At 42.7% G+C, this 131220-nt stretch overlaps 2 protein-coding genes and 1 pseudogene across 3 annotated transcripts; 2 read left to right on the top strand and 1 right to left on the bottom strand.

Moving 5' to 3' along the window:
- The first annotated feature begins 17839 nt into the window (after positions 1-17839).
- On the top strand, positions 17840-21635 carry LOC139407981 (ubiquitin carboxyl-terminal hydrolase 1-like; annotated as a pseudogene).
- Positions 21636-23671: 2036 nt separating this feature from the next.
- LOC139406807 (dedicator of cytokinesis protein 7-like) lies at positions 23672-121786 on the bottom strand. 2 transcript variants are annotated; one of them, XM_071149856.1, is made up of 48 exons: positions 121694-121786; positions 116337-116436; positions 113992-114167; positions 109040-109108; positions 108743-108872; positions 108389-108601; positions 98234-98319; positions 98064-98130; positions 97464-97613; positions 97173-97253; positions 96844-97006; positions 96238-96474; positions 90698-90854; positions 74749-74866; positions 74335-74405; positions 71278-71416; positions 70907-71095; positions 69789-70017; positions 69357-69521; positions 69062-69228; positions 55309-55398; positions 53987-54082; positions 53366-53506; positions 53042-53155; positions 51465-51632; positions 49564-49703; positions 43251-43420; positions 42793-42965; positions 42431-42613; positions 37373-37535; positions 37106-37202; positions 36742-36759; positions 35346-35414; positions 34992-35088; positions 34382-34516; positions 34072-34224; positions 33663-33821; positions 33288-33388; positions 33020-33212; positions 32635-32778; positions 32240-32371; positions 31859-31873; positions 29493-29618; positions 29082-29171; positions 28659-28895; positions 26599-26849; positions 26268-26435; positions 23672-24040 (listed from the first exon to the last, which is right to left on the bottom strand). In XM_071149856.1, the coding sequence occupies exons 1-48, from the start codon at positions 121729-121731 to the stop codon at positions 23998-24000; spliced, it is 6411 nt and encodes a 2136-aa protein (XP_071005957.1). In that variant the 5' UTR covers positions 121732-121786; the 3' UTR covers positions 23672-23997. The 2 variants fall into 2 exon arrangements, with proteins under 2 accessions (XP_071005957.1, XP_071005958.1); XM_071149857.1 differs by lacking the exons at positions 35346-35414; positions 36742-36759 and having other exon boundaries at positions 37373-37508.
- LOC139406806 (angiopoietin-related protein 3-like) lies at positions 78420-88550 on the top strand. The gene is made up of 6 exons (XM_071149855.1): positions 78420-79105; positions 79406-79516; positions 79680-79902; positions 80593-80688; positions 81874-82146; positions 82317-88550. Exons 1-6 carry the CDS (start codon positions 78581-78583, stop codon positions 82505-82507), a joined length of 1419 nt encoding a protein of 472 aa, XP_071005956.1. The 5' UTR covers positions 78420-78580; the 3' UTR covers positions 82508-88550.
- Positions 121787-131220: the final 9434 nt, after the last annotated feature.

Raw genomic sequence — 131220 nt, 5'->3', positions numbered from 1 at the left:
TAGCCAGGAGCACACTCCAACACTCAGACATAGTTTACAAATGAAGCTTTTGTGTTTAGTAAGTCTGCCAGATAGGCAGTAGGGATGCACAGGGATGTTCTCTTGATGTGTGTGAAATTGACCATTTTCCTGTCCTGCTATGCATTCCAAATGTAACGAGTACTTTTGGGTTTCAGGGAAAATGTACGGAGTAAAAAGTACATTATTTTCTTTAGGAATGTAGTGAAGTAAAAGTAGTCAAAAATAAATAGTAAAGTACAGATACCCCCAAAAAATGACTTAAGTAGTACTTTACACCACTGCACAAATATACACGACACTCTCGCGCACACAGACACAAAGTCACACACACACATTTTAAGTTTCAAAGTGTATTTGTCACGTGCACAGGGTACCACAGCAGGTGTGAAACAGTACAGTAAAATGTTTACTTGCAAGCTCTTTCCCAACAATGCAGTATTCAATATCAAGGTGAGAGGAAATAATATAAAGGAAATAATATACGTAATAATATAGGTAAGAAAACACATGAGAAACACAAGAAAAAATAAAATATGAGAATTCAAGCTAATTGCAGGTAAGAAGCAAACCACTTAGCTAGCTAGATAACAAGCTACTGAATTAGCAAACCAAATGCACAACTGCAAGGCATTTAGCCCATTTTAAACCATTAACTTAGTTATAAGCTATCTAGCTGGTAAACATTTAGTTGTGAATTCCATACTGTAGCTAGATCAGCTGGTGCATGCTGTGACTCAAGGCTCCTGGTCTCTGGTCATTGTGTGCTTGTAAACAAAGACCGTGTGACCAGTGAAATGAAGAATGCGATCGGCTTTATTGCCTAACGTATTGCTCAAGTTTACTGCAGGTATTTATTTAAAAAGTAGCTACAAGTAAATAGTTTCAACGTTATTGAAGTTATTGAAAGATCATACCGTGGATATTTCCAAATACCCCGATATACGGTAATTACCAGGGCATAAAATAAATATCTAAAAAATCTACCCACTACTCAGATTTTTTACCAACCCAAATAAAATACAATTTATGATAAAATGTACAGCAACAAAACACAAAAAAACAGATGTTACAGTGCATTCGGGAAAGTATCCAGACCCCTTCTCTTTTTCCAACATTTTATTACCTTACACCCTTATTCTAAAATTGATGAAATTGTTTTTTCCCCCTCAATCTACACACAATACACCATAATGACAAAACAAGAACAGGATTTGCAACTGATAATTTTTTTTTATATATATCACATTTACATAAGTATTTAGACCCTTTAACTCAGTACTTTGTTGAAGCACCTTTGGCAGCGATTACAGTCACGAGTCTTCTTGGGTATGATGCTACAAGCTTGGCACACGTGTTTCTCCCATTCTTCTTTGCAGATCCTCTCAAGCTCTGTCAGGTTGGATGGGGAGCGTTGCTGCACAGCTATTTTCAGGTCTCTCCAGAGATGATCGATCGAGTTCAAGTCCGGGCTCTGGCTGGGCCCCTCAAGGACATTCAGAGACTTGCCTCAAAGCCACTCCTGCGTTGTCTTGGCTGTGTGCTTAGGGTCGTTGTCCTTTTGAAAGGTGAACCTTCACCCCCAGTCTCAGGTCCTGAGTGCTCTGGAGCAGGTTTTCATCAAGGATCTCTCTGTACTTTTCCCCGTTCATCTTTCCCTTGATCCTGACTAGTCTCCCAGTCCCTGCCTCTGAAAAACATCCCCACAGCATGATGCTGCCACCACGATGCTTCACAGTAGGGATGGTATTGGCCAGGTAATGAGCGGTGCCTGGTTTCCTCCAGATGTGACGCTTGGCATTCAGGCCAAATAGTTGAATCTTGGTTTCATCAGACCAGAGAATCTTGTTTCTCATGGTCTGAGAGTCCTTTAGGTGCCTTTTGGCAAACTCCAAACGGGCTGTCATGTGCCTTTTACTGAGAAGTGGCTTCCGTCTGGCCACTCTACCGTAAAGGCCTGGTTAGTGGAGTGCTGCAGAGGTGCTTGTCCTTCTGGAAGGTCCACACATCTCCACAGAAGAACTCTAGAGCTTTGTCAGAGTAACCATCGAGTTCTTTGTCACCTCCCTGACCAAGGCACTTCTCCCGATTGCTCAGTTTGGCCGGGTGGCCAGCTCTAGGAAGAGTCTCGGTGGTTCCAAACTTCTTCCATTTAAAAATGATGGAGGCCACTGTGTTTACGGGGACCTTCAATGCTGCAGAAATGTTTTGGTACCCTTCCCCAGATCGGTGCCCCAACACAATCCTGGTTTTTGCTCTGACATGCACTGTCAACCATTGTACCTTATATAGACAGGTGTGTGCCTTTTCAAATCATGTCCAAACTATTGTATTTTCCAATCCAAGTTGTAGAAACATCTCAAGGATGATCAATGGAAACAGGATGCACCTGAGCTCAATTTCGAGTCTCATAGCAAAAGTCCTGAATACTTATGTAGGTAAGGTATTTCAGTTTTCAATTTAATACATTTGCTAATTTTTTTGGAATATTTAAACCAGTTTCCTGCAGTTCTACAAATTTCTCCATAAAGCTAAGAGAAATTGTTATTGTTTTAAATCTAATTTCCTACAGTTCTATGCATTTTGCCATAGCTAATGCTGTGTTATTTTGCGCAAACATGATAACAAAATCAATACTGCAAAATTAATTGTTTTATGAATTTTCAATTCTCCCTGACAGTCTAGCTTTTATTTTGATGATTGTCGAATTATAAGTTAAAATAATTTCTTGGGTAAGGTAAGAAAATAACTTAAGTACTATTGTTTAGAAGCTACTGCATTGCAATTGGTATATAAAAAAAACAATACAATCCATCAATTATGAAACTGTGGAACCCAAAAAGAAGTGTTACTGGTTATCAATAACTAGTTAAATTATTTGATGAATTAAGTGCTGAAGAAGAAATGTAGCATTATAACAACTACAGGTTCAGGGGGTTCACCTTAGGTGTCCCGCAGCCAGACCATATTGTGGGCTCGATCAGGAAACCACAGAGGAGCTCGAGGGTAACTGTAAAAAATACACAAAAGGAGCACTGAATGACAAAGTGCTGAACCCCTGCTTTCAGCTAAGAATTCATTTCATGAAATTAGTCTTAGCTGAAACCCTATACCTGGGACTTAGAGAGTGTGACTCACCCGTGAGGCTGTTGTTTGGTCAACTAGAAAGGGAGGACCTGCCGCTATTATACCCCGTGGCTGAACTTATTCAGCATGAAAGGTGAAATAACATGTAGTAACAGCCAGGCCGCTCTAAAATAGTGCAGAGCAGACTATTAATAAATAATGGATTGCTCATTTGGTGTTGTACACAGAAATAGCCCCTGCATAGTATATCTTGTCACAAACTACCCATAAAGTGTTAACAGTAGGAAGGAGTGAGCTGACCTCTGTGGCAAGTAGAGATAGACCAAGAGGGGTGACCTAAGTTGATAAAGTGGAGCCCAGGGCTTAACTGCTAACTCAGCCTAGGGTAGGAAGACAAGAGGCTTATACTGCGGGATACAATCATATCAGGCCGTGTCTACACTTGACACTTACATGCAACTTCTGCTATCAGAATACGAAGATCACATTGAAAAGACAGGTCTAGATGCACAAAAGTTGCTTTGTGGTTTGATTGTGTTCAGATCTGACTGACCTCAGGAGGTGGTCAGGGACTCATTTTGTGCAGATTTCTCCTCAGTCTGGATGCAATCAGGCTACCAAAAGTGCATACAGTGGGAGACGTCATCGGCACTCTGCCCACAAGTCTCCAGAAAATGTGTGTTTTGGGACCGAGGCACCTTTTCATTGGAGAAAATACGTTCCTAGCGTTGGAGGAAGTATGTTCCTAACGTGCTAGCATTTAGATGCTAACCCGTTTGCAATTATTTTGCTTGCTGGCAAAATATACAGTAGGGCAGAAAAGTATTTAGTCAGCCACCAATTGTGCAAGTTTTCCCACTTAAAAAGATGAGAGAGGCCTGTAATTTATCATAGGTACACTTCAACTATGACAGACAAAATTAGAAAAAAAATTCCAGAAAATCACATTGTAGGATTTTAAATGAATTTATATGCAAATTATGGTGGAAAATAAGTATTTTGTCACCTACAAACAAGCAAGATTTCTGGCTCTCACAGACCTGTAACTTTTTCTTTAAGAGGCTCCTCTGTCCTCCACTCGTTGCCTGTATTAATGGTACCTGTTTGAACTTGTTATCACTATAAAAGACACCTGTCCACAACCTCAAACAGTCACACTCCAAACTCCACTATGGCCAAGACCAAAGAGCTGTCAAAAGACACCAGAAACAGAATTGTAGACCTGCACCAGGCTGGGAAGACTGAATCTGCAATAGGTAAGCCGCTTGGTTTGAAGAAATCAACTGTGGGAGCAATTATTAGGAAATGGAAGACATACAAGACCACTGATAATCTCCCTCGGTCTGGGGCTCCACGCAAGATCTCACCCCGTGGGGTGATCACAAGAACGGTGAGCAAAAATCCCAGAACCACACGGGGGGACCTAGTGAATGACCTGCAGAGAGCTGGGACCAAAGTAACAAAGCCTACCATCAGTAGCACACTACGCCGCCAGGGACTCAAATCCTGCAGTGCCAGACTTGCCCCCCTGCTTAAGCCAGTACATGTCCAGGCCCGTCTGAAGTTTGCTAGAGAGCATTTGGATGATCCAGAAGAAGATTGGGAGAATGTCATATGGTCAGATGAAACCAAAAGATAACTTTTTGGTAAAAACTCAACTCGTCGTGATTTGAGGACAAAGAATGCTGAGTTGCATCCAAAGAACACCATACCTACTGTGAATTATGGGGGTGGAAACATGCTTTGGGGCTGTTTTTCTGCAAAGGGACCAGGACGACTGATCCGTGTAAAGGAAAGAATGAATGGGGCCATGTATCGTGAGATTTTAGGTGAAAAACCTTCTTCCATCAGCAAGGGCATTGAAGATGAGACGTGGCTGGGGCTTTCAGCATGACAATGATCCCAAACACCGCCCGGGCAACGAAGGAGTGGCTTCGTAAGAAGCATTTCAAGGTCCTGGAGTGGCCTATTCAGTCTCCAGATCTCAACCCCATAGAAAATCTTTGGAGGGAGTTGAAAGTCCGTGTTGCCCAGCAACAGCCCCAAAACATCACTGCTCTAGAGGAGATCTGCATGGAGGAATGGGCCAAAATACCAGCAACAGTGTGTGAAAACTTTGTGAAGACATACAGAAAACGTTTGACCTCTGTCATTGCCAACAAAGTGTATATAACAAAATATTGAGATAAACTTTTGTTATTGACCAAATACTTATTTTCCACCATAAATAGCAACAGTGTGTGAAAACTTTGTGAAGACATACAGAAAACGTTTGACCTCTGTCATTGCCAACAAAGTGTATATAACAAAGTATTGAGATAAACTTTTGTTATTGACCAAATACTTATTTTCCACCATAATTTGCAAATAAATTCATTAAAAATCCAACAATGTGATTTTCTGGATTTTTTTTCTCATTTTGTCTGTCATAGTTGAAGTGTACCCATGATGAAAATTACAGGCCTCTCTGATCTTTTTAAGTGGGAGAACTTGCACAATTGGTGGCTGACTAAATACTTTTTTGCCCCACTGTAGCTACAGTAGTTAGCTACTGCCATCAAGTTGTGTTATTTCACATTTTGTGTTACAGCCTGAATTCAAATATCGTAACCCCAAGACATGCTAATCTTTCCCCATTACCATAACAGGAGAGGTTAGCATTTTTTGGGGGGGAGGGTATGATATTGTTTGTCTAACTTTCTCACTCATCATTATTCACAATAAATTCAGGACTATCCGTAATTATGGTAGTGTCCACATTAATGTATACTGAACAAAAATAAATGCAACATGTAAAGTGTTATTCCCATATTCCATGAGCTGAAATAAAAGATCCAAGAAATGTCCATACACACAAAAAGCATATTTCTCTAAAATGTTGTAAACAAATTTGTTTTCATGCCTGTTGGTGAGCATTTCTCCTTTGCCAAGATAATCAATCCACCTGACAGGTGTGGCATATCAAGAAGCTGATTAAACAGCATGATCATAACACAGGTGCACCTTGAGCTGGGGACAATAAAAGGCCACTCTAAAATGTGCAGTTTTGTCACACAACACAATGCCACAGATGTTTCAAGTTTTGAGGGAACATGCAGTTGGCATGCTGACTGCAGGAATGTTCACCAGAGCTGTTCCCAGAGAATATAATGTTAATTTCTCTACCATAAGCCGCCTCCAACGTCGTTTTAGAGAATTTGGCAGTACGTCCAACCAGCCACACAACCGCACACCACGTAACTACGCCAGCTCAGGACCCTCACATCTGGCTTCTTCAGCTACGGGATCGTCTGACACCAGCCATCCAGACAGCTGCACCCCTGCCCAGTCATGTGAAATCCATAGATTAGGGCTTAATTTATTTATTTCAATTGACTGATTTCCTTATATGAACTGTAACTCAGTCAAATTGTTGAAATTGTTGCATGTTGTGTTTATATTTTAGTTAAGTATAGAAACATTCTATTCTTATTTACAATAAAAGTGACTCCAAAATGACACTACATTATTTACCATTCATTTCTATTGGGCACACAATAATCTAAAACACAACCAAAACAAACAGCAAATGCATCTAAGTTCGTAGAGTCACAAGCTTGATGTAATCACTGCATGCTAGGAATATGACCAAATTCTAAACTTTGACTACTTTTATACACACCAATACCTTTGGTCCCCTAAAATGAAGGGACTATGTACAGAAAGTGCTGTAATTTCTCTACGGTTCACCCGATATGGATGAAAATGCCCTCAAATTTAAGGTGACAGTTTGCACTTTAACCTCATAGTCATTGTATCATTTCAAATCCGAGTGCTGGAGTACAGAGCCAAAACAACAAAACATGTTTCACTGTCCCAATAATTACGTAGAGCACTGTAAGTATTCACACCCCTGAGTCAATAATTTGTAGAAGCACCTTACAGCGAGCTTTGCTCACCTGGATTGCACAATATTTGCCAAAATTCGTTGTTGATCGTAGCTAGACAGACATTTTCAAGTCTTGTCGTAGATTTTCAAGACGATTTAAGTACTAGGCCACTCAGGAACTTTCAGTGTCATCTTGGTAAGCAACTCCCGTGTATAACCGGCGTTGTGTTTTAGTTTATTGTCCTGCTGAAAGGTGAATTTGTCTCCTAGTGTCTGTTGGAAAGCAGACAGAACTAGGTTTTCCTCTAGGATTTTGCCTGTGTTTATCTCTATTCGGTATATTTTTATCCTAAAAACTCCCTAGTCCTTGCCAATGACAACATACCCATAACATGATGCAGTCACCACCTTGCTTGAAAACATGAAGAGTGGTACTCAGTGATGTGTTGGATTTGACCCAAACATAAGGCTTTGTATTTAGGATATAAAGGTACTTTCTTTGCCACATTTTTAGCAGTTTAACTTTAGTGCGTTATTACAAACAGAATTCATGTTTATTTTACTATTTTTATTCTGTACCAGCTTCCTTCTTTTCCCTCTGTCACTTAGGTTAGTATAGTGGAGTAACTACAATGTTGTTGATCCATCTTCAGTTTTCTGCTATCACAGCCATTAAACTCTGTAACTGTTTTAAATTCACCATTGGCCTCATGGTGAAATCCCAGAGCAGTTTCCTTCTTCTCTGGCAACTGAGTTAATTAAGAAGGACGATGTATCTTTGTAGTGAATGGGTGTATTGATACACCATCCAAAGTGTAATTAAAAACTTCATGCTTCATGTCTGCTTCTTTTTTTCCATCTGCCAATAGGTGCCCTTCATTGTGAGGCAGATTCAACCCTGGTTGTTGTGGTTGAATCTGTGTTTGAAATGCACTGCTCAACTGAGGGACCTTACAATTATCTGTTTGTGTGGGGTACAGAGATGAGGTAGTCATTCAAAAACATGTTAAACACTATTACTGCACAAAGTGCATGTAACTTATTATGTGATTTGTTAAGCACAGTTTTACTCATGGATTTATTTAGGCTTGCCATAACAAAGGTGTCTAATACTTACTGGCTCAATGCATTTCAACTTTTCAATTTGCATTAATTAGTAAAAATGTCTTAAAACATAATTCTACTTTGACATTATGGCATAGTGCGTGAAAGCCAGTGACACAAAATCTCAATTGAATCATATTTAAATTCAGGCTGTAACACAACAAAATGTGGAAAAAGTCAGCGTGTGTGAATACTTTCTGAAGGCACTGTATGTTGCTGCTACTATTTATTATATTTTTCCTGCTTCTCAGGCACTTTTACCCCTGATGTACATTTCTACCTCAGCTATCACCAGTATCCATTTACATTGATATTGGTACTGACCTTGTATTTTGCATGTACAGTGGGGAGAACAAGTATTTGATACACTGCCGATTTTGCAGGTTTTCCTACTTACAAAGCACGTAGAGGTCTGTAATTTTTATCATAGGTACACTTCAACTGTGAGAGACGGAATCTAAAACAAAAATCCAGAAAATCACATTGTATGATTTTTAAGTAATTCATTTGCAGCAAATGATTCTGGTTTATCGATCCCACCACCCGCCATCGTACAGAACTAGTTCCCGACTGCGCCTCACAAAAGCATCGTTCGAAATGTGCCAGTTAAGATTACAACTTGCTCTAGGTAATGGCATACGACGCAGTTTAGGCCACCCGCCATCGTACAGAACTAGTTCTGGTTTTGAATCAGACCTTGTTTTGTTTTTCAATCTCTGGTTGTAGAAGACTGTCCCTTATGGGTAGGTGTTCTGGTTCTCCTACTCAGCAGTCTTTGAGCTGGGCTCGCGTTCGGTCCTTGCGAAGGTGTATTGCGATGATCCACTATAGCCAGGCAAGGGTCTTTGTCTGCTGTTTTGGCTTTCAGCATCAGATGTTTTGCCGTCTTATTTTTTATTACCTTTATTTAACTAGGCAAGTCCGTTAAGAACAAATTCTTATTTTCAATGATGGCCTAGGAACAGTGGGTCAACTGCCTTGTTCAGGGGCAGAACAACAGAATTTTACCTTGTCAGCTTGGGGATTCAATCTCGTAACCTTTCTGTTACTAGTCCAACGCTCTAACCACTAGGCTACCTGCCTCCCCTTCACGGCTGACTATGCTTTCCCGTTACTTTGAGGGTAATCAGGTGACGAGGTCTTGTGTTTGAATTCCTACAGTTCACGGAATCTTTTGAAATCCTGGGAGGAAAACTGAGGTCCATTATCAGAGAAACAGACGTCTGGTATCCCTTGCGCATCACAGTAGTGGACAGGTAAGTAGTCAATTTCCCAGAAGTTGGAAAGTAATCAGATAATCTTTTTTTGTCAAAGGTAAACAGGTCTGTGCCTACCTTTTCCCATGGTCGGCTAGGCAGCTCATGTGGACAAAGTGTCTCTTTTAGTTGTTTTGCATCCTGCAGGCGTCACACTTTTCTATGAATGTCCTAACCTGTTCGTTCATGCCTTGCCAGTATACACATTCTCTTGACCTCCTGAGGCATCCTTCAATCCAAATGTGAGAAAAGTGAATCTGGTTAGTTATTTCACCTCTGAGTGTGTCTGGAATAACTGCTCTTTCTCCTCTGAATATGATTCCAACTTGAACACTCAGTTCATCTTGAAATGAGTAGTAGTGTATGACATCGTTCTGTGTATCCATTTTCTTCTTTGGCCATCCCGACTGAATGGTCTGTATCAGTGTCTGCATTTTCTTGTCTTTTGTGGTTTCAGAGTGACTAGCTTTGAGCTTCTCCTCTGAGATGTGTAGGTATTGGGCCACATTAATGCTTTCGATTATTTCAGCTTCAACTGATCCTTCTGTGGTACTTCCTGGTAAGTATGCTCAGCTCAGAGTATCGGCAAGCAACATGTCCTTCCCAGGAACATATGTAACTTCAATGTCATATTTCTGTAGTTTGAGCAACATTCCTTGACGTCTCTTTGGTGTGCTCAGCAAAGACTCCCTCACAATGCTCTCCAGTGGCCTATGGTCAGAATGTACACTCACTCTCCGGCCATAAGAATACTAATGGAATTTCTCCATGCAGAAAACAATTGCCAAATGTTATTTTTCTATTTGGGCATAGTCAATCTCTGTTTTTGTCAGTGCTCGATTCCCAAATGCTATAGGTTTCCCACTTTGCATCAAGGCAGAGCTTAGTCCTGTCTCTCGAGGCATCGTGCTGTAGTGTCAGTTCATCTCCCGAGTGGCGGAGCGGTCTAAGGCACTGCATCTCAGTGCAAGAGGCGTCACAACAGTCCCTGGTTTGAATCCAGGCTGTATCACATCCAGCCGTGATTGGGAGTCACATAGGGCAGCGCACAATTGGCCTAGTGTCGTCCGGGGTAGGCCCTCATTGTAAATAAGAATTAACTGACTTGCCTAATTAAAGGTTAAAAAAAATATAGAAAATAAAACATCTTCAGGGTCATAGTACTTCAGTACTGGTGCGTTGGCATTGGTTTCTTTGATCTTGAGGAACGCCTGTTTGTGCATCTCACTCCAGTCCCATATATTTTCTTTGTGCGTCAGCTGTCCCAGTAACACACTTGTCAGATAAGTGTTTGTAGAACTTTGGCAGATAGTTCACCATACCAAGTAGTTGTTGTACTCCTTTCACATCCGTCGGTCTCGGCATCTCTCGTATCGCGCAAACTTGATTTTGAGTCCTTCTGATGTCAGTAGGTGTCCAAAGTATGGAACCTATTTTTCTTTCTTCTCAGGCGGAACCAGTCTGAGTTCAGCTTTATGTTATTTTCTCTGCATCTGTTTAGGAATGCCCTCAGTTTCTCAACATTGTTCCTGTTTACTATCTCCAGCTTATCACCCGCTCCTGTAATCAAAATATTATCTGCGATGGCGTGTATTCCCGGTAAACCCTCCAGCTCTTGGCTCAATTTCCTTTGGAACATTTCAGGTGCCGGGCTAATCCCCATCGGCATCTTCAACCATCTGTACCTGCCACACAGTGTAGAGAATGTAGTCAGATAGCTTGACTCTTCTTCTAGCTGTAAGTGCCAGAAACCCACACTGTGAATACTCTTTCTTTTAAAAAGGTCCAGTAAGAATGCATCGATTGTTGGTAAAGGAAAGTGACTTCTCTTTAGTGCCTTGTTCAATGGTATGGGGTCTATACATATTCTCAGTTTACCATTTGGTTTCTTCACAATCACAAGGCTGCTTATCCAATCGGGTTCTTTTCTCCACCGGTGTAATAATCCTCCTGTCCTGAAGGCTGCTCTGCCTTCTTTCAATGGCTTCATCATTGTGACTGGAACACTTATTTTAGGTAGTTTCATTGGCTCCACCTTGTGGTCAATCTCGATTTTGTAGTTTCCTTACAGACATCGTCTCCTGTGAAGACATCTGAATATCATCTTTTTATGTTCTCCATAGTTCACTGAGCATCTGTGTCTGTACCCTCTGTCACAATGCTACCCACAGCAAAAAACATAAAATGTAAACTGCCATTTCTCTAAGTTCATGGCCTGATCTGCTTTACTTCCTAGTATTGGCACCGTAGAGACCTCGTCAAACTCTAGACAGGCGGCACAGTATCTTGTTTCCTGGATTTCTCAGTTGAATCTTGCATTTGCCCCGTGGCTGTAGTGAGCTCTTGCTGTACATCACTAGGATTTATTGGGATAATATTACAGCTTGCTCCACAATCTAACTGGAATCTCACAAGTTCTTTGACAATGAGCATTTGCTGCAAATAACTGACTAGGTCTCTTGTCTGTAGTAACACTCAGTGTCCTCATCTGTCTGTCATGTTATGCACTCATTTTCCTTTCCCTTGCTTTGACATGCACTTTGCAGCAAAACGATTGTCCTTCCCACACTTTTTACACTGCTTCCAAAAGCTGGCCATTTGTTTTTACTCCTCTCATGTGTTTCCCCACAGAGTTTGCATGAGATTGGATACTAGTCCTTTTCTTTCTTTGTTGTATGTTTTATTGCATGTACTTCCTCAACTGCATTACCTTGAATTGTTTTACTGTTATTACGTGACAACTCAGATCGACAGAACAGATCTACAAATCGGCATACATTTGTCTGTCAGGTTATCCTCTCTTAGCAGTCTCTCTCTAAGATGAAAGTCGCATGTGCCACATACAATTCTATCATGGATCAACGAGTCTTTAATATCACCGAAATTGCATGTACTGGCTAGCGTTTTAAAATATGTTACATATTTATCAATACCTTCATCAGTTCCTTGACCTCTCAACAGTCTCATTCAATTTTGGGTTGCAATTGCGCGTCAAACGCCTCAATAAACTGGTTCACTGACGACCTCGCGGACATTGAACACGTCATTGTCTCACACAGCTTCCTACCACTCTCTCCAATGAGATGGTAGAAAAGTTTCACTTTCACGGTCTCCTCCGCATCCTCTAGTGTAGTAAGAACCAGGTAGAGTGTCAACTCCTCTTTCCACGATTTCCGGCACTTCGCCAGGTTGTTGGTGGTTTTAATCCAAGCGCGCTCTCCACCTTGCAACGTGGTTTATCTCTGCGTCACCCGTTTAGGTGGCCTTCTTGCTATATAGCTACATAGCTCACTGTTTTCGAGTCACTTCCAAGTTTGCTACTCACAGTCTCTCGATGGCGAAAGTAATTTTCCTGCCGACAAGTTCGTCTGCGCTGACACCATATTTCATATCTGTTCTGTCTCTTTTCAGATAGGACGGTTAAAGCATTTCAGCTGCTTAACTATTGTTTATTAACAGTCAACATCTCATCATCAATAGAGACGCTGGTCACTGCAGTAGAATGGTAGGAGCGAGTGTGGCACACATTAGTGTCCCCACTGCAACACATAACAATACTATTGTTACACCTAACACAGAGAATATAAATAATATGTGGTTATGTACAAATTGAAATGATGTTTTAGTCAAATGTTATATCTTTTTGGTCAATTTGCAGTCTACAAATTATTAATAATTATTCAAGTCAAAATCTGCCCTGATGGCCTATGTAATTAATTTGAAAGTCCCAAAATGAATGAATTCTTGATATTGGCTTTAAAGGGGCATTCTACTGAAGTTCTAGGTTCGCGCGGAGCAGTTATGTCAAGTCGGAGACCATCGTTCGTCTCCGCCTTTCAAAGTGTGTTACATTATAGCGATTAAAAATTGTCAAACTGCATAAACTTTACAAAAACCAAGTGTTCAAAGTTCATTTCTTTTACTGCAGTCAATTGCAAGTTTCTGCATTTGCTCTTCACCAGCTTCATCCTGCAGCCATCACCTGCATTGTGGGAGGCTGTATTGTCAACCAATCATTAGAGTGTTAAAGTTTGAACCACGCGGCTGTGCCCAAAAGACTTGACTGAAACAGGAACCAACTTTGCCGCGATTCATGTACAGTGGATAAATACACATTTAAATGTGATATTTGGGGCTCTCTCACCAATTGATTGTACAATGTAGGCTACATATATTATTTCAGTTTGTGAGTGTGTGATATGGGGTGGGAGAAGTGTGTCAATTACGTTAACACTGCCATGCTGATCTGAGCCTTGCTGTTGGAAAACCACAACAGTGTCAGACTTGACTGTCGCAAATGCACCTCCCTGACTTTATTTGTCAACTTTTGTCTACAGTCCTCTGCGTTAGCCTTACATCTCAAACGTGCCCCTACACTTAAGTGTTTTTGAATAATTTAGGAATTGTTAAAGCCACACTCTGCAAGATGTCTACACCATCAAAGAGTGGGTCACCAACAGACCCTTTATTAACAATGGATCAAATGTATCCAATGACATTGACTGAAATGTTTCTTAATATCTATTATTATAGAGATCTGCTCAGCCTAAAAACATGACATTCCATGAGAGCAAGATTAGATTTGAAACTCTTTATTACTATGATGGCTGCAAGTTTTAAAAAAAGATGTATGATGAAATGTGGTAAAGCTTTGCCTCGGGTTATTGAGGGATGTGGTCTGGATTAGACCTCATAGGAAAACAGTTCATTCAGGTCTGTTTATATAAAGTGAAGCCGGTTCAGAAGGGAAACCCGAGTGCTGGTATCAGCTGATCACATGAGCAGAGATTGCAAAGTATTTCTGCTCTGCCAACCCCTCCCCAGCCTCCACCTGTTTGGCTCCTCTTTTGTTCAGTCAGGGGGATTGGTATAGCATACCGTGCTCACTGCCTGTAGTTATTATATCATCTTTATATGCTGGGTTGCTCTGGCAGTGAGCCAGAGGGACGAGGGATGGGGATTTTAAATCATTTCACTATTCGTATCATGAATTTTTATCCGTATATTTGAAATACAAAATACACGTTTTTAACCTGAGCACTGCTGCATGAGGCAAAGAGGCTGGCGCTCTTTTGCTGCAGGTGAGTAGGGGCTGGTGAGATGGGAGCAAACAGACAGAGGGAGAGAGCGATGCAGTAGCATCTCCGCAACAGCCACAATGTTATTTATCATTCCTTATAACAGTGCCCCGTCTTGACTGGAGTAGCCTAGAGAAGCTAGCTAGCTAGGCTAATTGAGGCGACATGCTGTGCTTTCTCCCCAACCCGATTCAGGTAAAACAACAGCCTCGTTGTAGCCTACCTGCTCCTTTCAATTCCAGAATTGTATTCCATATTGCATTATGTGTACTCTCACTTCACAAATACTAACATCCATTCGGATATTAGAATATTCGAATACCGTGCACATCCCTAGTCAAGACCTAATGTATTGTTAATCTTTTCTAGTAAATGATTAAGCAAATGTGTGGTGTTTCCTTTCTGAACTAAATTCTCGATTTGTCTTTGGCAGGAGAGGGACCAGACTCTTGCCCTGACAGCAGGAAGAGTCCTTCAGAGGAACCACAGCCAGAGACATCCAAACCAGCAAGACCACACCACTGCTCCCAATGTGGAAAGCGTTTTTAAGTGGTTATGGAAGCTGAAAGGGCATGAGAGAACACACACAGGAGAAAGGCCTTACCACTGCTCTCAGTGTAGAAAAACTTTTACCCAGTTAAGGAGCCTGAAGGAACACAAGAAAATACACACAGGAGAAAAGCCTTACCACTGCTCCATGTGTGAAAAGGGTTTTACCTGGCCAGGGGACCTGAAAACGCACGAAAGGACACACACAAGTGAGAAGCCTTACCACTGCTCCCAGTGTGGAAGGCGTTTTAAGTGGTTAGGGAGCCTGAAGGAGCATAAGAAAATACACACAGGAGAGAAACCTTACCATTGCTCCTTGTGTGGAAAGAGTTTTACCCAGTTAGGCAACCTGAAAAGGCATGAGAGAACACACCCTCAAGAGAGACCAGACACTCACGATGATAACAGGAAGAGTCCCTCCGATGAACCAGACCCAGAGACGTCCAAACCAGCGAGACGACACCACTGCTCCCAGTGTGCAAAGTTTTACTGAGTTGTGGGATCCAAAAGAGGACACACACAGGAGAAAAGCCTTACCGTTGCTACAAATGCGGAAAGAGTTTTAGGTGGTTAGGTAGCCTGAAGGAGCATGAGAGAACACACACAGGAGAGAAGCCCTACCACTGCTCTCATTGTGGAAAGAGTTTTACCCAGTCAGGGGACCTGAAAAAGCATGAGTGAACACACACAGGAGAGAAGCCCTACCATTGTTCCCACTGTGGAAATAGTTTTAGGTGGTTAAGGAGCCTGAAGGAGCATGAGAGAATACACACAGGAGAGAAGCCCTACAACTGCTCCCAGTGTGGGAAGGCACTTTCTCGATTAGGGTACCACTTTCTCGATTAGGGTACACAGGAGAATTGAGAAGCTACAGTTGAAGTCGGAAGTTTACATACACCTTAGCCAAATCCATTTAAACTCAGTTATTCACAATTCCTGACATTTAATCCTAGTAAAAATTCCCTGTTTTAGCTGGGTCAGAAGTTTACATACACTCAATTAGTATTTGGTAGCATTGCCTTTACATTGTTTAACTTGGGTCAAATGTTTCAGGTAGCCTTCCACAAGCTTCCCACAATAAGTTGGGTGAATTTTGTCCCATTCCTACTGACAGAGCTGGTGTAACTGAGTCAGGTTTGCAGGCCTCCTTTCTCGCACACGCTTTTTCAGTTCTATAGGATTGTGGTCAGGGCTTTGTGATGGCCACTCCAATACCTTGACTTTGTTGTCCTTAAGCCATTTTGCCACAACTTTGGAAGTATGCATGGGGACAATTAATCCACACATAAAACGGCCAACCAAATAGTTTCTTGTCATCTGTCCTCCTTCCAGGCTTTTTCATCTTTGAACTTATATGGTGATCGGCATCTAAACTCTCATAGTATTACCACGACGACCGGCAAAACAGTTTGTCTTTCAATCACCCACGTGGGTATAACCAATGAGGAGATGGCACGTGGGTACCTGCTTCTATAAACCAATTAGGAGATGGGAGAGGCAGGACTTTCAGCTTGATCTGTGTCAGAAATAGAAATGAGTTCTATTTATGTATGGTACAGAGATCGAAATTCCAAGGTGAAACATTGTTCCTGAGGTCGGATAGGCAGACAGCTAGGCTTATATTGACCCCAGCTGTTCCAAACTAAATGCTAGGCTGGAAGCAAAAGGAAATAATAATGTGCAAGTTTAGATAAATACAAGAGATGATTAGGACAGCAACATGAACATGACATTCTTATGAGGCAGGGTGATCATTTTCAGATTGATCTGTTAGCAGGCATAGTGTGCCTATAACAGCCAATAACAGTAAGGCTTGGAACGCTGCTTTTCCAACCAGCACCCAGGATCAAAACAACCCATTTCATAATAAGTTATATTCTTCAAGAATCAATAGCTATATAGCCTTTGTATGTATACAATGAATTGCATTGAATTGCTGTGTGATTCTTTGTAATGAATAGCACTATAAAAGTTAAATGTATTTTTAATTAATTAATTAAATAAAACGCTTAAAAAAATGTATGGATGTACTAATTCTGGATCTTCCCTTTATCTGGGCATTCTACTGAAGTTCTACACTTGTTTTTTTAATGATGTTAATGTACAATATGTTTTTTAATGTAATAATTCGTTAAAGCCATCCTGTAAGATGCCTATACCATCTAAGAGTGGGCCACCAACATAACGTTATTAACAATGGGTCAAATGTTACCCATTCAAGTACCTATCTGCAGTGTCTGTCATATGAAAGTTAAGTTCCAAAGGTTTCCAAAACTGTATCGCAAGTGAGGATTATTGTTTCTTAACATTAAAACAATGTCGGAAATGTACACATTGGCCCATACATCCGACTGAGAACCCTAGAGAGGGCTACATGCCATCTTGTGTTAACAAAAAACAAAAAATGGGGGATGCATCCCAGCAAAGCCACTACACAACACAACACTAAACAATACATGAATTGCACTTTACGGTGACAAACGGTGCTCACAAACTGTTAGGGCCTACATAAAGTCCCAACAGTTTACCACTGCTACACCTGGCTATCAGCGGAGCCTTGTCTGGCAGCGAAACAGTTAATTCAGCCTCATTTACTGCCTTTAAAAAAAACATAGCTGATATGGCTGACTTGCTTTAAAAAAAAAGTGGTTTCTACTGACAATTGAGATGTACAAACTATGGCAAAAGGTGACGACAAAGCAGATAAAGAGGCCATCCATCATTTTGATTAAGACGTTAATGAGCGAGCTAGGACGGAGGTACTGTAGTCAATACAACTATTTGTTCAGCACTTTTGAAATGTACAGCGACAGAATTCAGAACATGGGCCGTTCTTAGTCAGAACCGTAGGATAAATAAAGGGGGCATATAAGCTGACAATGAAAGCTCTTACAATATTCAATGATTACATCTACATGTGCACCACCAAGTCAGAACAGTAGGCAAAATGAAGAAGGGAAAATGGGCTACAAACAGCTTACTACACAACATACACTTAGTATTACTTTTTTATTTTTTTACCCCTTTTTCGTGGTATCAAATTGTTTAGTAGCTACTATCTTGTCTCATCGCTACAACCCATACGGGCTCGGGAGAGACGAAGGTTGAAAGTCATGCGTCCTCCGATACACAACCCAACCAAGCCGCACTGGAGGTAGGCAAATAATTACAATTTTGCAGATTAACACTGGAGTGATAAATGATCAGATGGTCATGTACAGGTAGAGATATTGGTGTGCAAAAGAGCAGAAAAGTAAATAAATAAAAACAGTATGGGGATGAGGTAGGTAAAAATGGGTGGGCTATTTATGGATAGACTATGTACAGCTGCAGCGATCGGTTAGCTGCTCAGATAGCAGATGTTTGAAGTTGGTGAGGGAGATAAAAGTCTCCAACTTCAGCGATTTTTGCAATTCGTTCCAGTCACAGGCAGCAGAGAACTGGAACGAAAGGCGGCCAAATGAGGTGTTGGCTTTAGGGATGATCAGTGAGATACACCTGCTGGAGCGCGTGCTACGGGTGGGTGTTGCCATCGTGACCAGTGAACTGAGATAAGGCGGAGCTTTACCTAGCATGGACTTGTAGATGACCTGGAGCCAGTGGGTCTGGCGACGAATATGTAGCGAGTGCCAGCCGACTAGAGCATACAGGTCGCAGTGGTGGGTGAAAACGGATGGCACTGTGATAAACTGCATCCAGTTTGCTGAGTAGAGTGTTGGAAGCTATTTTGTAGATGACATCGCCGAAGTCGAGGATCGGTAGGATAGTCAGTTTTACTAGGGTAAGTTTGGCGGTGTGAGTGAAGGAGGCTTTGTTGCGGAATAGAAAGCCGACTCTAGATTTTATTTTCGATTGGAGATGTTTGATATGAGTCTGGAAGGAGAGTTTACAGTCTAGCCAGACACCTAGGTACTTATAGATGTCCACATATTCAAGGTCGGAACCATCCAGGGTGGTGATGCTAGTCAGGCGTGCGGGTGCAGGCAGCGAACGGTTGAAAAGCATGCATTTGGTTTTACTAGCGTTTAAGAGCAGTTGGAGGCCACGGAAGGAGTGTTGTATGGCATTGAAGCTCGTTTGGAGGTTAGATAGCACAGTGTCCAAGGACGGGCCGGAAGTATATAGAATGGTGTCATCTGCGTAGAGGTGGATCAGGGAATCGCCCGCAGCAAGAGCAACATCATTGATATATACAGAGAAAAGAGTCGGCCCGAGAATTGAACCCTGTGGCACCCCCATAGAGACTGCCAGAGGACCGGACAGCATGATGATGGTCAAACAAGCAGTAAGAGGAAGAGTGACACAGAGGCAGGCCAAGAAGGCAGTATCGTCAGCCGTAGGCCGAAAACGGGAAACCTCTCACCCAACCCAAGAGGAAGTCCTCCAGTGACATCACTGTAGCGCCAAAATTTGAAGGCGAAGAAGAGGGGTAGACCAAGCAGGAAGAAGAGAAGGAAACGACGTGGAAGGGAAAGGAGAGGTGGCTCCTAAAGAGGCAGAGGTGAAGAAGAGGCCCAAGCTGAGCTTGGCTGTCCTCAGGGAAGCAGCCCAGTATATTCTCTAAGTTCATGAGCATGGGATGGATTAGCTGCCACACAGGAGGAAAGACAGAGACAGCCGAACCTGACCAGGAGGAGACGCAGAGTAGCCAACCTCAGGAGAATGGTGGGGAACACAGGAAAAACCCTCGGGAGAAAGTAAGAGAGGAAGCGGAGGAGAAAGCTGAAAGTGAGGTCATAGCCGAGTACATGTCGTTGGAAATCCACTTCATCGACCGTGTCCTGTCTGTCACATTTTTTTTGTACCCTTGCTTTAGCCATTATGTTTTGTCTATTACTATGTTGAATCTGGACTCCTCTTTTCCTCTCCCCTGTCCAGAGTACCTGTGTGTGGACCTGATGGAGCGTTTGTTCCAGGGCCTTCTGGTGTTGAGGACACGCTGTCTGGAATGTGAGTGTCACGCTAAGAGGAGAGAAGACTTCCAGGACATCAGTGCCCCAGTGCAGGCGGACGAACACCGCGGCCCAGACAATAGCTCGGAATGTGAGGGGTGTTACTATGTGTACACACACTCACACAGGGTTCTTGTTTAATACGGCAATCCTGCAGCCTAGAGACTCTACCACACACGCACACACGTTAGCACATGGTCACACATACATGAACAGTCACCACTTAAACAAGCGGTTTCAAAGATCAGCCCAAACAACAGTCTCCACAATGTATATCCTCTCATATTACAACCATCTCACCCTAACCCCTTCTCCTCTGCTCTCCACCCCTCCAGTCTCCCCTGACCCAAAGCTGGAGCTGAAAACTCTGAAAACTCTCCCAGTTTGCCTCGGTGGAGAGGATCGTAGGAGAGTACCTCTGTGAGACCTGCCACCACTACACTGAGGCTGAGAGGAGTCTGCCATTTGATAAAACCCCCCCAGAGGTCGTCACCATCCACCTCAAGTGCTTCTCTGTCCTTTATAATACCCCGTCTCAAGTCTGCTTGGTTTTGCACTTACTCTAGTTACACTGGATGGATACTTTGCCACTTACATACAACTTCAACACACAATCAGATATAATATAACACAGAAGCGCAACACCACATTATACATCAGTACTTGGTAAGCCGATCTGACGAAAAAAGGACGCTGTAAAGGTTCACTGTGTTTAGATTAGCTCAGTGTTGGTTTTGCAACCATCTTTGTAACCTCTGTGTCTCAAGCTACTCAGCATGTGTAAACTGACGCTACCTCTCTCTCTGTGTTGTTCAGGAAGGACCCGTACTCCGGCCTCTCAAAGGTGAATACCCCCCCTACAGACCCCTTTCAAGCACTCTCTGGAGGAGTGGTGCATGCACCCCTCAGCCACTGGAGGGCAGCACTACCAGCTGTTTGCTGTGGTCATTCACAGCGCTGTCACCATCTCCAGGGGACGGTACACCACCTACATCAGGATGATGGACAGCAAGGACACCAAGGTCCACCTGCCCAAGGGGGATGAGAAGCAGAGCGGAGAGGAAGAGGAGTGTGGTGGGAAATTGCATGGTCCGCAACCCAAGGAAGAGGTGTTGGATTATGATGAAGGGGAAGTGTCTTACAGTCCCAATGTAAAGGACAAAATGGTTCTGCTAACGCCAACTCTGCCAGCACCACAATAAACAGCAAGCTGGGGGCCAAGAAGGCCTCAGAGGGGGTGGGACTGCTGGGGGGGCCAGAGGAGCCTGTCCAGCTACGACTTTGGGGGCAAAAAGCAGACAGCCAACCCAGACAAGGCAGCTTCTACTGGGACAGACAACATCACCACCAGATGATCCAGACGGATTTCCAGGGCCCCGGGACACGGTAGTAATGGACGGATAAAGAAGGAGGCTAAGGAGGTCCTTGTGACTGGGTGCTAGGGGGCTGGAGGTGGGGTGTCTAGGGAGCAGGTCCTGAGCAGCCTGCTGCAGAACGAGGGGAAGTGGATGCTCTTTTGATGACTCTGAAGTGCTTTTTTTTTGAGGAGGAGGACTTCCTGAGAGCCTGCTCTACTTCTACTCCATACCTGTTATTTTACAGGAGGGTCTTCCGCCAGGGACACCACTTTGTATGTGTGTGGGTCAGTGGCGGTTGTAGCTTGTATGGCTCCCTGGGCGAACACCAGCCGAGCAAGCCCCCCTCTTTAGACCTAGTGAAGTGAGTTTGGAACAACTAAATGAATGCTTAGTAGAATAGTTTTCACATACAAACCTTATGTCCAAACTCCGAATCAAATATGCTTCCCAAAAATTACATGGTCGCTGTGGTAGAACGTTTATTTTGATTGGCCATTTGCTGATGTGTTCATGTAAGTAGTTTGGTGGTGTAGATGCTGACCTTTTTTGCCCACGCTACAGGCGGCTATATCGGTCCTCTAACACAGGACTAGTAAAGGCTCAGTGAAAAACAGAGGGGGTCTGCAACACCCCTACTTCCCATGGCTATGCATGTAAACAGGATTATTAGGGGTATCGTTCTTCTTGCCAAGTATTTAAACATTTTAATCAAATGTATTAATCTGTCTACCCACAATAATCGCATTATTGTGTGCATGTAACCATATTCAGTGTAGCCCACCGAATCACATTGGAGCGAGCTGTTCATTTGGCTCCCTAATTTGCATACTGGTAACCTTTTTGGCTGTTAATCTGCAGATAAATTATGAACGCATTCAATGAAGACGGTGACTCCTCACTGCAGGAACAATAGGTAGCGGAGAGAGACTTATTCTGTTCCAAACATGACAACGATAAAAAAAAAATTGGTGAAGTCAGAAATATATAATACTTATAAACCTTTTGTTCCGTTTTTATATATATTTTTTTTTATGTAACATTTTTTTCAAGATGTTTAACACATTTTTCTGTTTCTCATTTTTCTGTTTCTCTCTCTTAGATGTCAGGTCCTGTTTTGGGGACCTGCGTGGTTACTGGTACCGGATCCAACCCGACATTTCCGCTTATAAATCGATCTGTGGACACCGTAGATCGAAATGGCTTGCATGGAGCGATAGCCCTGGTTCCTACGGACACAGTAATTCATGTCGTACAGTAAAACTGTACGTAAGACCTTAAACCAGTCTTTTCATATGGGCCTAGACAACATCCAAAATAACTAATAATACACTGAATTCGTATACATTTGCAGTAATTTAAAATTGTAAATCCATGTCTTTCTACACAGTACCACAAATCATTTTATCAATCTGGGAGGAAAACTTGATGAAGTAGCCAATCATTTTGCTGTGTATTTTAGATGGAATCAAGTTATTATAACGTACCAGAGGCCACCAAAATACAGCTCATTAGGCAACCTTATTTTAAGCCCCCACGGTCCGGGAAGTCCATAGATTTACTTAGGGAAAACACGGGCTCCATGCCTTCAAATACTGTTGGACCGTCAGAAATAAGCTGCTCAGTTTTGGTCCATAATGTTTAAGTTCAGTTAGATACAGATAAAGGTGACCATCTCGGTCTAATTCTTCGGTGGAATATCTTTTGCACGTGTAGAAAATAACATTTCTTGGTCGATTTATTATTTTGTACAACATTGTATAAATACATTCAAGCAGTCAATAAATACCTAGCCAATCACTTTACAAAATGCTAGTACAACATGGTATTGAAGAAGACATGTTTTTGCATCGTGGATTAATGTATGTAGCCTACATTGGATGTTTTCTTGTAAAGTTCTGTCCAACAGCAGTACCTCATTCCAGTTAAACAAGTCCTGGCCCTATGAAAGATCATATCTAGAATGATGACTTACTATAAGCAATAAAGTTGTAACTTATGTAAAACATCATTTCTATGAATCTTTTCCCTGCTGTCAAAAATATTAGATTCTAAAGATTTCAAATAAATGGTTTGGTTTTGAAACCAGAAAAGTCCAGAGTAGATTCTTTTGCATGTGAATTATTCCCACATATTTTATGCTTCTCGCTCCTCCTAATTTGTAGATTCTCTTGTACATTTAATAAAACACCAGCTTATGCAAAGCTTTTCTTTGTTTGCCCAAGAGTTCAAGATTGTCTTTTTCGTCTTCAAAGAACAGTACTCACCCATTAGGACATTCAAATAGTTAAAGTAAACAAAAAAATACATAACTATTCACTGTCAATGTTTAAAACATTTCCCTAACTAAAAACAAAATGTAGCTCAAATTAGAAAGCATGATGATAAATAGTGTCGGTACATATTTTGTTTTCTTTCTTTCCAATTTTTTATTAAATATTAAAACGTTCAAGTCATAAAATGCATTGATACACAGTAAATAAAAAAAGTGCACACATGAAATATGAATACAGATTTGACATTATACGTAGTAAGATCCACTTTGTTAAACCCACTGATTGCGTAAACAGGCTGCCAGCCTGTAAACGAATTAGACACTTGTATGACGTACCGAGTTCGTGGTAACACTTCTTTAGCTTTCCGTCTGCTCGCTATCGGGAACGCTGACTCTGTCTTTACACATGAATAAACTAAGGCAATGATTCTTAATTAAAAAAATGTTCTTCATCTTCAAAGTTCAAGCTTGCGGAGACTCATTCTGCTGAAGGAATCCCTGTGGGAAAAAAAGAACACAGAATGCAAAGTCAGTGAAATATGGAGAGGCCAAGCCATACCAGATTGGCCATGCATATAACCTTACACCCAGTAGAAACCAAGTGCAGACAGTTTTACAGAGGTGATTCCAAATCACAGAATACCAAACTACCTGGTGAAGCTGTCCGTTTGCTGCATTTAACAGACGCAAAAGCAGGAAATCATATTTATGTGGAGGGGAATGCATGACAAAACATAAGCAATAGGAGTACTTCATACGTCCAAATTAACATTATAAACACTCCAAAGAAAGTGTCGTGAACATTAGAAGCAGTTTACATTTAAACTGTTTCTATGTCTCAAAAAACATTTGTTGCCATAGTTGCACGTGATTTAATGCTACTTGTTAGCTTTTCCCTATCAGATAACCTGGCATACTTATCCCTATGCTAAAAACACCAGCTGGACATGATTTTTCCTGTGACAAATATTGTATCGGCCAATTAAAAACGTTGACGTGACCATACCCTTTTTTCCCCCATGAGCGTCCTTAACAGAAGTCACATAGCACCATCTGCTAATCAAAGTCAGTAAAACATGCACAAAACTTAAGTTGGACAGATAGCTCACAGTCAGGCTTCTAATCCCAGGTGAGATAGTTTTTTCCTTTGAAATGTAGACCTACATTTATTGTGATAGTGTGTTGCCGAAGGGTGCAGCCAAAACCGTGTAAATGAAGATGACAAATATATCTAAATTAGAAGTTTTTCTGAGATCCTCTCGTAGACCGACACATTCTATTATACAGGGGTGTAGATCAACCAGATCGCACCGGAGCGATGCTTCGTCACTTCTCAGAATGGTGCTTGTTTAATAAAGTGTAAAACTTAAGGTGAATCAACGTCTCGCAAGATCACTTACTGATTCATCAGTATTCTACATAAGCCCAAAATACCGAATATATAATAGCATAGTTTCATGTAACTGCTAGACCTGAAACACCATTTCATATGTAGGCTACACTTACATTTTATATGCATTATTATAAATCATCCACTTTGTTACATTTTGAATCGAGCATCAACAAGTCAGTGAAAAGTTTTAACGAGCGACAGATCGTTAGAAAATAAAATTACAAATGTAGTTTATTTCTATTATACAAATGTTGTGGCATAAGTGTCAGTAAGAGAGAAGTTTTGCTCCTCTCGAAAGTGAAACAATATACAGGGGCAAGCGAATTAGCCCATCTTCATTTAAATCTGTGTCTGGAATAAATACAGGCACTAGTAGCAATATACAATAGTAATATACATTAGGCTATTTATTAGCCTATTTCGTTGATAAATGAATAGGACTAAGTAAATCATGTGCATTTTCATCTGTCGTGGTCATTTAACAATGTGGGTGAATGAATGAAGGACATGGCGGAGACAATTGCAAGATTATGTTATAATACTGTTATTGCATCAAATGTTTTTTTTTTTTATGCAACAGAATAAGGGGGGTTCTCAGAACACTTTCATCTGTGTGTGTTCTACTGAGGATGGGCCTCTGGGAGCTTTAATGCTGACAGAAGATTTACCAGGTCTTTGGGGGATGAACCTAACAAGACCGCATTCCATAGCATGAGTTACCATTTCTGTACTGGGTTACCATGGGGGAGATGGCTCCAGTATTGAGTTGGTGGGTCCAGACTCTGGTTTCTACACAACGAGAACAGTCTCGACAGCGGATAGCCTTTGCTGTGAATTATTAGCATCTTTCATTCGAATCTTAACCTTGTGACCCATTCCATACATCTGTTGTTTGTCATGAACATCCAGGAGGATGGACTTTGCTATAAAGTGCTGTGGCTTAGTCCTGCTGGTTGGACTCAACGTATCACCTATGGAGGGGGCGTGTTGACAAGCTCCACTACTGCAGTAATTAAATAACAATGTTTACTTGTTTTGAAGAAATGTACAAGTCTCTCCTTTTGATTCGAATAATTCCACGACAAGGAACATAATGATGCACTCTGAGTGATAGCGCAGTAATGTGCACTTGAGGTTTAGACCTTACCAGCATATAAAGCGCACGTCTGGGTTTTCCGATCAAGAGTCAATCAGATTACGAGTATCAAGTGTGATAAAATGGATACGATTCCGAATTTCCAGTATGACGAGATCGGCACACCCCTAGTTTAAAATTAAACCGTTTTGAATGTTCACAAGCATGTTCCTGCTTGTCAACATACACACACACACCTGTGAGAGGTGACCTGCAGCACAGGTTTATAAAGCTGGGGTATCTTTCTGCAGATGAGTGGCTGTAGCGCCTCCTTCAGACGATGGTAGTTCCTCTCCAACTCCCTCTGGTACTCCTTCTGGTCTGGACCAATTAGACTCTTGTTCTTACGGAGGGCGTCTTCACACCTGTATGGAGGAGAATAGGACAGGTGTGAGCAGAGCACTGGACTTCAATAAGACCTGTTGCATACAGCACAGGGAATTGGAGTCCATAATCTTGATTTACAAACAACAGTACTTTAAATGTAATAAACTTTATTGACCTCTAGAGCGGAAATTGGTACTTCACCTCTTGGTGAAGTCTTTGAAGCAGAGGCGTAGTTTGTTGTGGTGTCTGTAGAGTTTAGGGTCACTGGGGATCTCTGAAAGGAACACCTGGGCCACTTCCAGAGGTCCCTGGTTGACGGTGGTCCCCACAGACCCCTGCAGGACCATTTGCAGCATCTTGGCATCGGAGGGGTCCTGGTGAGTGGCGAAGGCCAGCTCCTGGGTCTTCTTCTGCATATCCTCTATGGCCACCTCAATGGGCATGGAGCTGATCTAACACAGGGTCAGAGAGACAGGGATTGACGATCAGATGGAGAAAGCAGACGAGAGACAATTGTTTCAATATTTACAATTAACAGACAGAGATACAGTGGGGAGAACAAGTATTTGATACACTGCCGATTTTGCAGCTTTTCCAACTTACAAAGCATGTAGAGGTCTGTAATTCTTATCATAGGTACACTTCAACTGTGAGAGACGGAATCTAAAACAAAAATCCAGAAAATCACATTGTATAATTTTAAAGTAATTAATTTGCATTTTGCATAAGTATTTGATCACCTACCAACCAGTAAGAATTCCGGCTCTCACAGACCTGTCAGTTTTTCTTTAAGAAGCCCTCCTGTTCTCCATTCATTACCTGTATTAACTGCACCTGTTTGAACTCGTTACCTGTATAAAAGACACCTGTCCACACACTCAATCAAACAGACTCCAACCTCTCCACAATGGCCAAGACCAGAGAGCTGTGTAAGGACATCAGAGATAAAATTGTAGACCTGCACAAGGCTGGGATGGGCTACAGGACAATAGGCAAGCAGCTTGGTGAGTAGGCAACAACTGTTGGCGCAATTATTAGAAAATAGTTCAAGATGACGGTCAATCACCCTCGGTCTGGGGCTCCATGCAAGATCTCACCTCGTGGGGCATGAATGATGACGAGGAAGGTGAGGGATCAGCCCAGAACTACACAGCAGGACCTGGTCAATGACCTGAAGAGAGCTGGGACCACAGTCTCAAAGAAAACCATTAGTAACACCTACGCCGTCATGCATTCAAATCCTGCAGCGCACGCAAGGTCCCCCTGCTCAAGCCAGCACATGTCCAGGCCCGTCTGAAGTTTGCCAATGGCCATCCGGATGATCCAGAGGAGGAATGGGAGAAGGTCATGTGGTCTGATGAGACAAAAATAGAGCTTTTTGGTCTAAACTCCACTCGCCGTGTTTGGAGGAAGAAGAAGGATGAGTACAACCCCAAGAACACCATCCCAACCGTGAAGCATGGAGGTGGAAACATCATTCTTTAGGGATGCTTTTCTGCAAAGGGGACAGGACGACTGCACCGTATTGAGGGGAGGATGGATGGGGCCATGTATCGCGAGATCTTGGCCAACAACCTCTATCCCTCAGTAAGAGCATTGAAGATGGGTCGTGGCTGGGTCTTCCAGCATGACAACGACCCGAAACACACAGCCAGGGCAACTAAGGAGTGGCTCCGTAAGAAGCATCTCAAGGTCCTGGAGTGGCCTAGCCAGTCTCCAGACCTGAACCCAATAGAAAATCTTTGGAGGGAGCTGAAAGTCCGTATTGTCCAGCGACAGCCCCGAAACCTGAAGGATCTGGAGAAGGTCTGTAGGGGGAGTGAGCCAAAATCCCTGCTGCAGTGTGTGCAAACCTGGTCAAGAACTACAGGAAACGTATGAGCTCTGTAACTGCAAACAAAGGTTTCTGTACCAAATATTAAGTTATGCTTTTCTGATGTATCAAATACTTATGTCATGCAATAAAATGCAAATTAATTACTTAAAAATCATACAAATGTGATTTTCTGGATTTCTGTCTCTCACAGTGGAAGTGTACCTATGATAAAAATTACAGATCTCTACATGCTTTGTAAGTAGGAAAAACTGCAAAATCGGCAGTGTATCAAATACTTGTTTTTCCCCACTGTATGTGCCTGTTTTTCATACGAATGATTGTCAGTAAGAACATCACTGTAATGGTCACTCTATGAGATGTATCGTGGATTTCATGTAACAGTAGCATGTGGCGCACGACGTCCGATGACGTGCCAGTGCCTCACCTCTTCTTTGTGGATGATGTTGATGCGGGTCTTGATGTAGGGGAAGGCGTGCGAGGTGGTCAGGATGGTTTTGCGCTTGAACTGATCGTGCAGATCTCCGTGCGCACGCCCGTCCAGCGTGAATGGCGTGCAGTAGACAAAGCGCCGCAGGTTGTAGTTCTTGTCGAAGTACGTGATGCGGTCCTTCATTTCATAGGTGTCAAAGTACGGCTCCACGTACGTGATCTGGACATAAGCCTGGACACAGTAAAGACACACAGTGACACCTGGTTAACATGATGTTTTACCAACATGAACCACAATACACATAAATAACCAATTAATAACCAATAGCCTTCAAATAACCTAAATGAATATTCAAATAAGTGATTATTTGGAATTACATCTTTATCCACAAACCCTCTCTCCCACCGCCCCACGCACCTTATTTGGGTCCAGTTTGCACTTGTCCACTAGATTGGAGTCCTTAATGACTTCCACCTGGTCTTCCCCATAGCGCTCGCCATAAAACCCCTAAGAGATCAAACACACAGGACACACTCGGTGCTCCAGCTCTCTCACAGAGTAGACCGAGACCATTTCACAATCTGAGAAGAGACCATTACCTAAAGGAAAAATCCACTGAAAAACAATCTTTTAGTATTTCTTTCATTAGTCCACTGTTGATACGGTCCCAAAACATAACGTACTGTAGCAAGAGACGCTTTCCATCTTGAAAGTCCAACATCTTGAAAACTTGACTGCTGACATGCAAAACATTTCAGGACTGTTATCAACAGTGGCCTAATTGGAAAAAAATAACCAAAAGATAGTTTGAGACAAACTGCCATTTACCTCGAGTCGGTGTGAGACCTCTGCTAGCTTGGTGATGGCAGGCTCTTTGTACACAAACTCCTGCTCGTCCAAGTCCCCAAATTTAGAGCCGTAAAATCCGACTCTGAAGTAAGTACCAAACATTCTCTTCCCATCCTGTGAGGCAGAAAACATGCATGCATGCTACTTGAACAAAAACGTCATCAGAAGTGTAAGGATAAAGCACGGTGATAACCCTGTGGATGGTGACAGACTATGTCTGAGCCAGACTATTGATACCTTAGCTGAAATCCATCCAACTCAGTGAAACCATCAAGTTCCAAGTTCTCATCCTCAGCAAACACTTAAATCGAAACACCAACTATGAACACAGACCAACGACCTTCAGCGTAATAGACACCGTTATTAGGCGAATGTAAATGTTTGAATAAACAAACAACTTTCAGAGGCTCTATCAATGACCACGTTGACCAATGATGCGTTATCGCTGATCAGATTGGAATATGTGCAATGGCCTAGAAACAGTATGTATTTCTGGGTGTTGTGTTGACGTGTGAATGGTTAGATACCACTGCGCCGTTGGAGCTGGGAACACAAGCATTTCGCTACACCCGCAATAACAGCTGATAAATATGTGTGTGTGTGACCAATAACATCTGACTTGATTTGAGTACACGTGTAAAAAGTCTGTCACGGTCTAAGTTCCAGATGGCCCGGTACCCGAGGCTTTAAACTGGCAGATGAATGAGGACGGACAGAGCCAAATGAAATGAACAGGCGCTGGTCAAGCAGAGAGCTCTGTGGTTTTTCAGGAAGGAGTGGAGCAGCTAAGGAAAACGGGTGTGTGTCGGTGTGGTATGTGTGTGTGTGTGTGTGTGTGTGTGTGTGAAGAGGGGGAGGAGGATATACACGTGGCTGTACAGAAAGAGGTCAGGACTGAGCCCAACCAGATCAACTCAAGGCCGCAAGCTCCCAGCACTGCTCCTATTGGTTACATTGAACAACTATCTTAACTGACATGGCCTTGGCAATATAGGTATATAGCACAGAGTGAAATACATAACATATTTTCCTGTGATCAGTTGCTCTGCCATTTGGCTCAGTGGTTGTTTGTCAGTGGTTCATTGCATTACATTCCCCTTCAAAAAAGTAACAGAAATAAAGTAATCCTCAAACTAGAAACTTACCACAACACACAATTAGTAAAGTGGGAAGGAGGGGTCGGCATGGCAACCAGGGAAATCAAAAGGAGAAAACAAGAACACATTTTAATCAGGATTCCAGGTGATTCATTAGAGAAACTAAACAAGAACACCACAAGAACAACACAAACCAAGGCAAATAGAATAGACAGCAACCGCCAATACCCAAACTATTCCTTTTGACTTTAAGAACACACGACACGAAACATGCAGAGAAAGACAGAGTGAAGTAAAGGGAGGTGAAAGGAGAGAGGGAGAGATAAGAGAGCAAAAAAAGAGAATGCAGTCATGGTGGTGATGGAGCTCCACAGTCCCTGGAAACATTCAGGGAGCTGTACTTCCAGTCCTTAAGTTCCCTCAGGAGAAAAAGGAGGAAAGTTCTGTCCTTGTCATGCAACACACCAGGTTAATACCAGTTAATAACACAACAGCAGCAGTATGAATGAAGGAACTCAGGGGTCGATTTAGTTTGTCTTTTTCCCCAAATAAAAAAGGGAGAACATTTCACTTTGAGGTGGGACAAATCTAACAAGCCAGTCCAAAATCCTTGGACTTGCACCCTCTTGAAATTCAACGTTTCTTAAACGAATGTGGATCCAGTTGAAACTGGTTTGTGGTTAATTTGTTCTATTACAAAGGGGCTCTGGTTTGTGGGAGTGTGTATCGAGAGAACAACCTGGGGGAGTGTATCCTCAGCACGAATATCTGACTAAAATCGAACCCTGTGAGATGAGTTGTGACAACAGGCGAGCGAGCAACAGACCAGATGTTGACGCCCGACCAGACCAGACAGTTTGTTGTTGATGAGAGACGGTCTGACAAGGCAGGGGTGCAAGTAGGTGAAGTCCTCATTCACCAAGACTTGCCATTAGTATCACACTGGGGCTCCCATGCATGGCCTGCCAAAACGGTCACGTTAAAACAACCTCTTCCGCAGACAGAGCAGAAGAGGAAAGGAGAATGAGGAGGAAGAGGAGGAGGGTTGCTGCCCGTCACATGGCATCAGCAGTCCCACAGTTGGTTGGACGGAGGGACAAACGGACAGCACCCAGTCTAGGTAGATGTTAATGGATGGTACAGTATAATGTAACATAGCAGCAGAGAGCAACACAACTAGCAAATAATAAATATGAAGTAGAGACAAAAAGTAAATGAGCAGGCCAAACAGGAACCATTAGGACCTACCTCCCAGCCAGTGCTCTGTGGTGACAAAGAAAATACAATATAAACACGTTTACAGTCACGTTGGTACACTGCAGTGACTGTCGGTCTGAGAGTGTACATATTTGGCATGATCTTTCCTGCAATGCCTCCAACAGACAATATGCACTGGTGGGTCCATGCTCCTAACACACACATGGCACAGTACAGTCACAGTACGTGTTTCTCTGTCCCAGAATCACAGACATGCACGGGTAAGATCCACAGACAGGCAGTCCTAAACGACCTCCACACAGAGCTGGGGCACGTAACAGTGTCTGTTGGGCACGTAACAGTCCTGTCTGTCAGTTCTCTATACCTACAGTATGTATAGGGCAAGAGCTAAATAAAAGCATGTGGCTTTACCTGATGCACGATTTTGCCAAAGGCTTCCTGTAGTTTACCATGTATGGTGGCCAACTTCTTGGCGTCCCGGTTGGCCTCGTGGATGGGGATCAGGACCTTGTACACCTCATTCACCGCCTCGTACATACCAGCCTGGGAAAAGGTATTGAAAGTATTGAGGTGTGCTTGATTTAGCTTGGGGCTTGCACTTTTGGGACTATTCCATTGGTTCCACTATACCGGGCAAAAACGATTAAGTGCCTCTTAAGTATTTGACCCAGGTCTGGTTATGTGAAGTATTTATTCCTATGAGTGGTTAGATTAAGCCTTGACAACGCTCCATGTGTCACAGATAAACCAGCTGTGGACTGCCTCTGGTCTATCTTAAATGCAGTAGTTATTTCTCGGAGTCTCACCAGGGAGAAGGAGGAAGCAGCCTGATCCAGCAGCCCCACTAAGCCAGCCTCTGTGAAGTATTTCCCCGAGCAGATACCCTCCTCATCGGGAGACACCACGTCGTCAGACACGGCAGACTCCTCCAGCACGTTGGAAGAGACGTTCTGAAACGGAGAAAGACGAGTCACACAAGGTCACTCATTATTTAGACACAGACATAACACACTAATGGGTTAATCGTGGTATGCCTTTTTCTTTACAACATCTTACTCTGTATATTCAGTTGATAAATTGAGTCAGTTGTGATGGCACTGAGCTAGGACTAAACCTGCAGTACCATGTCTCTCCAGGATGATTTCCTAGTCAAATCTACAGTCCTAAAATAGTATTTTCCCCTGTCCTCACCTGGAAGGTGACACAGCCGACCGGCAGGTACTTGCGGTCCTCCAGCATGCTGAGGTATTCCGCCACCAGGGCCGCGCTGTGCACCAGACACTGGGCTGCCTCCGCGTGATTGGTCCTCTCAGAGTGTTTACCCGCCATGTTCTGCATCCACGTCAGACGCAGGTCTGGAGACGTCTGGTAACCCTTAGCGATCCTGGACACAGACGCAGCAACGCCTTGAAGAAAAGCTCAGTGTGTGTGTGTGTGTGTGTGTGTGTGTGTTCCATACCTGTACATGAGGTCTATGAGCATCTCTGGGTCCTCCTGGTGCTCCTTCATCTTGACTGTATCAGACAGGATCATGTGCAGGTTGAACACCAGATCCTGGACCTAAAGTTCACACAAAAGATAGAAACATGAAGCATGGGTAATAAGGTGACATCATCATCTCACGTGATTGGACAAAGTATTCCCTTTCCTGCCAGCCATTTTCTGACAACATTTTTTTTTTTTTCATACATATGGTTTTTTTGTGTTGTATATTGAAGCACTTTTATATATTGAACAAGTACTTCCACTGCTTAGTACCACAATAACTAAAAAGGGTTAAATGTCAGTAAGTCCGTACTAATCTATTGACATCCAGCATGTCTGCTGCGGTTACCTGGTCAGGGAAGGTGGTCTCCCGGAGTTCCAGGTCTTCCTCGCCGTAGGTCAAGATGGTCTTCAGGGAACGCCGGAGGAATTCCTCGTTGAAGTTCTGAGACGTTCCCACCAGGGAGGACAGGGACATGGTCGCCTGCATCTTCACCCGGGCAAAATTCTACAAAAAGGAGCAGGGCCAGTCAGAGAAACGGCGAGAACATAGAACACCTACATGGACAATGGAACCTGTCCTGAAAAGGAGGAACATGTGGAATATGTACAAGACGTTCTCCTGTGTTTCATCAATAAGGACTCAATGACCCCTAAAGGGATCAATAGTTGTATTGGAAATTGGTTAAGTAGCGGGCAGGTAGACAGTATTCTTATGTGTCCGTGTTTGCTGTGCGTTGTCCTGACATTGTACTTACGTTGCCGATCTCAAAGTTCTGCCTCATGAGCAGGTAGAGCGAAGCGGAGGCATGGGATCTGATGGTGCCAATACTGCTGCTACAGTTCCTCAATAGACGCAGACACAGGTCAGCACACTGCTCTGTCTCCTCCTCGAACAGCAGCTCTGGGAACTACACACACACAGAAATGTACGTAGGTATGATAAACAGACAATACTATGACAGTACGCAGACGTTTTACAAATCGACCTCACAAAATCTCTTTAAAAAGGTGCAACTCCTCGATGGAAGATATCGACACGATTGTAGACAGGAAGTCAATTCTGACCTTGGAGACGAGAGCCCTCTGTGTAGCAAAGCAGTGCTGGAGGTAGAGGGCACTCTGGTTACAGGCCATGCTATGGAGCAGCACCTTCAACATTCCCCCCAGGATACTCTCCTTCGACTCGGTCACAGACACCGCCTAGGATACACAAATAGTGTCATTGCAAATAAGAATTTGCTCTAAATTGACTTGCCGAGTTAAATAAAGGTTAAATAAAACAACATTTAAAAATACATACCACAATCAATCAACACATTTGTATTGTCTCCAGAGGGAAATTTGGTTTGCAAATGTGTCCATCTTTCAACCTGACTGTGTGCGTGTGTGAGGAGTCCGGTGCCTCTTAAAGGTAGACTCCGCGATATGACATAGGTGCACAGAGTAAACAGCATAGTGGGTACATTTCCACAACGACTAAGAGGGTTGAAGCGCGAGGCTATACTTATCAGATATTTTGGTGCCCTGGCTGCCACGCTGCAAGAGCGTGAAGCGAACCTGTGCACGTACACATGCGCCGATACTGTTAGCGACTGTGTGAGAGTCTGGCAAAGTTTTGCATCTCTCTCGTCACAATATCTGCAATGCTGCTGGTGGAAACGTCATTCCTCTGTACCTGGACGATGATCTCCAGAGTGTCCAAAATGATCAGGTTGGCCTCCGTTGCCAGGTTACCGTCAATAAGTGCTTCATGCTCCAGCTCCGCTCGGGTCCTGTCACAGGAAACAGGACGTGACAGAAGGTCAGACACTCTCCAAAATGGCCGCTGGCCAGCTCCATATTCATGGGGTCCCCTTGAATGCCACAGCACTCATCATGCCTGTCAGTCACATTTGAGCCATCGCACACAGACAGGAGTTCTTCCATGTGCAACGTACTGTAAGGGGTTTGGTGTATGGAGGGGTTGAAGAATAGGATGATGGTGGTGGGGGGTCATGACATGCTTTGTTACAGTTGACGAGTCACACACCTAACTACTAAAGGCTCCTGGGTTTGGGTTGGACTCCTTGGGCTGTGTAGTAGGATGCTGTCTCTAAACCTGCACGACACAGTACTCACACAGTACACCACAGAGTCCAGAGCACACGGTAGCTACACGCTGAGAGGAGAGCAGGGGACCAGGGACCCAAACCCACTTCCACCTCCAACCCTTGGGGGGGTTAGTTACATGCTGACCAAACCGGACGCGTACGTGCGTCAACGCGTACACGTTGATTTTGTTCACCCACATCAGAAGCAATCAGGACACGCAGGTTGAAATATCAAAACAAACTCTGAACCAATTATATTCATTTGGGAACAGGTCAAAAAGCATTAAGCATGTATGGCAATAGAGCTAGCTAGCTTACTGTTGCTAGCTCATTTGTCCTGGGATATAAACACTGGGTTGTTATTTTACCTGAAATGGTCAAGGTCCACTACTGCGACAATTCATCCACAGATAAAACGGTAAACCAAATTAGTTTCTCATCATCTCTCCTCATTCCTTCAGGTGTTTTTTTTCCCTTTGGACTTTATATGAAGGTTGGCAACCAACTTTACAGTACATTACTGCAACTGACTGGAGTGCTGACCTCAGTTCATCTTTCAACCACCCACGTGGGTATACGCTCCTAAAAAACAATGAGGAGATGGCATGTGGGTATATGGTCCTAAAAGCCAATGAGGAGATGATAGAGGCCGGACTTGCAGCGTGTTGAGCATCACAAATATACCCAATTTCTATTTTAGCGCCTGGCCATGTAGACGCTTGAGAGCAATGTGGTTGCAATGATTGAATAACATGTATGTGTACATTTATTTCGCAATGTTCGCACACGTGACGCGAGTGGTGTGGTCAGTATGTTAGGCAGCAGAGGTAAGACAGGAGGAAGGTTAGGGGGGCACTGGTTGGATGGAGAGCGGTAGGGGTAGAGGCCACACCTATAGAAGATGTGATTTCTATGAGTGCTTTTCCATTTTTTGGGGGGGATTAACGGACATTCAGTATTACAAACGGGTCTAATTGGCAAGTACACATGCTGTGCAATCATCTACATTTTCTACTGTGCAAATTGTCACACATGCTGAATCAACCAATTGAGAGCCTACCATTTGCGACAGAATCACATCGATTTCACCCATCTAAACCCAGAATAGGGAATAGACACACATCAGTCAGAACCCAAATGAGCACTGCACACTGGTTAAAGGACCAGCAGTCCCACTGCAGGCACCAGACAGACATCAACCACAAGCACCGTTACAGGAGAGGTTAGGGGGTCAGAGGTCAGGGTTCGGAGGTAATAAGTCAGGTCACCAAAGCAGCAGGAGAAACTCAGAGCACTGCAGCACACTGACTCCAGGGGGACCATTCAATACAATACCTGAGTGATCTGTGGCTCCTATACAGAGGCACAGTGAGTCACGAGAGAACATTCGGAGGAATGAGTTAACAGATTAAATGGGACAGAGGAAAAAGACGCATGTGCCTTACAGGCGTTTTAAACACTGAGCATCTAAAAACAATAGGATAGGGTCTATCAGCGTGTATTCTGCTGTTGTAGCATCAGGAATCCAACCCATATCGCTCGGTGTGGGCTTGTTCAGTTCAAACGAGATTCTTGTTTCTTTTAAGAAGCCCACTATAGGGCCCGAGTGGATTGTGAGATGGCGATGTGTGCATGCATCTCTCTCTATCTCGCGCTCTGTGTGTGTGTATGTGTGTGTGTGTAAAAAGCGTAAGCATACTTGTCCATCCTCTCGCTGTGCTGGCGCCAGTGTGTCATGTCTTTTCTCCAGCGCAGGTGTTCCTGGCTGCCGAAGGCACTGCCTGACGGACTCCTCTCTACGGGGGGACGACATAGGAGGAGGAGAGAAGGGAAAAATTAGGCAAAGGGGTAGAGAGGGTGAGGAGATGTGGAGCGAAAGGGAAAGAGAAGGTGAAGGCGAGAGAGATGGAATGGTCATTTTCAGATCACTTTTCCCAATGTGTGTGCGTGTGTGTTCCGTGTGTACCCAGCTGTCCCCTGCTGCGGCGGACCATCTCCTGCCGTGCCCCGATGCTCCCCAGTATGGCCTCCTCCAGCTTGGCCTTCATGTCCTTGGACTTCTTGAAGGTCAGGCTGTTCATGCGCTCAAAGGCCTTCTTCCCCTGCATGGTGGTGAAAACAACATGGGCCTTTTTCCACGATGAGGATGGAGAGAAGTTACACAGGGTTACTGCGCCACACCACCACAGCAAGAGAGGTAAAATGGAATAGAGATGGATTATAGGTGAGCCGAAGAGAGTAGGAAAGCTCTCCGATTAAGATTACTTTATTAGTCAACTGCACACAAGGTCCAACTGATACTTCCACTTGTAACCCAACCTCTCCGAAAGACACAGTTGAAGTTGGAGGTTTACATACACTTAGGTTGGAGACATTAAAACTTGTTTTTAAACCACTACACACATTTCTTGTAACAAACTACAGTTTTGGCAAGACGGTTAGGACATCTACTTTGTGCATGACACAAGTAATTTTTCCAACAATTGTTTACAGACAGACTATTTCACTGTATCACAATTCCAGTGGGTCAGAAGTTTACATACACTAAGTTGACTTTAACTTCTTATGGCTGGGGGCAGTATTGAGTAGCTTGGATGAATAAGGTGCGCAGATGTGCCCAGAGTAATCTACCTGCTCCTCAGTCCTGTTGCTAATATATGCACATTATTAGTATATTTGGATATAAAACACTCTGAAGTTTCTAAAACTGTTTGAATGATGTCTGTGAGTAAAACAGAACTCATATGGCAGGCAAAAACCTGAGAAAAAACAACAACTAGGAAGTGGGAAATCTGAGGTTGGTTGTTTTTCAACTCATTCCCTATTGAAGATACAGTGGGATATTGGTCATGTTGCACTTCCTAAGGCGTCCACTCGATGTCAACAGTCTTCAGAACCTTGTTTGATGCTTCTACTGTGAAGTGGGGGTGAATGAGATGGGAATGAGTCAGAGGTCTGCCAGAATGCCTTGAGCTCGTGACGCTCGTTCACGTGAGAGCGAACTCTGTTCCAATGCTTTTCTACAGCCAAAGGAATTCTTCAGTTAGAACATTATTGAAGATTTATGTTAAAAACAACCTAAAGATTGATTCTATACTTCGTTTGACATGTTTCTACGGACTGTAACGGAACTTTTTGACATTTCGTCTGCTCCTAGTGAACGCGCTTCGTGAGTTTGGATTTGAATACCAAACGCGCTAACAAAAGGAGCTATTTGGACATAAATTATGGACATTATCGAACAAAAAAAAACATTTATTGTGGACCTGGGATTCTTGGGAGTGCATTCTGATGAAGATGATCAAAGGTAAGTGAATATTTATAATGTTATTTCTGACTTCTGTTGACTGCACAATATGGTGGATATCTTTTTGGCTTGTTTGGGCTCTGAGCACCGTACTCAGATTATTGCATGGTTTGCTTTTTCTGTAGAGCTTTTTTGAAATCTGACACAGCGTTTGTATTACGGAGAAGTGTATCTAAAGTTCCATGTATAACACTTGAATTTTCATCAACATTTATGATGAGTATTTCTGTAAATTGATGTGGCTCTCTGCAAAATCACCGGATGTTTTTGGAACTACTGAACATAACGCGCCAATGAATACTTTGATTATTTGATAATAAATATGAACTGTATTGAACAAAACACACATGTATTGTGTAACATGAAGTCCTATGAGTGTCATCTGATGAAGATCATCAAAGGTTAGTGATTAATTCTATCTCTATTTCTGATTTTTGTGACTCATCTCTTTGGCTGGAAAAAATGGCTGTGTTTTTCTGTGACTTGGCTCTGACCTAACAATCGTTTGTGGTGCTTTCGACGTAAAGCCTATTTGAAATCGGACACTGTGGTGGGTTTAACAAGAAGTGTATCTTTAAATTGGTGTGAAATACTTGTACAGTGGGGCAAAAAAGTATTTAGTCAGCCACCAACTGCGCAAGTTCTCCCACTTAAAAAGAGGAGGCCTGTAATTTTCATCATAGGTACACTTCAACTATGACAGACAAAATGAGGAAAAAAAATCCAGAAAATCACATTGTAGGATATTTAATGAATTTATTTGCAAATTATGGTGGAAAATAAGTATTTGGTCACCTACAAACAAGCAAGATTTCTGGCTCTCACAGAGCTGTAACTTCTTCTTTAAGAGGCTCCTCTGTCCTCCACTCGTTACCTGTATTAATGGCACCTGTTTGAACTTGTTATCAGTATAAAAGACACCTATCCACAACCAAGTCACACTCCAAACTCCACTATGGCCAAGACCAAAGAGCTGTCAAAGGACACCAGAAACAGAATTGTAGACCTGCACCAGGCTGGGAAGACTGAATCTGCAATAGGTACGCAGCTTGGTTTGAAGAAATCAACTGTGGGAGCAATTATTAGGAAATGGAAGACATACAAGACCACTGATAATCTCCCTCGATCTGGGGCTCCACGCAGGATCTCACACCGTGGGGTCAAAATGATCACAAGAACGGTGAACAAAAATCCAAGAACCACACGGAGGGACCTAGTGAATGACCTGCAGAGAGCTGGTGCCAAAGTAACAAAGCCTACCATCAGTAACACACTACGCCGCCAGGGACTCAAATCCTGCAGTGCGAGACGCGTCTCCCTCCTTAATCCAGTACATGTCCAGGCCCGTCTGAAGTTTGCTAGAGAGCATTTGGATGATCCAGAAGAAGATTGGGAGAATGTCATATGCTCAGATGAAACCAAAAGATAACTTTTTGGTAAAAACTAAACTCGTCGTGTTTGGAGGACAAAGAATGCTGAGTTGCATTCAAAGAACACCATACCTACTGTGAAGCATGGGGGTGGAAACATCATGCTTTGGGGCTGTTTTTCTGCAAAGGGACCAGGACGACTGATCCGTGTAAAGGAAAGAATGAATGGGGCCATGTATCGTGAGATTTTGAGTGAAAACCTACTTCCATCAGCAAGGGCATTGAAGATGAAACGTGGCTGGGTCTTTCAGCATGACAATGATCCCAAACACACCGCCCGGGCAACGAAGGAGTAGCTTCGTAAGAAGCATTTCAAGGTCCTGGAGTGGCCTAGCCAGTCTCCAGATCTCAACCCCATAGAAAATCTTTGGAGGGAGTTGAAAGTCTGTGTTGCCCAGCAATAGCCCCAAAACATCACTGCTCTAGAGGAGATCTGCATGGAGGAATGGGCCAAAATACCAGCAACAGTGTGTGAAAACCTTGTGAAGACTTACAGAAAACGTTTGACCTCTGTCATTTCCAACAAAGGGTATATAACAAAGTATTGAGATAAACTTTTGTTATTGACCAAATACTTATTTTCCACCATAATTTGCAAATAAATCCATTAAAAATCCTACAATGTGATTTTCTGGATTTTTTTTCTAATTTTGTCTGTCATAGTTGAAGTGTACCTATGATGAACATTACAGGCCTCTCTCATCTTTTTAAGTGGGAGAACTTGCACAATTGGTGGCTGACTAAGGCTGACTAAATACTTTTTTTGCCCCACTGTATGTCTGAGGAATTTTAATTATGAGATTTCTGTTGTTTTGAATTTGGCGCCCTGCACTGTCACTGGCTGTTGTCATATTAATCCCGTTAGCGGGATCTAAGCCCTAAATTGTAGAACTCCACAAGTCTGGTTCATCCTTTGGAGTAATTTCCAAACGCCTGAAGGTACAATGTTCATCTGTACAAACAATAGTACGCAAGTATAAACACCATGGGACCATGCAGCCGCCATACCGCTCAGGACGGAGACGCAATCGGTCTCCTAGAGATTAACATACCTTGGTGCGAAAACTGCAAATCAATCCCATAACAATATCAAAAGGATCTTGTGAAGATGCTGAAGGAAACAGGTACAAAAGTATCTATATCCACAGTAAAACAAGTCCTATATTGACATAACCTGAAAGGCCGCTCAGCAAGGAAGAAGGCACTGCTCAAAAACCACCATAAAAAAGCCAGACTACAGTTTGCACATGGGGACAAAGATTGTACTTTTTGGAGAAATGTCCTCTGATCTGATGAAACAAAAATAGAACTGTTTGGCCATAATGACCATCGTTATGTTTGGAGGAAAAGGGGGGGGGGGCTTGCAAGCCGAAGAACACCATCCCAACTGTGAAGCACGGGGGTGGCAGCATCATGTTGTGGGGGTACTTTGCTGCATGAGGGACAGGTGCACTTCACAAAATAGATGGCATCGTGAGGCAGGAAAATTATGTGGATATATTGAAGCAACATCTCAAGATGTTAAAGCTTGGTCATAAATGGGTCTTCCAAATGGACAATGACCCCAAGCATACTTCCAAAGTTGTGGCAAAATGGCTTAAGGACAACAAAGTTAAGGTATTGGAGTGGCCATCACAAAGCCCTGACCTCAATCCTATAGAACATTTGTGGGCAGAACTAAAGAAGCTTGTGCAAGCAAGGAGGCCTACAAACCTGACTCAGTTACATCAGCTCTGTCAGGATGAATGAGCCAAAATTAACCCACGCTTGACCCAAGTTAAACAATTTAAAGGCAATGCTACCAAATACTAATTGAGTGCATGTAAACTTCTGACCCACTGGGAATGTGATGAAAGAAATAAAATCTGAAATAAATCATTCTACTATTACATTTCACATTCTTAAAAAAGTGGTGTTCTTAAAGTGGTGTTCCTAAAGTGGTGTTCCTAAAGTGGTGTTCCTAACTGATCTAAGACAGGTAATTTTTACTAGGATTAATGTCAGGAATGTGAAAAACTGAGTTTAAATATATTTGGCTGAGGTGTGTGTAAACTTCTGACTTCAACTGTACATGTACCGATTTGAAAACCAACTCATAAGAGCCTGGGAAGTACAAATCAATAAAACCTTTTGAAATAAGTTTCTTTCCACCCAGTCTTATCCAGGCACGAAATAATGGACTGTCAAGTGAGGCAATACACTTGACGTGGTTCTACAGAATTGAGGCATTACTACAATAGATCTACCACACGCGCATGCTTTTTCTGTGCTCCAGGAGTCACGTTACCTTGTACTCGAAGCAGGAGACACAGAGGTAGAGCATGTCCAGCAGACGGTTGAGCTGGGAGACAGACAGGTCAGTGAACCACTTCTGTAGTACACACTCATCTGCATTCTTCAGAACCCACAGCAGACAGATCAACAGACTGCGACTGGACTCTGCTGAGAAGGTGGCATGCGGACGACTGGCCTGGAGAGAGGGAGATGGGAAGAGACCAAGGGAAAAAAGGTGAGCAAAACAGAGAGTTATGAAAGTAAAGAGGTAGAAAGGGGGAACTTAACAGAAGGAAAGAAAGAAACTCTGGAAGAAAAGACAGAGGGAATAAGCGAGGAAGGGATAGAGAAAGAGAGAACAGGAATTGTAGTTGCCTGTGGGTTGAGCAGGAAGCTGCTGGGACGGGACATTGGAGATGAGGTCCCCGCTATCGCCATGGCAACAGTCTGACTGATCATGCCGTTGCCGTCCTCTACAGACTCATCCCCCCCGGCCCCATCTGCGGACCCCTGAGCTCCCCCAGGGCGGCCCCACTGGATATGAGAATCTACAGAAATGAGGGGGGGGGAGAGAGAGAAACCAATCAGGATCAACAAGCACAAAACAAAATTAGACGGGAGTAGCACACATCAGAGTTGCAGACATTGTTTAATGTGCTTTTCCTGAGCAGCACCAGAACCGGTGGGATGCCCAAAGACTTATAAAGCCACCTGATAGCCCTTTAATCTAATCACACAGCCATTCAAGTATGGATAAACTCCACATATCTACAGACTCAGAATACTCCTGAAAGTTTGGGACATGGAAGGCTAAATGTAGAATTTATACCCACCCGTGAAGTCGTGCAGCTGGGGCAGCGTTTCCATGACGATGCCGATGAGTGGCAGGTAGAGCATGGCGACACGGGCCTTGACCTCAGGGTCAGCGTAGCGGGGGTCAGAGTCATGGCTGGACAGCAGGTTATGGACCACACTGATCACCTTCTTATGTAAGCCAAACATCCTATAGGTTAGGGAGGGAGAAAGGCAGAGGTTGTTGTTTTCTTGGTGTATTTGGACAGGGACAAGTCCAAACACATTGACCAAACCATTTTCTGACGCATTGCATTATAGCGTTTCTAGCTGATGCTAATTTTAAACAATTGTTTTGTCATTTTTGACACAAAAACTTTTGCGTAAACAAAAGACAGCGTGAGGTATCAAATCAAATGTTACTGGTCACATACACATGCTTAGCAGATGTTAACGCAAGTGTTGCGAAATGCTTGGCTTCTAGTTCCGACAATGCAAAGTTATCTTAACAAATTCACAAAAACAAACTTCTACACACAAATGTAAAGGGATGAAAAATAATATGTACATATAAATATATGGATGAGAGATGGCTGTGCGTCAAAGGCAAGATGCAGTAGATGGAATAGAATGAGTAATGTAGGATATAAACATTAAAGTGTCGATTTTTAAAGTGACTAGTGATACCTTTATTAAGTCCATTTATTTAAGTTGCCAGAGATTTGAGTCTGTATGTTGGCAGCAGCCTCTTTATGTTAGTGATGGCTGTTTAACAGTCTGATGGCCTTGAGATAGAAGCTTTTTCCAGTCTCTCGGTCCCAGCTTTGATGCACCTGTACTGACCTCGCCTTCTGGATGATAGCTGGGTGTACAGGCAGTGGCTCGGGTGGTTGATGTCCTTGATTTCTTTGGCCTTCCTGTGACATCGGGTGCTGTAGGTGTCCTGGAGGTTAGGTAATTTTTGTGAGTGTTTTAGGTGACAAGCCAAATTTCTTCAGCCTCCTGAGGTTGAAGAGTTACTGTTGCGCCCTTTTCACCACGCTGTATGTGAAGGTGGACCATTTCAGTTTGTCCGTAATGTATACACCTAGGAACTTCAAACTTTCCATCTTCTCCACTGCTGTCCCGTCAATGTGGATGAAGGGTTGCACCCTCTGCTGTTTCTTGAAGTCCACGATCATCTCCTTTGATTTGTTGACGTTGAGTGAGGTTATTTTCCTGACACCGCACTCCGAGATCCCTCACCTCCTCCTTCCTAACTGACTGAGAATATTGGTTCCTGACTTCCCTGGATAGTTGCATATCATTGGGGCTATTCGATGCTAATGCATGTTATTGATGTTATTGTGCTGGTCAAGGGCAGTCTGGGGTGAAACAGGGGCTATATCTGTTCTTAGTTCTACATTTTTTTGAATGGGGCATGCTTGATTAAGATGGAGAGGAAAGCACTTTTGAAGAGCAACCAGGCATCCTCTACTGACAGGATGAGGTCAATATCCTTCCAGGATACCCAGGCCATGTCGGTTAGAAAGTCCTGCTCGCTGAAGTGTTTTAGGGAGTGTTTGACAGTGATGAGGGGTGGTCGTTTGACCGAGGACCCATTACGCACGCAGGCAATGAGGAAGTGATCGCTGAGATCCTGGTTGAAGACAGCAGAGGTGTATTTAGAGGGCAAGTTGGTCAGGATGATATCTAAGAGGGTGCCCATGGTTACGGATTTAGGGTTGTACCTGGTAGGTTCCATAATAATTTGAGTGAGATTGAGGGCATCTAGCTTAGATTGTAGGATGGCCAGGGTGTTAAGCATGTCCCAATTCATCGAGGAGTATACCACCTCAGTCATCGGCTTCATCAATAAGTGCATCGACAACGTCGTCCCCACAGTGACCGTACGTACATATCCCAACCAGAAGCCGTGGATTACAGGCAACATCCGCATCGAGCTAAAGGCTAGAGCTGCCACTTTCAAGGAGTGGGACATTAATCTGGACGCTTATATGAAATCCTGCTATGCCCTCATAAGAACTATCAAACAAGCAAAGCGGATAAAGATTGAATCATACTAGACCGGCTCTGACGCTCGTCGGATGTGGCAGGGCTTGAAAATTATTACGGACTACAAAGGGAAACCCAGACGCAAGCTGCCCAGTGACACGAGCCTACCAGATGAGCTAAATGGCTTTAATGTTCGCTTTGAGACAAGCAACACTGAAGCCTGCACGAGAGCACCAGCTGTTATGGAAGACTGTGTCATAACGCTCTCAGTAGCCGATGTGAGTGAGACCTTTAAACAGGTCAACATTCACAAAGCCGCAAGGCCAGATGGAATACCAGGACGTGTACTCAAAGCATGCGCAGACCAACTGGCATGTGTCTCCACTGACATTTTCAACCTCTCCCTGACCGAGTCTGTAATACCTACATGTTTCAAGCAGACCCCCATAGTCCCTGTGCCCAAGAAAATGAAGGTAACCTGCCTAAATGATAACCACCCCGTGGCACTCACGTCGGTAGCCATGAAGTGCTTTGAAAGGCTGGAAATGGCTGACATCAACAGCATAATCCCGGATACCCTAGACCAGGGGTGTCAAACTCAAATACCCAGTGGGCCAAAATGTAAAACCTGAACAAAGTCACGGGCCAACATTGAACAAATTAACCTTTTAATATGGACCCAAACAAGTTTTGCTTTAACATTGAATATGGAACAAGCATCGCTTATTACCATACAATATATAATTTAATAGTGGAGACATGTAAAATCGAATTTCAAATGAAAAAACACATCAATGGCATTCATTTATTAAATAAATAAAATTTAAACAAAAATTGTATGCCTCTTTTCTATTTGCAGCCTTCTGATTTAAATACCAAAATAAACGTTTTCCACTAGCTAATAATTTTACAAATAAAATGATAATAAATCAATCAACCATTCAAGCCCATGCCTTGTAGCAAGAAAAAGTGCATAAAGAAAACGTTAATTATTGCACACTGGTCTAATCTGATGTGCCCAAGCCAGATACCTGGCATCTCTTCTTGGATGCTAGTTCATCAATGTCTGGGCTCAAGCTCTGAGCTGAAGAAATCCTCAGTATTGAGCGAAGATGTTCATCAGTCAGACGTCTCCTGTGAGTTGTTTTGGTCATCTTCATCGAGGAGAAAAGTTGCTAGCATAGATAAGTGCTGCCGAACATGGAGAGCATCTGAGCAGCTTGGGTGCGGAGCTGAGGCATTGTGTCAGGGATGAACCGTGGAAACTGTGCGGCGCCCACAGCATCATACTTTGACTTCAGCGTGTCGTTGCACTGGAGTTCAATCAGCTCCATTTGGATGTTGGTTGGTGCATTTTCCACATCAACTGCGAAGGGATTACTAAGCAGTTCAAACTTGCATTTCTGGGCATCGAAGTCGGCAAATCGCCGGCTAAACTCAGCGGCGAGAACACTGAGTTTTTCAGCAAACTGTGCGCATGGGAACACGGCGGTAGAGATCTGCGCTTTTATGGATTGGCAGCAGGGAAAATGGCAAGGGTTTCCTTGCAGCATCTGATTCTCCCACAGGCACAGTTTAGTTTTGAAGGCCCTCACTGCAGCGTACATGTCCGTGATGATGCGCCCCCGCCCCTGAAGCTGCAGGTTCAGAGCATCTGTTGTGAAACCAAACTTCTTTTCATCTCCTCTACTTTCTGGCTCCTTTGAGTCATGTCCAGGTCCTTGTATTTGTCATGGTGTTTCGTTTCATAGTGTCGTCTAATGTTGTACTCCTTACTTACAGCCACGTTGACTCCACAAACAAGACAAACAGGTTTGTCTTTTACATATGTAAACAGATATTCTGCCTCCCACTTGTCCAGAAAGCTCCTGTTTTCTGCCTTTCTTTTCGCCATTTTTGGGAAGGGTTAGCTCGCTGACAGTTGTAGCGTCTATGTTGCTATGACTACTGTCACAGAGGAGAGAGCGTTTCTGGGTCCTGTCCTGATTGGCGCGCGAAAACAGCAGAGCATTATGGGATTCGTAGTATTAGTGGTGAATGCGCTGTATAATACCGGCGGGCCAGCTCTAGTAGTAATTTGGTATTGTCTCGCGGGCCAAATATAATTACCCCGCGGGCCAAATTTGGCCCACGGGCCAGAGTTTGACACCCATGCCCTAGACCCACTCCAATATGCATATACCGCCTCAACAGATCCACCAATCGCACTCCACACTGCCCGTTCCCACATGGACAAAAGGAACACTTATGTGAGAATGTTGTTCATTGACTACAGCTCAGTGTTCACCACCATAGTGCCCACAAAGCTCATCACTAGATAAGGACCATAGGACTAAACACCTCCCTCTGCAACTGGATTCTGGACTTCACAAAACAGGCCTCCCCAGGTGGTAATGGTAGGCAACAACACGTCTGCCACGCTGATCCTGGGGACCCTCAGGGGTGTGTACTTAGTCCCTTCCTGTACTCCACTGTGGGGACGACGTTGTTGATGCACTTTTAGGATAAACATTCCCTGTTCACCCATGACTGCATGGCCAAACACGACTCCAACACCATTATTAAGTTTGCTGACGACACAACAGTGGTAGGCCTGATCACCGACAACAATGAGACAGCCTATAGAGAGGAGGTCAGAGAACTGCTCGGCATCTGACAGTAAGGCGCTACAGAGAGTAGTGCGTACGGCCCAGTACATCAGTGGAGCCAAGCTTCCTGCCATCCAGGACCTATATACTAGGCGGTGTCAGAGGAAAGCACCTAAAATTGTCAGAGACTCCAGTCACCAAAGTCATAGACTGTTTTCTCTGCTACCGCACGGCAAGTAGTCCCAGAGCACCAAGTCTAGGACCAAAAGGCTCCTTAACAGCTTCTACCCCCAAGCCATAAGACTGCTGAACAATTAATGAAATGGCCACCAGACTATTTACATTGACACCACCTTCCCCCCACATTTGTTTTGTACACTGCTGCTACTCATTGTTTATTATCTATGCAGTCATTTCACCCCTAATTACATGTACAAATTACCTCAACTAACCTGTACCCCAGCACACTGACTAGGTACCCCCTTTATATAGCCTCGTTATTGTTCTTTTGTGTTACTTTTAATTATTTTTTACTTTATTATTTAAAGGTGTGTACTTGTTGTATTCGGCGCATGTGACAAATAAAGTGTGATTTGATTTGTTGGGGGGGGTGACATGGTGGTTTCGGTAAGAAGTACACACAGTGATACCCCAGGGAAAGTTTACCCCAAGTTACCCTAACAGGTAGGCCTACATTACATTCAATGTGTTTATGCAAGTCTTTTGGGACATAAAATGCATCAATAGGATGCTAACTTGTTAAAATATCATATTTGGGATCTATCTAATGATAAGCTCAGTAGGGTAAATGCAGATGGGCTACTCCATGCTTCAGCCTATTTATTTATAGCCACTATGCTGCATCAGTTGGGCTACAAGTGATAACGCTTCCTGCTAATAACATACCTGATAATATGGACCATGCATAGGCTATATGGGAAAAAGTCCAATACCATCATTAGCTGGGCTTTTAAACTGACACTATCTGGGGCAGATGTTCACATTGTAATTTTTGTAGGTTTGTGTCAAGAACTGCAACACTGCTGGGTTTTTCACGCTCAACAATTTCAATTTTTGTGTATCAAGAATGGTCCACCACCCAAAAGACATCCAGCCAACTTGACAACTTTGGGAAGCATTGGAGTCAACATGGGCCAGCCTCCTTGTGGAACGCTTTCGACAACCTGTAGAGTCCATGCCCCGAAAAAATGTAAGCTGTTCTGAGGGCAAAGGGGGCGGTGCAGCTCAATATTAGGAAAGTGTTCTTAATATTTTGAACACTCATTGTATAAGTCAGATGAACGATAACCCCGCTTATTAACAGTCACTCACACATTGTACTGCCCCTTAGCCTTGAGAGGGTCGAGAATGACAAAGAAACACAATATAGGTCAAAGGAGAGACACTTTCTCAATAGCACATCACACACAGTACCCCCCTAGACCTTCAGACAGTACAGAATGACGAGAGAAACATGAGGTCCAAGTGACCACAGTACCCCCTAGACCTTCAGACATTACAGAATGACGAGAGAAACATGAGGTCCAAGTGACCACAGTACCCCCTAGACCTTCAGACAGTACAGAATGACCGAGATAAACATGAGGTTCAAGTGACCACAGTACCCGTCACACACAGTAACAATGTACTAACCACCTAGGAGCCTGCCTCGAGAATGACCGAGAGCGACAAAGGAGACAAATGACATAACCTCTCGGTCTCCCTATCACACACAAACACACAGACAGTAACACAGTTTACGATTACTGACGCTTCGCCTTCTGGGTCCAGGATGACAGCCAGTTCAGTCAGCACCAGACCAGCCAAGTAGTGCTGCTCTCTGAAGGGGACAGACAACTCAAACATGTTGGCAATCTTCTGGTCCTGGGCATGGGTAGAGAAGCCAGAACTCTGTGGAGATGGAGAGAGTGAGAAACAGAAGCAGGGGATGATTTAGAGAAATTGTCCACACACCACTTACTACTCCAGGACATGTGTGCGTGCGTTTATCCGGTGCGTATATACAGTTGAAGTTGGAAGTTTAGATACACTTATGTTGGAGTCATTAAAACTTGTTTTTCAACCACTCCACACATTTCTTGTTAACAAACTATAGTTTTGGCCAGTCAGTTAGGAGATCTACTTTGTGCATGACACCAGTCATTTACAGACAGATTATTTCACTTATAACTCACTGTATCACAATTCCAGTGGGTCAGAAGTTTACATACACTAAGTCGACTGTGCCTTTAAACAGCTTGGAAAATTCCAGAAAATGATGTCATGGCTTCACAAGCTTCTGATAGGCTAATTTACATAATTTGAGTCAATTGGAGGTGTACCTGTGGATGTATTTCAAAGCCTACCTTCAAACTCATGTGCCTCTTTGCTTGACATCATGGGAAATCTAAAGAAAGCAGCCAAGATCTTAGATTTGTTTTTTTTAGACATCCACAAGTCTGGTTCATCCTAGGAGCAATTTCCAAATGCCTGAAGGAACCACGTTCATCTGTACAATAGTACGCAAGTATAAACACCATGGGACCACGCAGCCGTCATACCGCACAGGAAGGAGACGCAATCTGTCTCCTAGAGATGGACGTTCTTTGGTGCAAAAAGTGAAAATCAATCCCAGAACAACAGCAAAGGGCCTTGTGAAGATGCTGGAGGAAACAGGTACAAAAGTGTCGATATCCACGAGTCCTATATCGACATAACTTGAAAGGCCGCTCAGCAACTAAGAAGACACTGCTCAAAAACCGCCATAAAAAAGCCAGATTACAGTTTGCAACTGCACATGTGGACAAAGATCGTGCTTTTTGGAGAAAAGTCCTCTGGTCTGGTGAAACAAAACTAGAACTGTTTGACCATAATGACCATCGTTATGTTTGGGGGGAAAAGGGGGAGGCTTGCAAGCCGAAGAACATCATCCCAACCGTGAAGCACTGGGGTGGCAGCATCATATTGTGGGGGTGCTTTGCTGCAGGACAGACTGTTGCACTTCACAAAATAGATGACTACATGAGGGAAAATTATGTGGATATATTGAAGCAACATATGAAGACATCAGTCAGGAAGTTAAAGCTTGGTCACAAATGGGTCTTCCAAATGGACAATGACCCCAAGCATACTTCCAAAGTTGTGGCAAAATGGCTTAAGGACCACAAAGTCAAGGTATTGGAGTGGCCATCACAAAGCCCTGACCTCAATCCTATAGAAAATGTGTGTGGCAGAACTGAAAAAGCGTTGTCGTGCACAAGGAGGCCTACAAACCTGACTCAGTTACACCAGCTCTGTCAGGAGGAATGGGCCAACATTCACCCAACTTATTGTGGGAAGCTTGTGGAAGGCTACATGAAACCTTTGACCCAAGTTAAACAATGTACAGGCAATGCTACCAAATACTAATTGAGCGTATGTAAACTTCTGACCCACTGGGAATGTGCTGAAAGAAATAAAAGCTGAAATAAACCACTCCAATATTTTTCTGACATTTCACATTCATAAAATAAAGTGGTGATCCTAACTGACCTAAGACAGGGAATTTTTATTAGGATTAAATGTCAGGAATTGTGAAAAACTGAGTTTAAATGTATTTGACTAAGCTCTATGTAAACTTCCGACTTTAGCTGTATGTGTGTGTCCAGTGTGTATGTACGGTGTATAGCTGACCTGTGAGGTTGCGGATGACACGCTGGGTGAAGGCGAGGCAGGAGGCGTGAGGAGACTGCAGGGCAGGTTAAGTGTGACATAGTGCTCGTGGCTACAGACGATCCTCAGGAAGTCGAGTCTCAGGGACTCCAGAGTCGGGTTCTGCAGCATGTACAGCTTAGTGGACACCTGGGGAAAGACATGGAATGAGGTCTAGAAAAGTGCCCAAAATGGGGTTTGATGGAGAAGCACTGTTGAGGCCCTTTACTCCAAGTCAGTGAAGTGATATCCAATACTGTAATTCAAATCAAATCTTATTTGTCACGTGCTCCGAATACAACAGGTGTAGTAGACCTTACCGTGAAATGCTTACTTACAAGCCATTAACCAACAATGCAATTCAAGAAAGAGTTAAAAAGTAACACAATAAAATAACGAGGCTATATACAGGGGGTACCGGTAACGAGTTAATGTGTGGGGGTACAGGTTAGTCAAATTATTTTGTACATGTAGGTAGGGGTAAAGTGACTATGCATAGTTAATAAACAGCGAGTAGCAGCAGTGTAAAAACAAAGGTGTTTCAATGTAAATAGTCCAGGTGGCAATTTGATCAATTGTTCAGCAGTCGTATGGCTTGGGGGTAGAAGCTGTTATGGAGCCTTTGGAACCTAGACTTGGCGATCCGGTACCGCTTGCCGTGTGGTAGCAGAGAGAACAGTGGTAGCAGAGAGAACCGCTCCATTACAGCCCAGTCAATATTGATGGGGGCTTGTTCAGTCCGCCTTTTCCTGTAGTCCACGATCAGCTCCTTCGTCTTGCTCACATTGAGGGAGAGGATGTTGTCCTGGCCTGGTCTCTGACCTCCTCCCTATAGGCTGTCTCACTGTTGTCGGTGATCAGGCCTACCTCTGTTGTGTCATCAGCAAACGTAATGGTGTTGGAGTCGTGCCTGGCCACGCAGTCGTGGGTGAACAGGGAGTACAGGAGGGGACTAAGCACGCACCCCTGAGGGGCCCCCATGTTGAGGATCAGCGTGGCAGATGTGTTGTTTCCTAACCTTACCACCTGGGGGCGGCCCGTCAGGAAGTCCAGGATCCAGTTGTAGAGGGAGGTGTTTAGTAACATTGGCATTAGCTTAGTGATGAGCATTGAGGGCACTATGGTGTTGAACGCTGATCTGTAGTCAATGAACAGCATACTCACATAGGTGTTCCTTTTGTCCAGGTGGGAAAGGGCAGTGTGGAGTGTGATTGAGACTGCGTCATCTGTGGATCTGTTGGAACAGGTACGCGAATTGGAGTGGGTCTAGGGTTTCCGGGATGATGGTGTTGATGTGAGCCATGTCCAGCCTTTCAAAGCACTTCATGGAAACCGACGTGAGTGCTACAGAGCGGTAATCATTTGGGCAGGATAGCAGGATTGATAATTGGCAGGATAGCTTCTGTAGCGTTACTTCCGAAATCCTGTGCACAAAGTCACTCTGTAATCGATCATAGTGGTTTCATCACCAAGCCTTTTAAATGAAAGCAGATTCTACAAGGATGTTGTCATTGAGGTGCTGTTGGGGTGCTAAGTGGGTAGGTTCCCTCTCCCAGTACCTGTTTCCAGTATGTCTTGATGAGGGAGAAGACAAAGCCTCGATCCATGACAGACAGCAGGTCATTCAGGAAGAAGGCCAGGCTGGTGTTCAGACGCTCCACCAACTCCAGGTCCTGATTGGACATAAACACAGGGTCCGAGGTCAGGGTAAAGTCTCGAGAACACTGCTCGATCTGATTTACTCAGAACCAGAAAATGTCAATTTATTTGAAGTATCTGTGTGGTTAGTGGCATTAGAAACTGCTGTGTTGATGTAAGCCTGATCTGTAGTGTCCCGTGTGTCCTATGCTGGTGACAAAGTTTACTCAAATTTTCACTCCTACCTTCTGAAAGCGTGAGACAATGTCCCCAGCGATGGTGCTGACCAGGGCTGTGATGTCATCCATGAAGCGCTCAGGGAAACGGTTCTTTCTGGGCGACTCCAGCCGGTCGGTGAAGTACAGGTGGTGGATGATGCTCTTCACCTGAGGAGTGAGGTCATCAAGGTGAGACAGGGCCCAACCATAGCAGATGATAGAGGATGCTAGGGCCCAAAAGCTTGTTTTAGCATGGGCAGCGCCATTGAGGACTTTCACCATTTTGAAGTAGTAACTGTGTGAAACTTCATATGGGTTAAGGAAGGATCACATAATTCCAACACACCACAGGTGGCAGTACGCACATTTTCAGTTTGTTTACCAACTCAAGTAGTAGAGGAAAATGTACTACTTCAAAATGAAGATGTCCTCAATGGTGCTGCCCATGCGCTCACAGACTCCATAATGGGACAGACACAGTGATGTCTAAGTCTATGCCACATAGTTCTACAATTTATCTTCTTAAAATCAGTTTTTAAAACTAACCAAGCAATTATGGTGGAAATGCAACCAGGCCAGAGCAGTACAGGTCGGCACAGCTTAGTAGTGTGAAAAGGGCGCCAGAGATGCAGCTGTGTGTAGTCTTACCATGAGCTCAAAGAAGAACCAGGCCTGTTGTAGAGCTCCCTCCCTGACGATGCCACTACTCACCACCCACTGTAGGGCCAGCTCCTCGTGGAACAACTGAGACACAGAGAGATGGAGACACACAGATCAGACAGTTAGGCACACACATCAATTTAGTTTGAGCTTATCTGAATCATGTAATATTTGCTCAAAAAAACAAAATAATCCATTTGGTGCACCTGTGTCTGGTGGTAACACTGAAAAGGGAGCCTTCATTCAAATCGAAATATATAAAAATAAAAGTGTGTGCCGTTTCCCGGAACAAGAGTAAAAGTGCTATAGTTAGTGGTACATTATACACACACACAGTTCAAATCACAGCCAAGAGGTGGGACATCTACACTCTGAATCAGGGAAGGGCAACTGCAGGCCAGCGACACCCCTTTTGTCAGTCGAGGCCTCGACTTACTGGTTAGAGTTAGAATACACAAGGTGAAATTTCAAAATGTGGTTGAGCATCACAGTTTTTCCCCTGTTATGTCAGTCACCGAGTCACTCAATTAGCCCATGGCAGCTAACATTTTTTTAAATTATTTTTTAGATCGGTAAGTTAGTCTCGCCAGCTATCTAAACCTGAGGTAATCACAGTTGAATTCCCAACCAGGGGTCCCCCATGGATTTTGTTAGTCACTCAATCAGATATCATATTAAAAATGGCAAACAATTCTCTCCTCCCTATGGCAAAATGTGTAGAATTACAGGAAATTAGCTGTAAAACCATAAATTTATATCTCCGCTCCATGAAAAATGAGTAGAATTGCATAAAATTGCTAAATGTTTTCTCCAGCCCATGACATAATGTGTAGAAGTACAGCAAACTTGATTTAAAACTGCCACATGGCAAAATGTGTAGAATTGCAGAAAATGAACTAATAAAACATAACATTTTTCTCTCAACTGACAAGAGGGGGGCTGTGAAAATGTTTTGCTCACAAGGTGGGGGGGGGCCCCCAAACAAAATGTCACTTAGGGCCACATGCTTATTTAGATCCCCATTATCTTTTGCAGAAGCAGCAGCTACTCTTCCTGGGGTCCACAAATGTGTATGTATGGATGTAGGTATGCAGACCTGCAAGCCACTGTGGCCCCTCATTAGGAGTTCAGATTTTTTTGTGGTCCCCAACCCCATCAAAGTTGCCCATCCCTGCTCTACATCCAAAAAGACCACAATCCCCAAATACACCATCCAAACAAGAGGCACACATCCAAACAGACAGGCGAATAAGTTGAGGGGGCATTCTGCATGGCTCCTCCCCTCCATCAGTGTAGACAGTGGCAGATACCTTTTTGGTGGGTAACCGTCCTGTTAAAGTTTGCAAGAAACTGGTGCTCTCAGTGTGCGAAGACATGCGGTTGCCACAGCGCTCCATGGCCTACGGGTGGGATGGATGGGACGGTGACAACAACAACAGGTTAGTGAGGGTCAACAGGTGTGGGGTCTAGCTGTAGCACCTTCTCAACCCAAGGAGATGTGTCTGCAGCAGAATCCCTCTCTCACACACACAATTAACAAACATGAGCACAAACAAATCACACAAAACATCATAATCTAAACTACAGTATACAAAAACATACAGTAGCAAGGTAGAAGTGCAGTGTGTGAGTTCCCTCATATTTACATTTCTTACACACCTCATTAGATACATTTTATACAAGTGGAAAAACTGCCCCTAGACATGCAGTTCGTGCACAGTATTAAATGTGGGGGGGAAATGACAACAAACACCCCAGAAGTGGGTTAACTTGTGCGTACAACTTACCTCAGTTAAATAAAAATGCATATAGGATTTTTTTTTACTGAATCTTTGGACATGACTAGAGCCACAAAACACCCTTCATGACAACTGAATGACGACAACCATAATCACAACACAGACAAAAAAAAAGGACAGAGACAAGCACGTACACACTCGCAGTCCCTCCCAAACCCACCCAGCACACTCCATATCAAGCCCATCCCACACGCTGAATGAGATTAGTCGTAGGTCACGCATGGGTTTAAATGATCATGGTGAAAATGAAACAGGACAGGGTGAAGAAAGACAATTAAAATGAATGTTGGGAAAATGAAGCACGCCTCTGGGATTGCCAATAAAAATTTTAGTGATTTCAAGTATGAGAAAAGAAAAATGGCACAAACGGAGTCACATGGGTCTTGGCTGGAAGTTGGCCGCAATGTACATGCAACACCTCTCCTACACTAGGGGTATTAGTAAGTGCAGTGAGAAATCCTTCCGCACTCGTTTCAAGACAGTGACAATGCCACGACTTCAGAATGGGCATAGATGTTTCTTCTACAGCAAAATGGAGAGAGAAAGGTGTTGTGTAAAAACAGAAAGGATGACAAGAAGGGAAATAACTAAAGATGGCGGTTTAAGGTTCAGAGGCAGCTTTGACTTCCTAAGTCTGGTAGAGCGTGTAGGTGAGGTGCGGGGTGGTTGAGGTGCGGGTTAAGAAGGGTAGGGAGTGACAGTGATGTATTTTTTTGTTGGGAGAGGAAGGGAGTTATTGTTTAAGCACCTGCATGGTGTCGGTGTCAGAGGCAGAACCGTGGCTGGATCTCCAAGGGGTGCTCTTACACCGCATGGTGTGCACCCAGGAGTTGGAGCGGTCTAGGCCCTGAGACATCAAGGGTCCCAAGTCAAAGGGTAGGCAAGATTAAGGGAGCCACAAGCGGACAGAACAGCACAGGGGAGGAAGGAATAGCATAGAGGTTAACGGTTAAGATGATTGAATCGTAAGCAGCAAGGCAGAATAATAAAGTTAGTTAGTTAAAGATCTGAAATAATTTCATGAGAAACTCCTGATTCATGAAAACAGAAATGCATGAACAGATTAGATTGCATATCCCATCATAATAATCTGCACGCTTGGTTCAGAAATAAGAATACAGGTTAGTTTAGTAGCATTATACTGTAGGTATCATTCATCACACAGGGGAAGCCATAGAACTAGAATCACTAGGATACCTTGAACAGGAATCTCCATTCAAGTCGATGTGCCATCATGGGTGGATATTCTATTTCTATGGGGTTAGCATCCATCACTAGCATCACGTTAGACCAGACTTCTCGAAAGACCGAGAAGGGAGTGTTCATCCCTCACTCATCTGTTAAGTACTTTTGGGGTCAAACTAAGTAATTTGATCAAAGTACGATTTATATGGCTGCATTAGAGCAAAAGTCCATGCTATTAACTAATTTACAAAGTGTCTCTGCAATACACTTGGATACCCCTGGAAATGACCCAACTAACAGAGCCATGAAGATTGTTTAACTTTACTAAAAGTGTGCCACTGTATGCTTTGCTATGCCTTCGTCGCGGAGGTTACCCTCTCTCTTCTGTGTGTCAGGTGGCCAATACAGGGGTTACAGAGATAAGGTGTTCCTGCTGATGTTTGTCCATCAGCTATAGGGTTGACAATCACACAGTTGAGAAATGTTGCTTTCAGGTTCCTAGTGTACAGTAAGTGATACAGTGGTACAGTGAACGCTTATGTGGAGGCAGAAACAGTGGGGGTTTTCAATCCAATCCTCTTTGAAGTCAGTGAATCCATGTAAATGAGGGCTGTGCGAGTGGCTTCCATCTGGCCACTCTACCATAAATGCCGGATTGGTGAAATGCTTCAGAGATGGTTGTGCTTCTGGAAGGTTCTCCCATTTCCACAGAGGAAATCTAGAGCTCTGTCAGTGAGACCATTGACACAATCCTGTCTCAGAGCTATACAGATAACTATTTCGACCTCATAGCTTGGTTTTTGCCCTGACATGCACTGTCAAGTCTGGGACCTTATATTGACAAGCGCCTTTCCAAATCATGTCCAATCAATTGAATTTACTACAGGTGGACTACAATCAAGTTGTAGAAACATCTTAAATGCTTGGTGACAGGGGGGCAGTATTGAGTAGCTTGGATGAATAAGGTGCCCAGAGTAAACTGCCTGCTAATTTGTCCCAGATGCTAATATATGCATATTATTAGTAGTATTGGATAGAAAACACTCTGAAGTTTCTAAAACTGTTTGAATTATGTCTGTGAGTAGAACAGAACTCATATGGCAGGTGAAAACCTGAGACAAATCCAACCAGGAAGTGGAAAATCTGAGGTTTGTAGTTTCATTTAAGTGATTGCCTATCCAATATGCTGTGTCTATTGGGCCAGATTGCACTTCCCAAGGCTTCCAGCAGATGTCAAGAGTCTTTAGAAAGTTGTTGCAGGCTTCTATTGTGGAAGGTGGTTGAATAAGAGCTGTTTCAACAAGTGGACGGCTGAGGCCAATCAGTTGTTTACTGCGCGGTCACGCGTGTCTTATTTTTCCTCTGTAATGAATACGCTATTGTCCAGTTGGAATATTATTGAAGATTTGTTATAAAAAGAACCTAAGGATTGATTGTAAACATCGTTTGACATGTTTCTACAAACTGTAATGGAACACTTGACCTTTCGTCTGAATTTTGGGCTCGCGCATTGTGCCTTTGGAATAGTGAACTAAACGCGCGAACAAAACGGAGGTATTTGGACATAAATATGGACGTATTCAAACCAAACTAAAATTTCTTGTGTGAGTCCTGGGAGTGCATTCTGACGAAGATCAGCAAAGGTAAGTGAAGATTTCTAATGCTATTTATGACTTTTGTTGACTCCACAATTTGGCGGTTAACTGTATTGCTTGCTTTTGTGGCTGAACGCTGTTCTCAGATTATTGAATATTGTGCTTTTGCCGTAAAGCTTTTTTGAAATCTGACACAGGGGTTGCATTAAGAACAAGTTTATCTTTAAATTCTATGTAAAACATATATCTTTCATCAAAGTTTATGAGTATTTCTGTTATTTGATGTGGCTCTCTGCAATTTCTCCGGATGTTTTGGAGGCATTTCTGAACATGGCGCCAAGGTAATCTGAGGTTTTTGGATATAAATATGAACTTGATCGAACAAAACATGCATGTATTGTGTAACATTGAGTCCTGGGAGTGTCATCTGATGAAGATCATCAAAGGTTAGTGATTAATTTGATCTATATTTCTGCTTTTTGGTTGGAAAATGGCTGAATGCTTTCTGTGACTAGTTGCTGACCTAACATATGTTCTGCTTTCGCCGAAAAGCCTTTTTGAAATCGGACACTGTGGTTGGATTAACGAGAAGTGTATCTTTAAAATGGTTTAAAATACTTGTATGGTTGAGGAATTTTAATTATGAGATTTCTGTTGTTTTGAATTTGGCACCCTGCAATTTCACTGGCTGTTGGCGAGGAGGGACGCTAGCGTCCCGAACGATCCCAGAGAGGTTAAGGATGATCAATGGAAACGGAATGCACCGGAGCTGAATTTCGAGTCTAATAGCAAAGGGTCTGAATACTTTGGTAAAAAATATAACATTTGCAAAAATGTATAAAAACCTGTTTTCGCTTTCTCATGATGGGATATTCTGTGTTGATTTCTTTATTTAATCAATTTTAGAATAAGGCTGTAACGTGGAAAAAAAGTCAAGGGGCCTGAATACCGAAAGCACTGTGTACAGTGCCTTGCGAAAGTATTCGGCCCCCTTGAACTTTGCGACCTTTTGCCACATTTCAGGCTTCAAACATAAAGATATAAAACTGTATTTTTTTGTGAAGAATCAACAACAAGTGGGACACAATCATGAAGTGGAACGACATTTATTGGATATTTCAAACTTTTTTAACAAATCAAAAATTGGGCGTGCAAAATTATTCAGCCCCCTTAAGTTAATACTTTGTAGCGCCACCTTTTGCTGCGATTACAGCTGTAAGTCGCTTGGGGTATGTCTCTATCAGTTTTGGACATCGAGAGACTGAATTTTTTTCCCTTCCTCCTTGCAAAACAGCTCGAGCTCAGTGAGGTTGGATGGAGAGCATTTGTGAACAGCAGTTTTCAGTTCTTTCCACAGATTCTCGATTGGATTCAGGTCTGGACTTTGACTTGGCCATTCTAACACCTGGATATGTTTATTTTTGAACCATTCCATTGTAGATTTTGCTTTATGTTTTGGATCATTGTCTTGTTGGAAGACAAATCTCCGTCCCAGTCTCAGGTCTTTTGCAGACTCCATCAGGTTTTCTTCCAGAATGGTCCTGTATTTGGCTCCATCCATATTCCCATCAATTTTAACCATCTTCCCTGTCCCTGCTGAAGAAAAGCAGGCCCAAACCATGATGCTGCCACCACCATGTTTGACAGTGGGGATGGTGTGTTCAGGGTGATGAGCTGTGTTGCTTTTACGCCAAACATAACGTTTTGCATTGTTGCCAAAAAGTTCAATTTTGGTTTCATCTGAACAGAGCACCTTCTTCCACATGTTTGGTGTGTCTCCCAGGTGGCTTGTGGCAAACTTTAAACAACACATTTTATGGATATCTTTAAGAAATGGCTTTCTTCTTGCCACTCTTCCATAAAGGCCAGATTTGTGCAGTATACGACTGATTGTTGTCCTATGGACAGAGTCTCCCACCTCAGCAGTAGATCTCTGCAGTTCATCCAGCGTGATCATGGGCCTCTTGGCTGCATCTCTGATCAGTCTTCTCCTTGTATGAGCTGAAAGTTTAGAGGGACGGCCAGGTCTTGGTAGATTTGCAGTGGTCTGATACTCCTTCCATTTCAATATTATCGCTTGCACAGTGCTCCTTGGGATGTTTAAAGCTTGGGAAATCTTTTTGTATCCAAATCCGGCTTTAAACTACTTCACAACAGTATCTCGGACCTGCCTGGTGTGTTCCTTGTTCTTCATGATGCTCTCTGCGCTTTTAACGGACCTCTGAGACTATCACAGTGCAGGTGCATTTATACGGAGACTTGATTACACACAGGTGGATTGTATTTATCATCATTAGTCATTTATGTCAACATTGGATCATTCAGAGATCCTCACTGAACTTCTGGAGAGAGTTTGCTGCACTGAAAGTAAAGGGGCTGAATAATTTTGCACGCCCAATTTTTCAGTTTTTGATTTGTTAAAAAAGTTTGAAATATCCAATAAATGTCGTTCCACTTCATGATTGTGTCCCACTTGTTGTTGATTCTTCACAAAAAAATACAGTTTTTATCTTTATGTTTGAAGCCTGAAATGTGGCAAAAGGTCGCAAAGTTCAAGGGGGCCGAATACTTTCGCAAGGCACTGTATATCACGGCTGTCAGCCAATCAGCATTCAGGGCTCGAACCACCCAGTTTATAATCTAAAATATGTCCCATATAACATAATTCAGACTACAACTGAACTATAGTTTAGTTTCTTATTGAAAAGTAAAACACCATCAGTGTTTTAATATTTCTTTGCAGAAGGAGCTCTATTTTGGTGGCCTCCGGTGAACTGATTCCATCCAAAATATACAGCGAAATTATTTAATCTAATAATGGCGCCAGAGGGGAAGGCTGACCAATTGTGTTATTTTTGTATTATATTATCGTGCTGATCCGAAAATGTTTTGTACATAACAGCGATTACGAACCTCGATTTGGATGAGTACTTCTATTTCAACGAATCGGAGCCAAAGGACATAATGCTCATCCCAGACATAATCCCAGTCACTCGGAGGAGGCGGCGACAGAGGTTGGCGTGCAGGATATCTAACAAGACTGTGAGTGGATAATTCGCCATTACCCTCCATTCTATTGGCGAACATGAAATCATTGGAATATAAACTGGATGAGCTCCATTAGAGATTATCCTATCCATGTGATCTGAAAAACATATATCCTACGTGTCACCGCTTCGTGGCTGAACAAGGACATGGAAAATATAAATCTAGCTGTTTTTTCCATACATCGGCAGAATAGAACAGCTGCCTAAGGTAAGCTGAGGGGAGGGGTGTGTGTCTCTTCGTCAAAACAGCTGGTGTGCGATATCGAATATTGAGAAAGTCTCAAGGTTCTGCTTACCGGAGTTAGAATACCTCATGATAAGCTGACCACACTATTTATCAAGAGAGTTTATCTATATTTTTCGTAGCCATCTATTTGCCACCACAAACTGATGCTGGTACTAAAACCATAAGCGAACAAGAAAATGCTCACCCAGATGTGTCCTTGTGTCTGGGGATTTTAATACAGGGAAACCATTTCCCTCATTTCTACCAGTATATCTCCTGTGCAACTAAAGGCAAAAAAACTATAGATCAACTCTACTCAACACACAGAGATGCATATAAAGCTGATGTGCACGCAGAGGAATTTGAAGCTTTCCACCTTCTCCCCTGCGGTCCCGTCGATGTGGATAGGGGTGTGCTCTCTCTGCTGTTTCCTGAAGTCCACAATCAGCTCCTTCGTTTTTCTGACGTTGAGGGAGAGGTTATTTTCCTGGCATCCCTACGCCAAGGCCATCACCTCCTCCCTGTAGGCTGTCTTGTCATTGTTGGTAATCGTCTGTGGATCTATTGAGGCAGTAAAGCAAACAGGTTTCAGTGGGTCTAGGGTGTCAGGTAAGGTAGAGGTGATATGATCCTTAACTAGCTTCTCAAAGAATGTAATGATGACAGAAGTGAGTGCTATGGGGCCATAGTCATTTAGTTCAGTTATATTTGCTTTCTTGGGTACAGGAACAATGGTAAACATCTTGAAGCAAGTGGAGACAGCAGTAAGGGGAAAGGGAGAGATTGAATATGTCCGTAAACACTCCAACTAGCTGGTCTGCGCATTGTCTGAGGATACGGCTAGGGATGCCGTCTGGGCTGGCAGCATGTGAGGGTTAACACACTTAAATGTCTTACTAACGTCGGCCACAGAGAACGAGAGCCCACAGTCCTTGGGAGCAGGCCACATTGGTGACACTGTTATCCTCAAACCAGGTGAAGGTGTTTAGCTTGTCCAGGAGCAAGACATCGGTGTCCGCGGCGTGGCTGGCTTTCCTTTTGTAATCCATGATTGTCTGTAGACCCTGCCGCATACGTGTCTGAGCAGTTGAATTAAGACCCCACTTTGTCTCTGTACTGATATTTTGCCTGTTTGATTACCTTATAACTAACTACATGTGTTTTTTTGTCCATATTCCCAGTCACCTTGCAAATGGTTAAATGCAGTAGTTTGTGCTTTCAGTTTTGAGTGAATGCTGCCATCTATCCACGGTTTCTGGTTTGGTTAAGTTTTAATAGTCACAGTGGGAACAACATCCCCTATACACTTCCTGATGAACTCAGTCACCGTGTCCGTGTATACGTCAATGTTATTCTCAGAGGATACCTGGAACATATCCCAGTCCACGTGATCAAAACAATCTTGAAGCGTGGATTCCTATTTGTCAGACCAGCGATGAATAGACCTTAGCATGGGTACTTCCTGTTTGAGTTTCTGCCTATAGGAAGGGAGGAGCAAAATGGAGTTGTGATCGGATTTGCCGAAGGGAGGGTGGGGCCTTTTAGGCATCTCGAAAGGGGGAGTAGCAGTGGTCCAGTGCTTTTCCAGAGCGAGTACTACAATCAATGTGTTGACAGAACTTTGGTAGTATTTTCCTCAAATTTGCTTTGTTAAAATCCCCAGCTACAATAAATGCTGCCCCAGGATGAGGTTTCCAGTTTGCAAGTCCAGTGTAGTTCCTTGAGGGACGCCATAGTATTGGCCTGGGGGAGCAGTATACACGGCTGTGACTATAACCAAAGATTCTGCCCCTGAACAAGGCCGTTAACCCACTGTTCCTAGGCCGTCATTGAAAGTAAGAATTTGTTCTCAACTGACTTAAATAAAGGTTAAAAAAAAAATAATAATAATAATATTACCTCCCAAAACAATTACGGTCTGCATTTGGTTGCGAGGTATTCTAGGTCGGGTAAACAAAAGGACTTGAGTTTCTGTATGTTATCACAATCGCACCATGAGTAGTTAATCATGAAACATACACTACCGCCTTTCTTCTTCCTGGAGAGTTCTTTATTCCTCTCTGCGTGATGTACTGAGAACCCAGCTGGCTGTATGGACGGGGACAGTATATCCAGAGAGAGCCATGATTCCGTGAAACAGAGTATGTTACAGTCCCTGATGTATCTCTGGAAGGAGATCCTCGCCCTGAGCTCATAGACGTTATTGTCCAGAGACTGAACATTAGCGAGTAATATACTCAGAAGCGGTGGAAGGTGTGCATGCCTCCTGAGTCTGACTAGAAGTCCACTCCGAATACCTCTTCTCCCCCGGCGGCATCTTGGAGCAGGCTCTGGGATAAGTTCAATTGCCCTGGGGGGTATGAACAAAGGATCCAATTCGGGAAAGTCATATTCCTGGTCGTAATGCAGGTGAGTTACCGTCGCACTGATATCCAAAATATATTTATGGCTGTATGTGAGACATTAATAGCCAAGAACGTTTTTTGTAAGAATTAACAAAATACTACAAAGTTGCTTAGGAGCTAGAAGGAGAGCTCGCCCTTATCTCAGATACCCACTGCAGCCCTCATCCTTCACATGCAACATCCGATCTGTTAAAGGTCCTCAAAGCACACACATTCCTGGGTTGCTCCTCTTTTCAGTTTGCTGCAGCTAGCGACTGGAACAAGCTGCAAAAAAAACACTCAAACTGGACAGATTTAACTCCATCTCTTCATTCAAAGACTCAATCATGGACACTCTTACTGACATTGTGGCTGCTAAGCGTGATCTATTGTTGACTCTACCTTCTTGCCTTTGTGCTGTTGTCTGTGCCTAATAATGTTTGTACCATGTTTTGTGCTGCTGCCATCTTGTGTTGCTACCAGGTTGTCATGTGGTGTTGCTACAGTACCATGCTGTGTTGCTGCCATGCTAGGTTGTCGTCTTAGGCCTCTCTTTATGTAGTGGTGTGGTGTCGTCTCTTGTCGTGATGTGTGTTTTGTACTATATTTTATTTTTAAGCCCAGCCCCCATCATTGCAAAAAATAAAATAGTTATTAACTGTCTTGCCGAGTTAAATAAAAGGTTAAATAAAGAATACAGTGGGGCAAAAAATTATTTAGTCAGCCACAAATTGTGCAAGTTCTCCCACTTAAAAAGATGAGAGAGGCCTGTAATTTTCATCATAGGTACACTTCAACTATGACAGACAAAATTAGAAGAAAAAAAATCCAGAAAATCACATTTTTATGAATTTATTTGCAAATTATGGTGGAAATTCATTTCACAGTCACACTCCAAACTCCACTATGGCCAAGACCAAAGAGCTGTCAAAGGACACCAGAAACAAAATTGTAGACCTGCACCAGGCTGGGAAGACTGAATCTGCAATAGGTAAGCAGCTTGGTTTGAAGAAATCAACTGTGGGAGCAATTATTAGGAAATGGAAGACATACAAGACCACTGATAATCTCCCTCGATCTGGGGCTCCACGCAGGATCTCACCCTGTGGGGTCAAAATGATCACAAGAACTGTGAGCAAAAATCCCAGAACCACACGGGGGGACCTAGTGAATGACCTGCAGAGAGCTGGGACCAAAGTAACAAAGCCTACCATCAGTAACACACTACGCTGCCAGGGACTCAAATCCTGCAGTGCCAGATGTGTCCCCCTGCTTAAGCCAGTACATGTCCAGGCCCGTCTGAAGTTTGCTAGAGAGCATTTGGATGATCCAGAAGAAGATTGGGAGAATGTCATATGGTCAGATGAAACCAAAATATAACTTTTTGGTAAAAACTCAACTCGTCGTGTTTGGAGGACAAAGAATGCTGAGTTGCATCCAAAGAACACCATACCTACTGTGAAGCATGGGGGTGGAAACATCATGCTTTGGGGCTGTTTTTCTGCAAAGGGACCAGGACGACTGATTCGTGTAAAGGAAAGAATGGAATGGGGCCATGTATCGTGAGATTTTGAGTGAAAACCTCCTTTCATCAGCAAGGGCATTGAAGATGAAACGTGGCTGGGTCTTTCAGCATGACAATGATCCCAAACACACCGCCCGGGCAACGAAGGAGTGGCTTCGTAAGAAGCATTTCAAGGTCCTGGAGTGGCCTAGCCAGTCTCCAGCTCTCAACCCCATACAAAATCTTTGGAGGGAGTTGAAAGTCCGTGTTGCCCAGCAACAGCCCCAAAACATCACTGCTCTAGAGGAGATCTGCATGGAGGAATGGGCCAAAATACCAGCAACAGTGTGTGAAAACCTTGTGAAGACTTACAGAAAACGTTTGACCTCTGTCATTGCCAACAAAGGGTATATAACAAAGTATTGAGATACAGGCCTCTCTCATCTTTTTAAGTGGGAGAACTCGCACAATTAGTGGCTGACTAAATACTTTTTTGCCCCAATGTATGTATGTATGTATATATATATATATATATATATATATATATATATATACACAGTGCCTTGAGAAAGTATTCAGCCCCCTTGACCTTTGCGACCTTTTGCCACATTTCAGGCTTCAAACATAAAGATATAAAACTGTATTTTTTTGTGAAGAATCAACAACAAGTGGGACACAATCATGAAGTGGAACGACATTTATTGGATATTTCAAACTTTTTTAACAAATCAAAAACTGAAAAATTGGGCGTGCAAAATTATTCAGCCCCCTTAAGTTAATACTTTGTAGCGCCACCTTTTGCTGCGATTACAGCTGTAAGTCGCTTGGGGTATGTCTCTATCAGTTTTGCACATCGAGAGACAGACATTTTTTCCCATTCCTCCTTGAAAAACAGCTCGAGCTCAGTGAGGTTGGATGGAGAGCATTTGTGAACAGCAGTTTTCAGTTCTTTCCACAGATTCTCGATTGGATTCAGGTCTGGACTTTGACTTGGCCATTCTAACACCTGGATATGTTTATTTTTGAACCATTCCATTGTAGATTTTGCTTTATGTTTTGGATCATTGTCTTGTTGGAAGACAAATCTCCGTCCCAGTCTCAGGTCTTTTGCAGACTCCATCAGGTTTTCTTCCAGAATGGTCCTGTATTTGGCTCCATCCATCTTCCCATCAATTTTAACCATCTTCCCTGTCCCTGCTGAAGAAAAGCAGGCCCAAACCATGATGCTGCCACCACCATGTTTGACAGTGAGGATGGTGTGTTCAGCTGTGTTGCTTTTACGCCAAACATAACGTTTTGCATTGTTGCCAAAAAGTTAAATGTTGTTTTCATCTGACCAGAGCACCTTCTTCCACATGTTTGGTGTGTCTCCCAGGTGGCTTGTGGCAAACTTTAAACAACACTTTTTATGGATATCTTTAAGAAATGGCTTTCTTCTTGCCACTCTTCCATAAAGGCCAGATTTGTGCAATATACGACTGATTGTTGTCCTATGGACAGAGTCTCCCACCTCAGCTGTAGATCTCTGCAGTTCATCCAGAGTGATCATGGGCCTCTTGGCTGCATCTCTGATCAGTCTTCTCCTTGTATGAGCTGAAAGTTTAGAGGGACGGCCAGGTCTTGGTAGATTTGCAGTGGTCTGATACTCCTTCCATTTCAATATTATCGCTTGCACAGTGCTCCTTGGGATGTTTAAAGCTTGGGAAATATTTGTGTATCCAAATCCGGCTTTAAACTTCTTCACAACAGTATCTCGGACCTGCCTGGTGTGTTCCTTGTTCTTCATGATGCTCTCTGAGCTTTTAACAAGCCTCTGAGACTATCACAGTGCAGGTGCATTTATACGGAGACTTGATTACACACAGGTGGATTGTATTTATCATCATTAGTCATTTAGGTCAACATTGGATCATTCAGAGATCCTCACTGAACTTCTGGAGAGAGTTTGCTGCACTGAAAGTAAAGGGGCTGAATAATTTTGCACGCCCAATTTTTCAGTTTTTGATTTGTTAAAAAAGTTTGAAATATCCAATAAATGTCGTTCCACTTCATGATTGTGTCCCACTTGTTGTTGATTCTTCACAAAAAAATACAGTTTTATATCTTTATGTTTGAAGCCTGAAATGTGGCAAAAGGTCACAAAGTTCAAGGGGGCCGAATACTTTCGCAAGGCACTGTATATAAAAAAGAGATGCCATCTTGGGTAGAGCCTTATTAAACCCATTAAAATATGCCTGAGTCCGTTTTGTTTTTCCATGTTTCCGCTCTCAAAAATCACACCTTTTTTATAGAAAAACAACAACTTAATTTAAGTCCACAACAATGCTGAGACCCCTTTTGATGTCTGGGAAAAATCTGAGAAATATATTTTTTGGGGTGTAGTTACCCTTAATTCAAGTGCGCACATAGCAAGCGGCTGTTGTTTAGCAGTGTTTTTGTAGCGGTAGATTAAACAAATACCCACTGGATTAATGAAAAACAAATCATGATATAATTCTGCCAGGTAAGCATAGGCTACTTTGCAGTAAAAATGTAATTGAGAAAGTTTTTGGGAAAGCCTTTCCAACTTCCAGAAGACTGTTTGCATTAGCATCATCACTAACAGCTACACAAAGCGGTAGACGAGTGTGCAGTACACACAGAGACATTCTCATTGCCTCTTCAGAAAGTAGCCGGAAATATGAACCAATGATGCATTCTGTTCATGACTTACAATAAACTTGGAGAAAAGTATACATTTCCTATACATTTAGTTGATTCCCTACTAAGGTCAATGTGTTGTTGTTTTTTTATATTGTTGAATTCCGTTTCAATGCCTGGATTGCGCGAGGGCCCACATTATCATATTTGGACCAGAATGAGGCTCTCCACTACCTATTGTTCCTGCAGTGATGATTCACCATCTAATGTTTTCATAATTTATTTGCAGATAATTTCCAAAAAGCCTACCGATAGCCTATGCAAATGAACGTCTCTCTCACCGATGCGAGTCGGTAGGCTACACTGACTAACAAGACACTCACAGACCTGCAAACTTCAGCACGGCGGCGGCACCCCAATAGATCGCTAGAAGATGCATATCGTTCATTCTAGCGGGAAAGGGTGCGACGGACTATCGATTTGAAACTTTTAAATGAAAAGTAGCCTAGTTAATATAAAGTGGAAAAAGTAGCCGGCTCAAAATGAGTTCGTAACCGTCTGATTAGCCGACGGCTGGCACTATTGGAAAACACTGCACCATTGATGCATAGTGGACTGACTACACACCAAAAGAACTGAGAAACATAACGTAAACCATGTCTGGTCTGTAACGTGTCTCCTACCTTACTACCGATGATGGATCGGACCTCATCGTCAGGGGAGGTGTGTGTGTCAGAGATATCAGGGTTACTGTTGCTAAGGCTACGGGAGCGGTTGAGGTTTAGGCTGGCAGGTCTCTGGGCGGACCTGGCCATGGTGGCATAGTGGACTGAACCACCCAGACCTGGACCTAAGACAAAAGCACACATGGAAGAGAAGAAAATAGTAATTATTTCTCCACAACAAATGTAATGACGCTTACAATTTAAACCGATTTTAATAGAAGTAAAAAAATAAATAAAAATAAAGCTAAGATACCTGGAGAGGGGGGGTTGGGGTCCATGTTGGGCAGGCGGAAGACGTAGTATACATAAGAGGAGAGCAGGCTGTTTCTGCCGTGCATGTCCTGACTAGTATCCAAGTACTTATGAAGCCGGTTCACTATGGACGCCATCACCTCGAACGACGCCTGGCCCAGGTTCACTACACATACAAACATGGACAACACATTTAGGACCAGATAGTGCAGTCGTTTTATTCAGTGCCAGTTCAATGGCATCACAAATAAATAAAGTTCAAAGGCACATGTTTCAGGTTTGTTCTTAAAATATAAGCACTTTGAATATTTGTGTGTCATTTATGATCTTCCTATTATTGTTAATAATTTGGAAGGTTAGATGACCGACGGAATACAATTATTTAAATGAACTGATTGAAAGGCTACAGTTCCTATGAGCTTGGATGCGGTACCTATCTGTCCCGATATGACGGGCGGCCGCACCACCAGCAGCACCAGCTTGCCCAATAGGAGGTGGAGGAAGCGGACGATGGGCTCCAGCTGGGAGGAGTTCAGCGCGGAGATGCTGGACTTTAACTCCTCCTCCAGGTTGTTCTCCATGATGCGCATGTCTCCTATCCGCACAGGGAACATGTGGTCCAGGGCATGGACCAACGCAAAAAACTTATCCAGGTACTGGTCCTGATGGAGGGAGGGAGGGATGGAAGGAGGGAGGGAAAGAGAGAGAGAGAGAGAGAGAGAGAGAGAGAGAGATGGGGGGGGTGGGAGAAGTCAGTAACAAAGAAAACCTGGCTTTGATCAAATAAATATTTGAGACTCCACCGCAAAATAGAAGTGCTTGAACTGTGTGCTCTGTGGTAAGAACAACAATTTAGTCTCAAATAAATAATGAAACGTGTTCAATATGGTTTAAATAATGCAAAAACACAGTGCTGGAGAAGAAAGTAAAAGTGCAATATGTGCCATGAAAAAAAGCGAATGTTTCAGTTCCTTGCTCAAAACATGAGAACATATGAAAGCTGGTGGTTCCTTTTAACATGAGTCTTCAATATTCCCAGTTAAGGTTTTAGGTTACAGTTAGGTTATAGTTATTATAAGAATTATAGGACTATTTCTCTCTATACCATTTGTATTTCAAATACCTTTGACTATTGGATGTTCTTATAGGCACTACAATATTGCCAGCCTAATCTCGGGAGATGATAGGCTTGAAGTCATAAACAGCGCTGTGCTTCAAGCATTGTGAAGAGCTGCTGGCAAACGCAGGAAAGTGCTGTTTGAATGAATGCTTACGAACCTGCTGCTGCCTACCACCGCTCAGTCAGACTGCTCTATCAAATATCAAATCATAGACTTAATTATAATATAATAACACACAGAAAGGTCATTAATATGGTCAAATCCGAAAACTATCATTTAGAAAACAAAACGTTTATGCTTTCAGTGAAATACGGAACCGTTCCATATTTTATCGAATGGGTGGCAACCCTAAGTCTAAATATTGATGTTACATTGCACAACCTTCAATGTTATGTCATAATTAGAAAATGTTGGTTGTGGTAGGCTATACCTGTGTGTGGACAGTGGAAACGGATTTCACTTCAACGTTGAAAACACCTCTGTGGTTATCCACCCATTTCATCCCAGGTAGAGGAACATCAGGGGAGAGAACAGAGTAGGACTGAGGAGGTTTCTCCAGAGACACAGGCAGACAGAAGTTTCCTGTACGCAGACGACCGTTCTGCAGCATAGGAATCCACTAAGGAGAGAGAAGGAGAGAAATACAGATGATTAGGGCCTGAAAAGCAAAAGGCATGTGCGTGTGTGTGGTGCGTGTGCATTTGCATGCACACACACACACACGTGTGTGACATGCCCGTGCACATGTGCACATGCGTTTGTGCATATGTGCGCACATGTGCATACATGTGCAGTAGTTACCGTGTATCCCACGGGGGTCTCCAGAGGGGTGTTCTGTTTCTGCTGGCAGCTAACATGGTAGAAAGTGAACAGGATGTGGTGGTGGTCAGTCAGAGAAGCCGGCAGCTTGATCTTCACCTCATCATGGAAGTCTGGGGACCTGGGGGAAACACAACAACCATTACACACAGAGTTGATTTAATGGTTGGTTAGGGCTTCATAAGAAATAAACGTCTGGGAAAGACTGGGGTCGTATAGGAATAGACATCTAAAAGGAGTATGGAGAAGTCTGGGGATCTGAGAAGCACATCAGCCATTACAGAGTCCTGGTCAGTTAGGGCTGTAAAAGGAACAGGAATAAGCATCTAAATGTCACGGTTGGTTAGGGCAGAGGTTTATAGGAATAAGCAACACACTAAAAGACTGCAAAGACAGAAGCAAGGGGTTAATAGCTATAGAAAAAACCCCATCTAAATTAGTACAGAGCAAGCCTTTTTCTCATGGAGAAGACAAAATAGATTGTTTGTGGATAAAGGGTAGAAACATCCTTTGGAGCGAAGAAGCCTGAGCAACCTTTCCCCCTAATGGAAAATATAACATTATTGGACAGGCCGAGGGAATTAAACCCCAAACATCCAAAGGTGAAACCTTTCCAAATCTGTGATAATAAAAAAAAATTATAGTTAACTATGTTAAACCTTAACACTAGAAAAGCCAGGAGCGTCATATGGACGCAAAACTAATGTACATGTTTTGTTACTCTGCCATTTTTAAATTTGTGTCCTCCATGTCCTTGACTTTTCCTAAATAGATCTTTAATACACATTGTCAACATCTTAATATCACAAAACATAATTTGTGTTATAAGCAGTTAAGAGGACATGTCATTCCCCCTCCCCTTTCATTGACGACCGAACAGCAAGTGTTGACAAGTTTATAAAAAGGTGTTGAACTGAGTGAATAAAATCAATCTCCTATATCCCTTTGCCATTCATAGACCATATAACGTAGTTGCAGAGGCAAGAAAAAGTATGTGTGAACCCTTTGGAATTACCTGGATTTCTGCATAAATTGGTCATCAAATTTCTTCATCTAAGTCACAACAATAGACAAACATAGTGTGCTTGAACTAATAACACACAACTGATTGTATTTTTCTTGTCTAGATTGAATACATCATTTAAACATTCACAGTGTAGGTTGGGGAAAGTATGTGAACCCCTAGGCCAGTGGTCACCAAACGGTCGAAGGCATTTCTACTCAATCGCCAAACATTTCTGTAAAAAAAAAAAAAAAACAACGATTAAGCCTTGTTTTCCTATTTTTATTCGTCTCGGGCTGTTGGTGGTAGGTGCAGCCAATTCAACTGCCCTGTTCGCCGGGTAGGCAAACTGTTGCCATTTCATGTGTCTGAAGGTACAAACTCTGCCTTCCCGGAGGGCCCGGAGAGGAAATCAAGTGCCACTATAGGCCTACCGTTGGCCAATCAGATTGCTCAGATGACCGAGTCTGCAGTAACGTAGCAGGCATGAAAGAAAGCTACGGCAAAAATTTATACTGTGAGATTTCAAAACATTTAAAACCATGACTAGAGAGAGACTGTCAAAAAGCTGCTGTTTGTATGAGTGAGTTCATGTTTAAGTTCATACTCAGCACTGTCAACACTTTATACTCAACACTTTTTTACCCCATAAAATGCGCGTTCTTCCTATTTCCACTCAGCGCTACAACAAGCAGTGCAGCAGTAATGAATGAGTAGGAAAGTGTATCTATAGGCTTGCGTTGTTATTATTAGCAGCTTGGGTTTTTAATATCAAGGAATATTTCACTTTCTCTGTTCATAGGAGAAACAACATGAATTTGTCCATGAGGCAGAAGTAATGCGATGCGACTCGAGTTTCGCCATCAGCTGGAAGACGGTGTCTCTTTTTGGTCAGTGTGAGTGGAGGAAAGGGAGAGCGGAGGGATGTTGAGAGACGGACCCCTCAGTCTGCTGCTCTCTCCCTCCACTGAGACTGACCATCAGATGCAGGCACCATCAGCCCAGTAAAATAAAGAGCTAATTATTTAAATGTGCTCACTCAGCTGTTCCTCACAAGTAATACAACAATGGATCGCTTACCGGTGTGATCATATAGCCTACCACAAATGTTGAAATATAATTTTAAAAAATGTCCAGAACAACAATGCATTGGCAGGTAAATTCAAGCAGCCAGTATGCAGTGATATTGCATTGGGCCTATAGCTTACTACACAAACCTCATTGCTACAGTACTGTTTTTAATTGGTTAATGTTGCATAGACTTACATTTTTTAAGTCATGTTAATAAAACAAATCAGAGCGGTAGATCTCGGCATGCATTTTGACTCAGAAAGTGATCTTGACTCAGAAAAGGTTGGTGGCCACTGGCCTAGTCTAATGACTTCTCCAAAAGCTAATTGGGAGTCAGGAATCAGCTAACATGGAGTCTAATCAATGAGATGAGATTAGAGATGTTTGTTAGAGCTGCCTTGCCCGATAAAAAAAAAAAACTCACACTAAACAAGAATGGTGTTCATGGGAGGACACCACGGGAGACGACACTGTTGTCCAAAAAAAACATTGCTGCACGTTTGAAGTTTGCGAAAGTGCACCTGGATGTTCCAGGTGCAAAATATTCTGTGAACAGATGAAACTACAGTTGAGTTGTTTGGAAGGAACACACAACACTATGTGTGGAGGGGAAAAAATCACAGTACACCAACATCAAAACCTCATCCCAACTGTAAAGTATGGTGGAGGGAGCATTATGGTTCGGGGCTGCTTTGCTGCCTCAGGGCCTGGGTAGCGTACAATCGCCGACAGAAAAATGAATTCAAGTTTATCAAGACCTTTTGCAGGAGAATGTTAGGCTCTGTCCACCAATTGAAGCTCAACAATGTAGAAAATAGTACAAATAAAGAAAAACCCTTGAATGAGTAGGTGTCCAAACTTTTGAATGGTTCTGTGTATATTTCTTTTAAGAAAGGGCCTAAGCACACTTCATACAAAATGGAAACATCAGTGAATTGTCTGAGAGCTGGATCTGAGTCCCTCACCTGTTATGATACACTACAGCAGTGTATGCTTCTTTGGCGTAGTCTACACAGCTAGACTTGCCAAAAATCACCTGGGGAAGAGAGAGATGAGAAAGAAACTTAGATGAAGAACAGCATACAGGGGTTGAATTACAGAGGAAGAGAGGCAACATACAGTGGACATTAGACTTATGTTTGTCTGCATGTGTTAAAATGATGTGTTTAGTAACAGAGCTCAAATATACTTGAACACCATTCTTCACAATCCATTTCCAAGAAATCAGTCTAGGATTGTGCAGCAGTACCTGGTAAAGCACCAAAATACACTAATAACCCTAAAATGAATTCTCGTGGGAGGGTGAGCTAAGAATAATTATTGTGGGTGGGCTAAGAAGCATTCTCGTGTGTGTGTGTGTGTGTGTGTGTCATTGTTACCGGCATTGCGTTGTTGGGGTCCTCCCCGTTCATGAACTGCACTTTCACTGTGATGTTCCGGGCGGAGCCTTGACGGTTGGCAAAGTTCAGGCTGTGTGGGTTCACATACAGCAGGTTCCTGGAACACACATATACGGACACGCATTCCCATCGTGAAACCAAACCACCTTCCCGTCAAACAGTAACACATGAACTCAACTGACATAGCAGCACTGTTGATACTGTATGTATCAACAGCTCCGAGTGAATTTCACAACATTGTCCCCTCGCCATTTTCCTTAGGACATTTACATACCTCCTACATATAATGTACTGAATATAACACATGTACAGTACTATCAATAGGTCAGTGACTGGAGTGACTAAGGCCATCAGGGTAGGCCTCTGTGGCCACTGACTGGTGGAAAAGGGAGGCTCGTCCTGTCAATCACTCTGGATCCACAGCAACTAAATCCTCTGCTGGGCTGGATTGGTGGTTGTGTGGGGGGGGGGGGGGGGGCAACATTTGCCTTACTGCACCACTGCTGGGGGAAGGTGCAATAATGCCATGGCCAACTGCGTATGTTCAATTCCGTCAGAGGTATAATGTTCATCATCGATGATAGATATGTAAAATGGAAAGTTATTTGACCCTTTTTTCTTTTTTTTTTAAGTGTCTATAGTGGCAATTGGACAATATTGTGGTAGCCAATAGGTTGATGTTTAAAAAAAGCCCTCCTCTCTTCTCCACAGGCAGTAAGCAGCGGAGCTTCAGTTAACACTAGAAAGGCAGAGTGTGTCATAATGACGCAAACCAATTTAAAAAATGTATTACTTTGCCATTTTAAATCATGGTATAAAGTATAATGCCATTATTGCGTTTGTGCTGATTGGCACACTTGGCACTTAAACGGATGTGTAGGCTACTGATATTTTCTTTATTTGACCGGGGGTCTTGGTGGTTTGGGTATTTTTATTTGTTTTGTTATAAAAAATAAGCTTTTATTCTGTTCCAACATACATTATTTTTGTTTCATAGTTGTAACAAAGACACTCCATGAATAGCATTTATTATTTTACACTTGAAACTGTGGTTTTAGTGTTTATTTTTACATATAACCCACAGTAACAAACAAATGAACATGCTACGTTATTTCAAAAAAAAAAATTATGCAGGTCACTTTATTTGGATAGTCCATCTGTAGATACTATACAGATGGTTATACTATCAATAAACTATCTATATATAAACAACTGCTTGCTAAGTTACGGTTAGATTTAGAATAAGGTTAAGGGTTAAGGTTAGGTTAAGGGTTAATTTACAGTTGGGACACGGGTTGGGGTTGGGTCAAGGGTTAGTAGATAGTTGAAATGGACTAACTATCAGTTCCATCTGTAGATGCATTACAATCCAATCCAAATAAGGTGGTAGCAATTTTTCGTATTCTAATGTTACCTAAGACCTTCATAAACACAACCAAACATTATTATTTTTTTTAACAATAGCATATATTTAATCTATTTATTAGAATGTTGAAAAGATGTGTCATTGCCACGAAGGGAGGTCCAATGAGGCCAGGCTTGTCTAGTGCTAACAAGCTGGACACACACGCTTTAGGGTTCCCAGGGTTATGACCCCAGAACGTCCGAGGCAGCCGCAGTGCAGTGGCCTGACCACATTGACGTAGATTCCGCCGCAGGGGAGGTCCCCCAAGGACCACAGCTGTGACGACAAACGGGCTGAAACCGTGGGAATCCCTGATCCTTTCTCTCTCGGTTCATCTCCCTCACTCACGCTCTATCTAATTTCCTCTCCCTTCGTTCCTCCCTCCTCCTTTCCCTGTCTAGTAGCTGTGTCTCTCCGTGAAGGCGAAGAGCTGGATGCTTTTTTTTTTTTTTTTTTTTTGATCGGCTTGATTGTTCTTTGAGGCACCCATGGTGATTTTTGAATGATGTCATTGCATTGCCATAACCCCCAGGAAAAAAAAACATTCTCATACATACGGAACAGATACAGCTCCCTTTTCAGCACGGGCCAATTCTCTCCTATTGGTCCTTCAGCCTCAACAGATTCATCTCAGGTTAATCAATTATTTGACTCAGAGTAGCTGCATAACCAAACCAAGCCTAAGCACTGTTTCAGAGTCACACAGTCAACACTCGTCCTCCCACTGTAGGCCTACTACATGTCCCAATGTGAATATTGTACCCTGTTTGTGCTCCCCACAGATTTAGAAAGGATAACATATAGGGAGTAAGGAATCATGTAGCCAGTTGTGTTTGTTCAGAAACCCATATTTACTAAGGACATTTTGCAGCCAGAGACTCTGTACTGTATGAACAAATAGCCAGCGTATCTGCATTTGCTACTTTGATGGGGGTGGGGGCCACCAAAAAAATCTGAACTCATCATGGGATACTACACATTTTGCCATGGGACGGAGAGAAATGTTAGTTTTTAGTAAGATATTTGAGTGAGACTGACTAACAAAATCAATGGGGGCCACCCGGCCTGTAATTCGACCATGATAATAAGTTTAGATAGCTGGTCCGAGGGCCTTGAAAAGGGGGGCCACCAGTTGCCCATCCCTGCACTAGAGTTACCCGCGTCTGTAACGGCATGTTGAGTTTCGTCATGCATTTACAGGTAACATAAATGCCAAAGCAACTTCTGACAAAGGAGACGCTAACTACCTCCCCACAATGTGCCTCTGTTGAAGGGAAGTTGCTGTCCATCACTATTTCCTCATTATGTATTATGTATTATGTATTTCATTTGAAACTTTTGGGGACCCCAAAATAAAGTATAACCATCGCTTTTCAGTTGGACAAACAATCCTAAAGAGGCAAAAAGTTGCTAAAAAGTCCTAGTGGCCCCCCCACCAAAATCTCTGCCCCCACCCACACACCTCTCCACCCAATAAAACATAGAGCAGGACTAATATGATTTAGAGTCACTGAACCATCATTGAAACATGTTGTCGAGACAGTTTGACCAACATCTCAAAGTAGTCAGATTATTGGTAGCATTAAAATAATCTTGGCTAAGTAGGAGAAACAAAAGATGCTCACAAAGTGAGCACGGTCAGATTGCAGAACTAGAATAGTCAAATATGGCAACAAAATTAGTTCACAGTCGTCTACATTTAGCACATTATTCTCCCCCAATGCAAACTACAGCAAACACCATAGCATTGATGACATCCACCTGCCTCTCTCAGTACATACAGCACACCTCATCTAGACCCAGCGGGACCTGAGAGAGTGATGCTGGGCTGATTCAGCAGGACGTTAAATCAAACCCATAGACAACAATTGTGTGACATATTATGAATCATGGTGAGGTGTGGCTGCTATAAGGTGAGATTGATAGGGACAAATGAGCCATCATCTGATGGCCTTCCACTGTTGGCTTTCTGCTGATCAGCTAAAGCAGTGTACTGCAGATGGAGGCTGGGTAGGGTGTGGTGGGGGATTTGGGAGGTTAAGGGGGGGGCTGTTGTGCTAAAGGGGTGTATTTGCTATTCGCTCACTGCAGTGATTTGTTTGTTTATGAAGGGAGGGGGTTGAGGGGGCCGCCGAGGGGATTTCAGGGGGCCCAGTAGCTCAAGCATAACAGGGCTTAATGATCAACTAACCTACCCTTCCCTCGCTGGACTGGGGTATATAACACAGGCCTGCCTGCCTGCTGCTCTCACATCTTTCTAGCAGAGTGACAGAGAGAGAGGGAGAGGGAGAGAGAGAAAGAGTAAGAGGTGTACAGACAGCCGGAGAGTGAAAGTAGGGCAGCGGAGGAAGAACAGAGAGAGAGACTACTTCTTGCTATTCCACGATTGCTGAGAGAGATTTGACCATGAAGCTCTTCTGCCTTTTGTTTCTGCTGGGTGTGTCTACAGTTCAAGCAGCTCATCAGGATACCTCCAGGGTCTACCCCACTGTACCCTCTCAACTCCAGCCCCAGACGCAGCCTCCAGCCGAGGCCAAGTCCCGCTTTGCCATGCTGGACGATGTCCGTCTCCTTGCCAACGGCTTGCTCCAACTGGGTCAGAGCCTCAGGGAGTTTGTCCACAAGACCAAGGCCCAGATCAACGACATCTTTCAAAAACTCAACATCTTTGACCGCTCTTTCTACCAGCTCTCTGTGGTCACCTCTGAGATAAAGGAGGAAGAGGAGGAGCTGAAGAGGACCACCACATTCCTCAAGGCCAACAACGAGGAGATCCGGAACCTGTCACTGGAGATCAACTCCAAGATCAACAGTATCCTGCAAGAGAGGAGCCAGCTGCAGAGTAAAGTAGGAGGGCTGGAGGAGAAACTGAAGGGACTGTCAGAGAGCATGATGCCCGCAGAGCAGCTCTACGAGATCAAGTCACTCAAGGTACACTGCTGACCTTCCCTCATATTAAATCAGTACTGAGATTTATGACTTATTTTGTTTCAATGTGAAATGTCTTTGTTCTAGAATATAAGATTCAGTGTTTCTGGCACACATATTCAACATATACAATTCCTACTGAATATTACATCAAATTTTATTTTGCTGAATTAATTGAGAAGTTTAAGTTAATGAAAACATACCTTTTTAATGAGTAGTAATGACTTCAATTTCAAGTTATGCCATTGGGAAATGTATTTTAATGTGAGCATTAACGAGACAGTGTTAACTGGTCTGTTTCAGGATGTGATTGCGGCTCAGGAGAGGACCATCACGGACCTGCTGAAAGCTGTGAGGGAGCAGCACGAACAGCTCAACCACCAAAAAACTAAGATCAGGACTCTGGAGGAAAAGGTACACATCTCTGTTGCTTTAAAGAGATAATCGAATTGTATACAGTAGACCAAAAGGTAAAGGTCATTTCTTTCATCCCTGTTCAATCAGTGTATAAAAAAGGCCACTAAAAACATTTAAATAGACAACACCATACCGTTTTTAACTTTGCCTGCTATTCCAGATCAGCATTGACAATTTCCAGGACACAACTGACAAAGTTGCGGATTCCAACTCAGAGACGCCAGACATGTTTGAATACCTGACAGGCGACTCCATTGGTCCGGACACAGACCTATCCATGGACTGCAGTGATCTGTTCAACAGAGGAGAGAGAAACAGCGGGGTGTACTCTATCAAGCCAAACCAGTCTGAGCCTTTCAATGTGTTCTGTGAACTGACCTCAGGTAAGACACAATCCCGTGTCAAATTCTCAACCAACTATGTGACAGTAATGTGTCAAGCCATTTCTTTGCATTACATACAAGCGTTAGCAGTTGATGTTACTCTTCAAAAACACAAACCCCAAAGCAAATCAGGGGGAGGAAAATAGGTTTATTCACCAAAGGGAACAAATCACGCAGGGAGGTAGATAGTAGGTATTCATGCTCCCTCATCCTCAGTGATTCTCTCCACAGAACAAAGCAATTTATAACCCCCCCTCCCACACTAGCCTGTGGCTGACAAATTAGAATTCCTAGCAGTACAACAAAATAACAAGTATCCTGCTCCAGACTCAATGTAGAGATGATTCAGACCAATGAAAATAGCAAAAGTAGCTATGAGTTCAGGACTGACAATTCTAACAGATTCTAAACAGATGTTGAACTGAAAAACATCTATTTCCATTGATTGTTAATTCTAGGCCTCTCGTCCTCTGCGTTGTGTATACATCTTTGACATATTCTTACAGAAGTCTAAATGGTCTAGACAAAACAGACAAGCAGAAACAAGTCTATAGGAAACAGGGCTATCAGAAGGAAATAAGCGCTTCCTACGAGTTTCCATAATCAGTCTAGAGAAAGGAACTGGATTTTGTTGTTGCTGTGTTTCTCTGTCCATGTATTGACTACATGTCCCATCTCCCATATCGACAGGAGGAGGATCAACAGTCATCCAGAGCAGGGAGGACGGGTCTGTGGATTTTGACCAGGCATGGGAGAAGTACGAGAACGGATTTGGGGATCTGGAAAGTTAGTTTGTCTTATTTCTTTCTTTCTTTCTATCAGTAAATTTTGTCAGTGGTGTGGACAGTAGAGCCCGACCGATACGTTTTTGTTGGGGTTCGATACAGATTCCGATTTCTGGGGGGAAAAAACATACAGATACTGATATATCTGCCGATATACTGTTTTACTGCGGGGAAATTAAAGTGTCATTTTCCCCACTGAATTCTCATAAATCGCCATCCAAATGAGCAATTGTCCAATCTCTAGGCTTCAAATGTTGATTAAATACATTGTGACAACAATGACATGAGAATGGCCGCAAGTGTTCAGATAAGCATTCGATTTTTTTCATCCTATTCATCCTATTTATTGTGTGTCGGTTATCGTTGGACTAGCGATGAAAAGGCCAATATCGGCCGATAATATCGTTGAACCAATATATCAGTCGGGATCTAGTAGACAGTCAATACATCTCTATCCATAACAAACAAAAAAAACAAATGAAACCTTTATGGCTCAATTCAACTCAGCGGCAAGCACCCATACCTGATTTTGCCTTTATATCCTGATTCCAGTCTACAAAGGCCTGTAGGCATTCATAAAGCAGGAAACAGCCAATACAGCCACACTCCACCACTCTTAAGTACTTCCTGAAGGAACAGCGGACAGGAAACAGTTATTGTAAATTAGCTTATCAGGCACCCTTTGACAGATTGACTTCCTCCATTGTCTGACTAGACAAAGCAATAGCTGCACTTAACTTCAGCCAGGCTTGGACCCCAGGTCATAGGCATATAATCCTACTGCATTCCAACAGGTCCTTTACGAGCGTAATTATGTCATCACACCCATGACTACAGTATGCAGCCAGGGGCTAGGGAAAATAGTATTGAGTGTCAGAACTTGGCCCACACTATTTAACACGGGTTATGGGCCATGGCATACAGAACAAAACAAAGTAGCTAGGCCTACAGTATAGAATCTGAACTAGCTTTATGACCATTTGATGGCTTTGTATGCGTTTGTGATCTGTTAAAGTAGAGTTCTGACATTTGTGTGTGATCTGTGTTACTATAGAAGGGTTCTAACAGAATGTGTGCGTTCTCTGTGTTATCATAGGACAGCTCTGAGAGAATGTGTGTTTTATCTGTGTGTTGTAGCTCTATGGCCATTCAATGACATTTGTGTGTGCTATCGGTGTTATTGTAGGAGAGTTCTGGCTAGGCCTGAGGAAGATCCACAGCCTTGCTGGTCAGGGTGAATCTATCCTGCGTATTGAGCTGGAGGACTGGAAGGAGGAGAGGAGGTCTGTAGAGTACCAGTTCACCATGGAGGGACCCCAGGCCCACTACACCCTCCACCTCACCCACCTGTCTGGTGATCTGCCCGATGCCATGGGCAACCACAGTGGCATGAGGTTCTCAACCAAGGACAGAGACAACGACAACCACCAGGACTCCAACTGCGCCAAAAACTACACAGGTATGCATTGATCACACACCTGATGCAACTACAGGTACTGACTACACACTTGGTACAGGTTCACAGCACTGTCTGGTACCATACACATGTTAAAGACATTTCCAAGTAGGCAGCACAGAGATTGACTATGGGTTCTAGACTTGTTATATAATTTAACCCATTTCTGGCAGGTGGCTGGTGGTTCAATGCTTGTGGTGACACCAACCTGAACGGCAGGTACATGTGGCTGAGGTCAAAGGGTCGTTCCATGAGGAGGAAAGGAATCCAGTGGAAACCTATGGGGACCTCCTACTCCCTCAAGACCACCAAGATCTCCATACGGCCCGCCTCACCCGCCCCCCTCACCTCAAGTCCCCCTTAACCTCGTCCCCACCTACATTACACCTCGTTGGTACGGCAACAACAAATTACACCCCCTCTCGCCGTAACCTTCCACTTACCCACCCTCGCATTACACATTGTTGGCATGGTAGCAACAGATAGAGAAGCTGTTGACAGTAGAAAAAAAGTCTGCCGCCAATAACAGCCAGCCAACAATTTTGTATGACAGAGAAAATAAGCTGATTCGTCAGAATGATGCAATAGCAGTCAGCCGGTCAATGACCTCACAAATTGTTCCAGATACACATATAGAGTTGGGTAATCAGTTTTATAAGAGCCAAGTTTTGGTTTGGATGGAATGTCAGATGATTCAACACTGTCTGTCCTGGTCTGCAACACATCCCAGCACTGAGAAGTTAGGCTACCTTCAATGGGTGAATAAAATAAAAAAAATCTATTAAGTAATTATGTAACTGACAGAACACTCTGCTTTAGATAAGTTACTACTCATTATGTTAAATGAATGAACTGCATGTGACAAAGACATCATCCTCAGGCATGTCCTTATCCACTGATTTATCACTCTATATTGTATTTCTGCACATTCAGTGGCTGTTGCTGAATGTACCAAATATTCACACATAAGTAGACAAAATATCAAAATGATGCATAGATCTTCAAATGTATATGAGCTTAGTGTTTTCACCATCTTTTTAAAAACTTTATACTGTATTTAAAACAATTTTGATAATGTTCTATTAAATGTGCTGCCAGGGTAGTTAACGTCAGGTCATTTAGATTGGTCATATTGACTCTAGTCTCCTGCCAACTCGTATCTTTCTGCTGCATTTAAAACGGCTGCTACTTACTGTACATATGTTATGTTTCTTACAAATTATTGCTGAGCGATTAAATTAAATTTAGTTCTTTCCCCCATTATTAAACTAATTGACCGACGTTGGTTCAATTACTTGAATTCAATTTCATTTTGTTTTTGTCAGCTCAACACGCCGTTCCTCTAGAGAAATAAAAACAAAGAGAGAAATCAGATCAAGAACGAACTGAAATGCTAAAGAAAGTTTTTCAATAGAACAATATTTAACCTAGTTCAGCGCATAAATGGTAATTAACTACAATGCCCATAATCCATCGCGCCTGTACTGCCTTCCATATGTTACTCCCGGCCATATGATAGAGTTATGTACACAAAACCGACAAAAGGGATAGAGACAGTTTGAGAGGTAGCTCTACCCGATTGACAGTTGTAGTATTTGGTAATTAGCAGTCTTGGAAATATTTTTTTTTCATACAGCATAGGCAGCTAGCTACTAGCTTAGCTAAATAGCATAACTCATTGGAGAGAACTTCAGATGGTTGTCTGACTGGCTGCTACTGCCTGAGCAGAGCTTAGATGAGATGAGATGACTAACAAATTAAATAGAATAAAAAGTAATAAGACAATGGAATGTTTCCAATATTTTGGCATTTGGATGTTCTCAATATTTGGCTTTGGAATATTTATTAAAAAGCTCTACAATCATTTTAAGGCAAACATTTAATGTTTTTTTTTATTTTATTTTATTTTTTTTACCAAAATTGAGGAATAAAATAAATTACAAATAAAGACTAATCGCTCAGCACTATTACTTATCAGAGAGGCTCTGGTAAAATAATGTATATTTATAATAACAAATAAAACCATCATACCAAAAACAAATATACTGCTGTCCTTTGTATTCTTTGCCAAGGAAAAACCAACAAACTGGGCTAATTATCTAATGCCATCTAAGCAGGTTTAGGCAATGCTTTACCAACCACAGGTCATCACACCCCTGGCCTATAAAGTCAACAGTTGAGTCTGATCAACCTGCAATGCTGACAACACTCCTGAAACATTATTTGCATTAACTATCTTATGCAAGTGAGAGGCCAATATACAGCACACTCAACCAACAGTGAGTAAAATGCATTTGCTACTGTACCCAGATGTACTGTACCGCTTGTCCATTCAACATGTAAATGTACATAGGTAAATAAACTTCAGAGCTCACAGCATTTTCTACCATAGAATTAGGAATGAGAATACTAGAATAGACATTAACCTTCTTATGACAGTATAAATGGTAAGCAATTTTGGTGAGTTGGTCAACCATGGTCAGCCAGTGCTGTGATAAGATGGTGTGAGACAATTCATTTGAAGATTATCTGCACTGTGCGTTTGTTAGCTAGCTAGCCAGACAAGTTTAGTGGAATGATTACAGTAGTTCTTCAAATTAACTGCCAATACGACAACATTCCAGACAAACAACGCAGTCAATCCACAGCCATACAGTGGCTGAAATAAGTTGATGATAGGACTTAGACAAGTTGTGAATGCAAGTACTGATATTGTAATATCACTCATAGCTTTTCAAGAAAACAAAAATGTAGACATGGTCCATTGACATATTTGTCCCATCTCAGGAAGTAACTATAGTAGGTGCCTATTAAGTTCCAGGTAAAGTAACAGGGTTGACAATTTAATCTTATATCAGTCATAAATCCGTGTGCAACAGGGAGTGGCAATTGAATGCAAGCGTCACAAAAAGTAATGGCTAAAACATTTCTACATTTCGTGTTATGCTCAACCGGCTCAGTTTTCCACCACAAAACCCCAGAAAATTGCCAAGGGTAGAACTAATCATAATCTTCAGAAATTACTGTCAAAGCAACAAAATAACTAGATAATAACATAATTTACAATGATGGTAAAACCAACATTTTTTGGGATTATGTGCGTTTGAAAGCTTCCTAGAAGATAATTTTTTGCACTTTGGCAAACCTTTTTCATATTAAAAATCAAACTTATTGAATTCTCCAAGTGGTCTACATTAAACGTCACTTCATTTAATAAAATAAAAAATAGATATTGGTGCACAACTTCTACTAAAATATCAATGGGACGGAAAAGGGACTTTTTGTGGAACGAATCACATGACAATATTTTAGGTTGACAATAACTATTACATGTAGTGATCCCCGAAATGACATTTTTTGGCCGATATCGACATTTTCTTGGTAAAAAAAAAAACCCTGATACCGATAACCGATATTTACAATTTTAGCAGCCTTTTAAGCATTCTAGTACAGTTAAATAGTTAACACACACATGGACACAGCGGTCTGAGGCACTGCATCTCAGTGCAAGAGGCGTCACTACAGTCCTTGGTTCGAATCCAGGCTGTATCACATCTGGCCGTGATTGGGAGTCCCATAGGGTGGCGCACAATTGGCCCAGCGTTGTTCGGGGTAGGCCATCATTGTAAACAAGAATGTTTTTAACTGACTTGCCTAGTTAAATAAACGTTACACACACACAAAGTTATTTTGTTGGCATTTACGCATGTCCCCATTACCAGTAAAATATAATCAAGACCTATTTCTTTCACTTACTTGCTGTGCTGTTTCGTTCAGTCGATTCATTCTCAACCAGGATTTCTATGGAACGCCATTTGGGTCTTTGCGTGTCAAAAAACATATCTCACGTGTCAAATAAGCTTGTTGACCAATCAGGACCCTAACATGACTGCACTTCACATAATAATTTATCGCGTTCATAAATTTTTTACGTAGTTATTACACATTGATTAAACTATCACTCGTATTTCATATGTCACAACGATTCATCGATACATATGCTATGATGCTGGTAACGTTGCCTCGCGCATCTACAGCGCAGGTCATAAAAAAAAGCTAGCTAGCTCATGGATGCAAACAATGTTCTTCCCCAAAAACATAGCAAAACAACAATCTGTTTCAGTAGCTATAGTTAGCTAGCTAACGATATAGCTAGGTGTCATCTAAAATAACCCTAATTTATAAGACAGCTCTTATTTGATTAATGGTGGTCGAACCCATCTATGTGAAGCTAGCCACAATAAGGATTAGTCACAATAGTGGAATTTGCAGTTAGCCTTCAAAATATAAGTATGGCATAATTCTACTATTTGCATTGCATCACTGTCAATGACATACTTTTATTTTGAAGGCAAACCACAAATTCCACTATTGTGCCGAATCATTATTGTGTCTAGCTTCACAACACATAACCCGGTCCGGGTTGCGGTCGAACAAATTATGCTTTATTACCAACACGGTATTGTAAACACATCGTTCATGACCGGTGTTTGCTTATTTGTTGACTTTTTTGTACAACTTTGACAGTGCTACTGTGTCTTTTTTGGCACACAAAGACCCAAACGGCACTCCATAGTATGTATGTCGTGAAGCTAATAGCAGTGATGCTATTACTGTGTAACTCCGGTAGGGAAACGTCAGAAAAACAGCACACTTGGTAGTGTTAACCGGTGCTCAACCAGTTGGTGAAAGCCAACATCACCCACGATAGAGAACGGTTGATTGTCAAGGGTAATGAATTCCATTATCTTGGCTTTAATGGATTTCACCTTTGAGTCGTCTCGCTGAAATGTTGTTACTCTTTCAAATGACTGCTTGACTTGACTGCTCGATCCACACAGCAGACATTGTGGGCTAGTTTAGGAATGCTGTGTTGCACGTATAGCGCACAATATTATGTGGCGTCATTACGTCATTTACCTTCGTTAAATAGGTATGTAGGTCAGCATTGACATCGATTTTGCACATCGGGCGTTAAACTAGACATCGGCCGATACTGATGTTGGCATTTTTAGCTAATATCGGCCATTTCCGATATGTTCACCGATATATCGTGCATCCCTATTTATTCCAATTAGAATGGTTTGGATTTCTCCCTGACCAAAATGGCTGCCATTACCAAAACATTCTGGAACTTTGAGGGTTTATGATATATCCCCCCTAGTAATGTAATAGGATGTTTGCACCACATCAATTTCCTTAACCAGGAAGTATGCAGAGCAACTAAAGCAGAGTTACTAAAGCTGGCAGGGGCTCAATCTAGGAAGGCCCTGACTGCTATCAGCAGACAAACAAGGCCTCAGGGCAGCTGAAGTGGCCATGTCAACACAACCTGTGATAAGGGTCCTCTCGCTCTCTTTCCTTCTTTCTCTCTCTCCCTCCCTCCATGCCACCACAGTGTCTGATAAGAGCCCTCTCTCTCCCTCCCTTCATCTCCCGCTTTCTCTCTCGCCATGTCAACACAGCGTCTGATAAAAGTCCTCTCTCCCCCACTCTCTGACCTTGACTAAAATAGCAGCAGGGCTCAGGAGGCCACTCAACACAAAGCCGTGTGCAGTTAGTCAGTCGACCAGGCAGTCACACGGGACATGGGGTGATGTTACAGATTGTTACATGTTGAACCTGATGCGCCATCGCTAGGAGGAAAGCTTAATATCAACAGGAAGGCCTGTAGATTGTGTGTTGTGCTGCTCTGTTACAGTAGTGTTACCCCCATGGCTCAGATGAAAGCGAGACAGGGATAGTGGAAGGGAGAAAGACCGTTTGGTTCGTCTGTGTCCTCCAGGCTCCAGTGTATTTGATCAGAACAGTTAGAAGGAAATACACAGTCTCAAAAACAGGAAGGACTTCATGTGTGTCACATTCCCCTTGAGGACTAGGAATGATATCAACGTGTCAGGAATGCCTGTTGGTGGTATTAGATTGTAAGTTTAAAGAAGGTATTGGATTACAAATTCAAGCCCTCTAGCACAAACTTCCGCCGTACCTTACTTTTATTTTACTAGGCAAGTCAGTTAAGAACAAATTCATTATTTTCAATGACGGCCTAGGAACAGTGGGTTAAACTGTCTTGTTCAGGGGCAGAACGACAGATTTTTACCTTGTCAGATCAGGGATTCAATCTTGCAACCTTTCGGTTACAAGTCCTACTCTCTAATCACTGGGCTACCCGCCGCACCAAACTTCATTGTTAAACTACAGACTTACCAGGCCCGATCACAGGGATGGCTAACTCTAGAAGTCCCGTTGAACTGTTGAGGAATGCTTTTCATTAATTGCTTGTAAGTACTGTATGTTTTTATTGCATTGCATTTGTAAAATGCTGTATTTGTACGCAGGGCTCTCTTGAAAAAGAGGCCTTCATCTCAATGGGACTTCCCTGCTAAAATAAAGGTTAAATAAATATCCATGCATGTCATCTTGTTATGTTGCCTGCTAGTTGGTAGAGTGAATCATTACCCGTAGCTGGTGTTGGGTAAGGCTAAGTAAAGTACAGTGCATTCGAAGAGTATTCAGACCCCTTCACTTTTTCTACATACAGTGCCTTGCGAAAGTATTCGGCCCCCTTGAACTTTGCGACCTTTTGCCACATTTCAGGCTTCAAACATAAAGATATAGAACTGTATTTTTTTGTGAAGAATCAACAACAAGTGGGACACAATCATGAAGTGGAACGACATTTATTGGATATTTCAAACTTTTTTAACAAATCAAAAACTGAAAAATTGGGCGTGCAAAATTATTCAGCCCCCTTAAGTTAATACTTTGTAGCGCCACCTTTTGCTGCGATTACAGATGTAAGTCGCTTGGGGTATGTCTCTATCAGTTTTGCACATCGAGAGACTGAAATGTTTTCCCATTCCTCCTTGCAAAACAGCTCGAGCTCAGTGAGGTTGGATGGAGAGCATTTGTGAACAGCAGTTTTCAGTTCTTTCCACAGATTCTCGATTGGATTCAGGTCTGGACTTTGACTTGGCCATTCTAACACCTGGATATGTTTATTTTTGAACCATTCCATTGTAGATTTTGCTTTATGTTTTGGATCATTGTCTTGTTGGAAGACAAATCTCCGTCCCAGTCTCAGGTCTTTTGCAGACTCCATCAGGTTTTATTCCAGAATGGTCCTGTATTTGGCTCCATCCATCTTCCCATCAATTTTAACCATCTTCCCTGTCCCTGCTGAAGAAAAGCAGGCCCAAACCATGATGCTGCCACCACCATGTTTGACAGTGGGGATGGTGTGTTCAGGGTGATGGGCTGTGTTGCTTTTACGCCAAACATAACGTTTTGCATTGTTGCCAAAAAGTTCAATTTTGGTTTCATCTGACCAGAGCACCTTCTTCCACATGTTTGGTGTGTCTCCCAGGTGGCTTGTGGCAAACTTTAAACGACACTTTTTATGGATATCTTTAAGAAATGGCTTTCTTCTTGCCACTCTTCCATAAAGGCCAGATTTGTGCAATATACGACTGATTGTTGTCCTATGGACAGAGTCTCCCACCTCAGCTGTAGATCTCTGCAGTTCATCCAGAGTGATCATGGGCCTCTTGGCTGCATCTCTGATCAGTCTTCTCCTTGTATGAGCTGAAAGTTTAGAGGGACGGCCAGGTCTTGGTAGATTTGCAGTGGTCTGATACTCCTTCCATTTCAATATTATCGCTTGCACAGTGCTCCTTGGGATGTTTAAAGCTTGGGAAATATTTTTGTATCCAAATCCGGCTTTAAACTTCTTCACAACAGTATCTCGGACCTGCCTGGTGTGTTCCTTGTTCTTCATGATGCTCTCTGCGCTTTTAACGGACCTCTGAGACTATCACAGTGCAGGTGCATTTATACGGAGACTTGATTACACACAGGTGGATTGTATTTATCATCATTAGTCATTTAGGTCAACATTGGATCATTCAGAGCTCCTCACTGAACTTCTGGAGAGAGTTTGCTGCACTGAAAGTAAAGGGGCTGAATAATTTTGCACGCCCAATTTTTCAGATTTTGATTTGTTAAAAAAGTTTGAAATATCCAATAAATGTCGTTCCACTTCATGATTGTGTCCCACTTGTTGTTGATTCTTCACAAAAAAATACAGATTTATATCTTTATGTTTGAAGCCTGAAATGTGGCAAAAGGTTGCAAAGTTCAAGGGGGCCGAATACTTTCGCAAGGCACTGTATGTTACGTTACAGACTTATTCTAAAATTGATTAAATTGTTGTTGTTTTTTACTCATCTACACACACACACACACACACACACACACTACACCATAATGTCAAAGCAAAAACAGGTAAAGAATTTTTTCAACATTTATTTCAAAAAATTAAAAACTAAAATCACATTTACATAAGTATTCATAATGTAAATAAAGTTTGTTTTTCATTTTAAATACCTGTTTTTGCTTTGTCATTACGGGGTATTGTGTGGCGATAAACGAGCAAAAACATTTTGTTAATCCATTTTAGAATAAGGCTGTAACGTAACAAAATGTGGAAAATAGTAGAAAATAAATACTTTCCGAATGAACTCCGAATGAACTGTAAGTGGTATTGTTTCATTACCTGTAGGTGGTGTTTGGTACGTCCCTGGGTGGGAACTCCAGTATCTCCCTGGTGGGGCGGACCCTGCTGTCTGGGTAGGGCTTGACCTGCTGGAGGTCAGGGGTCAAGCAGTAGTGGGGGTTCTCTGGGGCCGGCGAGATGTCAATCTTTAGCTGGGCTAGAGGGAACAAGACAGGGTAAATAACATAAACAACATCACACACAGAGCTCTACACCTCAACGAATATCTAAGCCTAATGGACTGATATGGCAGTGGTACTCTCTCACTGGAAGTTATACGTAAGTCGGAGGTTTTCAAAGTGTTGGGCGCCAGATAGTTTTAGTGGAGGCGTGAAAGGAAAGTCAAACTGTATTCTCTTCTCTAATAACAAATAAATATTAGGTATTTTTCTATCCACCATCGCAGGGAAAACACACCTTTTAAAGCAGATTTGATGGATACATTTAAAAAGAGGGGTGTCCCAGCTTTCCAGTGATACCACATTTACCTCTCAACTCCTAGAATTGTGCACATGGCATCATAAAAGAAAACACATATACAAGCAGAGTTTGTAGCATGGTTTAGGCACAACTGCGCAACCAAACTATTAAAGGGGCAGCGGCATTTTAAAAATGCCAGACATACTTTGTAACAGAAACCAAAATAGATTATTTTCAGATAAAATAATAATTACCTGGATATCCTGAAAGCACTTTCATTGATTTATTTTTTAATAGGTCAGTTGCATGTTCATTAAGTTGTGCAGAGCATGATTTAACTCCTCCCACTGTGACGCCGGCGTGTCCCCTTTAAAATACAGACTTCTGTGTTGTGCCATTGGATTTTGTCTATTTGTTCTGCATCCATTGATACCAACCATTAGTCTGTGATTAATGGGGGCTGAGCTAGAGCAGTGTTTGTGAGACAAGGGCAAATCCCAAAGGGGGCCCGGGGCGGGATCTTTTTACAAAAACGTATTTAGAGTCCGAATGGTTTGAGCTACAGACTATTAAATGTAGTCTAATGAAGAGCCGAGACATTCAAACACGTAACATGTTTTTGCTCTATGATGCTACACAAGAGTTGTTAGAAAGTAAGGGTTTCTCCTACATAGATCATAGGAAATCCCAGGAGAATAGTGTCTATAAAACATGTAAGAAGCTCACATAGTTGCCGTCAAAACTCCAAACAGTTGTCACCGACTAGTTGGATATTAATTTCCACTGAGCAAACAATATCTGTAAGTATACATTTCTGTACACAAATTCCTTTCTATCAGGTTTTTGCTTTGGAAAAATGTATAATTTGACATTTGTCAATAAAACTCATGTCAAATTGTTTTGTGTTACACTTGTAGACCTGGCTGTCCTGAAAATAAAATGGTAAAACACTTAATTGTGAGGCCAAATAAAAAGACTGGAAACTCAGATAAATAAAAAGCTACTTTTTTCTGGGGTCTCAGGATTAATGCCTTCAATCAGGACAGTGTCCATGAGGAAAAGGTTGTTCTCCAACAGTTTTATTGAAACTATTGTATTTATTTGAGAAATTAATAGAATATATTTTTCTTGATTTTCTCTGTCTCACAACTTTAGAAACTGTTATTATTATCATCATCATCATCATCATCATTATTATTGTGCTGGAACCTCCAGCACTAAAACTGTAAAAGCTACCAACACCAAAATAATTTCAAAATTTGCAGATTGGCACTGGTCAAAATGCTTTTTGATACTACTTACACTTTGCACACTACAACCATATTTGCATAAATCCCAATGCATTTCAATGGCCATAGACTTCGACAGGAAACATTCCGGTCGTAACCAGTCTTCCACCATTTAAGATAGAAACACCATTCAAAGCGCAGTCTGGAATAGGTTGCATACAGCTTTTTGATACCATTTGAACTATAACTTGTATTTCTTTTTATTTAACTTCTATTTATTCAGGGGAACTCAATTGAGACCAGTGTCTCATTCTCAAATGGTGCAATGAGAACAAACAGTTCAAAATTCAACATTATAATGCAATAAAACAGCAACAAAAAAATACTCCTAGATACATTACAATACAAATAAATGATTACAATCAACCGAAACACTTGCAACACTCAGTGAATTCATTCCTTATCAGAGTTCTAAAACGGCCCTATATTGACACAAGCGATTGAGGAAGTAATTAGGATTGAAAATGATTCCAAATGTGGGTGGGGCGTTATAACTAAAGGCTGATTTAACTAGAGTTAACCAATCCTGTGAGCGGGTTTGGTGCCTCTTATATACTTTAACAGAGAAGTGAGACATGTTAGAAGCTCGTGCAGCAGAGCTTTGTAAACCAAAAGGGAGCAATGAAGTGATCTACAGAAATTTAGAGAGGTCCAGCCGACCTTTTGATAAAGGATGCGGTGAAGAGTATTAAACCTGTCACCTGTGATAAAGCGAATCACGCTATGGTACACTGCATCCAAGGGTTTTAGAGTAGTGGCTGCTACATTCTGATAAATGGTGCCACCATAACCAAGAGCTGGCAGGAAAGTTGACTGTACAATCTGCTTCCTGCTGTTTAGGGAGAGGCATGATCTATTTCTATAAAAAAAAGAAGCCTACTTGAAATCTCAAATTCTTAACTAGCTCATCTGTATGTTTATTTTATTAAATCGTCACATTTTATCAATCCAAAAGTCAATATATTTATGGGCGGGAACCTGCAACCATCCAATGCATAAATGTGTAAACCAAGAACATATTACATTTTTTCCACATTAAGTATCAATATTAAATCGATGATTGCACAAAATCAGATTGCAGCTCTAACATAGCCTGGTCAGCAACAGGAGCAATAGTGCACATAAGAGTGTCATCTGCATACAGCTGAATGCTATGGGTTCTTGCATATAGACCAAAACTATTTATATACAGTGCATTCGGAAAATTTTCAGACCCATTGACTTTTTCCCCACATTTTGTTACATTACAGCCTTATTCTAATAATGGATTAAATAGTTATTGTCCCTCATCAAACTACACACAATTCCCCAAAATGACAAAGCAAAAAACTTTTGAAATTTTAGCAAATTGGAAATTTTACATTTACATAAGTATTCAGACCCTTTACTTAGTACTTTGTTGAAGGACCTTCGGCAGCCATTACAGCCTCGAGTCTTCTTGGGTATGACGCTACAAGCCTGGCACACCTGTACATTGGGAGTTTCTCCCATTCTTCTCTCCAGATCCTCTCAAGCTCTATCAGGTTGGATGGGGAGCGTCGCTGCACAGCTATTTTCAGGTCTCTCCAGAGATGTTCAAATTGGGTACAAGTCCGGGCTCTGGCTGGGCCACTCAAGAGATATTCAGAGACTTGTCCCTAAGCCACTGCTGCATTGTCTTGGCTGTGTGCTTAGGGTCGTTGTGAACCTTCATCAAGCATCTCTATACTTTGCGCTATTCAATCTTGGTTTCCTCAAACCAGAGAATCTTGTTTCTAATGGTCTGAGAGTCCTTTAGGTGTCTTTTGGCAAACTCCAAGCTGGCTGTCATGAACCTTTTACTGGAGGAGTGGCTTTCATCTGGCCACTCCACTTACAGGCCTGATTAGTGGAGTGGTGCAGAGATGGTTGTATTTCTGGAAGGTTCTCCCATCTCCCCACTTGAACTCTGTCAGAGTGACCATCGGGTTCTCGGTCACCACCCTGACCAAGGCCCTTCTCTCCTGATTGCTCAGTTTGGCTGGGCAGCCAGCTCTACGAAGAGTCTTGGTGGTTCCAAACCTATTCCATTTAAGAATGATGGAGGTCACTGTGTTCTTGGGGACCTTCAATGCTACAGACATTTTTTGGTACCCTTCCCCAGATCTGTGCCTCGACACAATCCTGTCTCAGAGCTCTAAGTATAATTCCTTCGACCTCATGGCTTGGTTTTTGCTCTGACATGGACTGTCAACGGGGGGACTTTTTATTGAACACGTGTGTGCCTTTCCAAATCATGTCCAAACAATTTAAATTTACCACAGGTGGATGCCAATCACGTTGTAGAAACATCTAAAAGGATGATCAATAAAAACAGGATTCACCCAAGCTCAATTTCAAGTCTCATAGCAAAGGGTCTTAATACTTATTTTGTATAAATGTGAAAATTTTTACAAACCTGTTTTCACTTTGTCATTATGGGGTATTGTGTGTGGATCGATAAAAATAAAAGAATCATCCATTTTAGAATAAGGCTGCAACGTAAAAAAATATGAAAAAAGTCAAGGGGTCTGAATACTTCCAAATGCACTGTAAATAATAAAAACAGACCCCTGCGGGACACCTTTAGTAATACAGCGGTAACTTGACACGTTCAGAAAGCACATTGTCAGACAGGATGTGCACAGTTTCCAAACCACTTGCATGACAATTGGTCAAAGCTAATTTCAGACAACCTTTGAATGAGTAGGGGATGGTCGACAGTATCAAAGGCCTTGGATATGTCTATAAATATGGCAGCACAGTGATTCTTATGATCTAAGCAATTAAACACATAATTGAAGACAAGTGTAGCTGCTGAAAAGGTGCTATATCCGGATCTAAAACCAGACTGGTGCACATTAAGAATATAATTTGAAGTCTAAAAGAGTTTGCCACTGATTGTATCTTGCCTTGCAAAAATATTACAGTAGTTTAGAAATTGGGTGGTAGTTATCTAGGTCAGAAGCATCCCCCTTTGTGAAGGGGAGGACATGCGCCGCCTTCCAGATCTTAGGGATAGCACCAGAAGCAATTGTTAAATATAAAAAATGGTTCTACAATGAGGGGGGCAGAAAGCTGCAGTAAAAAATTATCAAGCGAATCAGCTATTGTGGATTTGCTATCTGTTTAGATGTGAATAAAGGACTCCCTCTAGAGCAGGGATGTGTAACTTAGAATTATTATTTTATTTTTTAACTTTATTTAACTAGGCAAGTCAGTTAAGAACAAATTGTTATTTACAATGACGAACTAGGAAGAGTGAGTTAACTGCCTTGTTCAGGGGCAGAACGACAGATTTTAACCTTGTCAGCTCGGGGATTCGATCTAGAAACCTTTCAGTTACTGGCCCAACACTCTAACCACTAGGCTACCCTGCCACCCCTTGATGGGGATGGGGGCCACACAAAATCTTAACTCATCATGATGGGCCACAGTGGCTCGCGGGTCAGTGTACCCACATCCATACAAAGCCGGCACTAGACTTTTGGGGGCCCTACGTGACTCTTTGTTGGATTCCCACCACTATAAATAATTAATATTGTTTTGGGGGGTGCATGCTACACTACTGCTTATAACTAACTAAGTATAACAATAAGAAATCTAAGATGAGTCAAATTAAATTCAGCTCTAGCTATGCATTTGGTTTGCTAACTTGCTAGGTAAGTGGCTAGATGTCAAGATCAAGCTTCTTGGTTACAGCAGAGACATTCAATCCCATTCAATTTACTTCAGTAAAGGTCCTTTTCTAGTTAGTGGATTTATATGGTGATTTAATTCAAAAGATTGTGTTTATTGACGCAGTGAGTAGTGCTGATGGTGTTGTTACTGTACCTGTGATAGGTCTCAGTCTCCTCAGTACAGAAGACGGCCTCCTCATGTCAGCTAAAAACTTATACAGGTCCTCATCACTCAACCTGTCCCCCTCCTGTTTAAAGAAGTTGGTGACGGTGAGGGTAGCAGGTCTGAAGCTGCTCAGACTACATGACTCGTCTCCACTGGTGGTCCTCTCCAGGGAGCGCCGGCCCGCAACGCTTGAGTTCCTCCTCTCCGACCATGACCCTTTCCTCTCTGGGGGGGGCAATAGAAAGCCACAGCCAGAGTTACAGAATCACCATTATATCACAAGGTCAAAGGTAGTCATATAGAGCAGCCTCTACACTCTATATTCAATGATATGTTTAATTTCATATGATAATAAAGTTAACAATTGATGAAAAGCGGCGTAGATGTGTTCCCTGAGTCCCCTCCCCCAGTATGAAACCTCTCCATCAGCAACCTTACCCCCGGTATGACTAATGTCCACCCGATGACTCATATAGACAAAATGTACAGCCCTGTTCTGTTCTCAGCTGACACTGACATCCAGGAAGAACTGGCCATCCTCTATGGTAATCAATTCAACTCTGTACAACTTTATTGATCCCCAAGCGTTCTGACCTGGAAGTCCCATCTCCAGCTCAGTGTCTCTCTCCAGGCTGCCAGCGCTGTTCACAATGTTCATCAGGTGGATGGCTGTCCAGGCGAAGGGCATCCGGTACCGACCCAGACGTGTGCAGAACTGCTCCGACTGGCTCCGCAACTTGTCCAACTTCTCTTTGTTCTATATATGGAAGGAGAGAAAAATCATTGCATCTCCTCCATCTGTTTGATGATCTATATCACAGAGCCTACCCAATAAACATTGTAATCTACCTAACCTATGAAAAGATTACCATTCACTTTGAGTCTATTGCGTATTTGAATGTTTTTTTTAAGAACGCGCTTACCTTGGCTGTGTCGGACTCTTTGAAGACCATGTAGGGCTCTGCACACTCTCCTATATCTCCCTGCTGCAACACCTTCTCCAGCTGGGGACAGGAAGTTATCAGTCACTACTCACATACAGATCGGCAGATCCATTGTACAGGAAGTGATTAAGTTAACATTGCAAAAATTCCCTGGTTTTTCAGAAATCCATGTTGGATGATTTACTAACAACTTATTCCCTTCTGATTTTTTATTTATTTAATTTTACATTTAGGGAATTTTGCAACTCTAGAAATGTGCGTGATGCTGACCTGTATGACGAGGAACACGTCCTGGGAGGGGTATGTGATGGAGAAGATGGCTGAGCGGGCCAGGGTAGAGATGGCTGCTGTCTGGCTGTGGGAGCGCAGCATCCCTTTAGTCTGCTCTGAGTTCAGGTCGAATAAGAAGTTCTCTGATATCTGATGAGGGAGAGAGACGTGAAATGTTGAATGGAATAAACAGTGTAAAAAGACAAGAGACTAGTCTGATATCGATATCGGTTAGTGCAATGTATTTCTCAATCCATTACGAATACTTAATCTGACAACATTGAAGTTTCTAAAAACTCTGAAATATTTGTTCACTGTAAATTGACTGAGCATGGAAGAGGGGCTTTGAGGGACTTCATTTTAAATTGGTTACCGTTTCCCTCTTAACGTTTGATGCGTATGAGCAACAATTGAGTGTTACTCATACAGATACATGGTATGACTTAAAGAGCATTCACACAATGATAACAGGTCTCATATGTAAACTTTTATAGCCCAGTCATCTAGTTCATGTTGGACTCCAACCCTTTTTAATGATTTCTCAGAGACTGACCCAACAACTCCGGGCCGAGTGGCATTGAGGAAAACATAACAGCTTACCTTTTTCTTTTCCTTGACATCGTATAAGGCCAAACTGGCGAATATGGGCTCGATTTCGATCTCAAACCTTGAAGGGGAAAAAAGGATTGGGTCAGTAGAAAGCAGAAGGCAGTTAAAAAGAGTGCAGCTAAAATGCTTTTTAAAGGTTGTCGGTGTGTTCCCCCACTTACTTCAAGGACAAGCACTTGACGAGTAGCCTCTGGCCAAAGTGCTCCTTAGGAACATCAGGCACACAGTGGCGCTCTATGGGTTCCTCCTGAGGACGCAGCGAAAGTATAATAATAAGAAGAAGAAAAACATTCACATAAGTTTTTGTATGGTACATTATTTATTGGAATATGCGGTGTATAAACACTATCTGAGGAAAAGTATTTTCACTCGTGTGAAACCAGTAGCGTCAACTTTAAAAAGCCATTTGATGTGACAGCATTAGCATTGATAGGGTTGCCAGGTCTAGCTAAAATTTCTAGGCCAATGAGTACTCAAAATCCGCCCAGAGCCTGAAAACTACCCCATTTTTTTTCTCAGCAGCAAGAGAGTAGATTAATGTTTTTGAGCGAATTAACCTCTCTGGGATCGTTCGGGACGCTAGCGTCCCACCTCGCCAACAGCCAGTGAAATTGCAGGACGCCAAATTCAAAACAACAGAAATCTCATAATTAAAATTTCTCAACCATACAAGTATTTTAAACCATTTTAAAGATACACTTCTCGTTAATCCAACCACAGTGTCCGATTTCAAAAAGGCTTTTCGGCGAAAGCAGAACATATTATTATGTTAGGTCAGCAACTAGTCAAAGAAAGCATTCAGCCATTTTCCAACCAAAGAGGTGTCACAAAAAGCAGAAAAATAGATAAAATTAATCACTAACCTTTGATGATCTTGATCAGATGACACTCCCAGGACTCAATGTTACACAATACATGTATGTTTTGTTCGATCAAGTTCATATTTATATCCAAAAACCTCAGTTTACATTGTGCCATGTTCAGAAATGCCTACAAAACATCTGGAGAAATTGCAGAGAGCTACATCAAATAACAGAAATACTCCTCATAAACTTTGATGAAAGACACGTTTTACATAGAATTAAAGATAAACTTGTTCTTAATGCAACCGCTGTGTCAGATTTCAAAAAAGCTTTACAGCAAAAGCACAATATTCAATCATCTGAAAACAGCGTTCAGCCACAAAAGCAAGCAATACAGTTAACCTCTTGGAACTCCCCATACCGGATCCGGTATCAGGAATACAGACTCAAGCTCATTACCATAACGCAACGTTAACTATTCATGAAAATCGCAAATGAAATGAAATAAATATGCCATCTCGCAAGCTTAGCCTTTTGTAAACAAAACTGTCATCTCAGATTTTCAAAATATGCTTCTCAACCATAGGAAAACAATAATTTGTGTAACAGTAGCTAGCAAACAAAGGATTTAGCGTTAGCATTAGCGTTAGCATCCAGCACGCAACATTTCAACAAAAACATAAAAGCCTTCAAATAAAATCATTTACCTTTGAAGAACTTCTGATGTTTTCAATGAGGATACTCTCAGTTGGATAGCAGATGCTCAGTTTTTCCAAAAAGATTCTTTGTGTATTAGAAATAGCTCCGTTTTATACATCACATTTGGCTACCAAAAAAAACCCGAAAATTCAGTCCTCAAAACGCGAACTTTTTTCCAAATTAACTCCATAATATCGACTGAAAACATGGCAAACGCTGTTTAGAATCAATCATCAAGGTGTTTTTCACATATCTCTTCATTGATACATCGTTCTTGGACACATGCTTTCTCCCCTGAATCAAATGGTAAAGTGGAAGCAGCTGGCAATTGCGCACCGAATTCGACGCAGGACACCAGGCGGACACTTGGAAAATGTAGTCTCTTATGGTCAATCTTCCAATGATATGCCTACAAATACGTCACAATGCTGCTAAGACCTTGGGCGAACGACAGAAAGTGTAGGCTCATTCCTTGCGCAATCACAGCCATATAAGGAGACAATGGAAAACAGAGCTTCAGAAATTCTGCTAATTCCTGGGTGATGCATCATCTTGGTTTCGCCTGTAGAATGAGTTCTGGGGTACTTACAGACAAAATCTTTGCAGATTCTGAAACTTCAGAGTGTTTTCTTTCCAAAACGGTCAAGAATATGCATAGTCGAGCATCTTTTCGTGACAAAATATCGCGCTTAAAACGGGAACGTTTTTTATCCAAAAATGAAATAGCGCCCCCAGAGATCCAACAGGTTAACCGCCAAGTTGTGGAGTCAACAAAAGTCATAAATAGCATTATAAAATCTTCACTTACCTTTGCTGATCTTCGTCGGAATGCACTTCCAGGACTCCCACAATAAATGTTAGTTTTGTTCGATTAGGTCCATATTTATGTCCAAATACCTCCGTTTTGTTCGCGCGTTTACTTCACTATTCCAAAGGCACAATGCCGAGCGCAAAATCCAGATGAAAAGTCAAAAGAATTCCATTACAGTTTGTAGAAACATGTCAAACAATGTTTACAATCAATCCTTAGAGTCTTTTATAATAAATCTTCAATAATATTCTAACCGGACAATAGCGTATTCATTACAGAGGAAAAATAAGGCACGCGTGACCGCGCAGTAAACAACTGATTGGCCTCAGCCGTCCACTTGTTGAAACAGCTCTTATTTGACCACCTTCCACAATAGAAGCCTCAATCAACTTTCTAAAGACTGTTGACATCTGCTGGAAGCCTTGGGAAGTGCAATCCGGCCCCATAGACACAGCATATTGGATAGGCAATCACTTAAATGAAACTACAAACCTCAGATTTCCCACCACCTGGTTGGTTTTGTCTCAGGTTTTAGCCTGCCATATGAGTTCTGTTATACTCGCAGACATCATTCAAACAGTTTTAGAAACTTCAGAGTGTTTTCTATCCAATACTACTAATAATATGCATATATTAGCATCTGGGACAAAGTAGCAGGCAGTTTACTCTGGGCACCTTATTCATCCAAGCTACTCAATACTGCCCCCGTGTCACCAAGAAAGTTAAGAAGGAATATCGACTTCACTTCTAATGACCTAAGAAAAATGTGGTTTTCCATCAAAATAATTATTGTGAACTAATAAAATAATTTGAATACGTAGCAAGAGAAATGATAATTTGCTGTTAAATTATTTTCGGGTAATTGTGCTGTTATTACGTGCCAGATGTTAAGACTACAAACCGTTATTAATGGCCAATTAGATTGACTTGTCATTCAATAGAATTAGGCTACGCCTACTGACTAAAATCTGAGTTTATGATTGTAATTAAACTTTGCCACGGTTTGGTTAGCAAGATGCAGGTTATAGCCCCTGATACAGTGGCTTGCTAAAGTATTCACCCCCTTTGGCATTTTTCCTATTTTGTGGTCTTAAAACCTGTAATTAAAATGGATTGTGGGGGGGTTTGTATAATTTGATTTACATAACATGTCTACAACTTTGAAGATGCAAAAAAAAAGTTTTATTGTGAAACAAAAAAAACAGAAAACTTCAGCGTGCATAACTATTCACCCACCCAAAGTCAATACTTTGTAGAGCCACATTTTGCAGCAATTACAGCTGCAAGTCTGTTGGGGTGTCTCTATAAGCTTGGCACATCAAGCCACTGGGATTTCGCCCATTCTTCAAGGAAATACTGCTCCAGCGCCTTCAAGTTGGATGAATTCCGCAGGTGTACAGCAATCTTTAAGTCCTACGACAGATTCTCAATTGGATTGAGGTCTGGGTATTGACTAGGCCATTCCAAGACATTTAAATGTTTCTCATTAAACCACTCGAGTGTTGCTTCAGAAATATGCTTAGGGTCATTGTCCTGCTGGAAGGTGAACCTCCATCCCAGTCTCAAATCTCTGGAAGACTGAAACAGGTTTCCCTCAAGAATTTCCCTGTATTTCACGCCATGCATCATTCCTTAAATTCTGACGAGTTTCTCAGTCCCTGCCGATGAAAAACATCCCCGCAGCATGATGCTGCCACCACTATGCTTCATGGGGATGGTGTTCTCAGGGTGATGAAAGGTGTTGGGTTTGCGCCAGACATAGCATTTTCCTTGATGGCCAAAAAGCTCCATTTTAGTCTCATCTGACCAGAGTATCTTCTTCCATATGTTTGGGGAGTCTCCCACATGCCTTTTGGCGAACACTTTTGGCGAGCAAATGTGTTTGCTTATTTTTTCTTTAAGCAATGGCTTTTTTTGACCACTTTTCCGTAAAGCTCAGCTCTGTGCAGTGTACGGCTTAAAGTGGTCCTATGGACAGATACTCCAATCTCCGCTGTGGAGCTTTGCAGCGCCTTCAGGGTTATCTTTGGTCTCTGTTGCCTCTCTGATTAATTCCCTCCTTGCCTGGTCCGTGAGTTTTGGTGAGCGACCCTCTCTTGGCAGGTTTGTTGTGATGGCATATTCTTTCATTTTTTTTAATAATAGATTTAAATGGTGCTCCGTGGGATGTTCAAAGTTTAAGATATTTTTTTTTACAACCCAACCCTGATCTGTACTTCTCCACAACTTTGTCCCTGACCTGTTTGGAGAGCTCCTTGGTCTTCATGGTGCTGCTTGCTTGGTGGTGTTGCAGACTCTGGGGCCTTTGAGAACAGGTGTGTATATATACTGAGATCATGTGACACTTAAAGTCCACCTGTGTGCAATCCAACTATGTGACTTCTGAAGGTAATTGGTTACACCAAATCGTATGTAGTGGCTTCACATGCACGGATCCACTTTTCCATTTAAAAACGATACATCTAAACAAGTTATTTTTTTCATTTCACTTCACCAATTTGGACTATTTTGTGAATGTCCATTACATGAAATCCAAATAAAAATCCATTTGAAATGACAGGTTCTAATGCAACAAAATAGGAAAAACGCCAATATGAATTAATACTTCTACAAGTAACTGTAGGCCTACACCTCATTTCAGATATCCTAGAGTAGCCTAAGCAATATGTAAAATGAATGATTTAGCAGCTTGCTTAGTTCTAATTGACTAGACTAATTTAGTCAACATGAATAGCGAGGCGATTTCGAGGTAAGAAGTGCTTCCCTTGCCCAATAGCCTGCTGGAATAGGCTACTGAGGATGGGGTAGTAATTTCAATCACTGAAGCAAATATTAATAATATGGATATGAACTGAATAGGCCTATGCTTGTCAATGACAGCCAGTGTATTTATTTATTATTTAATCTGTAGCCTAATCTGACTGTCACCGTCAATCTAATGCATTCTATTAAACAGCTGATCGGCAATTGCGATATCATTTGTGATCATGGTCACATTTCTAACTTCTAATTTCATTAACTAAACATGGCCATTAAATACTTCCGGCGCCGACAGAGATGGCCGCCTCGCTTCGCGTTCCTAGGAAACTATGCAGTTTTTTGTTTTTTTACGTGTTATTTCTTACATTAGTACCCCAGGTCATCTTAGGTTTCATTACATACAGTCGAGAAGAACTACTGAATATAAGATCAGCGTCAATTCACCATCAGTACGACCAAGAATATGTTTTTCGCGACGCGGATCCTGTGTTCTGCCTTACAAACAGGACAACGGAGTGGATTCCATGCAGCGACCCAAAAAAACAACTCCGAAAAAGAGGGAAACAAGGCAGTCTTCTGGTCAGACTCCGGAGACGGGCACCGTGCACCACTCCCTAGCATTCTTCTTGCCAATGTCCAGTCTCTTGACAACAAGGTTGATGAAATCCGAGCAAGGGTAGCATTCCAGAGGGACATCAGAGACTGTAACGTTCTTTGCTTCACGGAAACGTGGCTCACTGGAGAGACGCTATCCGAGGCGGTGCAGCCAACGGGTTTCTCCACGCATCGCGCAGACAGAAACAAACATCTTTCTGGTAAGAAGAGGGGCGGGGGCGTATGCCTTATGACTAACGTGACATGGTGTGATGAAAGAAACATACAGGAACTCAAATCCTTCTGTTCACCTGATTTAGAATTCCTCACAATCAAATGTAGACCGCATTATCTACCAAGAGAATTCTCTTCGATTATAATCACAGCCGTATATATCCCCCCCCAAGCAGACACATCGATGGCTCTGAATGAACTTTATTTGACTCTTTGCAAACTGGAAACCATTTATCCGGAGGCTGCATTCATTGTAGCTGGGGATTTTAACAAGGCTAATCTGAAAACAAGACTCCCTAAATTTTATCAGCATATCGATTGCGCAACCAGGGGTGGAAAGACCTTGGATCATTGTTACTCTAACTTCCGCGATGCATATAAGGCCCTGCCCCGCCCCCCTTTTGGAAAAGCTGACCACGACTCCATTTTGTTGATCCCTGCCTACAGACAGAAACTAAAACAAGAGGCTCCCACGCTGAGGTCTGTCCAACGCTGGTCCGACCAAGCTGACTCCACACTCCAAGACTGCTTCCACCACGTGGACTGGGACATGTTTCGTATTGCGTCAGACAACAACATTGACGAATACGCTGATTCGGTGTGCGAGTTCATTAGAACGTGCGTTGAAGATGTCGTTCCCATAGCAACGATTAAAACATTCCCTAACCAGAAACCATGGATTGATGGCAGCATTCGCGTGAAACTGAAAGCGCGAACCACTGCTTTTAATCAGGGCAAGGTGTCTGGTAACATGACCGAATACAAACAGTGCAGCTAATCCCTCCGCAAGGCTATCAAACAAGCTAAGCGTCAGTACAGAGACAAAGTAGAATCTCAATTCAACGGCTCAGACACAAGAGGCATGTGGCAGGGTCTACAGTCTACAGTCAATCACGGACTACAGGAAGAAATCCAGCCCAGTCACGGACCAGGATGTCCTGCTCCCAGGCAGACTAAATAACTTTTTTGCCCGCTTTGAGGACAATACAGTGCCACTGACACGGCCTGCAACGAAAACATGCGGTCTCTCCTTCACTGCAGCCGAGGTGAGTAAGACATTTAAACGTGTTAACCCTCGCAAGGCTGCAGGCCCAGACGGCATCCCCAGCCGCGCCCTCAGAGCATGCGCAGACCAGCTGGCCGGTGTGTTTACGGACCTTTTCAATCAATCCCTATACCAGTCTGCTGTTCCCACATGCTTCAAGAGGGCCACCATTGTTCCTGTTCCCAAGAAAGCTAAGGTAACTGAGCTAAACGACTACCGCCCCGTAGCACTCACTTCCGTCATCATGAAGTGCTTTGAGAGACTAGTCAAGGACCATATCATCTCCACCCTACCTGACACCCTAGACCCACTCCAATTTGCTTACCGCCCAAATAGGTCCACAGACGATGCAATCTCAACCACACTGCACACCGCCCTAACCCATCTGGACAAGAGGAATACCTATGTGAGAATGCTGTTCATTGACTACAGCTCGGCATTCAACACCATAGTACCCTCCAAGCTCGTCATCAAGCTCGAGACCCTGGGTCTCGACCCCGCCCTGTGCAACTGGGTACTGGACTTCCTGACGGGCCGCCCCCAGGTGGTGAGGGTAGGCAACAACATCTCCTCCCCGCTGATCCTCAACACTGGGGCCCCACAAGGGTGCGTTCTGAGCCCTCTCCTGTACTCCCTGTTCACCCACGACTGCGTGGCCACGCACGCCTCCAACTCAATCATCAAGTTTGCGGACGACACAACAGTGGTAGGCTTGATTACCAACAACGACGAGACGGCCTACAGGGAGGAGGTGAGGGCCCTCGGAGTGTGGTGTCAGGAAAATAACCTCACACTCAACGTCAACAAAACTAAGGAGATGATTGTGGACTTCAGGAAACAGCAGAGGGAACACCCCCCTATCCACATCGATGGAACAGTAGTGGAGAGGGTAGCAAGTTTTAAGTTCCTCGGCATACACATCACAGATAAACTGAATTGGTCCACTCACACAGACAGCATTGTGAAGAAGGTGCAGCAGCGCCTCTTCAACCTCAGGAGGCTGAAGAAATTCGGCTTGTCACCAAAAGCACTCAAACTTCTACAGATGCACAATCGAGAGCATCCTGGCGGGCTGTATCACCGCCTGGTACGGCAACTGCTCCGCCCTCAACCGTAAGGCTCTCCAGAGGGTAGTGAGGTCTGCACAACGCATCACCGGGGGCAAACTACCTGCCCTCCAGGACACCTACACCACCCGATGTCACAGGAAGGCCATAAAGATCATCAAGGACATCAACCACCCGAGCCACTGCCTGTTCACCCCGCTATCATCCAGAAGGCGAGGTCAGTACAGGTGCATCAAAGCTGGGACCGAGAGACTGAAAAACAGCTTCTATCTCAAGGCCATCAGACTGTTAAACAGCCACCACTAACATTGAGTGGCTGCTGCCAACACACTGACACTGACTCAACTCCAGCCACTTTAATAATGGGAATTGATGGGAAATGATGTAAATATATCACTAGCCACTTTAAACAATGCTACCTTATATAATGTTACTTACCCTACATTATTCATCTCATATGCATACGTATATACTGTACTCTATATCATCGACTGTATCCTTATGTAATACATGTATCACTAGCCACTTTAACTATGCCACTTTGTTTACATACTCATCTCATATGTATATACTGTACTCGATACCATCTACTGTATCTTGCCTATGCTGCTCTGTACCATCACTCATTCATATATCCTTATGTACATATTCTTTATCCCCTTACACTGTGTACAAGACAGTAGTTTTGGAATTGTTAGTTAGATTACTTGTTGGTTATTACTGCATTGTCGGAACTAGAAGCACAATATCCATAAAAAGTGTTGTTTAAAGTTTGCCACAAGCCACCTGGGAGACACACCAAACATGTGGAAGAAGGTGCTCTGGTCAGATGAAACCAAAATTGAACTTTTTGGCAACAATGCAAAACGTTATGTTTGGCGTAAAAGCAACACAGCTCATCACCCTGAACACACCATCCCCACTGTCAAACATGGTGGTGGCAGCATCATGGTTTGGGCCTGCTTTTCTTCAGCAGGGACAGGGAAGATGGTTAAAATTGATGGGAATATGGATGGAGCCAAATACAGGACCATTCTGGAAGAAAACCTGATGGAGTCTGCAAAAGACCTGAGACTGGGACGGAGATTTGTCTTCCAACAAGACAATGATCCAAAACATAAAGCAAAATCTACAATGGAATGGTTCAAAAATAAACATATCCAGGTGTTAGAATGGCCAAGTCAAAGTCCAGACCTGAATCCAATCGAGAATCTGTGGAAAGAACTGAAAACTGCTGTTCACAAATGCTCTCCATCCAACCTCACTGAGCTCGAGCTGTTTTGCAAGGAGGAATGGGAAAACATTTCAGTCTCTCGATGTGCAAAACTGATAGAGACATACCCCAAGCGACTTACAGCTGTAATCGCAGCAAAAGGTGGCGCTACAAAGTATTAACTTAAGGGGGCTGAATAATTTTGCACACCCAATTTTTCAGTTTTTGATTTGTTAAAAAAGTTTGAAATATCCAATAAATGTCGTTCCACTTCATGATTGTGTCCCACTTGTTGTTGATTCTTCACAAAAAAATACAGTTTTATATCTTTATGTTTGAAGCCTGAAATGTGGCAAAAGGTCGCAAAGTTCAAGGGGGCCGAATACTTTCGCAAGGCACTGTACCATGGCTGTCAGCCAATAAGCATTCAGGGCTCAAACCACCCAGTTTATCATGCAGTTTAAACCACCTTCAAGCAAATGTATCTAATGTATCTACCGCGCCTAAAGTCTAATGGCCGTTCATTCTTGATGCGCATCCGTTCTAACGCGTTAATATGTTTTATGGGAAAAGGGTTGGAAATAGGTGTCTCCATAATGACAATCTAAATAGCCTACCCACAACTGGCAAAAAGTTATCACAAAGTGGACACCTGCTGCTCGGTCTCCCCTCACTCACGTGACTCGGCTGTCTGCTTGAAGCGCTCAGTGTCAACACAGACACCACTCTGGCCCTTTACTTACACACCTCAGTCACTCAGCAACACACTGCCTCACTGCCTGATAGTCAGCAGCAGGTCACAGTGAAATATATATATTTTAAAGAAATTGCCAAGGAGGCCGCAGTGGAATTTAGAAGTGGCCCAAAAACCCGCAACCAATACATTTTCACATGCCACATCATTTTAAAATTAGCACAATTTTCGGGAAAACCGCAGAACATGACAACCCTGATCATGGCTGACGATACACATTAATGTGAAGAGACAGACATGCACAAGACCCTGGCAAAGCAAATGCTGGCCTGACACGTCAAAATGCACTTCCGCCTCTGTAGAAATGCAGCAGTGCGTGTGCGCCTTTGTCCTAACCTCGTCGAGGGCGGGGTGCAGGGCGAAGAGCTCGCGATGGCGGTTGGATTTGCGGTGCTCCTCATTGTGGCGGTCGATCTCCTCGTTGGGGGCTCGGTCCAGCAAATGGGGCAGGAGGGCGTCGGGTACAGAGTTCTTCAGGTCAAAGATACTGCAGGCCCAGCTGCCACGCGGAGTGTCGTCTATGGATATGGACCTACGCTTCAGGTCATCCTGGGGTAGGACAAACACACAGGTTAGAGAGGGCCTATATATACACACACACACACACACACTATAAAAATATTGAAAGTGTAAGATGACCGCCCCGTTGCTATGGGTTACCTAGTCGACTGCCCCATTGCTATGGGTTACCTGGTCGTCCTGATAAGCGCTAACGTCTGGCATCTCATCAGCCTCAAACACCTGTTTGGGCAGGCCTTTCTGCCTCTCCTTCTGCTTGTCCAGGGTGTTAGGGTTAAACCCAGTACCAAGCTTATGGTATCTGTTGAAATAAGTAGACCAGAATGCGAGTGTTGAGGTGTAATAAATAACTAGCTGCCAGGTGTAATTGTAAAAATGTGTAAAATAAGGGTTAAAATGTGGGTGTTTAGATGTTTTATAGGTTTTCTAAAAAGGACACACTCCCTAAATAATAGAGGGGAGCTTTACCTTCTGTTGACAACGTTCCAGTCCTCAGTGTAGGACCTGACACAGTCTCTGACGTGGGCGTCATTGTGCCTGGAAGGCAAAGCGATACCGCACGTTACAGTCAACGTCTCATCCTCAACACCAGATGTGTTCAGTGAGGTTTAACGTTCATATGTTGCAGATGGAAACGTAATTCATAGAGCTATTACTGATTACCTATTTCTGGGGGCTTTCTAGTTCAAAAAGGGGCTTAGGTGGTGGGCGTGGCAGGTGGTGCGGTCGGCCCGTTTAGAGAACATTTTAGAGGCCCTGTCATGACAAAAAGTGTCCCCCTGACAAAAAGTAATGGTGCTTACAAATGCCCTTAACTAGGTGTCTTCACCAGACAGACAGAAGAAAGTGATAAAGGATGAAAGTGAGAGAGGGAGAGAGGTGGGAAGAGAGTGGTAGACTCAAGTATTTCAACTCTTCCCTTCCAACTTGTTAGGCAATCATATGTACCTAAAGGGGAAGGATGGCCAGTCACACAGGAGGGGGATTATTTACTAAGGAGCAGAAGGAGGCCGTGCTGACCGAGATGTATGCTGGCAATTTCGGAGTGAAATGCATGATTGCCAGAATCAACCTACTGTACTCTTCTTCTGACGGGGAATTGTCCAGGTGGAGGAGAGCTGGGCAAGTGAAATAACCTTTTGTTTATCAATCCCGTTCTATTATATCGTAAATGATTATGATTTAAATGAATGTCACTTTTTGCTTGAAGGTCAGTACCCTGTCTAGCCTGCCAGAAGTTTGAGAGGGTGAAGACTGTGGCGCCGGAGTTGAAGCCCATCATAGTTGTTTCACCATGGCACATGATCGGTAAGTATCTCAACTCAAGTTTTGCCCTGATAAGTTGTTTGTAATGGTTACGTTATTTGACTACAGCAGAGTTCAATATTATAGAATGTGTGTGTCAGTCTCCTTACAAATATTAAAATCTGTATACTGTATGACACAGATATGGGTAAGAATAACGTAACCTAACACTTGAAGTGTTAGGGTGGCCCTCATCGAACCCTTCACAAAATCCAGGAATGGCAACAGCTGGTGTCTGAAAGCGACCGATCACTTTAAAAAGTGGGTGGAGGCAATACCCATTAAGATCAGTAAAGGACGAGTACGTTCTTAACTCTACATTTTCTTCTGTAATCCATTAAAAAAGGTTGCTTGCAACCAAAAATAGATTTTCGTTTTGTATCATACGAGGACGAGACTGGCGAGGCCAACTCCAAGGCAATGATGGACTTCTTCAACATATTTCAATATCTTACATTGTCAATAGATATCACTTTCCTACCCCCTGCTCCAGGTTTTCTGAATGGACCAACCAGACCCTCAAGACTGCCATGGGCAGGTCCCTTGATTGGTACAAGGAAGGGTGGGATAAAGACCTGAAGGTAATTATCTTTGCACACAACAACTGCATCCAGGTCTCCACCGAGTGCAGACGGGTGCCTCAGCTGTTGACTGAGGTAAACAATGCAATTGTGTATACAATTATTGCATATACTGTAGTCTTTCAAATTTTTGATTTGTTTGTTGTTTGTCTATTGCTATTTTTGGATAATGTACTTTCAGATCACTGAAACACCACCTGATGTGGTGGAAGTTGTCAAACCAGATCAGAACACCTTCAAAGACCACCTTCAGGCACGGACTGAGAAGGATGTGAAGGTTTTTGACCAGGTAAAAATGTATTGGTTGACATTTAAAAAAGCAATAAATGGTAATCTTCTTCAATTTACCTCTCCAAATGACTTTAGGACCATCAACCCCCCCCCCCCAGCCAGAGGGGGACCACATTGAGGTAGGCTACACCTTCCAAAAGTTATGAAAAGTACATAGCTCCCATTTATAGCACTGCACTAATCCATCAAATTTTCTCGCAGTAAAGTGTAACTTTGCTTGTTTACGTCTCTGTCTCCTACCCCGTTCCCAGTTCCAGTTCTCCAGGACCAGGACCTAGGGGTTCTGCCCAACCCCCTGACGGATCCCTCCGATGTACTCCATTTCCAACCACCCTCCAACATTTCATTACATACATGTACAGCTAATGTTATTGACATTTACAGCTACTATTATTGTCATTACCTGCTAAGAAAGTTCTTGCCCTGTCATACTGGGCACATAATATGTGAGATACACAGATGAACTAAAAACACTAGCACTGCAAACACTCAGTACAAGTCCCCCTTTCGAGACTGGATGCCTGTTGAGAACAAGTGACAGGCAGAACCTCCCACCCACCCAGCAACGCCCTTAAAATTCCACAAACCAGAATTCAGTATTTTAGTATGATTTCCATGTGACTGTCCCCACCAAAACAATCTGTGAAAATAATGCCAACTGTAACAAAAACTATCAAAGTTTATGTATTAAAATCTTAAATATTGCCAGGTTGGTTTCACAAGGTGTTGATAGTAAGACTCAAGGTATCCTTTGAGTGAGAGAGAGAAGAGATAGAGATATATGGAGATAGATATAGATATATATCTATCTATGTTCAACAACAAGGTTATACTAATGAGCTATGCAAGATAGAAAGAAAATGAATCAGAGTAGAGGACTACAGAAATTATATTATTTCAGTGTAGATAAGGGAAGGGCAGGTTAAAATATTAACATGACAGCCAGACAAGCGAGGAGAGGTACGGAAGCTAAACAAAACTTGTTTAAACAACAAAATTGTCACGGAAATCAGCCTTGTTCGCATAGTGATGATTAAAATAACGTCATTTAGGCTGTAGTGAACTCAAATTCTAATCATTAGGCCATCACACCGTTGATATAGCAACAAACTCTAATAGTTTATCAAATCCCATTGTGACGCAGAGGGGGACACTTTTTGGTGTGACATCCCCCATCTTGGTGGTGTAGAGAAATCTTTGCATTTTTAAGCCAATTCCCTACAATTCTACAAAACGTCTCCATGGAGAGGAGACATTTTTGCAGTTTTAAAGCAAATTTCCTGCAATTCTATGCATTTTGCCATGGCTAATGCTGTGTTATTTTGCTCAAACATCATAACAAAACTTCTACTTCTAAATGAATTGTTTTTATTTAAATTCTCCTTGACTCTAGCTTTTATTTGGGGCGGCAGGGTAGCCTAGTGGTTAGAGAGTTGGACTAGTAACCAAAAGGTTGCAAGTTCAAATCCCCGAGCTGACAAGGTACAAATCTGTTCCTAGGCCGTCATTGAAAATAAGAATTTGTTCTTAACCTGTTGATCCTACTTGAGACGCAGACGTCTCAAGTAGGCACCTGGAAATGCAAATGCGATACGCTAAATGCTAAATGTACTCGTTAAAACTCAAACGTTCATTAAAACACACATACAGGGTATTGAATTAAAGCTACACTCGTTGTGAATCTAGCCAACAATTCAGATTTTTAAAATGCTTTTCGGCAAAAGCATGAGAAGCTATTATCTGATAGCATGCAACACCCCAAAATGCCTGAAGGCGACGTAAACAAAATAATTAGCGTAGCCGGCGCTACACAAATAGCAGAAATAAAATATAAAACATTAATTACCTTTGACGAGCTTCTTTCTTGGCACTCCTATATGCCCCATAAACATCACTATTGGGTCTTTTTTTCGATTAAATCGGTCCATATATACCCAAAATAGCCATCTATGGAAACTGTGTAATTCAGAAAAAAACATTGTTTCATAACGCTGCGTCATTTTTTTAAATAAAAAAAGTTGACGATAAACTTCCACAAAACACTTCGAAATACTTTTGTAATCCAACTTTAGGTATTAGTAAACGTTTATAATCTATCAAAATGATCACGGGGCGATGTGTATTCAATAGCTCCACGTCTTCAAATCATGGTCGAAAATCTCTCCTCCAAAACATCCTGTCGGAGACCGGAAGAAATGGAATCTCTTTCCTTTGTTTGCCCAAGAAATAACTCTCAGGAAAATGACGACAATGGCGACATCGTGTGGAATCTGTAGGAATTGCATCCTTGGCCCTATTTAATTTGGTGTCCTTTAAACAATAAATGCAAGTGGCGCATGGATATTATTTTCAGCTTTCAGTGACCAGTTTTTCTTGCACTTTTCGATGAAACACACGCTCTGTTATAGTCACAGCCGTGATTTAACCAGTTTTAGAAACTTCAGAGTGTTTTCTATCCACACATACTAATCATATGCATATACTATATTCCTGGCATGAGTAGCAGGACGCTGAAATGTTGCGCAATTTTTAACAGAATGTTCGAAAAAGGAGAGGGTAGACTTAAGAGGTTTTAACTGACTTGCCTAGTTAAATAAAAGGTAAAATAAAATTGTGTGATTGTTAATTCTCAGAGATCATATTATTAAAATAAAAAGTCCATGATCTTTTCTACATAATTTATCTGGTTTCAGCCGGTTAAGTACACAGTGAACGTGTTTTTCCATCCCGAAAATGTATAATAATTGGCGACCACAAAACAAACACTTGGGCGGCCAGCCCAAGGATTTCAATGGCAGAAAAATTCCAGCTATTTTACCTGACAAATAGTAATTTCTGTTAGTTCATGTCTGTTCTAGACAATATATTTATATCTAAACATTGCATAACGTCACACCCCTCCTAACCGGACATCAAAACCAGAACAGTTATTTGCTTTATTCATTTGGTAAATCAATTGGTGTAATTGTGTTAAAATTAGGAGATGCATCCTGTTTGGTGCAACTGAGTTAGACCTGATGTAGGCCTAGAGGAATCTGATAATGTCTCAACTGATACAGAATCAGCTCGTACTGTATGGGGCTTTTGGGGGGGGGGGGGGGGGGGGGTCTACGGTAAAGCCCTTTTTGATAACTGTTGATATTTTTTAAAAGGCTTTAAATTAATTGTATTGATTGATCTGATTGAGTTCCTCAGGACCAACGCTAACCCAGCCAGTCAGTATTGTCCCAGTCAAGCACCTACCCTTCCTCAGGCACAGCCTGTCCCACTGTGCGACACTCTCTGGGGGTGCAGACCACCTCGATGTCGTCCGGGGGGAACTCGATCAGGTCCCTCAGGGGGCCCGACTCGATGATGGGTGGGTGAGTGCTGAGGTACTCCTCAAAATCCACTGGCTCCACTGCCTCTGTGAGAGGCACCTGGCAACAGAGAGGAGAGGCTTTGGTAGAGTGAATACAAAAATCAGAGAATATATCCGAAAAAGGCCTACCTTAGCCGCAGAAAATCATCCCCAAAAAGTCCAGCTGTATTACTAGCAAAGAAATATCAAGGCTTAGCTGTCAGCAAACACCGTGGCTTGATAAATGTTGAGACAAGTTCTATCCTGAGAACGTTTCAAAACCAATTATCAGGCAACTGCATTTTCTATATTGGCAGACAGGCTCCTCAGAGGACCATTCTCCTCAGTGAATTTCATTTAAAAAATAGTGTCACATAAAAAAAATCTAGAATTTTTTGATAAAACTATACTAAATATATTCACATATCACCAAATGATTAAAAACACACTATTTTGCAATGGAGGTCTACAGTAGCCTCAACAGCACTCTGTGGGGTTGCACCATGGTATAAACAGAACTACCCATCCTCCTCTGGGAACATTGACCTCCATACAAAACCTAGGAGGCTCATGGTTCTCACCCACTTCCATAGATGTCCTCCAACCTATCAGAGCTCTTGCCACATGAATTGACATTGTGTCCACTCAATCAAAGGATCAGAGAATGAATCTAGTAATGAAAGCATAAGCTACAGCTTATGCACTGTAGTGTATACAATGTGGTGAGTAGTTGACAAAGACAATAGTTGAACAGTTCAAGAAATGTCTTCAAAAATGAAGGAGAAGCGAGAGATCTAGCTATATTTCATAGTATTTGTTTTTTTATAACTTTCAATTTTTACTTAACTAGCTTAGCTAGTATAGTCCACTCAAACACCCAGCTCACACAGAGAGAGATGCTATGTTAGCTAGCTGGCTATGGCTATCCAACACTCACTCTTCCAAGTCAAGGAAAGCTTTTTATTTTATAAATGTATTGCACCTGTTCAAAAATGGCTTTTTTTCCCGATTACAACCTCTCTGTTGTTTTTTTTTTAATGAAATGTTCTAAATATAGCTATTTTTAAAACAAGCCACAGAAAGTCTGTTGCAATTTCTGTTTAATCCACAACAAGACAGAACAAATATTACAACAAATAATGGTTCAACTCAAATATACTAGTTGATAAAAACTAATTTGGAAAACAAAATGTAAAACTGTATAACCTTAAATTATATCAGAAAAAGGATTGGTGGAGTTATGTCACACATGCAGCTAACAAAAATATATGGACATTTCTGCTCTATCCAAAATTTACAACCAAGTAATTATAGCACTATCGTAAAAAGAAAAAAAGGAGTGGAAGGGGGAGAAAGTAAGGACCTTGTCCTTCAGCCGGATGTGGAGGTCCTGGGCTGGTGTGGTTACATGTGGTCTGCGGTTTTGAGGTCGGTTGGACGTATTGCCAAATTCTCTAAAGTGACGTTGGCGGTCACTATGGTTGAGAAATAAACATTGAATGATCTGGCAACAGCTCTGGTGGACATTCCTGCAGTCAGTGTGCCAATTGCATGCAACCCTCAAAGCTTGAGACATCTGTGGCATTGTGTTGTGAGACGAAACTGCACATTTTAAAAGTGGCCTTTAAATTGTCCCCAGCATAAGGTGCACATGTGTAATCAGATTATTATTATTTTTGTTAATCATGCTTTTTTTTACATCAGCAGATGTCACCCATGATCATGCTGTTTAATCAGCGTATTGATATGCCACATCTGTCAGGTGGATGGATTTTATTGGAAAAGGCAAAAATGCTCACTAACAGGAATGTTAAAATTTGAGAGAAATTAGCTTTGTGTGTACGGACAATTTCTGGGATTTTTTATTTCAGCTCATGAAAGATGGGACTAAAACCTTACGTGTTGAATTTATATTTTTGCTCAGTGTAGTCGAGAAGAGATTTCGATGTACCGTTTCCATTGCACATGGTTTATGTACTGATACACAAAACGATGCCAGATTCAAAACAGAGTTTTTCAATTAAAATTATTATATCAAATTATTTCAACCAATAGAATGTTATATATATGAGAGATACAACAATCCAAGCTTTGCAGATTTATCTATGAAGAGACAATCATTAGATTGTAGGGGTGAGAGGATGTGAAGAATGGACCTGTTAATTGTTAGCTGATAGACTCAAACCCTTCCCCCTCCCACCATTTACCTCTACAAAAATACCAAGATGCATTGTGGTTAGAAGCTTACGGTGTTGCTTGCAGCGGCACCCACGTTCAGGTTCTTGAGGAGCTGTGGGGAGCCCCCATACTGACCAGCAATCTGCTTTCTCACCTCAGCTGCTACAGTCCTGTAGGGAGGTGAGGAGAGAGAAGCTTAGCAGTGAATATCAAACCATTAAACAATTTCTTAGGGCTATGCCCCTTTTTCGCCTGAATGACGTGCCCAAAGTAAACTGCCTGTAGCTCAGGCCCTGAAGCCAGGATATGCATATAATTGGTACCATTGGAAAGAAAACAATTAGAAGTTTGTATAAATGTTTCAATAATGTAGGAGAATATAAACACAATAGATATGGTAGGAGAAAATCCAAAGAAAAACCAACCATAATTATTTTTCAGATTCCTTTCTCTGCAAGTTGAAAGAATGGATTACTCAAATCGATGGCGCCAACTAAACTGACTTTTTGGGATATAAAGAAGGATTTTATCTAACAAAACAACACTACATGTTATAGCTGGGACCCTTTGGATGACAAATCAGAGGAAGATTTACAAAAAATAAGTGAATATTTAATCTTTATATGTGAATGTGTGAAACCTGTGCCGGTGGAAAAATATTTTGATGTGGAGCGCCGTCCTTAAACAATCGCATGGAATGTTTTCGCTGTAATAGCTACTGTAAATCGGACAGTGCAGTTATATTAACAAGAATTTAAGCTTTCAGCCGATATAAGACACATATGTACTTAAATGTTTAAAATCCATAATAACTATTTGAATTTATTTGAATTACGCTCCCTCCAGTTTCACCGGAAGTTATAGGATATTTCCTGAGACATCCCCTACATGTGATAAATGTCAAGCTACGCAGGGTACACTACTCCACTGCTTTGCCCTATGCTCTAGCTTGCATGGTTATTGGAGTGGAATTTTTGGGATCCTCTCTGAAGTTTTGGAGACTTCAATAGATCCAGACCCGCTTCTGATAATCCTGGGAGTATCTGAGTCCCTAAACGGATTAACCTACCCCCAAAAACAACTAATCTCGTACGGTCTCATCTCGGCAAAAAAACTAATCTTGTTGTTTTGGAAGAGGAGGGAAGCGCCCTCTACCAAATTATGGCTCAGTGAATTGGCAAACACTGTACACTTAGAAAGAATTAGATATATTCTGAACAATAAACTATCAACATTTGATCAAATCTGGCAGCCTTTCCTCTCCTACTTGGACGAGTCGGCGCTATGAATTTGTACTTATTAACGCACTCTCAATTGTAATATTTTAATCTACCTTTGGGCAGCATGTGCTGGCCCCGCCACCCGAGCAGTTGGGGGTAATGGGGGGGGGGGGGCATCTTCCCTCTTTCTTTCTACGTGTCCTTGTTTTGTATGTCGTGTTTTGTATTATTTGTTCTGCACCCAGGACTCTGGGTCTTGTTGTTCCTTTATGCTCTTTTATGTTTAGATGAGAATTGTATACCTGTCTTGTATTCCTTATACACCATTCTTGTGTGTGTTTAATAAAAATATTTGAAACAGTTTCACCGGAAGTTTTCCCACTATCGGGACACCGATCCTTAAGATTAAGTTAACAGGTAAAACACAAAGAGACAGATCATAGTTATAGGCTAAATTCTTTGCTCCAACAAATGGCAACTCTTCAGTCCAGACAGAGGCTAGCCACTTGACAGTTTAATCTATTAAATCTAGGCTTTGCTTATGGAAAACAGTCAGATGTTGCCTCCAGGCTGCTTACAGTCAAAGATGTGTCTCACACACACACACACACACACACACACACACACACACACACACACACACACACACACACACACACACACACACACACACACACACGGGTTGGAAAAGTGGAAAAGGGCAGTGTAGGCGTAATAAGTTAACAGATAAGGCCAGTTCATTTACTGCAGTAGTCTGGTCACTCTGAAGGACAGGTACAGTATAGTCAAGGGCAGCCGTTCTGTTGTGGGCCAAACATTACTATTATATATTATGGTCCCTGCTAGAAGGGCTCCTGAGTGGCGCAGCGGTCTAAGGCACTGCATCTCAGTGCTAAAAGCGTCACAAGACAGCCTGGGAACAAACCAGGGTCTCACAACCGGCCATGATTGGGAATCCCATAGGGTGGCGTACAATTGGCCCAGTGTTTCCAACTTTTTTTTAAATTCTCACCCATCTACACACAACACCCCATAATGACAAAGTGTTTCATATTTCTGCAAACTTACTGAAAATAAAATACAGAAATCTAATTTACATAATTCTTCGCACCCGAGTCAATACTAGTGCTAACTGATTAACAGAAATGTCGGTTATTTTTCGTTTTTTAAACAACTTATTGACCTGTCGGTTCAGTTATTTGAATTCCATTTTGTTCGTGTTTTTTCAGTGAATTCAATGCGCACATTGCACAGTTTCTCTAGAGATAAATCAGATTCAGCCTGAACTGTGTGACACAGAAGGGAGTTATAGTTTCCAACAGGCCAATAATCTACAGTCCAGTACATAAAATATGCTAATTTTACTGCAATGACCATAATCCATTACGCACGTAGAAAGTAAAGACTTTTTCCACATTTTGTTACATTACAGCCTTATTCTGAAATTGATTAAATTGCTGCTGCTGCTGCTGCACGATCTTTGTCCCCATCTGTAGTTGCAAACCGTAGTCTGGCTTTTTTATGTTGGTTTTGGAGCAGTGGCTTCTTCCTTGCTGAGCGGCCTTTCAGGTTATGTCGATATAGGACTTGTTTTACTGTGGATATAAATACTTTTGTACCTGTTTCCTCCAGCATCTTCACAAGGTCCTTTGCTGTTGTTTTGGGATTGATTTGCACTTTTTCGCACTAAAGTAAGTTCATCGCTAGGAGACAGAACGCACCTCCTTCCTGAGCAGTATGACGGCTGCATGGTCCCATGGTGTTTATTGTTTGTATAGATGAACGTGGTACCTTCAGGCGTTTGGAAATTGTTTCCAAGGATGAACCAGACTTGTTGAGGTCTACAAAAAAAAATCTGGGGTCTTGGCTGATTTCAAGGTAGGCCTTGAAATTCATCCACAGGTACACCTACAATTGACTCAAATTATGTCAATTAGCCTATCAGAAGCTTCTAAAGTCATGACATTTCTGGAATTTTCCAAGCTGTTTAATGGCACAGTCAACTTAGTGCATGTAAACCTCTGACCCACTGGAATTGTGATAGAGTGAAATAATCTGTCTGTAAACAATTGTTGGAAAAATTACTTGCGTCATGTACAAAGTAGATGTCCTAACCAACTTGCCAAAACTATAGCTTGTTAATAAACAAGAAATTTGTGGAGTGGTTGAAAAACAAGTTTTAATGACTCCAACCTAAGTGTATGTAAACTTCCGACTTCAACTGTAGATTCCCTTGCGCATGCGTGGTTCGGACGGACCAGTCATCAGCACCATGTGCAGTGCCTCTACTCAAATGACTCTCACCTAACACACACGCACACGTTGCTGCTACTATATTTTTTCCTGCTGCTCAGGCACTTTACTCCTGATTGTATGCATACAACTACCTCGTCTATCACTATTGTTATTGATATTGTTTGTGAACATACTGTATATTTTATTTATATTGACACCATCTATTTCTGATATTGCTATTATGCAAGTAACCTTTGGCTGTACCGTTTACACCTTCTGTAGAGACCCATCCACTTAGCAAAATATTGATATATAAAAATTCATATTGACATTTGTGGTCGTAACATGATTTTATGACATACCACACAGACTCACAAAACACAAATTCTTCGTTTTTAAATGATGTCTGAGTGTTGGAGTGTGCCCCTGGCTATCTGTCAATAACCAGATAAAAATAGGGCCGCCTGGTTTAAGGAATTTGAAATTATTTATACTTTTACTTTTGATACATAAGTACATACTTAAGTATTTTTAAAACCACATACTTTTAGACTTTTACTCAAGTGGTATTTTACTGGGTGACTTAGTTTTACTTCAGTAATTTTCTAATAAGGTATCTTTACATCTGGACACTTTCTGTTTAGCTGGAATTTTTCCTTATTGTAGGCTACTACCACTTTTATTCTTAATTTTTACTACTCTACTCACTTTTTAGCACATTAACTCACATGTGAATCCTTAAGACATGGGTGGGGCTGGCTTAAGATGGTGTGAACTATGCTGAATGGGTGGAGACAAAGGAGAGCTCTCAAGTTGGTACCAAAACATTGAACGGCCCTTTTCTTAAAAGTGAGTTCACAGGTTCATCAACTTTCAATGCAGAATTACTTTCCCATTGTTCCTCAAAAATGCAGTGTATTATATACCATTTTGCAGCTCTTTCACCAATGTAAAAAAAAATCTATTTCAATTTTTGCTACATAAGACCGAATCCAGGTGGTGAGTCACATATGAGCAATTTCTTCACAACAATGCAATGCATTGTTTTACATCCAGCTTTAATTCCACTGGCATGAACAGCAAGCAACTAAAATTGACACAGCGCTTCTGGTTTTGTTCGTTTCAATAGACGCATTAGACCTGAATGCATTACCTTTAACTGTGGTTGATATAACTTTGAATGTTAGGGCTTTTGCTGGTAAAGTACCACTGTCCATGACGATGTTAGTTAACGTCACTGTAAAGCCGTTTAAACTAAACTCCACGAATTAGGATGGAGTTGAGCACGATTTAGGATGGAGTTGGGCGGCGACTCAGTTTGGGCAAACTGGAGCTCCATCACATAAAAACAATTATTTTTCGTAAACTAGTGATTTCATCACCAAAAGAATAACTCGAAATTACACAAGCCATTGTTCTGTGTAATTGCGGGCTATTCTTTGGGTACTGAAATCAGCACCTACAGTAAAGAGCTCCACTTCGGAGCTCGATTTTGCCCACATTAGTCGCAGCGCTCAACTGGCATCATAGCTACTGTGTTGCTTTCTCTCGTCGATGTGTCAGTGCTACACAGCCGTAGCCAACAAGTTACCGCAACTGTCTACTACGGATTTACTAGTCAGTCCAACTAATGCTTACCTAAATCCCTGTAAAGACCGATAGTGGTTGGGTTTGATAGTATGATAGATGTCAAACGTAGCTAAACGTCAACCCCGTATGCATGCAACGGCACAATACACAAAAATAACATTGCGAGAAACAGACAGCGCTGTACTATATGGCGGGTCTATGACTGGCACTGGGGCATCTTTGATATGGCTAAAGATAACTAGCTAGCTGGCAGGGCCTTATTTGGGGATGGCTTTGCCTTGAAACGGAGGGCAGAAGACGAGTTTTTTAAATATTGAAAACGGCGTAGCTTGAACGAGGGACTCAGTTCTGTCAGTGTTAAAATTGGAAGTAACGCCCTTACCTGCTGATTTTTTGGGCGAATGCGCGGCGCTCAGCCATGACTGTAGACGCTGATGTGCTTGGGTTCCCAGACTTTCCGCTGCTTTCTCCCAAGGAAAACAATGAGTCTGGAATAGCTACCGTAAATATCATAAAGCAGGCGCACACGAACACACCCTGCCACAAGTCAGACAGACTGTTTTTGTATGACACCAAACACTTCATTCGCCTAACACAAGTTTCAAAATGCAATTTGGCACGTATTTGCTGTTGAAAGAAATTCCGTTTATTTCAGTCCATTTTCAAATAGTTATTTCAAATCTTACTCCAACACCAAGCCTCCAACTGCACTTAAATGCAAGTAAAACTAAATGCATGCTCTTCAACCGATCACTGCCCACACCTGCCCGCCCGTCCAGAATCACTACTCTGGACGGTTCTGACTTAGAGTATGTGGACTACTGCAAATACCTAGGTGTCTGGCTAGACTGTAAACTCTCCTTCCAGACTCACATTAAGCATCTCCAATCCAAAATTAAATCTAGAATCGGCTTCGTATTTCAGACAAAGCATCCTTCACTCATGTTGCCAAACATGCCCTCGTAAAAGTGACCATCCTACCAATCCTTGACTTTGCGATGTCATTTATAAAATAACCTCCAACACTCTACTCAACAAATTGGATGCAGTCTATCACAGTGCCATCCGTTTTGTCACCAAAGCCCCATATGCTACCCACCACTGCGACCTGTGTGCTCTCGTTGGCTGGCCCTCGCTTCATACTCGTCACCAAACCCACTGGCTCCAGGTCATCTACAAGTCTCTGCTAGGTAAAGCTCCGCCTTATCTCAGCTCACTGGTCACCATAGCAGCACCAACCCGTAGCACACGCTCCAGCAGGTATATTTCACTGGTCACCCCCAAAGCCAATTCGTCCTTTGGCCGCCTTTCCTTCCAGTTCTCTGTTGCCAATGACTGGAACGAACTGCAAAAATCACTGAAGCTGGAGACTCATATCTCCCTCACTAGCTTTAAGCACCAGCTGTCAGAGCAGCTTACAGATCACTGCACCTGTAGATAGCCCACCTGTAAACAGCCCATCCAACTACCTCATCCCCATACTGTATTTATTTATTTATCTTGCTCCTTTGCACCCCAGTATCTCTACTTGCACATTCATCTTCTGCACATCTACCATTCCAGTGTTTAATTGCTAAATTGTAATTACTTCACCACAATGACATATTTATTGCCTTACCTCCCTTATCTTACCTCATTTGCACTCACTGTATATAGACTTTTCTTTTTTCTACTGTATTATTGACTGTATGTTTGTAATTCCACGTGTAACTCTGTGTTGTTGTATGTGTCAGACTGCTGTACTTTATCTTGGCCAGGTCACAGTTGTAAATGAGAACTTGTTCTCAACTAGCCTACCTGGTTAAATAAAGTTGAAATATATTTTTTTCCTTTATTTTTTTAAGACATTGCAAATCCCATTTATTCTATCCATACACTGTCTGAATATACATTTATGGAAATGTAATGTTATGGCACAATACAAGTGCATTTTAAGCATAAATATATTATATTTCTATGATTTTAACTTGTGGATCAATTTTAAAATTATTATAACACCAGCAACTTAATGGAATGAATGAATGTGCTTGTAGTAGCCTGGTAGAATGTTGGATTCTTAGTGTTCATAGCCATGGTTATCAACTGTACTGCAAAAATGGATGTTGTGGTGGCAGCTGCAGAGAAGTACTTGGATTTTACTGCGATTTTCCTACAGAGTTTCTAGGTGTGTTGAACGATAGTGTTCAGTCCTCCCAAGCTACGGCCTGGTATAGGATCAGATAAGGCCAAGTAGTGGGAAAGTGGTGAGGTTTTAATGGGTGTAGGTTAGTTGGTAGGGCAATTTTTTCTTCCCCTTTCCTCATCCATTTTCCCTCCCATTTCTGTGACACAAAGTGTAGTGAATTCACACCCCAGAACAGTAGGCGGAAACACAGGGCTAGATAAGAGACTATAGATGAATAGGGAGGCCGTGACCAGCCTCATGTTCCAGTACAGTAGGTGGCGGTGTATGCACCTTTCAGTTGGTTGCGAGCCGCCAATAAAACTTAAGAAGAAGAAGTAGCCGTGCAGGTCCATGTATCTCATGTTCTGGAGAGGAGAGACAACCTGGGGCGAAAGGTCGTTGAGACAGGGAGGTCACACATGGTAGCAGTGTTTGTTAGTGGGGCTGTAAGGGGCTGTATACCTGTGGGAAGTGGTCAGTCGGTCAGTTAGACCAACATCATGCCAGGAAGTGGGAAAGAGGGGAAGGGAGATGGTTGGGAGGTAGCTAATCTAAAGAGTTTACTAAAGCGGAAAAAGAGGGAGAGGGAGAGTGGCAGTAACAGTGACCCAGGTGGCTCGAGTGGAAAGGTTCCTCAATGAGGATTGAGGAAAGTGGGGGGCGGAGTTTAAGGTTATTGTGAAGTTTAGGAGGAGATAGAAGGGCAGTAGCATTATCCCTCTTAAAGTATCAGACGTTTTGTGCAAAGAGATTGGAGACATTTTCAATACAAAAATCCTGCCAAATGGACCAAAGCTTTGAGACTGAAAACGCTGGGGGGAAAGGCAGTGGAGTGCTATGCCCCAGGACTGAACCAAAGAGCCAAGGGACTCGTTTATGGGGTAACTCTGGATATAACGGAGGATGAGTTGAGGAACAATCTGGAGGGGGTTCGAATCGTACATGTCTTCCTGTTCAAGGTGTTAGGTTCTTATTTTTCAGAGCAAACAACTCACGGACACTAGAGAAGCTTAACCAAGTGTAATTCTTCCCAAAGGGTCGACACAGCCGTATTCAGACAAAAATATATAATTTATCACCATCACAAGTATATATACCCCACTTTAGACACTCCTCCTTCTCTCCAATCCTTACATCTTATGGTTCCACAGGAAGAGGGTAATAGGGTAATAAACCCTTTTTACTCCCTTCAGGGGATCTGACCTGACCTCAACCCCTCCTCCTAATCCATAGATGTCCATCCGAACCGCTATAGCAATCCTGTGATCTCCTCCCGTCCACCCAACACATTCCAAAGCCATCTGTCTTTCTACAGAGACCCGTTAACTTCTGACATAAAACCCATTCTCTTTCACTCCTTATATTCTATGCTTCTAATCTATAATGTCTTTCATATCTCAATGTTCAAAGTTTAGCCCGATTCCAACAAAAGGGACTCGAAATGAACAGAGAAGCGAGGAGATCTTGCCACAGAGAGTGAACCTTGGATTCCTGAGCTTCACTGTCAAGGCAAATGTGCAGCCTCACTTGCGGTGCTCTACATGCCAGAGGTATGGGCATGTGGTAGCGGTGTGCAGGAGGACAAGAAGATGTGGGAAATGTGGAGGAGATCATGAGTACTCAGAGTGTGCAGGAGGAAAGCCGAAGTGTTGTAATTGTGGGGGAAACCTTGTGGCAGCATTACGAGGTTGTGAACACACCATGTTCAAGCTGAGCAGGTATAGAAGATTTTAGTGGAGGAGAGAGTATCGTATGAAGAGGGCAGCGAGTTGTGGGCAGCACTGCTGCACAGATGCAGGTGTGTGCGCTGCTGTTAGTGGGGGTTCCATGGATGGCCCCTTCACCAATATCAGTGATTCCAGCTGACTCGTACTTGATCAAGAAGGAGTTCTTGGCCTTTATGGTCGAAGTGTTTTGGGTAGCGAGACAGGTGAACATGTCTTCCGGGCCTGAAAGATGCAGTGATTAAGCAAGCAAAGTCATTCTTAGAGATCAAGGATAAATCAGTGGTGAGTTTGCACTCCTATATACAGGCAGTGAGGAGAGGTGGATCTCAGGAGGACGGTGGTGTTGGGGAAGTGTCAGAATCGGATGATATGGAATGACGTTTATGATAGTGCCGTAGAATGCGAGAAGTTTCATCTCTAATGGGAAAGAATATAAGACTTTTGTGGATGTATATAAAGATACGCATGAGACAGTATGCGCAGGAAACCATGTTTGGATTTTGTTTTGCCTGGGTATGTGGCCACATGGGCTGATCGGGAAGAGCGAGTGGAGGGGGGGGGGGGTGATGTTTCTGAAACTAGGTGTACAGTGGAAGAGTAATGTTGAGAACTGAGTTGGAATGTATAACGGTTGAAGTGTGCCGTGTCCAGTGCAGAATTACAGTACTTAACTTTTACAACTACAGATTAGTCTGCATAAAAGATGGATTCCCAACCAGATTTCAAATTGGGAGGGCAACTATGTCATGCATTATCTGACGCTGGCATCAGGGGTTCTGGCCAGAAGAGGGGATTGGGATTTAATGGACCGGTATACTGTACAATTGGGAGCGACCATTTCCCAATTCTGAGCTGGTTTGGCCGGAAACTTTTGGAAGTGGATGAAAGACATATACCCATGGACTTAGGAAAAGCTTGATGGGAGGAATTTGCAGAGTAATGCGCAGAATGTTTCAGTGAGGTTCACAGTGACTGATCTGTTGAAGAATGGAATGAATTCCTGTGTTCAATGCCAATTCAAGCTTCTGTGCTTACTATCCCACAGAGAATGACCCTAGAACACGGACGGAAACAAGGATTGTGATGCTGCAGTTCGTGCTCGAAATTTGGAATACTGCGCCCTGACACGACATATATTGGAGGGTTCAGCGGTGGAGTATTAAAGCTATGGGAGGTGGGGAAGGTCATTAAGCGAGCTAAGTGGGAGTGTTGGAGAAATATTGCATGAGATTGGGGGCAGATACACCGGTGGGGGATGTGTGGGCGGTGATTGGTGAATGTTGGGAAGTTGCAGACGGTTGGGTATGCTGGTGTTGGAGGATGGAGAAGATATAAAGATGGCTTACTTGTATGTGTCAAAACGTTTCAGGCTATCCACCAGTGATGTAAAGTACTTTTAAGTACTACTTAAGTCGTTTTTTGGGGTATCTAAACTTTACTTGACTATTTATATTTTTGACAACTTTTACTTTTACTCCACTACATTCCTAAAGAAAATAATGTACTTTTTACTATACATTTTCCCTGACACCCGAAAGTGCCTGTTACATTTTGAATGCTTAGCAGGACAGGAAAATTGTCTAATTCACGCACTTATCAAGAGAACATCCCTGGTCATCCCTACTACCTCTGATCTGGCAGACTTAAACACCTGGATGATTTGGTACTGGAGGAGATATTGGAATTATTGAATATAGTATGGGAGGAGGAGACGTTACCAGCAGCTTGGAAACATGCCATAGTTCCAATCGTGAAACCGGGGAAAAAAGTATCCCACCCGGGCTCATACCGACCCATAGAGTTGACCTCTGTACTGTGTAAAGTAATGGAAAGCATGGTAACAGACAAGTACATATGTGTGAAAGTGTTGGTCTCTTTTCTCCGTACCAGAGCGGATTAACCATGGACTCGGTGCTAGCACTGGACTGTGATATAAAGAAGGCGATGGCCATCAAGGAGGAAGTGGTGGCATTATTACTGGACATTGAAAAGGCACACGACATGCTCTGGAAAGGGGGACTGCTGCTGAGGCTGCATGATGCTGGGGTGCGGGGTCACCTGTTAAATTGGATCCAGGATTGTGCAACTGGGACCTAGATTTGTGCAACTGGGTCCTAGACTTCCTGACAGGCACCCAGGTGGTGAAGGTAGGCAACATCACCTCTGCCACGCTGATCCTTAACACGGGGGCCCCAGAGGGGTGCGTGCTCAGCCCCCTCCCGCACTCCCTGTTCACCCATGACTGCATGGTCATGCATGTCTCCAACTCAAAAGTTTGCTGATGACATAACAATGGTAGGCCTGATTACTAACAACGGAAAGACCGCCTACAGGGAGGAGGGGAGAACACTGTAAGAGTGGTGACAGGAATATAATCTCAACTTCAACAAAACGAAGGTGCTGATCGTGGACTACAGGAGACATCAGAGAGAGCACACACCCATCCACATCAATGGGGCTGCAGTGGAGAAGGTCAAAAGCTTCAAGTTCCTCATGTGTACACAACACTAAGTACCTGAAATGGTCCCTCCACACCAACAGCGTGGTAAAGAAGACACAACAGCACCTTCAACCTTGGGAGACTGAAGAAATGTATATTGTCCCCTAAGACCCTCACGAACTACCACAGATGCACCATCAAAAGTATTCTGTAAGGCTGTAGCCTGGCACGACAACTGCTCCGCCCGCAACCACAATGCTCTCCAGAGGGTGGTGCAGTCCGTCCAACGCATCACCGGGGGCACACTGTCTGACTTCCAGGACATCTACAGCTCATAATGTCACACGAAGGCCAAGAAGATCATCAAAGACCTCAGCCTCCCAAGCCACAGCTTGTTCACACCACTTCCATCTAGAAGGGGGAGACAGTACAGGTGCAGCAAAGATGGGACCGAGAGACTGATAAACAGCTTCTATCTTCAGGCCATCAGACTGTTAAACAGTCACCACTAGCTGGCCTCCACCCAGTACCCTGCCTTGAACATTAGTCACTGTTACTAAGCTGTTGCGCAGCAACTCACTGCCTTCCTGAAGACAAACAATGTATACAAAATGTTTCAGTCTGGTTTTAGACCCCATCATAGCTCTGAGACTGCACTTGTGAAGGTGGTAAATTACCTTTTAATGGCGTCAGACCGAGGTTCTGCATCTGTTCTCGTGCTCCTAGACCTTAGTGCTGCTTTTGATACCATCGATCACCACATTCTTTTGGAGAGATTGGAAACCCAAATTGGTCTACACGGACAAGTTCTGGCCTGGTTTAGATCTTATCTGTCGGAAAGATATCAGTTTGTCTCTGTGAATGGTTTGTCCTCTGACAAATCAACTATACATTTCGGTGTTCCTCAAGGTTTCGTTTTAGGACCACTATTGTTTTCACTATATATTTTACCTCTTGGGGATGTCATTCGAAAACATAATGTTAACTTTCACTGCTATGCGGATGACACACAGCTGTACATTTCAATGAAACATGGTGAAGCCCCAAAATTAACCTCGCTAGAAGCCTGAGTTTCAGACATAAGGATGGCTGCAAACTTTCTATTTTTAAACTCGGACAAAACAGAGATGCTTGTTCAAGGTCCCAAGAAACAAAGAGATCTTCTGTTGAATCTGACAATTAATCTTGATGGTTGTCCAGTCGTCTCAAATCAAACTGTGAAGGACCTCAGCGTTACTCTGGACCCTGATCTCTCTTTTGACGAACATATCAAGACTGTTTCAAGGACAGCTTTTTTCCATCTACGTAACTTTGAAAAAATCAGACACTTTCTTTCCAAAAATGATGCAGAAAAATTAATCCATGCTTTTGTTACTTCTAGGTTAGACTACTGCAATGCTCTACTTTCCGGCTACCCGGATAAAGCACTAAATACATTTCAGTTAGTGCTAAATACGGCTGCTAGAATCCTGACTAGAACCAAAAAAATGTATCATATTACTCCAGTGCTAGCCTCCCTACACTGGCTTCCTGTTAAGGCAAGGGCTGATTTTAAGGTTTTAGTGCTAACCTACAAAGTGTTACATGGGCTTGCTCCTGCCTATCTTTCCGATTTGGTCCTGCCGTACATACAGTACCTACACGTGCGCTACTGTCACAAGACGCAGGCCTCCTAATTGTCACTAGAATTTCTAAGCAAACAGCTGGAGGCAGGGCTTTCTCTAATAGAGCTCAATTTTTATGGAATGGTCTGCCTACCCATGTGAGAGACGCAGACTCGGTCTAAACCTTTAAGTCTTTACTGAAGACCCTTATCTTCAATGGGTCATATGATTGAGTGTAGTCTGGCCCAGGAGTGTAAAGGTGAACGGAAAGGCTCTGGAGCAACAAACCGCCCTTGCTGTCTCTGCCTGGCCGGTTCCCCTCTCTCCACTGGGATTCTCTGCCTCTAACCCTATTATATGGGCTGAGTCACTGGCCTACTGGTGCTCTTCCATGCCGTCGCTAGGAGGGGTGCGTCACTTGAGTGGGTTGAGTCACTGACGTGATCTTCCTGTCTGGGCTGGAGCCCCCCCTTGGGTTGTGCCGTGGCGGAGATCTTTGTGGGCTATACTCGGCCTTGTCTCAGGATGGTAAGTTGGTGGTTGAAGATATCCCTATAGTGGTGTGGGGGCTGTGCTTAGGCAAAGTGGGTGGGGTTATATCCTGCCTGTTTGGCCCTGTCCGGCGGTATCATTGGATGGGGCCACGGTGTCTCCTGACCCCTCCTGTCTCAGCCTCCAGTATTTATGCTGCAGTAGTTTATGTGTCGGGGGGCTAGGGTGAGTCTGTTATATTATCCGGTGTCCTGTGTGAATTTAAGTATGCTCTCTCTAATTCTTTCTTTCTTTCTTTCTTTCTCTCTCTCTCTCTCTCTCTCTCTCTCTCTCTCTCTCTCTCGGAGGAGGACCTGAGCCCTAGGACCATGCCTCAGGACTACCTGGCATGATGACTCCTTGCTGTCCCCAGTCCACCTGGCCGTGCTGCTGCTCCAGTTTCAACTGTTCTGACTGCGGCTATGGAACTCTGACCTGTTCACCGGACGTGCTACCTGTCCCAGACCTGCTGTAGAAAACAGCAGGAGCGGTAGAGATACTCTTAATGATCAGCTATGAAAAGCCAACTGACATTTACTCCTGAAGTGCTGACTTGTTACACCCTCAACAACTACTGTGATTATTATTATTTGACCATGCTGGTCATTTATGAACATTTGAACATCTTGGCCATGTTCTGTTATAATCTCCACCCGGCACAGCCAGAAGAGAACTGGCCACCCCTCATAGCCTGGTTCCTCTCTAGGTTTCTTCCTAGGTTTAGGCCTTTCTAGGGAGTTTTTCCTAGCCACCATGCTTCTACACCTGCATTGCTTGCTGTTTGGGGTTTTAGGCGGGGTTTCTGTACAGCACTTTGAGATATCAGCTGACGTAAGAAGGGCTATATAAATACATTTGATTTGATTTGTTACTAGCAAATCAGTGTATGCAACCAACAAATGTTTATTTTATTTTATTTCTTGAAGAGCCGGACTCTCCAGGTCAGAGTTGATGGGGCCTATTCTGAGTCCATTGAGATAGAGAATGGGACACTCCAGGGAAGTGTAATTAGTCCAGTTTTGTTTGGTATAATGCTGAATGACATGTTCCAGGATGTCGGGCCTGGTGTTGGCCTCTCCCTGTTTGCAGATGATGGGGCCAGGTCAGGCTCCAGGATGACATGCCTGAGGGGGGCATTTTATAAGTCCATGGGGGTGCACAACCATACTGAACAAAAATATAAATGCAACATGCGATTTTACTGAGTTACAGTTCAAAGAAGGAAACCAGTCAATTTAAATAAATTCAATAGGCCCTAATCTATAGATTTCACATGACTGGGCAGGGGCGAAGCCATGGGTGGACCAGGGAGGGCATAGGCTTATTCAATTTGAAACCAGGCCCACCCACTGAGGATCCAGGCCCAGCCAATCAGAATGAGTTTTTCTCCACAAAAGGGCTTTATTACAGACATGGAGTGGTTACATGAGGTCTGCCGTTGTG

Source organism: Oncorhynchus clarkii, chromosome 4, assembly GCF_045791955.1.
Source record: "Oncorhynchus clarkii lewisi isolate Uvic-CL-2024 chromosome 4, UVic_Ocla_1.0, whole genome shotgun sequence".
Lineage (NCBI taxonomy): Eukaryota > Metazoa > Chordata > Actinopteri > Salmoniformes > Salmonidae > Oncorhynchus > Oncorhynchus clarkii.
Note: the sequence above shows the minus strand (reverse complement) of the source record. Positions and strands in the feature narration are given on the sequence as shown.

Excerpts from the sequence above, each read along its gene's own strand:
- LOC139406807 (XM_071149856.1), bottom strand. The coding sequence starts at position 121,731 with ATGGCTGAGCGCCGCGCATTCGCCCAAAAAATCAGCAG. Across the intron at positions 53,156-53,365 it reads TTGTCTCACGCTTTCAGAAG|GACCTGGAGTTGGTGGAGCG; the intron begins GTAGGAGTGAAA and ends ATGTCCAATCAG. Across the intron at positions 34,225-34,381 it reads AGAGGGCTCTCGTCTCCAAG|TTCCCAGAGCTGCTGTTCGA; the intron begins GTCAGAATTGAC and ends GTGTGTGTGTAG.
- LOC139406806 (XM_071149855.1), top strand. The coding sequence starts at position 78,581 with ATGAAGCTCTTCTGCCTTTTGTTTCTGCTGGGTGTGTCTACAGTTCAA. Across the intron at positions 79,517-79,679 it reads TCAGGACTCTGGAGGAAAAG|ATCAGCATTGACAATTTCCA; the intron begins GTACACATCTCT and ends CTGCTATTCCAG. Across the intron at positions 79,903-80,592 it reads GTTCTGTGAACTGACCTCAG|GAGGAGGATCAACAGTCATC; the intron begins GTAAGACACAAT and ends CCATATCGACAG.